Source organism: Zalophus californianus, chromosome 11 (genome assembly GCF_009762305.2).
Source record: "Zalophus californianus isolate mZalCal1 chromosome 11, mZalCal1.pri.v2, whole genome shotgun sequence".
Classification (NCBI taxonomy): domain Eukaryota; kingdom Metazoa; phylum Chordata; class Mammalia; order Carnivora; family Otariidae; genus Zalophus; species Zalophus californianus.
The window spans coordinates 95897543-96040945 of NC_045605.1; the positions used below are offsets into that span (position 1 = coordinate 95897543).

General features: G+C 50.1%; 1 long non-coding RNA gene across 6 annotated transcripts; it reads left to right on the top strand.

Annotated features, from left to right (window-relative positions):
• Positions 1 to 37572: 37572 nt before the first annotated feature.
• On the top strand, positions 37573 to 85031 carry LOC113915472. 6 transcript variants are annotated; one of them, XR_003517672.1, is made up of 5 exons: positions 37573 to 37715; positions 38703 to 38794; positions 42097 to 42266; positions 45139 to 45203; positions 84405 to 85031. It is a non-coding gene; the product is annotated as an uncharacterized LOC113915472 (long non-coding RNA). The 6 variants fall into 6 exon arrangements; XR_003517673.1 differs by lacking the exons at positions 45139 to 45203; positions 84405 to 85031 and adding an exon at positions 75109 to 75212 and having other exon boundaries at positions 37574 to 37715; XR_003517674.1 differs by lacking the exons at positions 45139 to 45203; positions 84405 to 85031 and adding an exon at positions 60052 to 60075 and having other exon boundaries at positions 37574 to 37715.
• The last annotated feature ends 58372 nt before the right edge of the window (positions 85032 to 143403 follow it).

A 143403-nucleotide genomic window follows, 5' to 3' on the forward strand; every position in this document is an offset into this window, starting at 1 on the left:
CAAAGGTAGGAAATCTCTACAAATTACTCTTTTATCTAGCATATATATTATAGATTTGTCCTCCCAAGCATTGTCTTTGTCTTTCAATTTTGTGGTATCAGTATTTATAGAGAAAAATCATATACTTATAAAATTAAATCAGTCTGCCTTTTCCTTATGGCTCCTGAGTATTCATACTTTACCAAATAAGTATTATCCACACCTACACTTCATTTAATTTTAAAAACTTTTTGATTGTTACATTAAGTTTTTAATCCATGTGGAATTTATCATAGGCAGTGGACAGAAAGGATCTAACTTTATTCAAACCAGGTGCAGAATCAATTAGGCTGGCATCATTTAGTAAATAAACAACTCGGCCCAGTGAGCTGAAATGTCACCTTTATTATGCATTATGTGCTCACATACCCTTGGGTCTATTTTTGGACTCTCGATTTTGAGCCAGTGATATATTTGTGTACTTTGGTGCCAAAATCAGACTTATTTTTGTGGTAGTACCTTTAGACTTAAGTTCTATTATTTCCTAGGGCTAATTCCTCCTTACTATTATTTTTCAAAATTTTTCTTGGCACTCTTGAATATTTATTCTTCCATCTGAATTTTTAAATTACTTTTCCTGTTCCAAAGAACTATTATATTGTTCTATTTTTGCATTATATTTTTATACTAATTTGAGAGACATTTTTCTTTCCATGCCCTCCTTTCGACTTTCTTGGTATGCTCATCTCATTCAATTGCAGAATTTATATGCTCTATCCATGCAACATGCTGACTCTTCTGTACACAGTCTCATGTAATTCTCACCATAATCTCCGTGGAGGGATTACCGATATCCCCATTTTAGGTGAGGAAGCAGAAGGACAGAGAAATGAAGCAATGCGCTAGTAACTAGATCACTAGTTACTCAAGTGCAGGGGTTTCAGGCCCCGGATTTTGGATAATGCGCTCACAAGGCCGTGCGGGCATCTGAGAATTTGTTCCCAATGACTTCGAATTTATTCTCAGGCTCACATTTTCTGGTTCAAAGGCTTGGGTTTTTAAGGAAGTAACTGTCAAAAATCCACTTTCAGGACAATAAAAGATCTGCTTGGCCACACTTCTTGGGACATAGGTTTCATGTCAAAGCCTGGACCGGCTGTTGGCTGAGGCCCAATGTTCATTTATCTTTTCCCCTCGTTCAACCAGCAGCTGTGAGGTTTACCCAGCACTGGCAAGTGTCAGTCTTCATAGGTCACTGTGGCGGGCACTGTGGGAGATCGGAGAAGAGGAACCCAGCCTTGCCTCCAGGAACTTTCCACGTGTTTGAGGAGCTACAGACACAAGGGAGAGGCAAAGATTTATATCACAGACCAAAACGTCCAACCATGGCCTAGCCTCTGCAGTTCCTGCTGAGTCCTCACGTCTAATGCCCGGAAGGTATAACTCCCCCCAACCACCCGATTCTGCAAAGCCATCATGATTTTCCATTTGTTTCACATCTAACCAGGTATTCCCTGTGAATGAAGGAATGAACAAAGTCAACGATGCAGAAGGCCAAGAGACACAAGCGAAGAAAGTGGTCTAGTTCACACATGGGCATAAAACAATGCTCGCAGTTGGAAAAAAGAAGCCCAATTAGGAACACACCCAGCTGAGATCAACTCTGTAAAAGCATCTTTGAAATAAAGAGAGGTCTTTTAGAACAATGTTCTTACGAAATGAAAGGAAGTGACTTTCTAGGGCACTGGACAGAAACAAAGGCAGTTCTTTCTCTCCTTCCCCTGTCCAGACTCCTGCCTGAGAAGGGGACATAGGAGGCCAGGATGCCAGGAGCGGACCTGGGACATGCGGGCTGGATTTTGCTCTCTCCCAAGCTGGGCTGAGTGTCTCCTGCCGCCTGCTGGAGGGCTCTGCTCTGGGCTCTGCACCGATGTTTATTCTGGTTTTCAACTGGCCCGTGTATCTTAGAATGACTTCATTTCAAACTGAGATCATATCTCCTAATTCGGGACTCCTGTTTTTCAAAACTATGATGTTTAAGGTTTAACTGGAATTTAGGGATCATTTCATTCATCGTTTCCCAAAGTCATTTGTCAAAGGTTATATTCCTCAAGATCTTAATTTATGTTCCACAAGAAAAAGGAGAGAACTGTTCTGAGGTCAAGAAAGCTTGGAAACACTGGAACAAAGAAACCAAAGCAGTTCCTTTACTGTGGGGCTTTTTTGGGGGCTCCTAACACCCTCATGTGTGCTTGAATTGCAAAGAGGGGGCCCCCATCAGAATTTCCTTAAGTGACCCTGGACCTTTTTTTCCCTAATTGCATCATCTTCTTGGGACATAGTGTTCCACAGACCCCAGTGCAGGAAACTCTGATCTAATCCAATCCTCCCATTTTACAGATGAAAGATCTGAGCCTCAGAGCAGCAGATGACCTGCTCAAAGTTCCCTGTTAACCGGGGGCTGATTCTGGAATCCTGACCCTGATTCTGGGGCTCTTCCAATTAAATAGCCCATTCTTTCTGAGCCAGGGTGGATTGAAAGACATCCACTGTAACATCTGGGTTAGATATGAAATAAATTCTGGCTTTGCAGAAGAAGGCAGTTCAGAGAAGAATGGGGGGATCCACTAGGCTGGATGGTGGAAGTCAAGGTTGGGGGCTCACCTGGGGCTCTGTGTCCCCTCCCCCACCCGCAAAAACCCTCTGTGACTGTGATGTGGGCCTGGAACTTACTCTCCACGGCTCGTTCTCAGGGCCCGGCTGCCCAGTGGACCTCGGACGATGGACAACCCTTTCTTTGGTCTTAACAGGCTTAATACCCTGTGGCGGAGCTCAAGCCTGACTTCCTGAAGCAGCATTTCTATCTTCTACTTCTTGTGCAGTGAGGGCTCCTTCTTCTGTTTCCCTACTTACTGCAGAAGGATCACCTTTTATTAACACTGAGGAAGAATGGAGACATAGATCAGGTGGGGGAAAAAAAAAAAAGCTGAGGTTCAGTCCCAGCAAAGAGTGGGTCTGGTTTTTCTCTCTGTTTTTCTAAGTCAGTTATTTGGTGTAGAGGAATTGAAACTCAGGAAATCTAGACCAGCCCTCTTCTAGGGAACGGGCTGCGCAGGGTAGGGGTAGAACAGGGACTAGGGGCTTCTGTCCATGAGCCTAGCTAGCGGAGAGCATCGGGCTAAAACCCCAAACAGGATGAATGATTCAGTAGCCACAACTGGATTCTTTAGAGAGTTTGGGACCCATGCATGGAACAAAGTCCCCTGTTCATCCATGAACCTTGTTGGTCAGTAGCCTTTGGGTCTCAGGTATCTCTGGGTCCAGCTGTTACTTTGTGTTGGGGCTGATCTGGCAGGCAGTGCTGAACCTCTGAGAACCTCCCATCAGATGCTCTAGCAAAGCCGCTGAAAGGAGGCTCACGGGCAGAGAATCTTCAGGTTCCAGGCTGGGCCCAGCCCGAGGCTGATAGAACCAGGGCACTGGAGGTGGGTCTCACCAGTGGGTGGCGCTGTGAGCCGTCGAGGAAGGTGGACTGGTGGGCTCTGCCCTGGCACCCCCCACCCGACGGTTGTGAGGCTCCCAGGGAATACTGCCCATGCAAGCACTTTGTAAATGGCACAGCTCCCTACACGAGAATCTCACGATTACCCGCACCGACCTGCGTTCTCTGCATGCTCATTCCTGGGGCTCTCGGGTCCCACAGGAAAGGGACATTCTTCTGGGCCTCCTGTAAGACCCCTTGCTCCTGCCTTCATCGGGTCTAACCAGTTCCACCCGCGGAGTTTGTCCGGAAGGAGCTGGGGTGGCGCTCGGCCCGCTTTCTCTTAGGGAGAGGTGGGTCATCTCCCCTCTCTCTCCTGATCCCTCTTGCTAGCTTGGCCTACACCATCCCAGGGCCCTGGCATAGTGCGGCCACCCGGGAGGGGAACCATAGGGAAGGTGCCAGACAGCTCAGGACAGCCCCTACACCCCAGAGCCCACTGGAATTACGCAAACTAGTCAGCCTTAAACTTGTTGAGCCTGGTTGCCTGGCCTCAACCACTCCTTCCAGCGAAAACCACAGGGAAGGCTCTTGCCCATCTTTCCTCTCCATCCTTCTGCCCTCTGACCCAGCCGGGCGCCCCCCCCCCCCCATGCACTCCTTGTGAATGACTCCTGGGACAGTCATTTCTGTGTCTGTGTGTCTTACGTACCTGATTAAAACAAATCCAGGGGACAGTTTAAAATGTCTGTCCATGTTGGCCTTCTCCTGGTGGTGGGCATCTGCCAAGGTCCCATTCCTTGGATCCTTCTGTATGCTGTTTTCTCTCTGTCCATGAGAGGCCTCTCTCCCTGGGGACACTCTGCAACCAGGCAGCTCGGTCCTGTTTGACCAGTGCTCCTGGAGATTCGACTCACAAATAGAGTGGGTTTTCACACTTGGAGGAAGAAAGAAAAAAAGCAGGACCACTTCCAAAAACACTGAGCCCAGACACCACACAGGATCCTGGGACCACCTTAGAGTCACCTGTTGATGAGCAGGACAACAGAGTCCCTCAGCACTGCTGGGGCAAACCCAAGAAGCTGCCACAAATCCCAAGCCCTCGGGGAACCATTTGCCACAGATATGGACTTGTTCTTCCGAGGACTACCCCCTCTGCCTCGCAAATCCTTGCTGGCTGCTGTCATGGTCTCTGCTAGCAATTCCCCACTAGAATCTTCCTGGATTCTTCCCAGTCCAATTGTAGGCTAATGGATCTTCAGCCCCAGCCTCTGCACCACCCCAAGACCCATCCCCCGCCCTTGCCGGGAACCTCGTGCCAATCACAGCCCTGGCTGTGTCCAGTCCGGGGCTACCTTCAACCCTCCCCCTCACTCCCACCATCCTCTCCTTCACTCCAGATTAGAACCAGTGGAATGGTCTTCTTTGAGGTTCCAGAAGGAAGTATAATCTCTCATCTTGACTGAAACTCAGTGTCCCTAATGGCAGTGGCTGTAGAGGCAGGTGGCAGGTTTGGGGGGTTCACCCTCTGTGGTCCCAAGAGCTCAGCAAAGCTATCGTGCTCCAGGCCCCAACCTTCTCCAGTGCAGCCTGGCCTCTGCCTTGGGAGGGGTGCTTCTTCCGCTCAACCAGAAGGTTCTCCTCCATTCCTTGCCAGGGCAAAACTTCCCAAGAAAAAGTGTAGGTTCACTTAGAGAAAATCTGTTCATCTCCTCCATCTCTGAAAAGGGTGGGCTCTTTCTCTTACATGGTTATTTTATCATAGGAACATGGTGATTTCTAAAGGTGCCTTGTGTAGTATATAGGTTGATAGGAGCCCAGAAGCTTGGGCTTGAAGAAATTTAGAACCCAGCTTCAGTTCTTGTTCAGTGTCTGCTTTGGCTTCTAAAAAAATGGCCAAGGTCACAGAGGGGGGACTCGCACACCTCCGCTGTCCTGGGTTTCTTCTTTTGCACCTGTTCTATTTCTACATTTTATTTACATGACTATTTTTAAATGTCCTGTTTTTAAAATGCGTAATTTTTACACAATACAATCATTGGGGAAAAAAAGACAAAAGAGAAAAGTAATATAAACACGCCCATAGGCTTGTCAAATTGAGAGAACCCAGGGGACCCAGCCCCGAGACTGGCTTATCCAGTTGTCCCTTCAGATACTGGATGGCCTTAGGGGTGGGTAGGGTTGCATAAAAAAGATACGAAGAACTCTTTGTTGATGGTCATAAATTTGGAGTATGCAATACTTCTTGGAATTCAATGTTAGTAATATCGAGTTGACAAAAGAGTTAGCCAATTTACTTAACTTGGCCATAGTTTTAAAACAGATATGCTTTTGTTTCAAAGTTGTATCTTCTCTCGAAAAGACATGAACCAGTTGTGTCAACAGGGATGCATACGATAAAGGAAAATTCCTTTAAATTCTCAGTTCAGTTATTGGAAAACTTTTTTGGGGGTGGTAAAATAAATATAATAACATCTGTCATCTTAGCCATTTTAAAAGTAGACAATACATTAAGCACATTCACAATGTTGTGCAGCCTTCACAACTACCTAGTTCAGAACTTTCTCTTTTCCCTAAAAGGATAGCCCATACCTATTAAGCAGTCACTTCATGCCTCCCATCCTCCTGACCCGGCATCTGATACCCACTAATCTCCTCTCTGTCTCTATGGATTTTCCTATTCTGGACATTTCATATAAGTGCAATTATAAAATATGTGGCCTTTTGTATTTGCTTCTTTCACTGAGCATCATGTTTTGGGGGTTCATGTTGTAGTATGGATTAGTACTTCATTCCTTTTTATGGCTGAATAATTTTCCTTTGTTTGAATATCCTACGTTTTTATTCTTTCATCAGTTGTTGGCTATTTGGGTGGTTTCTACTTTTTGTTATTCTAAATAGTGCTGCCATGAAATTTGTGTACAGATTTTGTTTGAACACCTGTTATCAACTCTTCTGGGTATATACCTAGGAGTGGGATGCTGGGTCATATGGTCATTCTGTGTTCCACTTTTGGAGGAGTTGCTACACTGTTTTCCACAGGCTGCACCATTTTATAATCCAGGCAGCCATGTATGAGGGTTCCAATTTCTCCACATCCTCTCTGATACTTATTATTTTCTGCTTTGTTGATTTTAGCCACCCTAGTGGGTCCAAAGTGGTATCTTGTTGTGGTTTTGATTTGCATTTCCTGAATGACAAATGGCTGTGCATCTTTTCATGGCCTTTTGCCTATCTTCTTTGGCAAAGTGTCTATTCAAGTCTTGTGTTCATTTTTAACTTGGGTTCTTTTTTTAATGAGTTTTAAGAGTTCTTAACATATTCTGGCTGCTAGACTCTCTCGTCAGGATTTGTAAAGATTTTCCCATTCAGGGAATCATCTTTTCACTCTCTTGATCGGATCCTTTGATGCACAAAAGTTCTTAATTTTGACAAGGTCCAATTTATACTTTTTTTTTCTTTTTTTGCTTGTGATCTTGGTGTCGTATCTAAGAAACCATTGCAAAGTCAAAAGTTATGAAGACTTAATCCTATGTTTTCTTCCAAGAGTTTTTATAGTTTTAGCTCTTATACTTAGGTTTGACCTATTTTGAGCTCATTTCTGTATGTGATATGAAGAGTTCAACTTCATTGCATCGCATGTGGGTATCAGTTGTCCTAACACCATTTGCTGAAGAGACTTTCCTGCATTGAATTGTCTTGGCATTTTCCTTGGGGAAATCAGCTTACCTTATATAGTTTGTTTCCAGCTCTCACTTCTGTTCCATGAATCTGTATGTATGTCCTATGTCAGTACCACACTGCTTGTGTTATTGTAGCTTTGTAATAGGTTTTGAAATCAAGAAGCATGAGTCTTTCAACTTGGTTCTTTTTCAAAATTGACTATTTGGGGGCCCTTGCAATCCTGTATGAATTTTAGGATAAGTTCTTCCATTTCTGCCAAAAAGGCACCTGGGATGTTGAAAGAGATTGTATTAAATCTGTAGGTCACTTGAGATTATTCCCATCTTAACAATATTAAGTCTTCCAATCCATGAACACAGGATTTCTTTCCATATATTTAGAACTCCTTTAATATATTTCAGCACCTTTTTTCAGTGTGAAAAATAGAAGACATATATATATAGGGGCGCCTGAGTGGCTCAGATGGTTAAGCATCTGCCTTCAGCTCAGGTCATGATCCCAGGGTCCTGGGATCAAGCCCCACATGGGCTCCCTGCTCAGTGGGGAGCCTGCCTCTCCCTCTGCCTCTCTCTCTCTCTGACTCTCATGAATAAATAAATAAAACATTTAAAAAAATAGAAGACAAGGAAATCTTTCTAACTCATGACCTGAGGCCAATATTATCCTGATAGCAAAGCCAGACAAAGACACCACAAGGAAAGAAACTATAGATCAATATCCCTCATGAGTATAGATACAAAAATCCTCAACAAAATAGCAAATCAAATCCAATAGCATATCAGAGGGACTATCCACCATGACCAAATGAGATTTATCCTAATACTTCAAGGATGGTTCAAGATACACAAATCAGTGTAATACACCCCATTAATAGACTGAAGGAAAAAGACACATGGGTTAATGTCCAAAAGCATTTGATAAAATCCAACACAACAGTCCTAATAAAAACACTCAACAACTAGGAATGGAATTGCGTACCCTGGGAAAGGGCAGTTATGACAAGCCCACAGCTAACATCATACTCAATGGTGAAAGACTGAAAGCTTTTCCCTTAGGATCAGGGATAAGACAGGGATGCCTGCTCTCACCACTGCTATTCAATAATGTACTAAAAATTCTAGCCAGAGCAAGTAGGCAAGAAAACGTAATAAAAGGCATCCAAGTCAGAGAAAGAAGTGAAAGTATCTGTATTCCTTTGGCAGGGGGTCTATTAATAGCAAGTATTCTCTTCTAATTTTCTGCTTTTGTACTTGGAAAAAACTCTAGGTTGACAGTCTCTCTGGGCACTATTTTTTTTAAAGATTTATTTATTTATTTTAGAGAGAGAGGGCACGGTGGGGAGGTTCAGGGGGAGAGGGAGAGAGAGAATCTCAAGTGGACTCCACGCCCAGCGCAAAGCCCAACATGGGGCTTGATCTCACATCCCTGTGATCATGACTGGAGCCGAAATCAAGAGTCAGATGCTTAACCAACTGAGCCGCCCAGGCGCCCCTCTTTGGACACTTGTAAGACACTGTTTTACTGTCTTCTGACTTCTGTCAGGATTGTAGTGAGGTTGGATGTCAATCTAATTGTCTTTCTTGTGTAACCGTCTTCTTTTCTCCCCAGTTGCTTTAAGATGTTATCTTTGTGTTGGGTGTTCTGCAAGTTCATTGCCACAGATCTAAGGATTGGCTCTAAGCGTCAGTTGTACTTCTCAACTTTAAAAGGAGGTAATTACATTGGAGCAAGTGGGTAGTAAAGAGAACTACACAGTCATTCTGAACCCATGGCACAATTGGAAAGACTTGCTAAAATTATACTGACTTCTTAACTCAAGATTCTCCCTTCAGCCAGCTGAGCAGCCTCCTCTGAAATCAAGCCCAGATCTGCTGAGGTTGGTCTCAGTAGGAAGAGGGTCCCAGAAGCTGGTGTGATTGGGAGAACGGGGTGTGAACTTTCCTCTCTGTTGGTCAGTTTTGTGCAGAGCTAGGGAATAGTGAGTACGTGTGCTCCCACACAGGGTGACTGCCCATTTCTGTCAGCCCAGGGGCAAGGACACCATATTGACAGCGCTACATGCATGGCACTTCTGGCAAGGACCTCAGCCGCTAGTGATTTTGGGGGGTTTCTAAGGGTAAAGATAGGGTCACACAACAGTCATGAAGTATTACTCTTCTGATGTTACTTCCTGTCCTCAAATTGGTTCTGGGAATGCAGGTGCTTTATGGGCTCAAGAATTAAACCTCTCTGCTAGCACAGAAGCCTCCCTATAGGCTGTCCACACTTTAGGGGCAGCCCTTCTGCTTCATTTCCATCCCAGACACAGGCAGGTCTAGCTCAGAGCTCAAGTCTTTCTGCTGTCCTAGAACTGAACCAGTCACCCCCAAAGTGCCTCCGCCATCCAGTAGTCTTCATTCTGGTAGTGGCAGGAATAACAATAGGCACCCGTTAGCACTACCTGTGTATCCACAGAGCACTGAGTCCCTATGGGGTATTTCCTATTATGATACCCATTTGACAGCTGAGAACACTGAGGCTCCTGAGCAGTCACCCGGCCCTTCAGGGTTAGAACCAGTGTAGCTGTCCTTTCTCCTTGTACTTTACCACGGTAGAGTGAGGATCACAGATTCATGTCCACTGGCCTTTCCTGGCCTCCCTCAGCCTCCCCACCCTCACCAGGCCCACGCCATTCTTTTATCTTTTCTTCCTTCAACCAGAGGTACCCCTGATGCTTGTTCACACCCCCACCCGGTTCAGCCACAGAACTGACTCTTGGGGGTGAAACCAGTCTCCTTTCTCTTCAGTGAAAAACTACTTTGACCTTTAAATCTGATGCCCATCATTGCCTGATGAGGCCAACTGGCTCTGGTCTGAGACCAAACAAGCTGATGACGCGTCAGCTGGGTCATTTGTTTGCTGGCCGTTTCTCCCCCTCCTGCCCAGTGGGCTGTTTTGTAACTTGCTGTCCTCAGCCTCTGACCAGTGGTCACCTCGAGACTGATTTTAGTGAAGCAAACTACAGACTTTGCAATAGCTGGTGGTTTCTGAAAAAAGCTTGTTTAGAACAGAGAGAATTCGGGGAAATCTCAAGGCCCAAACAAGTTTGGTCAGGTTAGAAAATGCAGCGTGGCAAGTCGAGCCGCCAGCCCTAGAGGCCTGTGGGGAAAGGGTGACCCGCCTTTCTACACCCAGCTTTCTGTTCTCCTGTTGGACAAGTCTCCACAGTTCAACCCCAGACACAACCTCTAGATGGGCAACAGTCATGGCTCCTGTCAACTGAGCGCTCACAGTGTCCCTGGCTCTGTGTGGAGCATGTTACATGCCTTCGTTATTTGGTTGTAGTGGGGTGAACGGTGACCCCTGAAAGATGTGTCCATGTCCTAGTCTCTGGAACCTGTGAATATGACCGAATTTGGAAGAGGACTTTGCAGATGTAATTAAGCAAAGGATCCCAAGATCATGCTGGATTATTCAGGTGGCCCCTGGGTCCGATGCCAAGAGTCCTTATAAAAGACACCCCGAGGAGAGATGTGAAGAAGCCCATGTGAAGACTGGAGTGATGCAGCCACAAGCCAAGGAGCCCCTGCAGCCACAAGCCAAGGAGCCCCTGCAGCCACGAGCCAAGGAGCCCCTGCAGCCACGAGCCAAGGAGCCCCTGCAGCCACCAGGGGCTGGAAGAGGCAAGGAAGTCTTCTCTTTAGAGCCTTCAAACGGAGCACGGTCCTGCCGACACCTTGATTTTGGATTTCTGGCCTCCAGAACAGTGAGAATATTTCTTGTTGTAAGCCACCTAGCTTAAGGCAACTTGTTATAGCAGCCCTGGGAAACAAATGAGCTCCTCGATGACCCTGGGACGTAGGGACTATTATCATTGCCCATTTCATAGATAAGGAAACTGAGGCACAGAGCTCAGGTAACTTCTCCGGGGTCCCAAAGGCAGGAAAGAGGCAGCACCAAGATGAAAAGCCAGGCAGGATGACCGCAGGGACCAAGCTGCTAGCAGCTGTCGGCACTGCCTCCTGTTCTACTAGAATGTGCTAGAATGTGCCTGAAGTAAATCAGCATTCTGTCCCCAATTGGCAGATGGAAAAAACGAGGCAAGCATGGAGGAATTAGGGGGGGAACAAAACTTGTACGGCACACTCAAATTCCCAAGCGGCACCGGTGTTCATTATTTTGTTTCATGGTCACAGCCCGCTGGAGAAGTAGCTGTATGAGGCCCATGCCCCAGATGCAAACACTGAAATGGTAGCTCTTGGAGGGGAGGGACTGTTCGCTCTTACTACCCCGAGTTAGCCCCCAACCTGGCTGAGAGTAGCTCTGGGAGGTGGGCTGGGACCCAAGCCTCGGTTTTCTAAGTCCAAGTGCTGTGTTTCTGTCCTGCAGAGCCAACACGAAGCTCTGGTGTGCAGATCATAAAAGAGAAGGGGCGGAGCGCAGGAGACACGGTGAGCACTGGAGAAGGGGGAAGCTTCGGGACAATGGGGCTGTGCTTTGAAGGCCGGAAGCGCTTAGACAAGTGGAGATGGGCCAGAAGAGAGGAACCGACACCGGGTATGGTGTAGCAAGGGCCTGGGGGACAGGAAGGAGACCCGAAGCCAGGCCGGGGAAGGAGACCCAGCTCTGCTCCACCGCCTCCCTTCTCTTGAAGTCAGCCTCCCCACCCCCCACCCCACTGACAACCTTGCCGACCTGAGCCATCAAAGACATGCCCTGCCTTCTTCATCCATCAAAAGTCAGATGGGAACCCTGCAATGTAGAGCTGTTGTTACTGGGGTGGGCTCATCCTAGTGCGCACAGTTTTATACATTTGCCAGCCATGTGACTTTCTAGGCTTCAAGGTCGTCAGTGTTCACCGGCACGAGGCAGCCTTCCTCTGGTTCTCAGGAGTCTGTCCTTTTCAGTTGGAGAACTCCGTGTTCTTGTGAGCACTGTTTTTGAAAGGGGACAATTGCCGATGTGTTTTGGGAATCCCTTCCTGGACTTTAATCATCTCTTTCTAGAAAAGCTCTTCCTTTCTATTATTTAACTTCTTTCTGCCCTCCTCCCTGCCTCCCTGTGCGGAGCTGACAGTGAAGGGTTGCTTTCCTGAGTTGCAGGGGGAGGAGAAGACGGTGGGAACTTCTCCTGCAAGAGACAAGATCTCAGGGGTTCTGGTCTTCGTTCTGTCTCTGTTTAGGATGGTCAGGATGAGGCTGGGTGCTGGAGTCAGACAGACCCTGGTTCGAAACCCAGCAAGGCTCCTTCTGGGGTGTGGGGTCTTGGCCAAGTGGCTTAACCCCTCTGAGGCTACAAAATGAGAATAATAATACCCAAGCCATAGATCTGTGGTGGCGATGCAGTGAGACAGTGGACCCAACACAGTGTTTGGCACCTAGTGAATGTTCAGTACAAGGTCATTACGGTATCGCTGGCTGGATCCTTACCTCTCCTTCGTTCTCCAGCTCCACCCAGCCACACTGCTGGGCCAGCACCAGTCCAGCCTCTTCCTCTTGTGGGTCCTTATTCCCAGAATTCTTGTCCCTCGGATCCTTCAAAGCCTGGCTGCTTTTCATCTTGGGGGTGGGGTGGGGAGGAAAATGTCACTTCTACACAGCGCTCGCTCCTGACCCTTTGTCTGTACGCCCCTTCCCCACAGTCACTGGTAATGTAGTTGGTTCCATCACTTCTCATGCTCCCTGTGCCGCACTGGACTGCAAGCTCCGTGCAGGCGGGCACCACGCCTTTCTGCCCCTGATGCCTCTCCACCGCCCACACCCGTGACCGAGGAGTAACAGCTATGCCAATGAATATTCAATTATTTGTTGGCTTAACAATGACCGATGTCTGATCCTAGTGAAGGAACCAGACCCCTATGAGATTTTTTTTTTTCCAATAGAAAAACGAGGACGTTGGACTAAGAGACGGAAACCTATTCTTCCCCAAGTTTCCCTGTGGGAAACGGGGAGAAAAGGCAGCGAGCTGCTTCAGAAACATGGCCTCTTGCTGCCCTCTAGCGGTCAGGATCGCGACTGTCACCTCGTCACTTCCCCTGGTCTCTTTTCCAGTTCCATCCAGAACTGGTAAAAAGCAGCCCGCTCTAGCAGAATAGAACTTCAGAAAGGAAAAGAAGTATCCTTGAGTGCTCTGCTAGTGTTTTCTTGCATATATCCAACGGCCAAAGAAAAGGGGCCACGTCTTCTTCGTCAGGGAACATGCGGTGCTCAGCCCTGGAGCGTGAGAGGAGGTGAGACATGGCAGGGAGGGCGAGGTGTGGCACTGGGGCTCCCATCTCCTCTTAGGGGAACCCCAGCATGGTTCGTCCATCTCAGGCTTAATAACCTCACCTTGCACTTGCAGGATTAAATATTGTAAAGTGCTTGGCCCGTGGTAGGTCCTCAGTAAGAGCTGGTGTCCTCTAGGCCCTTGCTCTATTTTTGTGTGAATGAAGTGCACTCACATACATAAAGGAAAATGTCACAGCCCAGCAGAAAGAGAGCCATAGTGGTGTGTAGATGCATAGGAAGCGGTGCCGTATCCTGGGGACAATTCTGGACTTGTCCAAAGTTTTTGGATCTAGATTTATTAGCCTTGACACACACTAGCTGGGTCTCACCACTCTGGACCTCAGCTTTGTCATCTGTGAAAAGGAAAGTTGGGTAATAGAATCATCTAGAAGGCACTCAGCTTCCAGTAGCTGAAAACCCACCGAAAATGACAGCCCAGGGACTAAACCTGGCTTGCCACCCAGTGTTTGTGCAGCCCATGACCTAAGAATATCTCTACAGTTTAAACAGTTGAAAAAAATCCGAAAAAGAAGTATTTCATGACATTTGAAAATGATGTGAAATTCAGATTTCAGTTTACTCAAGTTCTATCGAAACCCAGCCATACTCCCTCATTTACGTATTGCTTATATCTGCTTTCATACTACAATGGTAAGTTAGAGTAGTTGGCTTGATAAGCTGAAAATATTTACTATCCGGTCATTTATAGAAAAAAAAAATGTCCCATTCCTGGGACGCCTGGGTGGCTCAGTTGGTTAAGCGACTGCCTGCCGCTCGGGTCGTGATCCCAGGGTCCTGGGATCAAGTCCCACAACAGACTCCTTGCTCAGCGGGGCGTCTGCTTCTCCCTCTGCCTGCAGCTCCCCCTGCTTGTGCTCTCTCTCTCTCTCTCTGACAAGTAAATAAAGAAAAAATCTTTTAAAAAAATGTCCCATTCAGGGCGCCTGGGTGGCTCAGTCGTTAAGCGTTTGCCTTCAGCTCAGGTCATGATCCCAGGGTCCTGGGTTCGAGCCCCACATCGGGCTCCCTGCTCAGCAGGAAGTCTGCTTCTCCCTCTCCCACTCCCCCTGCTTGTGTTCCCTCTCTCGCTGTGTCTCTCTCTGTCAAATAAATAAATAAAATCTTAAAAAAAAAGTCCCACTCCTGTTGTAACCAATAAAGGTATTTAATTATCTCACATAAGGAACTCAAACTGACAGGGCTCTGGGTCTACATCCCTGCGGTTGTTTTGGCCTTTCCTCCTGGTCACCAGATAGCAGCTTCGGTTCCATGAGTTACACTTTACATTCAATACCCAATACCGTAAGGAACGGGGAGAAAAGGCTTTCTCCTGCTGCGGCGCCTTCAACCGGGAAAACATACACATTCCCTAGGGTCCTGACATGAGGCTTCCCCGATCCCGTTGGCCAGGGCTCGTTACATGGCAAGCTCTGAACCAATCACTGGGAAGGCTCAAACTGCCTCAGCCCAATGGGGCTGCAAAGGACTCCCCTGTCCTGAGAATTGGGGACCAGGGCCATTTATACAAACAAAGCCAGCGTTCTGGTCACGGGAAAGAAAGGGGGCAAAAGGGCATTGTGTCTGCCTAAATCACGAAGACCCCTTGCAGTGCTAGTGTCTCTGGTAGATGCGCGATCCTTTCTAGAACTTACATGTGAACGCTCTTTGTTGAGTTGAATCCACTCTTGTTTGATCTTTCCTTCCTTTAAGTTTTGCTTGGTTTGAGGCATTGCCATGAATGAGGTTTCTCAACGAAAGTCCTCACTTGAGGCCCCACCTCTGCCTCCTGGTATGAGAAAGCCGAGGAGTAAGCGGGAGGCAGGAGGATTTCCCAGGGCACTGTCACCGCTGAGCCTGCCCTTGGCCGAATCCGAAACAGATGAAGCGTTCACCAGGATGGTTGGACTGACGTCCCGCCTGACCTCTGAGAGGAGGGGCAAACTCTTGAACTGTTTTTATAGAAATGCACCCTCAATGCCCCTCCAGTTCTCTAGGACTGGTAGAAAAGGAAGCAAAGCTTCAAGTATCAAAGGGGAACCATGTGAAGCTGAATCGAGAAGCAATTTCACGAGGATTTCAATCTGAAATCATAGCCTCCTTGTTGTTAGAAAGATAAGGAATCGCAGTTACAAACACAAAGGAAAACATCAAAGAAATGGAAGGGAAGGCAAAAGAACTCACAGGGCAAATAAAAATTGGGTCAGAGGTTTCAAGAGAGGAGCAAAGTCTTAAGACACATCCTCTATCCAGGAGGCAGATGGTGGCTGAGAGAGGAAATTCAGGAAAGATGGTGACAGTGGTCTTTGAGAAGGAGGAATGTCCTTGAACTCTGACTTCTTCTTGATTTGGGGGTGCTTTTTAAACATTCAGTCCCTGGGGACTCTTATGTGCTAAGGGAAAACGACGAAATAATTCAAGTTTCCCCCAAACAGGAGGAGTGGGGTTCCTTCCTAACCATCAAGATTCAAAGAGAATCAAAAGACACAATTCCTCTGTATCTCAGTCCCTTCATCTGGAAAATGGAAATGTTAGTGCACACGTGGCTGACTCGGCACCAATCCGATTCCCTTCCAGACTGCCTTCTCTCCTGCGGCAGCTGGAAAGCTGGGAAGCCAGTTCCTCAGACTCCTTTGCAGCTGGTATGTAGGCCCGTGGCCTGTTGCCTACCAATCCATTGTGTTCACATGGGACTCAGATGTGGAAATGAGTAGGGGAAGAAGGCGGCCGCAGGCTGGGAAAGGGGACTTTCTGAAAAGCACAGAGGCAGAGGTGTGGGGTCTTCCCAGAAAATGGAGGAATTTTGCACATTCAGGCTCAAACACCATGGTTGGCAATTGGCAGGTGTCAGCAGCGGGGAACTTTCTGTGAAAACGGTGAGTTGGAGCATTTGGGGGGGTCTGTTGACCCGAGGGGTGTCCAGTATTGTTCCGGGTCTGAGTAGCATTCGAGCTTGGCTCTTTGGTCATCTCAGAAGGTCTCTAAGGTATCTAATAAGTAAACTTGAATAGATGCCTTTCGGTGTGAATTTGCTAATGTGGATTCTGTTGCCTCAACTAAGGACCTGAGCCTAAATCACAAGCAAAATGTTAGATCAGTGCCTGGCACCTGGCAAATTCTTACCACACGTTAGCTAACATCCTGTATTATTTGAATATTCTATGAAGAGAATGATGTGTCTGCTCTTGTTCAGCAGCACACATTTTACTTTTATTTTTTTAAAAAAGATTCTTATTTGTTTATTTGACGGAGAGAGAGAGAGAGCACAAGCAGGGGGAGTGGCAGGCAGAGGAAGAGGGAGAGGCAGGCTCCCCGCTGAGCAGGGAGCCCGATGCAGGGCTCGATCCCAGGACCTTGAGATCATGACCCTAACTGAAATCAGACACTTAACCGACTGAGCCACCCAGGTGCCCCATGAATCCTCATTTTATAGATGGAGAAACCAAGTTTCAAAAAGGTCAGGTGACACGCCCAAGGTCTCATAGCTGATGGGTGGCAAAGCCAGGATTTGAACTCGGGCCATCTGATTTCAGAGTCTAGGCATATCACCCATCTATTCCACCTATGGTGAGGGAAAGCAGGGGCAGAGAGCCACCTCGCTTGTCTTCTTTTCAGTGCCTTTAAATGTAAAGGCACTTAGCAAAGTGCTGGCACATAGTAAGTGCTCAGTAAGTTCCAATAAATTATTTTTATGGATACCCAGGAACCAGGGGGGCTATGGCCTGCCTGAGCTTCTGTGCTCTGCAGGAGGCAAAAGATGCATGTTCGGGGAAAAAATTGATTTATATCAGATGCCAAGCAGTCAGAAATAACCAGCAGGAGGGGAGAGACCAGACAGAATGTGTAAGTCTCTCTGTTTCTCTTCACTTGTCATACTATTATAGTTAAAGAGGGAAAACTTAGCAAGAAAAAGAGCATACGTCTGCCCACATTTTTCTAGATTTACATTTTTTTCACTTATTGGAAAAGGAAAAAGAAAAAGGACCAAATGTTAAAGACATGAAAAAAATCAAAAGGCAAGAAATATAGAGGGGGGAGGGAATCAGACTGGCAGCTATGTGGAAACTAGAAAATGCAAATGACATGAAGCTGGTTTCAATTATCTGACACCCCTGTGCTGGAATTGATTACTGCTGTTGGGAGGAGAAACTGGGATGAGAGAAACCTGCAGTGTCATCCTCAAAACTTTGTGGGGGGTGGGATTTAATGCCCAAGACAAAGTGAGCCCGTGGGGCGGGCTGGGAGGTGGACACAACATGGGAAACCCCTTGAGAAGAGAGGCTAGCGAGCCTTGGAGCCTCCAGAGGAGATGTCCCTGCAGTAACATAGATTCACCTCTAGGGGGCGATCGACACCCCACACCTCGAAGTCGTGGCTGCGGTGGGGGGGCGGGCAGCATGGGAGATTGAGGGGCACTGGGCTGGACCCCCAGGGGGAAGGCAGAACAGATACGCAAACCCCACAGTCGGGACAGTTCAGGTTGCCCCAGCAGGGTTCTCTCTGCTCAGCAGGGCCTGCAGTGAGACCGGCTGGAGTCAAAACCAAGCCATGAAAGAGTAACAGCACCAAGAGAAAAGTGGTCAGTTGGGCCAAGAATTTGACACACTTCGAGTCAGCAACCCCAGAAGGGAGTTTTTGATCAGTAATCGTTGCCCATAAAAATTGCTTTTCTGGGGATGACAGGCCCATTAAAGGAGGGAATGGAGATGATGCCCTAGATCAGGGGTCCATAAAACTTCTCCGGAAAAGGACAACTGGTAAATATTTTAGGCTTTGCAGGCAGTTGGGCTCTGTCACAACTGTGTTGATAGAGGGTGAAAGTAGCCACAGACAATGGGTAAGCTCATGAGCATGTCTGTGTTCCAGTAAAATTTTATTTATGGACATTAAAATGTAAAGTTCACTGTTAAAAGAATGAAAAGAAAAGCTACTGACTGGGAGAAAATATTGGCAAACTACATCCAATGAAGGAACTGGTACCCCAAATATATAAAGAACTCTCAAATCTCAACATTAAGAAAACAAGCAACCCTATTTAAAAAATAAGAATGAGATCCGGACAAACACCCCACCAAAGAAGAGGTACAGAAGGCAGGTAAGCGTATGAAAAGTTGGACAACCTAAGCCATTAGGGGATTGCAAATAAAAACAGCAAGGAGATACTGTTATGGAACCTGGACTGGATCGCCCAATGGAAGAACCAAGCGGCACCCAGAGATCTTGAAGGATAGGAGGTTTAATGCTGGCAGGCTCAGAGGAGAGTGGTCTCCAAAGGTCTGAGCCGGGAACACAAAGGGAGTAATTTATACTTCTACTTCCACATACTTGGCACTTTTGGCGCATGCGCAAAGCTGGGCCCAGAGAAGAAGCTGGAAGAGGCCCGGGGCAAGGACTGGGAGTCTCTCGCTGGCTTGGTCGGCCATCTTAGGACACAGAATTTCCTTATCATTCCCCCCTTTGATGCCCCTTTAAACACCTAGTTTAGAGGGCATCATTTTTATCTTCTAAGGGGCGATAGTGAGTAAGGAGTAACTGGAGTCTGATTTTAGCAATTTGAGTAGTGATAAACCTAGTAAGGGCATTAAGAACACAAGGACCAAATGCTACTATGAGGAGAAGCAATAGGAGGGGGCTGATGAGGGGGGTGAACCAAGGGAACCATTGTGAGAGGTTATCCCACCAAATTGTCTGCTGGAGTGTTTCCCACCAGTGATGTACTCGTTCCTGTAATTGGGTCAGGGTTTCTTGGACCACCCCCGACTCATTAGCATAGATACAACATTCCTCCTGTAAGAAGAAGCAGAGCCCCTCCTGCACAGCCGTAGGTTAAGCTTGCACCTGTTTTGGAGGACCACTGAGGTCAGTGAATTGAGTTGGCGCTGCAGGGCCAGGGCTGACTGAGTGAGGGCGGAGAAGTCCACCATGAGTTGTTGAGTTAACCCCTGGTATTGAACCTGAGACGTCCCGACGTCAGTGGCGCTGAGGGCAACACCGGATGCAGCCAGCAGGCTCACAGTGAGAGGGATGGCCGCGGGGGAGCATTGGGGGCAGCTAGGAGGTCTCCATATGAGTGGAGCATCCCTCCCAGGGAGGACCGAAAGATCGGGTAAGAGACTGACAAGTGTGCGTGATTGATTGCGTGGGGTGATGCTGATGTATACACCTTGATCACAAGCCAGAAAAGGGTTGTTCAGCGGTACCAGAGCCAGAAAGTGATAATCTGAGGTCCCCGGTGCCGAGGTGGGAGGTGATGCAGTAGATTGGTTGGGATGACCCCTAGGTATTGGACAGGACCGGGCTTTATACAGATCCAGCAGTCAGATGCTAGGGATGGATTTGAGTGGTTAAGCGCTTGGTGGGAGGCGTTAGTCATACCTAACAGTTACGCTATCGATGCTTGCTGCATGTGCATGGGGGACTCAGGGATGCGCCAAGGCGAGTTATTTTCTGTCTGACTCCGTGGGTTAACTGAAAGGCTTGGAGTGAACATGGACTTAATCATAAAATTTGGCCATGGGGTCAGTCCCCATAGGGTGATATTGGCCCAACAGGAGAATGATTCCTGTAGCCCATGATGTGGCATTGGGCTCTAAGACTGAGAGGGTGAGCGGTATACAGTGATTGTTAGGGCGAGAGGTTGGGGCGGCCTTGTGTGACAAGGAAATCTGGATGTCACTGCACTATTTGAGGCGCCACCTGGTGGACATCGTTCCATTCCCGGCCAAGTTGCCACCCATGACTCACATCCCCAGGCTTGCAAGCTGAACTGAGGGCAGGTGTTTGGCTGTTGAGGCGTAGGGCCCCCACAGATGTAGATATCTACCAGCCGGTAACCAGAGTGAGGGCCATGGTAGGAACACCGTCTATGAGGTTCCCAGGAGTTATCAAGAAGCTGGCATCCATCAAAATGGAGGTCAAACTTTGGTGTGTGTCCATCCCAGGTGGAAGAAGTCAGTGGGGGCGCTGGTGTGGGATCGAGGGGGATAAGCTGGAAAGTCCATTTGCCAATAACGGTGATACGAGAGTTTGCCCCACTTGCCTGGCCGGGCAAGCTAGAGGCCGTGAGGAGGAACAGCACACCAGGTAGCAGAAGACCGGGACTGATTGGGGCCGGGAAAACCATGGTGATATGTGCTCAGCAGTAGACAGCAGAGGGCCAGTAAAAGTGGGGTCTATGACCTTAAGTAGAGGGAGCCATCATGGCTAACCCGTCAGCAGATGAAACCTGTAGACAAGTAAGTGCAGTAATACACCCTAGGGACACCCAGTAAGCAATGACGATAGTAAGCCTCCGGGGGAAAGTCCAGCCAGGAGGGGCAACAGTGTAGAGTCCGACTCCCAAGATGAGGGAAATCACACCTATGAGAGCCAGGGACCATGGTGAGTAGGTGTCCATCAGTCGGTGAGGTCTCATCGAAGGTGAAGCCGGAGTGGGTTCGTGAAGTCTGGCTGGACTCTCCACTGGCATGGCTCCTCGTCCGAATGATGAGCTTTCTTCGCTCTGGAGTGGTGGACCCACGGGATGACACCTGAGACCTTGAGGGCAGTAGGGACGGTTAGAACAACAGTGAGGGGCCCTGTCTGCTGCAGTTTGAGGAGGTCTTTCTTCCAATCTTTAACCCAAACTGAATCCCCTGTCTGGAAGGAGTGTACCTGAGACCCTAAGGAGATTGAGGCCCTGTCAATGATGTACTTTTGTAATTTATTTAGGGTGGCCCTCAGGCCCTGAAGCTGCTCCTTTATCCCTTTATCTCCAACCTGATGCAAGTTTCCTGGAAGGCTTCCCAAGCACGGGGGAGGCTGTCCATATATTAATTTGAATGGGGCAAACCTGATGTCCCGGGCATGCAGCGAGCACGCAGGAATGCTAGGGGTAGCAGATCCGGCCATGGGAGGTTAGTCTCCTGACAAAACGTTGTTAAGGTTCCCTTGAGGGTGCAATTCATTTGCTCTACTTTCCCTGAAGTTTGGGGCCGGTAAGTGGTGTGGAGTCTCCAGGTGATGTTGAGAGATTTGGTCAAGACCTGTACAATGTCTGCCACAAATGCGGGTCCATTGTCACTATGGATTGTTAATGGCAGGCCGAACCGGGGCACGATCTCCTGCAAGAGGACTTTAGCTACTTCCTGGCTTTGCTGCGTCCTGGTCAGGAAGGTTTCGACCCACCCAGAGCATGTACATACTATTACTAGGAGATATCTGAACCCCCTGCTCGGCTGCACATCTGTGAAGTCTACCTCCAGATCTTCGAAGGGGCTTGCTCGCATCCTCTGGACACCTGGGGGCAGGAGGGGAGGGTGTGGTACAGACTGAGCATTGTTTTTAGCACATGTTATACACCATTCACTCGTTGCTTGGCATAGTGCTGGCCGCTGACTGATGTACTAGTGCTTCTTGAGAAGGGCCTCTATGCAGTTTTTCCCAGCTGAGTGAGTTGGCAGTATTCCTTGACTAGATGCCCTCCAGTTGCTGTTGGAACAAAGATGTGCCCATCTGGCATCATCCACCATCCCTTTTCAGTCAGGGTGGCTCCCCAGCCATGGCCCATTCCTTTTTCTTTTTAGTGTAACTGGGCGGAGGGACTTCTTCCAGGGGTGTTAGGGCCATGGTGAGGGAAGGGGCTCTGTCCACATCCTCACCGACTGTAGTCTTGGCTGCCTCATCTGCCAATTTCCCAATGCTGTGGGGTCGTCTCCTTTCTGGTGTCCCTTACAGTGCAGGATTGCTACTTCCTTTGGAAGCCAGACGGCTTTGAGGAGTCTCAGTATCTCCTCCTTGTTCTTGATAGCTTTTCCTGCTGCAGTTAGGAAGCCCCTTTCCTTGTAGATGGCTCCATATACGTGTACAGTAGGGAAGGCATACTGAGAGTCAGTATAGACGTTGACTTGTTTGCCTTCACCGAGGGTGAGGGCTCGGACTAAGGCATATAACTCAGCCTGTTGAGCTGACCACCCAGCTGGTAATGCCTTAGCTTCTAGGACTTCAGGGGTTGTGGTTACTGCATAATCTGCTTTCTGGGCACCTTCTTGTAGGTAACTGCTGCCATCGCTGAACAGCATGAGCTCTGGATTCTTTATGGCTTGATCCCACAGATCTGGACGACTCGCGTAGACTTCATCAGTCACCTTGGAGCAGTCATGGTCTGGTTCCCCCTCTTCTGTGGGGAGAAAAGTTGCTGGATTTAATGTCCTTACTGTTTCGAGGGTGACCCGCAGGTTTTGGCAGAGGAGCCCTTGGTATTGTGCTAGCCGAGAGTTGGAAAGGAAGTGGGGTCCCTGTGCATTCATGAGGGACACAACTGCATGAGGGACCTTGACATTAAGTTCTTGCCCCAGGGTAAGTTTGTCCGCCTCCTTGATGAGTAGGACTGTGGCTGCCGGCGCCCTGAGGCACAGTGGCCATCCCGCTGCCACAGTGTCCAGCTTCTTTGACAGGTAAGCAACCGGCCATTGCAAGGGTCCAACAGTCTGGGTGAGTACCCAGAGTGCTATTTTTTCCTTTTCATGCGCAAAGAGATTGAAGGGTTTTTCTATATCTGGTAGGTCCAGGGCTGGAGCCCGCCCCAGGGCAGTCTTTATCTCTGTGAAAGCGGCTTCTGCTCCCTCAGTCCAGGCAGGGTTTTCTCGATCTGGCCCCCCTAAGAGATCATAAAGGGGTCTTGGTATTGCCAAGAACCCAGGGATCCAGATGCAGCAGAATCCTGCAGCCCCCAGGAATTCTCGTAGGCCCCTTTTTGTCTGGGGCTGTGGCAGAGAGATGATGACCCTTTTCCTCTCTGGCCCTAGTTCTCTCTTCCCTTAGGTGAGGAGGAAACAAAGGTATCAGACCTGTTGTTGGCAGAGTGTGCCTTCTTCCATGAGGCTCGGTATCCCGAGTCTGACAGGAGCTGTAGGAGGGCCTTTGTGCCTCTTGTGCAGTCTTCTTGTGTGTCACTGGCGAGGAGGAGGTCATCCACATACTGGAGGACGGTGCATCCTGTGGCCTCTCTTGGGAAGCTGACGAGATCCATGGCCTCGGGATCAAGTGGAGTATATCCTATAGGCTTCACATAGTCTTACGTAGTAGTCCCTGGAGGACTCCCCTGGTTGTTGAGTGACTGAGGATACCTTAGTCATGTTCATGGGTTTCTTAGCTCCTGCCTGGATTCCCCAGAGGAGGGCCTCCTGGTGCCAGCGGATGTGGGCCTGTCCCTCGGTCGTGGTGAAGTCCCATGCTGGGCGCTCTTCGGGTGGAGCCATATTAGCCCAGGCAGCAGGGTCAATGACTCCCGCTGGCGTGCGCTCTTCCAGGTACTGCCGTGCACCTTTCATTATTCTCCCCCTTCCCTCTGTGTTAAACAGGGTGTGGAGTAACTGTTGGCAGTCTTCCCAGATTGGCTGATGAATCTGGAAGGATTCTATGAGGTCTACCACGGCCTGTGGTTTCTCAGAGTAGGATGGGGTGTTACGTTTCCAGTTGAGGAGGTTGGTGGTGGAGAAGGGCTGATTATACACCATGGAACGGCCGGGTTGCGTCATCCCATCTTCATCGTGCCTCTCGGGTTCCCGCGTCTCTTGTACCGGCATTTGAAGGGCACTTGTGCCCAGACTGGGGCACAGCCTGGCTGCTGGTCCCGGAGAAAGTGGATCTTTTGGGCCTGGGGGCGCCGGTGGATCCTCTGGGCCTGGGGGCGCTGGTGAAACCGATGGCAGTGGAGTGTCTGGAGCTGAAAGACCAGGTGTAGACGGTCTTGGGGGTATGTACGGTGGGGGCAGGGTTGGTTCATCCTCGGGATTTCTGGCTAGGATTTGTGGAGACTGGGGCTTTTGTTGATTTTCTTTAGGTCACTTGGATGAAGCGATTAAGACCCTGGCCTGTCCCTGCCTATTGCAAGTGAATTGTACCCAGGGGGAAAGGGTCTGAGCAATTCCTAGCCAGGAGTCAATGTACGGAAACTGGTTAGGGTGTCCTGGTTCTCCTGTTACAACTCGCCATACTCGACGAATCACTGGGACATCCAATGTCCCTTCTGAAGGCCACCCGACATCAAAGGTGGGCCATTCCAATTCACATAGGGTTCTCAACTTGCCGGGGTTCATCCTGACCTCATAGTCTCCCGAAAACCCCTTCTTGAAATTTTTGAGCATGGTCTCTAGAACCATAGGTTTACTCTGCCCTGACCCCATGGTGATGTCTCCGTGTGCAGTGGTGCAGAGACAGACAAAGGGGGGTGCCTCCTAAGGTGAGGAGACCAATCAGATGCCCGTCTGGCCGTGTCCCGAAGGAGCTTAGCTGAGGCTTAGCTGTAGCGGTCTCAGCGTTGTGACTTACAATCAGAAACTATTCCAATACCGCCGTAGACTGTATGCCATTCACCACTGAATCACAGACAGGCCCACTCAGACTCCGTATGCTTCTGGGGACCTTAAGGGTGCCCACCTGTGGAGTCACAGAATCAGTCCGCTTGAGCAAGCCAGGTCGGACTGCACATTCACTCACACATTCACACTCCAGAAGTTATTACATTCCCTCCCTGGGAATCCCTACCTGTGAGACCTCTAAGAAGTCTCTGGGAGGTGATCAGGCTCCCCTTCCACCCCAATGGGGGTGGGCCTGTCTGGGTCCGGGGGCCCCAGGCCTTACCGGAATCCGATGTCAGGACCAGGTCCTCACCTGCCAAGTCTCCTCTAGTCCAACGGGAACAGCGGAGTGGGGCCAGCCCGAGGCGACCGGGGCAAGAGACTGCCAAAAATTAGGCAGGGCGTGCCTTCTCCATTAAGATCCCTCATTCCATCACCGCCCCAAACCGGTGGCAACAATGGGCCAGCACAGTTGGGTTTCCCAGGCAGGGAACCAAATGTTACAGAACCTGGACTGGATGCCTGATGGAAGAACCAAGCGGCACTCGGAGATCTTGGAGGATCGGAGGTTTATTTAATGCTGGTGGGCTCAGAGGAGAGTGGTCTCCAAAGGTCTGAGCCCCGAGTACAAACAAAGCGGGCAATTTATGCACTTCTACTTCTGCATACTGGGCTCTCTTGGCCCGTGCGCGAAGCGGGGCAGGGAGAAGGACCTGGACTGGTACGTGCGGGAAGCAGAGCAGGGAGAAGAACCTGGAAGAGCCCCAGGGCAAGGACTGGGACTCTCTCACTGGCTCGGTCAACCATCTTAGGACACAGATTTTCCTTATCAATAGCACCACACACCTACTGGATGGCTAAAATCCAAACCACTGACAACACCACGTGCTGGGGAGGGTGTGGAGCCACAGGAACTCTCATTCTTTGCAAAATGAGAGGGGGGTGGGGATGCAAAATGGCATAGCCACTTTGGAAGACGTTTTGGCAGTTTCTAACAAAACCAAACATACTTTTACCGTCCAGTCCAGTAATTGTGCTCCTGGGTATTTACCCAAATGAGTTGAAAATGTATGTCCACATGAAATCTGCACACAGATGTTTCTAGCAGCCTTATTCATCATTGCCAAAATTTGGAAACAGCCAAGATGTCCTTCAATAGGTGAATGGATAAATAAGCTGTGGTCCATCCAGACAATAGATTCTTATTCAGCTCCAAAAAGAGATGAGCTAACAAACCATGGAAAGACATGGAGGACACTTACATGCATATTACTAAGCCAATCTGAAGGGGTTACATACTACACAATTCCAGCTACATGATATTCTAGGAAAGGCAAAACTATGGAGATGGTAAAAAGATCAGTGGATGCAGGGATTTGGGGGGAAGGAGAGAGAAGTGAATAAGGGGAGGCTTATGCTAACATGCAGAGGATTTATAGGGCAGTGAAAATATGCTCTGTGATACAATAATGGTGGATCTATGTCATTATACGTTTGTCCAAACCCCCAGAATGTATACCACCAAGAGTGAACCCTAATGATAAACTCTAGTTGATAATAATGTATCAATATTGACTCATCCATTATAACAAATGTACCCCATTAACCCAAGCTAATAATAATAGGAAAAACGAGTAGTGGAGGTAAGGAGGTGTGCGGAAATTCTATATGTTTTGTGCAATTTTCTTTTAAACTTAAAATTGATCTAGGGGCGCCTGGGTGGCTCAGTTGGTTAAGCATCTACCTTCAGCTCAGGTCATGATCCCAGGACCCTGGGATCGAGCCCCTCATCGCATCAGGCTCCTTGCTCAGGGGAGAACTTGCTTCTCCTGCTCCCTCTGCCTGCCACTCCCCCAATTGTGCTCTCTCTCTCTCTCTCTCTTGCTATCTCTCTCTCTGTCAAGTAAATAAATAAAATCTTTAAAAAAAAAACTGATCCAAAGAAGATAGTCTATTTAAAAACAAAGAAAAATTGCATTTCATGTAATGTTCATGTGTCAAAAAAATATTCTTTTGATTGTTTTCCAACCACTTGAAAAGGTTAAGACTTATTTTTAGCTTGTGGACCATACAGAGATAGGCAGCAGGTGGATTTGGCCCACAGGAGGTATTTTGCCTACCTCTACCCTATGCAATCATATCGGTAAAGATAAATCTCCTCTGAGAACTTGGGGAGAGGTGGAGGGCAAGGGAGGGAGCCGCTCCTTAACAGCCCACTTTATGCATGTTCCCCTCCACAGTCATTCCCAACGCAGAGGCTGGGCGTCGGTCCCCCACATGAAGGTGGTGCTGACTCAGAGCGACCACAGAGGCCCACAGTAGACCAGGCATGAGGAGAGATTCTGGAGCCGGTGTGCCTGGGTTTCCTCTCCAGCTCTGCCACTTGCTGGCTCTGTGGCCTCCTGCTGGTGATTTCACCTCTCCATGTGGTATTTCCACATCCATAGAACACAGATGACAGTGATAAATCTATTACACAGCATTATTGTGAAGAACAGATAGTCTGTGCACTGTCTAGTTAATCTCTAGCCCCTGGCACAGTTCCTGGCACATAATTGCTGCTCAAATATTTTTGGGAGGGAAGGAGAAAGGAAGAGGAGAAGAAATAGTATATGTCAGCTCTTTCTACCATGCTGTGTAACAATCAGCCCAAAACTCAGTGATTTAAAATTATAATCCTTTATTCTCATACTCAAGGTCAGCAGGTCAGTTGCCACCTACCTGGCTGGGCTGGGCAGAACCCTTGGCTCCAGGCACCAGTTTATCCAGGCTGCGGGTTGAGTTCAGATCTGCTTGATATGTCCTTCAACTTCCTTGGGCCAGTGGCTATTTGGTGTGGGTTGTCTACTCTATGTGTCCTTCCCTGGTGCCCACATTGAAGGAGTGGTGGTGACTTGGTGCATGTCTTCATAGCAATCACTGAGCATAAGAAGACCGGGCCAAGGTCCAAAAACAGTTCAAGGGCATAGTCATGTCATGTCTGCTAATTACTGTCATGTCCTATCCGTTGACCACTGCAAGTCAGGTGGCCAGGCCCAATTCATTTTGCCCTGTAGGTAATAGAGAGCCATGATCTCATATTCTAGAGCTGATATTGTCTGTGTCCCTTGTGGGCTCGGAGTTCCTATGGTTCAGGGACTGTCTTTTACCTTGGACCCTGCTGTGCGGAGGTTTCCTTAGACCAGGTCCAGGAGGCCAGAGTCAGACACCGAGGTGCTAGACTTCTTGTGGCAGAAGGAAAAACAGACTCAGATTTGGCTGAGCCAGTGTCCAGCTGGCTCTTCCGGAATTTGTACCTAGCAGGAAGGAGGATATGGCTTTCTAAGCCAGGAAAGAAGGTTACGGGCAGGGCAGGAAGGATCAGATGAGGGAGGACAGAGGGTCACAGCAAAACACCACGGGGCAGTGGACGTAGCCCCTTGAACACTGAATGTCCACCAAAGTACGTCCTTCTGCACAGCCTGCTGCCCCGTACGGGCCATAGGCAGACTTTCCAATTTATTTGTCCTTTAGAATAACTTTTATAGGATGTTCAGATTTCAAAAGCAACACCTATTTTCTGGAGAAAAGTTAGAAAACGCGGGCAAGCGAAGCAAAGCAAAGAAAAATTCACCCATGATCCTACCACCCAAAGATAACAGACTCTTTTTACTCGCTCAATATCCATCTGGCCTTTTCCCTGAGAGTACCATATATTCACATATTCATTTACAAAAATTGAATCATACACTATAGCCCCACTATAACCTTTTCTTTCCTGATGTGGCAATATATAATTAATGTCCTTCCATGTCAATAATCTATAATCTCATTCGTAATGGCTATATTGCGCGGACATACCGGTGCCCTAATTTAGCAACATTTACTATTGAACATTTAGGCTGCTTCTCAATTTTCATTATTCTAAACAACTGTGATGAGCGCCCTTTTGGCTAAATATTTACCCACATCTTCATTTACTTACCTAAGTTATATGTTTAAAGGTGGAGTTACCTCATTAAAAGATATGCCTATTTTTAAGGCTTTGATGTACATTGCTTAACCAACCCCAAGAAAAGTAGTAGTAAATTATACCTCAGGAATGGATATTTAAGGGTACCTGGCTTATCTTTATACACAGTGCCTGGAACAAAGCTTTGCCCATAGCAGGAGCTTAATTGATATGCATGGATTGTAATTTGAGCATAAATCCAGACTCTCCCAAGCACACGATCTGCACTTTTGTTGCTCTCTTGTTAGCTCTCAGAGACAGAGCAAAGATTTACTCATAAGAATGAGAGAAAGGTCAGGGATCACGAAAAGGAAGAGGGACCATATCTCAGGGGAGTGGCCATTTAATAACAGCAGCTCTTTCACTGAAGTTCAGCTGTTAATGGTCCAGTTCTGAACACATCTATTCCGATATAAATTAGAGTCTAAATTATTTAAAACAGCCCAATGGAACTATGCTGGGCAAAAGTCATGTACATAGAAGTACCAGGGCTCAGAGGTTAAATACCATGCAGTAGGAATTATGGCAATATCCAGACTCAGAATAAACCTGATAGAATTACCACTCAAGAATACATACTCTCTCTTTAGTATCCAATGTAACCAGCTGGTGGAAAGCCCTTCATAGAAGTGTGGGTGCAAAGATGAAGGAGCACTTAGATACAATCTGAGCTCACCCTCTAAGCTTTGATTTCTTTTTTTTTTTTTTACTTATTTTTTTTTACAAATCCTCAGACCAGAGGGCCTGGTTCATTTTGACAGAATAAGATAATCACTGAAAAACAGAGGGAGGTTTGGTTCAGCCTTATAATCGTTTCTGTGTTAAGCGCCACAAATGAAAGTCATATTAAACTGGATTTATACAGCCCTGACATCAAAGAAAGGAGAATGAAAGAGGAAAATGTATTAAAACATGCAAAAATAATCTTTCTATAAAGCCTGACATTTATGAACATAACTCAGAAAAATACCTTAAAATTAATCTGTGGATTAAAGCAATCTGAAATGTATGGGAAGAATACAAGGATGAAGGGGGGCCAGGAGCAAACCAAATGAAATGTATTGACATTCTAAAGTCTCTTTTCATTTGACGACGAATACTTTCAAAGAACACAAGACTCTCTGTTATTAACAATTCATTTTTCTTTACAAGCTACATTCAAATTTGATCCTACACAATAATATGAAAAATCCTCTTCAGGATTACCTACACAAAATTGCAGAGAAAAAAACATAAGATTATATGACAGTTTCAAAGCCAAATTACAAATGTGTGCACCCAGCAGCAGATAAAAATGAGGAAAAAGAAAGGAATGATTAAGTTTTCAATTTCCCCACAAGGACTTGGTGTTAATTTCAATTCACTTATGTGCTGCTTTGAGGAGGATTATTAATGAGAAAAAAATAACCTGATGGTTTGATGATAGGAAGGTTGTGGGAAATTATTTCCTGGAGAGATTGTCACTTAGGAGCTGGGTGAGTTTCCCAGTCACTCAGAGCCCCAGTTTCTCATCTGAAAACTGAGAAATGACCACAACACCTGCCCAGTAGGATTAATGTGAGGATTTCAGTACATGATGAAATGTGAGTGCAGGGCACATGGTAGGGATTCCCCGAAAAAGAGCGATTTTTATCGACATGAGCATGGCAAAATTTTATTCTCAAAATGCCTGTAATAAAGATCATCAATAAGCCTAACATAATCTACTTTTCTAGACTTTGTCTTTCCTTTTAATCCTTTCATGTCTACATGCAACCAGTAATAAGTTCTGCTCAATGTGTTCTGAGATGGAAGGAATCCACAAATAATGAGAATTTTTATTGAGCATTCACCATGTGTCAGGTGCACTATATGATCTTAAACAGTCTCCACAACAATCCTGTTGAGTAGGTACTGTTATTCATTTTAGTTTGACAATGAAAAAAAAATTGAAACCTAGAGGAGTTAAGCAATTTTCCAAATTACTGGAAGTGGCAAGGGGGTTAAGAGTATGGGCTCTGGAGCCAGGCTGCCTCAGCTTCCTCACCGAGGGAAATTAGTATGGGTGGTGAGCCATATCCTTTATGTGTATATTTATATATGGTGTGTGTGTGTGTTTGTGTGTGTGTGTGTGAGAGAGAGAGAGACAAAGAGAGACAGACTGATTTTATTTTAAAGACCTGGCTCATGTGATCGTGGGGGCAAGAAAATGCAAAATTTGCAGTGTTGGCTGGCAGGCTGGAAATTCCAGAAGTAGTCAGTGTTTCAATGTTGAGTCCAAAGGCAATCTGGAGACAGAATTCCTTCCTCTTTGGGGACCTCAGTCTTTTTTCTTAAAGCATTCATTTGATTAGGTAAGACCACCCACCTTATGCAGGGTGATTGGCTTACTCAGTCTGTTGACTTAAATGGTTTTCATATCTAAAAAATATACCTTCACAGCAACATCTAGACTGGTGTTTGACCAAGCACTTGGGCACTATAGCTAAGCCAAGTTCGTATAGAAAATGAAAACCACAGTCTACAGCCATACCACCCTGAACGCGCCCGATCTCGTCTGATCTCGGAAGCTAAGCAGGGTCGGGCCTGGTGAGTACTCGGATGGGTGAAAATGAAAACCATAGGTGGTGAAAATATTACTTCCCTCATAAGATTTTGGAAGGAGTGAATGAGACAGCGTAGGCACAGTACTTGGTATGCCTCAAGAACTCAGTATCTTTAGTTACTCTGGACAGAGCCTGGTATGGAAGAAGCAGTCCATAGTCGTAAGCTACTGTTATTAAGTGATGGAGCTATATCGGAACCTCGGTCATTTGCCTCCAGAGCTCACTGTCAACCTCTCAACCTGTTTTGTCCAATATGATAGCCACCAGACAGATAGGGTTACTAACCACTTGTAGCGTAGCTAGTGTGACTAAAATTTAAATTAAAAACGAAAGCAGGGAAAATTTTTAAATATTGAAATGACCTAGATTCCAGGATATGTTGGGTTAAACAAAATAGGCCAGCAAAACTAATTTCACCTGTTCCTTTTTACTTTTCTTAAATGCGGCTTCTAGAAAAATTTAAATGACACATGTGGCTTGCATTATATTTTCAATGGACCTGTGCTTTCCCAGCAACACATGGGCCTCTCCCGTGTTCATAAGACCTGCACAGGACAGGCCAAGCAGAACAAACACTACATCAGTGCATCTTAATTTCAGTGAGGCTGCCCAAATTCTTTCTTAAAAAATCTTAACAGTAGCCCCAACCACAAAGGGAAAAAAAAAAAAAAAATCGGACGTTATTTCAGTTAAGATCTTTTCGTTCATTAAAAGACACTGTTCAGAGAGTAAAAAGGCAAACCACAGATTTGGAAGATAGTTGCAATGAATACACCAGACAAAAGAATGTTATTATGTTGTTGTAGTTCCGGGATTTATAACAAATTCCTGCAAATCAATATGAAAAAGTTATAGAACCCAAGAGGAAAATGTGTAAAAGATCTGAACAGGTATTTTAAAAAGCAGATGTCCAAATGAGCAATTAACACATGGAATGCAAATTTGAACATAGTGGCTAAAGTGAAAGTGACAGGAAACACCAAATGAGGACAAAGATGTGGCACTGAAATTCTCACGTGCAGCCGACGATGAGGGGTAAATTAGTACAACCATGTTGGAAAATTTTTTTTATCTCTGTTTTCTAATTTTCCTACTAAGAGCAAGCAGGCTTCTCTCTCCCCCATCAGGGGAAAAAAAAAAAAGGCAGTAAAATTGATCTTTAACTTAAAAAGTCGGCATTTCAAAAAATATAAAATAATGAGGCAGAGAGAAGACGGCCCAGGGCTCCGCCACGTTGGAAGGAATTGTCAGCAGTTAATTGAGCCGCAGGGAGACTTTTGAGAGCAGGATCATAAACATGGTGAGCTTCAGAAATGACAAAACACAGTGCCTGATCTGTTTAAAGCAAGCCCCCGTGGGCTCCCTGCAAACTGCAGGGCATTCTTTGAGGCCAGGAACCAGAGGGGCCCTGCCAGGGGCTTTGGTGAAAGCATGGGTTTCCTGGGGGCTGGGGGGGGGGGGCGTTACTTTCACATTAAATCATAAAATAATTCTCTTTGGAAAAAATGTGTAACAAATGCCCCACAGAACTAGACAGATCACTGAAAACTGAAATTTGCAAAGCTTTGCTCAGGCCTTTGATATCACGCTCTACCTTAAATCTCAGAGTTAAGAGTTATTCTTGCCAGACTTCTGTTTTTGAGGTTCCTCAGCATGTTAAGCAGTATATGGGGCCCCGCTGTAGCTCTTGATCAGGGAAATGTAGAAATGATTGTCCTTAACACAAAACTCAGGGCACTGGGATCAGCTGTCTGCCTGCAAAGCCAGCTCCTTCCAAGCTCCTCCATCCCGTGGTTCTGCTCTCTGCTGAGGTGCAAGTCCAGGGAGTTTGATCCTAGGGTCCGTGGACCCCCTCATGTGTTTGTGGAAGGAATTCAGGGCTTCTGTGAACTTGGATGGGGAAAAACGTATTTATGTTCCCCAACCACTAATCAAAATTTCAGTACTTCATATTGAAAAGTAGCAACAAACCACAGTAATATTATCAGTCCCTATTGTCATCGACAGAGGTCAGGTATTTTCATATCATACATATTACTATATCAAAATTTAAAAAGTATTTTGATAATAGTATTTCAACATAACTGTAATCTTATGTATCGCAAGCATTTACAAATATTATTCTGAGGCGCCCATAGGCTTCACGAGAATGCCAAAGGGGTCCCCAGTGATTAAGATAGCGATTAAGAACCCCCAGCAGGACAAGAAGAGGTGGGATTGCTTAGGGCAGGGGGAACCAAGTCGAAGGGACAACACAGGACAAAGGGGCTGGGCTTTGATTCTGGCACGGGCCAGAATTGGATATGGCAAGGAGGGGCCCAGCCTGAGTGCCTGGCAAACCAGAGAGGTCCAGAATAGCCTAGTAGGGTGCTACTCTTGGCAGTACTAGAAAGCACAATCAAGGGATTGTGCCCAACCCTTTAGAGAACCTGGGGTCACTCTTTGAAGCTCTGACTTGGATTTTGGTCAGACCCAAAAACCATTTGGTTTAATCCTGCTTCCATCACTCACTTTGGACAACTTACCTAATCATGAACCTCGGGGTCTCCAGCTGTAAAATAGAGATAATGTTTGCCCAAACATTTCGTTAAATAATTTACTTGTAAATACAATGTTGAACAAAGAAAGCAAGTTACAGGATGATAGATATTCCATTTATGAAAAATGTTGTGATGCAAAACAATGTTATATGACGTTTATAGGTAAAGACTTATGTAACATGTCAAGTAGAAGATCATGCATGAGAATGATAAATATCAAATTCAATTTCCTAGTGCTTACATCTGGGGAATGGAGGGAAGTAAGTTTGGGAGGTGTACAGGTGAGGGGAAAAAAATCAGAAGCAAATACACGATTTGATGAAGCTCAGTAGTGGGTTCTTTTTAAAGCTTTATTTAAGTGACCTATAATAAGCTGAACATATAAAAATGTACAACTTGGTCAGTTTTCATATATGCGTATACGCATGAAACCATCACAATTAAGATAATGATCATATCTGCCACCCCCAGGCTCCACATACCCCTGTGTAATCTCTTCATCCGGCCTTTCCCTATCCCCTACTCCGAGATGATCATTGATCTGTCACTATTGATTACCTTGAGTTCTCTAAAATCTTATATAATTGGAATCATATACTTTTTCTTTCTCATTGGGTTCTTTCACTCAGCATAATTATTTTGAGATCCATTCATGTTGGCAGATGTATTCATATTTCATTCCTTTTTATTACTGAGTATATCCCATCATATGGATATTCTAAAATTGGTATATCCATTCCCTTATTATTTATCATTTAGGTCATTTCCAGTTTGGGGCTATTAAGATAAACCTGCTGTGAACATTCGTGTGCAAGTCTTTGGGTGGACATACACTTTCATTTTTCTTGGGTAAATATTTAGGAATGGAAAGGCTAGGTTCTATAGTAGCTGTATGTTTGGCTTTTCAAGAAACTGCCAAAATATGTCCCATTTTGTACCACTGGAAAATGTACCATGTAACATTCCCATCAGTAATGAGAGTTCTAATTATTCCACATGCTTTCCAGCACTTGGTATGGTCAGTCTTCTTAATTTTAGCCATTCTAGTTGGTGTGTGGTCCTAGCTCACTGTGGTTTTAATCTGCATTTCCCTAATGAATCAAGATATTGAGCATCCATGTATCTTCTTTCGTGAAGTAGCTGTTCAAATACTTTGCCCATTTTTTATTCACTTACTTATTAGTGAGTTGTAAACTTTTAAAAATCTATTTTAGATAGAAGTCTTCTGTCAGATACATGTTCTGCAACCATTGTCTCCCAGTCAGTGGCTTGATTTCTCATTTTCTGAATGGGGCTTCTCTGAAGAGCAAAAAATATAAATGAATTCCAATTTATTGACTTTTCTCCATTTTTCATAGTTTTTGTGAAATACTTACCAAACTCAAACATACTAAAATCTTCTTTTGTGCTTTCTTCTAGAAGTTCTGTAGTTTAAGCCTTTCTATTTTGGTTTATGATTCATTTTTGAATTGTTTTGTATGTGGTTGAGGTAAGGGCCAATGTTCTTTTCTCTTTCTTTTTTGCACATGGTTGTCTAATTATTTCAGCATCTTTTGTTAGACATTATACCCTCTCCCTTTGAAATGCTTTGTAGTATTTATCAATTTACTAAATATATGTGGGTCTATTTCTAGATTCACTATTCTTTCCATTCATATGCTTGCACATATTTATGAAAATACTGTGCTGTCTTGATTTGTAAAGCTCTATAATGTGCCCAACAAGGCCACAGTCTTATGCTTGTTTTATATGTAATGTCCAGGGTTTTTGGTTGTACTTTGTGGGAGAACAAAGGGAAAGTATATCTACTCCATCTTCTTGGAAGCAGAAGTCCTGATGCATTTTTAAAAGCTGGCCACTGGTTCCACTTTCACAAAAAAAGTTTTCCTGTGAAATAAGGGCAGCTTCCCAATGTCCTTCAAAAGAAATGGAAAACACGTTTGCAGTAGGAGACAAGAGGATCAGCAAAGTTTAGACCATCCCAATCCACCTGCTGAGACATTATGCCAGGGGCCAAAAGCTACTGCCAGAAATGCAAGATAGCGAGATGAGAATACTGGTGATTTCATCCCCTGCTGATATAGACCTAACTGTCTGGGGTCTAAATGGCTAAAATCTGCTCGTTCTTCTCTGTCTTCCCCTCAACTCCAACAACCATGCACATCTCCACTGTCCACAAACCTTTCAGAGACTCGATTCTCTTCTTTCAATGATTTCACCTCCTTTTCCCAGGCAGAACACATACAATGAACATAGGTACCTCAACTTCCAGCACCAAACTTCCACTACCAATGGCTGCTGTGGCCATTTTGTGTGAATAAGAAAGAAGCACCCTTTCCTCAAAGCTCTTTACTACCATCTGCCCCAAAACAGTCATGGTTACTATTCAAAACTAGGATGACACTGCAGTCAGTAGTGCTCCCTGGATTTGTGAAATGCACAACCTGCTCAACTTCAGAGATCCTAATGACTCTACCTGTGCCTGTCCCCCTCCCACCCATCCTGTGTTCTTCCTCTTCATAAACTATTCTTGGGCATGGGTCCATATGGTCATGAGCTGATCAACATTAAAAATCCCTGGCTCCTTCTCATCAATATCTAAACAAACTTATGTTTCTCCAGTCTTAAAAAAAAAAAAAATAATAATAACGTCTTCCTTCCGGTAGCCTTCTCATTTCCTCACAGGCAATTTCTTGGAAGATTTGTCTATGCTCATTTGTCTCCATTTTCTCACCACCACCTTCCCTTGCTCCTCAACTCACTCCAAGCTGGCCTCCTCCTACCATTCAAGGAAACTGCTCTAGCTGATGGCAATGCCTGTTTGGGCCTGGCATTTCTCAGTCTTCGCCTCCCTAATTTCTCAAGAAAACTGATCCAGTTTACAACCCGAAGTGCTCTTCCCTTGCCTTCTGCAATGCCACATTCTCCTGGTTTTTCTCCTAGGGCTACCTGCTCCTCCTCCACCTCTGCAAGTAGAGGAGCTCTTGGGGTCTGTCCTGGGCCTCTTTCCCAAATGGTATTCTCTCCACCAGGCAATATCCTCCATGCTCCTGCTCCATTCTCATCCCCATCCACGAATCTAAGACACAGACTTTCATTCGAGATCCAAACAGGCACATCCCACGGCCTGCTAAGCTTCTCCATTCGAGGGTCCCGCAGGCTCAACATGTCTAAATCCACACTATTTCGCCAAATCTGCCTCTCCTGTGTTCCCTTCCATTATGCGGTTCCCTACCACTCACCCTGCTGTCAGCCTCGAAGCCTGGGGGTCACCCAACTCTGCATATTTCACACACCCAATCCACCACCGCCTGCCTCCCAACTCTCTCCCTCCCTCCCTCCTCTATGCACCATGCCGAGGCTCTAACCCAAGTAACCAAAGTCGAACAAGCCTCCGAAGATGCCCGAGACCAGCTGTGCCTACGTACTAAGTGCTTCGTGCTCCGGAGGCCTCCTGCTTCAGGGTCCATCGCTAGGTTTGAACACTCAGGAGGGAAAGCGCCAGGTCGGTCCTGTTCACTGATTTCTGGCGCACCCTCAGTGCCAGGCACCAGTTAGGTCGGTAAATACTCGTTAGAACGACAGAACGACAGAAGGACAGTGAAAGACAGAGTTCATCCTCTCTGCTGGGCGGCTGGAGCTCGGAACCCTAGGGGCCGCAATCCCTATCCGCCACACACAACATGGCGGCGACTTAGACCTACGTCCCACTTCCGTTTCCTGTACGTCACTTCCTCCCCGGTTGCCCTGGAGCCCTTTGGAAAGCTAAGAATACGGGGAGTCTCTGTTCCTTTTCTCTTCCAAATTCTTGCTTCTGCTGCAGCACAGTCTGACCGAGCAGTTTCGAGGCTCTGCCGCCAGCGGCTTGTTGGTGAGAGAGGGACCGCAGGGAGGGCCTTCTGGGGTGTGTGCGGGGGGGGGGGGAGGGGTGGTTCTGGGGGAGCGAGGGATAGAGTGGGGGGAGGTGGCTGGGAGGTAGGTCAAGAAAGTTTATGTTGCAAACCCACCCCCAAACCTGTTATTATTGGAAGTGGCAGATGGGGTTACGTGGACAGAGACGCTGCTTAACAGCTAGGACTTCATCGCCATAAAATGTGTGCGCGGAGGGCCTTAGCAGCCAGAAAACCATTACTTCTCCTTTAAGATTTCTGTATTAAATGGGCCCAGCCACCACCTACACCTGCTGTCTGGTAACCTTTCCTCCTGTGTCTGAGGTCATGTCCAGCACGAGAAAGAAACTTGGTTTTCATTAGTGGCAGGCACCATTCTTCACATTTCTCACCCTTTATTGAAAGGGCAGTGAAAATCCAAGTGCAGGAAGCACTTTTAAAGGTCTGAAAAGGTTACAGGAGACCAGAGCCATTGACTTTTATTTATTTATTTATTTATTTATTTATTTATTTATTTATTGAGTAAGAGAGAGAATCTCAAGCAGGCTCCACACCCAGTGCAGAGCCCGACATGGGGTTCCATCTCAGGAACCCAAGATCATGACCTGAACCAAAATCGAGTCAAATGTTTAACCGACTGAGCCACCCAGATGCCCTGACTTTTATTTTTTAAACGAAGATCTCTTTTACTTGAAGAAACTTAAGGATTTTGGCATCCTAGGATGTGCTGTCAGATTGAAAGTAGTAGCATTTTTGCCATAGATCAGAAGAGAGATGGTCCCCAAATGAGTGTCCCCTGACTTGCAGACGAAGTGAGCACAGTCAAGATCTTCTTCAGTAACCACCTTGGCTTTGGAACAGGTTTCACAGTTCACCCTTCTTCAACCCGGTCCTCACATCTCCACATTCAGTTTTGCTTAGTTGTTCATGTTTTTGGCCTGATCAGTTTTTGTTTTTGTTTCTGGCAGGTGCTGTGGAAGCCCCCAGGTAGCTGAGAAGTTGATGGAATCTTCTTACGGTCCAACTTTCACTATTGCTTGTGTTAGAGTGTGAGGTAAAGGTGAGCAGACATTTCTCAAGTGCACTGTTTACTTAACAGCACACTGCAACTTGACTTCTGAAAGTCAAGAGAAACAGGTTTGCACAACTGTTGTGTATGGCATAGAAAGGATATGTCATCTGATAACAGGAATATAGCTTTTATGCTAATAAAATGCTTTTAAAATTTGTGTGCAGTTTTGGGTAATTAGCGTATAATTTTAGTTATCGATTGGTTCATAACAGACTAATTAGGTACTCCCCCGAGTCATTTATCTAAATGACTGTTCTGCTAAATTGTATTTGTGGGCATTGATCAGAGCTAATGGGAAAAAGAGATTAAGATGAAAATCATGGGATTAAATTTTTAATTAGTTTGCCCCCCGAACAGTTGTTTGGTGTGACACAGTGATTGATTGGCTACTTATGCCCACCCAGCAAGGATGTGGCTCTACTACCAAACTTCTGAACAGAAGAGTGTTTTACAAAAGACTGAATATTTTATTCAGTTATCTTTCTCTTTATTTCTGCTTAACAAGGAATTGAAAAGGAAGGCAATGTGTGGGGATCTCATAGTCCTTTGTCTGGTGGTACGTATAAAGTATGAGATGAGGGCTTCAGTCAGTTCATTAATAAATATCTCAGACTTAATATGTCTAAAATAAAACGATTTCCCAGCCCCAACCCCTTCTGTTCCCAGGGTTCTTATCTTGACCAGTGGCACCACCACGTATCCACATGTTCGAGGCGCAAACCCAGGAGCAGTCTTGATTCCCTCTTTCTCTCATTCCCTACAGCTTGTCCATCAACAATTTCTATCAACTTTTCTTCCAAAACATATCCAGAATCCACCCACCATTCTCATCTCCACCACCCTAACCCAAACACCATCATCCTTTACCTGGTGAACTGCAACACCCTCTGATTCTGGTCTCATGACCCATTTCTACCCACCTGCCCCCCACCCCATCCAGTCCATTCTCCACATGACAGCCAAAATGGTTGCTTAAAACATAGGTTAGATTCTATCACTTCTCTATCTGGAACCACCCAGCATCTTTCCACGCTAGTTACCATGTCCTACAAGCCCCTGTATGATCTGGATTCATCTGGGACCACTCCCTACCCCTCCACTCGCTATGACCCAGCACAGTGTCTCTCTCTTCATCTGCCAAGTTTGGACCTGCCTATGGGCCCTGGCACTAGTTCTCTCCCCTTTGCCTGGAGCTCTCTTCCTCCCGGTGTTTGCAGGGCTGGATCTCTCTTGTGTAGACCTAAGCTTAAAGGTGACCTCCTCTAATAGGCCCTTTCTTTACCACTTAAGCAACAGTGGGCTCCTATTACTCCCGTTCACACCATCCTAATTTGCTTTCACCACGACACTCCTCATTATTGCTAATTTCTTGTGTCTTTGTTTATTGATTGTCTCCCCCTACTCCTTTTTATGAACTCCATGAAAGCAGAGCTCTTGTCTTGGGTGTAACTGTATCTTCAGAGCCCCATGAGTCTCCAATGCGTGAATGAATGAATACACGAATGAATGGATTTCGTTGGCACCAAGATGATTACCATCTCATCTCAGGTACACTGAAGGAAGGCTGAGAAGGGTCAGGGGACCAAATAACACATAGAATGGACCTTAAAACACGAGACATGGGCAAGGATGCAGGATGGAGAGAGGCAGGAGAAATGTTTGGGGTGGGAGGCAAAGGGACAGTGAAGGTAAATGGAAATGATATCGTGCAACTCTATAGATACATCCTAGAAATCCTAACCCTTGGGGGGCCTGGGTGGCTCAATCGGTTAAGTTTCCAACTCTTGGTTTCAGCTCAGGTTGTGATTTCAGGGTCGTGAGATCGAGCCCTGCGTCGGGCTCTGTGCTGAACGTGGAGTCTACTTGAAATTCTCTCTCCCTTTTCTTCTGCCTCTCCTGCTTGTATGCTCTCTCTCTCTCTCTCTCTCTCTCTCTCTCTTAAATAAATAAATCAATAAATCTTTAAAAAGAAAAAGAAATCCTAATGCTTGCACAAGTATGCACCTGCATCCACATACACACAGTCTGGCTGAAGAACAGTGGCTCTCTGTGTTTGCTGTGTACCTGAGTCTTACAGAACACATTTCCCAGGTAGACATGCTTGGGCTTCAGTGTCAGAAGAGTGTGATTCAGAAGTCTAGGTGGGGCCCACGTGTCTGCTGCTGGGTAATCCTTGTAGGCTGGTGTCATTCTTGGACAGGACCATAAAGCTGGGTAGATACTAGCAGCTTGGAGAAGACAGCATGGCATCCTGCAGTGGTTCTGTTAAATCACCCAGTGGGGTGAGCCTGAGCCCCAGTTTCCTTCAAATATAAAGTGAAAGCCTTACTTGGACTCCTGTGTAACTTTAAGACTCAAACTTAACTGAAACTGGGTATGTGGGATCCCCTCCTCCCTGAGGAGCAAGGGGCCTATTTTTTACCTTGAACCTTGAACCTAAGGCCTACATCCCCGTTTGGCAATTCCACTTAAATGCCACATTTTGTCTAAAAAGCACTTTACCATATTATGCCACCCAATATTTATGTTGCTAGCCAGTGAAAATGTCAGGAGCACATTCTGCTGTGAAACTGTGCTGAGCGGGTTCAGACCTATTCTCTTACTCTAGGTTAAATTTCAGGGGCTGGGGTTGAAGGAGAAAAAGTGACTGTACCATTGGTGCCCAAGCTTAAAAAGCTGGGGGGAAACGGAGCTTTGACTTTAATCCTCTTATCAATCTTCCTCACCCCCAATTGGTCAGTAAAATTCCTGGGATCGGCCTCCTCTTTTCCATGCATCCCTCGGCTGGCCCTTTTGCTAACCCTTGTCCCCCTTTGAGGCTGCCTTTGACTTTTTTAAAAACTGAAATGCAGGCTTTGTTGAGATCCATGCAGGGCCCCATGTTGCACGTAGATTTCATGGCCCTTAGTCTCCGCCAATCTGTGATAACTCCTCATTATTTCCTTGTCCTTCACGACCTTGTCACTTTTAAAGAGGCCTGGTCAGCTATTTTGTAGACTGTCCTTTGATTTGGATTAGTCTGCTGTCTCCTCGTGATTAGACTAAGGTTTTGAAGTTTCCACAAGGAAATCACACAAGTGATGCGTCCTTTTCAGGGTACCATATCAGGTGCCCTAGGGAATGCTGGTAGGTTTTGTTTCTGGTGGTGTTAATCTTCACCACCTGGTTACGGTGGTGACTGTCAGGCTTTTCACTGTAAAATGGAGAATGCCAGTTGTAATTCCTGTATATTTGGGGGGAGATGTTGGGAGATGCCCTTGGCATTATTTGTAATGAGATGTTCCTTCTAGGTGTACGTTGGGATGGAGGTGAGGGCAGGCGGTGCGTTTTGTTCAGCGTGTATGCCAAGTCTAGATCGGAACTTGCCATGATTATGCTGCATGAAGTCAGAGCTAAAGAAGCCTGTGCCCCTGTGAGAAAGAGCTGTGGCTGCATCTCAATACACATAAAGGAAAATGCGGTATGACCTGTTTCTGTTGTGTTTGGGGGCGGTGTACGTTGTTAATCAAACGGAGTCCTTTTCATCCATGGGTTCGTTCAGCAAATGTTTAGTAAGTAAGAGTTGGTAATTAGTAAATACTAAATTACTACATAGTAATTTAGTATAGTTAGTAATAAAGGCTAGCATTTTTCAAGTGTCTGCAATTTGCCAGGCGCAGTACTAGGCTCTGCCTTTCTTATCTTGGTTCAAACTCGCAACTCTTTAGAGTAGGTGGTATTGCCAGCTTTATAGGTAAGGTTCCAGAGGTTTAAGGAAGCAACTTGCTCGAAGGCTACTGGGCCTTGAACCCAGGGCTGTCTAACTCAAAATTGTGTGCTCTTTCCCTGGCACGAAGCTTGCTGCCTTCCAACATGCCAAGCGCTGTGATCAGTGCTGAGGATACAGAGTGTAAGATCCACGTTGGGGAAGAGCTCATACTGTCTAGCACAGGAGGCCTCTGGCAGAGGCCTGGGGAAGAACCTTCACTCGGGGTGGGCGGGTGTCACCCTTTTGTTCTGAGTGGCAGTTCCTCAGCCTTGAGAACCACCAAGCTGGCTTTTCTCAGGGCTTTACTGAGTCAGGGTGGATTTTCCAGGTGGCCTTCAGCTACAGACAGTTTAACCAGAGAAAGGACTTAATGCTGCTGGCTTGCTTGCTCTGCTTTTCGTTGGCCATTATTCATCTCAGCCAGCCTACGAAGTGGTTATATTATGTCCATGGAGCTCGTGAGGAAACCAAGGCTCAACAGGGCTAAAGAAGATGCCCTGTGTCACCAGCCAATAAGTGGCTGAACTAGAGTCTGATCCCAGATCCGACTGATTCCACAGTGTATCCCTGGTCTTCAGTACCCTTTGCTATTCCAGGGAGTACAGATTCCAGCATCCTCACCACTCATGGGACTATGTGCCTGTTGTCTTCTTATTTGTACAAAGGATGAGCATGTTTATGTCGTGCCTGATGGACACTGACGGCAGTTCGTTTGTCGCAAGTGTTGTGAGTTTTTCCCCCCCTCAAACCAAAAGATCTTCGTGCAGCTTTTGCTTTTTTTAACCACCTCCTCCCACAGTCAATCCATGTCAACAGAAGGAAACTGGAAAGTGATGATTCTGAATCATTTGCGACATATAAAATGCTCCCATATAAATAAGCATGCTTCCCTAAGAGAGATGGCATATGGCAAGTCAAGTCTCTCTGTTCCCTGGCTTTTGATGAGAGAGTTCAGTGCCTCCTGGAGTCAGGGCTTCACAAATAGCATCTGCTGCGGCTGCTAATAGTCTGTGGCCTTCATGTCGCAGGGCATTTGCCAAACTGTCCAGTGAAGGAGGGGACGGAAAAGGTCTGTCATTCCCCCGCTTCTTCCATTTTGGCATCTCCCCAGCTCTACATCATTGTTCTTTCTATTGCTTGTTGGTTTTGAAAATGTAAAGACAAAGCAACACAGCATTCAGTGCTTAAAAAGGAAAAGGCAAACTGATTATTAGCAGTCCTGGGGAGTAGAATGGGGAGACCACCTGGCAGTCCGGTGTAGGAAAGTTACTCCGTTTTGTCCCTGCCATATTTGACTGAGGTTCATTGATTACCTCGACTCTGCTACTGTTGTTTAGAGGCAGTGAGAACGACCCAAAAGCGGGATTAGCAGTAGCTGTGAAGAAGAGTGGGTATAAGGAATTGGAAGATGTTCTTCTTTGTCCCATCGTAGTTTGGACTATGCCAGACCCTGAGGCAAGGACTCATTTGGGAGTTACCGGAACCAATGATCGGGAATTAGGGAGAATGAACTGGAAAGGGGAAAAAGTCAATAAAGGATGTGTTAGTCAAGCTAGACACTACTGTAGGGACTGGAGCTTAATAATCCAACTGGTGAAGCCTGGGGAGACAGTGCTGTAGAGTGCATGTCAGAATTATCCAGTGTTCCCCCATTCCACTCAGGGGAGAGAGCTGGGGTATTTACACACCAGCTTCTCAGGGCCAGTGATTGAGGGCTGCTCCCGTGAGGTGTGCTGGGCACACTGGTGGTTTCTGTAGCTTGGGAGGAAGTTCTCAGGCAAAGAGATGCAAATGTTGGCCATTGGAAGTCATCCAGTGTGCACTGATGTAGTAAGGCGGGGCTGGTACGGGTAGCATCTCTCATGTGCCCTTAAAACAAAACAAAACAAAACAAAATACCCACTCCCCCTCTGGTGTCCCCCATATCATTAAATAGCACCACCACTTACTCAGTTTCTCATGCCCAACACCTTGGAATTTTCCTTGACACATTTTTTCTTTTTGCTCCTGCCTCACATTCAGGCTATCTCCAAATCCTGTGAACCCCATTTTCAAAATATGTCTTTAATCTCACTACTTCTCATCATCTTCACCATCATCTTTCAGTGAAATTCTGCAGTAGCATCCTAGCCCAAATTCTACCACAGGGTAGACAGAGTAATGTTTTTAAACCTCAATCATGTCATCTTACTCCCCATCTCAAAACCATCTAGTGGCCTCTTATTCTTAGAATAAACTCCGAAGTCCTTACCATGTCCTAACAGGCCCTGGGTGATCTGGCTCCTATCCATGTCCCTGACTTCAGTTTCCATCCAATCTCCTTGTTCACAAGTAATCCAGCCACATTGGTTTTCTTGTTGCCCTCCTGCCTCAGGGCCTTTGCACTTGTTCTTTCAACATAGAACACTACTGTAGATACCCACGTCACTTAGTCCGTTAGATATCCATGTCACTTAGTCAGCAAAAACAATCAGGTTTTTGCTCAAATAATCACCTCTTTAGGGAGGACTTCTTGTAATACTCTATCTAGAAAAGAGCCTTTTGTCACTCTTTCCTTAGTCTGTTCTATTTCCTTTTTCCACAGCAGGGATCATGACCTGGCAGATTGTAGTTTATGTTTTTATTTGTTGCCTGTTCCTGCACTAGAATGTAAGTACCCTCAGTGGGAGGACTTTGATTTGCTGTATTACCCCTAACTTCTAGAATAGCACTGACACATAGTAGGTATTCAATAAATATCTGTTGACTGAATGGATTAATAACTGTTTGCTGGTCCTGCCGAGAGCAGCCATCAGTCAAGGACTTTCAGGACAGACAGCAGAAATTGCAAACTTCAGTTTGATAACCGCCTGGCTGAATCTTTTCCCAGAGCTGCCTCTCCTGAGGAACACAGACTCTAAGTAGAATCAGTTGAAGGTCCTAGGCTTCTTCCAATATGTTCTTTCTTGACGTCCATTGCAAATTGCAACTTGTTCATTTTTCTTTTTGTTTGCCTTTCTGAGAACAATAGTGGGGACATCAAGGTAACCAGTGTGCTACCAGTCATATATGATGGGACAAAGTGTGGTATCATTTTTTAATAAACTGGAATGTGAAGTCAGTCATTTCCCCTAGTGCCTGGCACACAGTAGGTGCACACTGCATGTTGAGTAAATTGACAGTGTCATCTTTTGGATGTTATTAAGCTTTGTGTGTGAGGTGTCCTGCCAAAGGTATTGCATTCTGTGGCCCACACTCTTAAAGACACCGAAGAGTGAGGAGATTTTCTCCATTTTCTCCATTACTCTCCCTTCCCCACCAACCCGGACAGCTCTTAGCCTTATCCACACCCGTCCCTTCTCATACGTACCATCCCATCGTCCTAAAAATAGTCCAGAGAATCAGCTCTCTCTCTTCTGTGTGTGGTTTAAGACAATTTAATTTATTCCATTATAAAAGTTACATGTATATAAAGTAATGCAAGCTGATTTTAGCAAATGTATAAACTACAGAAAAGTGAGAGAGAAAAAGAAGAAAAAAACCACATGACTCTACCACCTGGAGAGAGCACTGTTAATGTGTTGGTGTATTTATTTCCAGTGTTTTCTGTGTGTATTTTTACATAATTTAATAGGCAATTTTAAGTCTCTTTTTATTTAACATCTTAAGTAAATATTCTTGATATTAGGTTAGTGTTCTTAGTATCCAACACTTTGTAAATATCTTCTTTAGCAGTTGTGTGCTGGTCCATTTCCCTGTTGTGGATCACTTAGCTTGTTTTCTGTTTCCCAAAACTATAAGTAATGCCGGGATAAATATCCTTTACCTGTATCTCTACTGGCATCGCTAGGTTTCTTTAGAATAGAGTCCCAGAAATGGAGTAACTAGCTCTAAAAGATACAAACTCTTAATGCACTTTGTGAGATTTCATTTTGATTTCTAAAACTGTTGGGATGTGACTTCCATAAAAGAGCCCTAGAAAAGCTGATTGCCTCGAAGAATTTACTTCCAGTTTTGAAATGTTTCAGACCCAGAGAGTTTTAGCATTCAGCTGAAATGAGCACAGACATCTTCTGTAGCCCATCTCCACTTTAGGCCTCTTCCCTCCCTAATAAAATGTGGCAATGGCATTATAAAAATCCTTCTTTGGTAGACAACATATGTTTGTGTTCTCGAGGATTAAGTTGTTCTGGCAGGTATTGGGTTTATGCCTAGGATTATATGTAGTATTTTTCATGCCTACTTATGATGCCTTAAGGGTTTAGTGATGCTTTCTGGTTTTTTTGTTGCCAAAAGGAAGTCCAGATTTCATGGCAGTGACCTGCATTTACACATCCGAGTCCTGCCTGAAAGGCCAGAACTGGACCTTCACTGGCGCTGCTCCTTGGGCACATTATATGGATAAGGAGTTCTCTTTCCAAGACTGGGCCAGCCTGGAAAGGGCCTAGTTAAATTTAGACAGTTTATAAATGGAGGGAAACCATGACATTCATCATAGAAATGAGTGGTCAGGCATAATATATTAAAAGAATATCCAGGAGATAAAGTATCCAGGAGAGTCAAGGTTGTAGGACGGTTTGGAAACTTAGGGCACACTCATGCTACATAATCTCATGCACGCAACATTATTAAAAAGAATGAGTCTGACACCTCTGTATTGACATGAAAACATGCCCATGCTATTTTGTTAATTCTAAGTAGCAAGTATGGTTTGATCCCACATTTGTAAAAAAAAAAAAAAAAAAAAAAAAGGCAAAAATTGGGTTCAGGGGAGACTTTAATATCTACATGAACCAAAAGAAATATGTGTAAGGACACACATCAGGCTGTCGGTAACTGACTCACTCAGGAGTGTGGAATTGAGTTAGACGGGAATGAGGAAAACTTGGCTTTATACAGTTCTATCGAGCCCCATGCTACAAAGAGCATGTGTTACTTTTATAACTTAAACAAGGAGGAAAACTAGTAAAGAAGAGTACTGGAGACAGGACTAGAATGAGGAATGAGGCCAAGGAACTCCTTTATGGGTAGGCCCCATGCAGGGCTGGGGTCTCTGTCTTGGCAAGGCTGGTGCATGCTCCACAGGAAGGCCCAACTTCCTAAAAGAGGGGGGCCGAGTTGGCATGTCCCTCCCCAGGCAGCAGTTAGAAAAATCTCATGTGTTAGTGTTCGCCTCAGTGTCACACTAGGAAAGGCTTCTGGAAAAAAAAAATTGGAATGATCCGGACAGAGTCAGGAGTTGCTCTCCTTCCTCTGAGGGCTTGAGGGAGGGTGCCCAAGAGGGGAGAGAAGAACATCCTCTGAAAGCCCCAGAATGGAAGAGACTGATTGGGCCTCCGAACCCGAGTGCACTTCCTGGCCATCTGTGAGGCCGGCAGGCCAGGCCTGGAGCTGGGCTCTTATTGCCCTTCTTCCCCCGGGGAGCGAGCGCTGAGGTGCGTGTCTTTGAAGAGTGATGGCTCCGAAGCTACATGGCTCCCAAACATGATTTATTTACATCCTATTTGTGAATTCGGGTGTGTTTACCGTGAAAGGGTGATTTAGACGGTGACGGGTCTGCTGGATATTTAAAGGGATAATTGAATCTCCGAGTCTATTAAAGACTGTTGTCTTACATCTTGTGGGATGACATTTTATTACAAGGGCCCACTTGGCTCTCGCATCCAGTTTCTTCTCTTCCCTTCCTCCCTTTCTTCATTATCTTTCAAAAATTAGATTTTCTCCTTGCCCCATCCGAAGTCGCAAAAACGCCCCCGAGGAGAGTCAGGCTATCTGAGAGGAGTCCCCCGGGGGACGTGGCGGTTCAGTGGGGGCTCTGGAGTCGGCCACTGACCTTGAATCTAAGCCTCAATTTCCTTACCTGTCAAACGCGACAGCGTTTTCCTAGTTGTCACGAGGACACCAGGGGTCGCTTAGCCCAGTGCCGGGGAGGGGAGTGCACGTCAGCTGTTCTAGTCAGAACTTTTGTCACCCCCGAATTCTGCCAAAGACTTGCTCTGTTTCCTTAGGCGGACCAGTTCATTTCCTGGCCCCCCTGCCCCCCGTTCCTCCTCTGGCCGTGGAACACCTAACAGTTAACAGCTCCAGCGAGGCCCACAAAAAGCATCAAAAGCCGCTGAACGGCAGCAAAAATAATCAAAGTCACCCACCCTGGTTCCTCAGTAGAAGCATAATGTGATCTCACTGGGGGCCGCTCTCCCCCAGAAAGTGGGGCTTTTCTCTCCAAAGAGCTTGGCATCTGCTCCTCGGGGCCGCTCGAACTGGCCTCGTTCCACGGTCCGATGTGCCAGCGACCTGTGCCCACACTCTTCTGAAGCTGGCTGGGGGCCCTGGCACAGCCCTGCCACACAGCCCGCCAACTCGAGAGGCCCTTTCTTTGGAACAAATATCATCGTACGCGTTGCCATCAAAAAATGAAAGCCTTCACAGTGGCACGGCATCCAGCTTCCGTCTGGGGCCTTTCGGAACAATTTCGTGACCAGAGAATGGCAGGAGACAAAAGGTTTTTCTATCTGATCTGCTCCCCAGGCTGGCGTCGGGATGTGGGGGGCCTGTTTTCCTTTTGCCCTAGTACCACACGGGTTGTTATCACCGTGTTGTCTCTCTCTTTGAGCAGGACAAGGCAGGCAGGCAGGCAGAGGGATATATTTCAACTGCCCTTGACTCTGTTTATAATCACAAACATGAAAGGAAGGGAAAGAGATTGGGTTTATAGGGCCGGTTCTTTGTGTAGTCTAATTTATCTCTCCCAGGCAGCAGTGGGCTGAGCGGGTTTCCTTTTTGTTTCCGATGGGGGAAACTGAAATATGAATCTATGTTGATGACAGAATAAAGGAATTGAAAGAGGCATAAATCTTATCTTTTTCGCAACCCTGGAAGATCAGCTTCTTGTGAAGAAGGGGATTATACTTCTGTAATTAACTGCTTTGCAGCTCCTGGTGGTGGCTCCGAGCTGAATAATAGCACCCAGCAAAGTTGAAAGAAAGGCAGGCGGGCGGGAGCAGCGGCTGATTGTGGACCACGGTCCCAGGGCCCAGCTCTCAGAGAGTCGTGCCAGGAGACATTTGTCCCCGTCCATCAACATTCACGGCAGAGAGAATAGGATTCCGGAACAAACAGCTCACGGAGACCTGTTCCTCTGTGGGCCGGTAGCTGCCAGGTGCCTTGAAGGCCCAAGCCGGGTCTTATGCTTTTTTGCGGTCCAGCCCGGTGCTTGCTACCCGTTAGAAGCTTGTTGGAGGTGACTGCCACTTACCAGCCATGAGATCCTGGGAAAGTTGCCTAATTTCTCTGATCTTCACTGTGACCATCCATGAAATGGGCGGGGCGGGGACTCTTGTAGAATTCTTGCCAGGAAGAAATTAGATCATGAGCATAAACAAATGACTTATCATAGTGCCTGGCACATGGCCAGCGGTCAATAAATGATAGCTATTATTATTACATTGTGGAATACAAATCGATCGCAAATTCGGCCATTGTAAAAGTCAGCACTTAGGAGGCTCACCACTCACAGGTACATACGTACACACGAGTATGACCGTGTCCAAGCATCCCATGGGCAGTCTTCTTCCCCCCGCTTCATGGGTGACCAGACAGTCTCAGAGTGGAACAGCGACCTGCTCCAAGTAAGGGGCAGACATGCAGACCGGAGGCCAGGCGTTCTTTCCCCTGCCCCTCCCCCCCCCATCCCTGGCCTCTCAGAGCCAGGCTCACCCCCGCTCATCCTGCTTCTCTCCTGTGGTCCCTCACCCACCAGACCTCACCGCCCCAGGGTCAAACCTCCAGGTCACCTTTGCTTGCTCTTCTCCTCTCTGCCACTTGCTGGCATCACTGAGTCCCAGAGATTCTTCTCAGATGTTCCTAGAATGTCTCCCTTCTCAATCCCGCTGCCACTCACACTGACCCAGACAAGCAGGCTTCCAACAGCAAGGGGCCCTCGCGCGGTGTCTCAGGGCTGGCTTCTCTTTCCATCGCTCCACGCCAGGGCCACGTGAGCTGTCCCCGTCCCCCCTTACCTGTCCTTCCTCGCTGGGGAGCAGGCCCTCCCCGGCATTTCTTCAGCTGATCCGCCAGAACTTGTCTCTTCCTACTGCTGGTCAGAACCCCCTCCTCCAGCTGAGCCTGCCTCAGTGTCCCTCAAGCACCACCCCGTAGCCACTCTGAGGGCTCAGTGTGTTCAATCCTTCATAAAGACACAGATGTCTGACATAGGCTGCCCCATTCCATGCACAAGCAGTGCTTGACAGAGCCATGCAGCAGAGGGATCATCTATGCCATCCGCCCACCCCTTCGACAGATGGAACAACCTGCAGCTCGGAGAAGTTTCGGAACCAAGTCTCACACTTAACTCTTCTGATTTAGGTTTCAGTGCTCCTCCATCAGACCCATAGGCCTACCACCCTCAGTGATGACTAGTGGCCCCGGCCAGGGGACGGGGGGCAGGCAGTGTGGTTAGTACTCAGCCTGCACGTGGGCCCCGGACTTGTGTGATTCACCAGAGGGTCAGCCTGAAGGCCTGTTGAGGGCAAACGCCTGAGTTAGACACTGGGGGCAGATGTGTGGTGGGCAGAGTCTGGGTTTCGGGGAGAGCTGGAGATTGAGATTTAGGGGGCTCATCATGGAAATCAGCACCCGTACGACAGGTGAAAATGGGACTGGATACCAGTCCAAGCAATGTGCTGTGGAAACACAGCAGTTAACTGATAGGAGATGGGATCCGGGAGGGCTTCAGGGAGGAAGTGGCCAGCGCCCTGGATTGAAACACCACAAGATGGCACTCAGGGGCAAGGCATTCTAGGTGGAGGGAGCAGCACGGACAGGAGCAGGGAGGCCAGATGGCCTGGGGTGGGCATGGAGAACAGCACAGCTTGCAGCGAAGGAACCTTCCACAAGCAGAGAGACCTGGATTCGAGCTCTGACTCTGCCTCCCTTCTGACTCAGGATTTAGGCAACTCACCACCTTTCTGGATCTTAGTATTCTTTTAAGTGAAATGGGCATAAGGACATTACATGTTTCCTGGGGTTATTGTAAGGATAAACCAAAATAGTCACCAAAAACAAGGCCTGGTGCATGGTAGGTGCTCAGCGAAAGGTCCGGTATGGCTGGAACTTAGGTACTGTTGGACCACAGGGACCAGCAGAGGCTTGGGTGAGGCTCTGCGTTTTCTTTTGCCTTCCAGTGGGCTCTTTCTCCTCCTTGCAGGACCTCACCAGCTGGCCTGGGAGGGCTGCTTGCCCATTCGTGGTTGCCAGGATGTTGGCCATTCCCCGGTCCAGAACGATCCTCTGGTGCTGTCTTCATCCTTGAGCCCTTTCCAGCCTGAACACACCTGGCGTGAGTGTGCCAGGTCTGGTAAGGTTCGCTGGCAGTGTTTGGGAGCCAGATCTGTATTTAGGTAGAAGCAGACACCAAAGACAGTTGCCAGCTTCTCTGCCTTGGTAAACACGCCGCGAGCCTGGTGCTTTGGGCTTTGTGAGGGAGCAGGGAGCACAAGGTAGGCGCTGCTCACTGCAGCTTGCGGGGTGAGGGCAGGCTCTCTGTTCCGGGCATGTGCCAGCCTCCTCAGGCTGCGGGCGGGGCTGGGGGTTGAGGGATGGGCGGAGTTAGAGGCCATCTTCCTCCGGGCTTCTCGGTCTTTGAGGACTCTAGGTACTTTTGCCATGTAGTGTCTGTGGGACTTTGGGTCAAGTTTTCAACCTCTCTGGCCAGTTGGTCGACAAAAGCAATTCCCGGCATGTCCCTGGATGCCAGTCCTCCTTTGGGAGTGCTTGACAAAGTTACCCATGCATCAGAGTCACTTGGGTGGGGGCTAATTAAAAATTCAGATTCCCAGGCCTGGCCCCAGACTCACTGAGGCAGAGCCCAGGAATCTGCACTTTAACAAACGCCCCCAGATGATTCTGGTACGAGTATCCCTGGAACTGCATCTAGAAAATCACTGTCTGCTTTCCAGGGGTTTCCCTGGGAAACCAGAGAAAGAGGTAGTCAGAAGGAGGGGGTTGATGGATGAGGCCAGCATGCTTCTCCTCTTCACATGCACATCTGCATTTATGCTTTTTGACTTTGGCTTGGAAATATGCTCTTAGATGTGTGTCTCCTTAGATGCCATCCCTGTTCAATGACATTGAATGCCATCCCTGTTCTACGCCAGCCCCTAGAGTTAGCTCATTTGCCATCCATCCACCCATCATCTGTCCATCCATCATCCATCCACTTACCCATCCATCCGTCCATCCACCTACCCATCCATCTCTCCATCCATCTACTCCTCATTCATCCACTCATCTATTCACCATCCATCCATCCATCCATCCGCCCTCGTTTTCTACGTACCTACTGTGGCTGGTCTTTGGAGACACAAGGAAGAATGAGGACTGGTTTTCCTGGCCAGAATTCCCCATCTGGACAAGGAGACAGTCAAGTCATCGTAATGTAGGAGGATTCAGTGATTGATGTCTCAAGTAGATACAGTGATGGCACAAGGTAAAAATGATAGACTCTACTGGCATGGAGAGAAAGTCAAAGAAGTCCTCATAAGACAGCAATTTGTGAGTGGGTCATGAAGGGGGAGTAGGAGTTTGCCCGATGGAGAGGGTGAGTGTGAGGGTGTATAGGAAGGTAGGTGAGTCCTGTGATGAAATCCCTTCCCATCCAATGTGAGAAGCCTCTCCTCAGGCCCCACAGAGCCCATGTTGTGATGCTGATCTGCAGCTGTAACCTCTAAACTGAGCCCCATATCCTGGCATTTCTGGGTGAAAAGGAACCACTCTCTAGTGTGTGTGTTGCAGGCTCATGATGGTTGTCTCTTACATGGTAAAGTTATTATGGAACTGACAGGTGAACAGCCATCCAGATCGAGAGACACGGGATGCTTCAAGAGCCTGGGGTCAGGTACTAGTTCTGCCTGCAAGTCACTCTGTAACTGTGGACAGGTCTCTGACCCTCCGTGTTCCCATCCGCAAGATGGAAGATTGGCTTCTAGCTCCACCAGCTTCCTGTCTGGAGCACAGCCCTGGCACCCTGGCTGCCACACACGTGTTATCAATGACTTTTCTCTCCACCCCAAGCCCATCTGTTGGAGCACATGAGCAACACAACATCTCAGAGGTTCATTGGATTTGCTTTGAGCCCCCAGCATATCACCTGCCCGCCAAAGCGGCGTTTTGCAGGGAAAAAGCAAGGTGGACGCGAGCCGGAAGGTGGCGCTGTGGCTCCGGTTGTGGCTCCGCTCTCCAAAGCAGGACCGTTCTCGGAGTATCCGCGGAAACCTGGCAGGGCTGATGGCAGGTTTTGCTCCATCTTGGGGCCCTCACAGTTCAACAAGCCCTGCTTATTTGCAGAAAGCAGGCAGGCCTGCCCACTAGGGCCTCCCCACCTCCCGGGCCCCTTCACACATCTTCAGAACTGTGTCCCTTTGGGTCTTCCCTGGGGGAGAGGAGGAGGAAGCCAGCCTGTTGTGAGTGGCACGTAGGTGGAACAGGGCTCTGTGCCTGGGTTTCCCGGGAGCCTGGTTTTCTGGTGCTCATTGCAGGCAGAGGGCCCTTGGCCTGGAGCTGCCAGTTGAGTCTGGGCCGTGATGTGCCACGATGATGTGTTGGGTCACAGCCTGCTTGACCCCCCCCCCGCACTATGGACCCCATACTCAGGTGATTCACTTGATATTTTGCAAATACTCCATACTCATCCTGCTGCCTTCTCTCCATTTCTTTGGGTTCGGTCCTTAGCTGAGCCATCTAATAGAGAACCCCAGGGGAGAGAATGATAGGGGGCAAGAAGAAGGAAAGAGGAAAGTGCTGACATTTTTTAAGTGCCTACTGGGTACCAAGCACTTCCACAAGAACTAGAGCAGGAATTTGTATCCTTTCTTTCAGTGGTATACCCCTTTCCTTCCCGCAGAATCACAGATGAACCCAGCCATGGAAACCAAACACCTGGGCAGCTGCTGTGAGGGGGTTGGGGTGGGGCGCCAGGGCGCCTGAGTCTTCCCACTCCGCCCCCTTCCCTCCCCTCCCAGCAGCCCCTTTATTGCCATCACAAAACCTGGATCGAAAGCACTGTTGCATTCATCTGTATATACCTCTTAGAGGAAATATTATTTCCAAAATTTTCAGTTGTAAAAGCTGAAGGCCAGTGAGGTGAGGTGACTTGCCAGGATCACATGATTAAGAAATGGCAGAGAGCCAGGCTGCGGACGCAGGAGTGTCTGACCCCAGAGCCCCCAACTTCATCTGGGAGACAGTGTGTACTCTGCTTCCTAAGGAGGGGCAGGAAGGGGCCGTGGCTCCCGGGAGGGCCAGGCCAGTTACACGTGAACACAGTTGGTACTTGGATGTCTGGTAAGCTGCCTGCAACGAAGGAACCCGGATCGGACAGGAGAACCGTGGAAGATGGGAAACACATGCGGCGTAGGTTCAGTGCCACCAGGGAAATGATCCTCCAGCCCCCCCAGGCAGGCTCCAGCTTGTCTGACTTCAGGAGACACCAGCCAGCCATGTGCTAGAGATTCAGTGAGCTTTCCAGGCCCCGATTAGGCTTCTTTTTGTTCCAGGGTCTGGGTCTGGAATATCTGAACCAGGTCGCAGTTCCTGCTCTGCTGGTGGAGGAAAAACTGTGTAAGAGCAGCTCCTGAAAGGCAAGATGCTTTAAAAAGAAGAAGAAAAAAAAAAAAAAGGAAGCCATGTATTTGCTTGGAATTTGTTTTTGTTTGCTCAGGATCTTGTAGCAAGAATAGATTGGGAGTCAGAAATCCTTGGGTCCAAAAGTCGCATCTACTGGTTCAACCTGACTACTTTGAGTCTCAGTTGCCTCTTTGTAAAATGGCATCACAAACAGGCCCTATGTCACCAGGCTGCTGTAAGGATTAAATGAGCTCTTGTGTGAAGCACCAAGCTTGGGGTGTGCAAACAAACAGTGATTCTCTCCCTGCGCTCTTTGAATTTATGGTATGTGCTAAATGGATGTGCTTCCAAGGGGCACTTAAGGGATGGGTTATCCCTTCTCATTGCAGTCAACTGGCTGAAACACTCACTTTTTCATCTTAATATGTGAGATGTGACATTCTGATCCTCTGAATTGTAAACTTAGAGTCTCAGAGAGCTCAGGGTGGCTAAATCCAACTCCATCATTTTAGAGATGGGGACAGTGACTTGCCCAAGGTCACCCATTGGGTTGGTGGCAGAGCTGGGGTGAGAACCCGGGTCTGCTGACTCCCAGCCCACTGCTTTGTCATCCCAGATGAGAAGGAGCCACGGGAAGGGAAGACCACAGGGATACTGCCTTGATCCAACCTCGCCATGATTCCAACACCTGACAGGAGGATAGAGTGAAGCCCAAGGAGGCTCACTCTGCTCTGTGAACCCTATCCTGTGGGGGTCACATGGTGGGGGTGGATGGGGCCTCCATGATAGGACTGAGATCTCAGGAGCTGGGACCAGTCCTGCCATTGCCCAGAGTCAGAGGTGGAGCCAGGTCCTACTGCAGGCATCAAGGGGTAAGGCGGTAGTCCATCTTGGCCTTGATCGCTGCTTCTTACCAGCTGTGTGACCTGAGCAGGGAATTGCTCTCCTGAACCTGTTACCTTATCTGAGAACCAAGAAGAATCTAAGTGTGTACCTCATAGATTATGGTAAAGATTAAATAAGTTAATATAATCATAATAATAATGGCCAACATTAACCCACATGTACCATGTGCCAGGTTGGGTTGTAAACTCTTTATATGTATTTACTCATTAATCTTCATACCACTTGTATTTTGCTGCTGGGGAAACAGAGGCTCAGAATGGTGATGCAGAAGCCGGGGACACAAAATCAGAGAGGACACTGCCAGGTTTGAACCGAGTAGACTGGCTTTGGTATCCCGTGTCTGACCACTCTGCCCTTGGGCCTCTCAATTTAGGCAAAACTCGGTGCTCTAAAAATGCCCATCCCCCTACCCCTTTCCCTTACCTTCCTCACCTATGCCCTTTTGTCCCAAAGCATGCATTCCAGAAACTGTGTGCTGTCATTTCTCTGATACCGGAAGTCCACACAAAGAGTTTACAACCCAACCTGGCACATAGGTTCACATAGATTCACCTTGAATTGTTTTTCTTCTCAGTTTTGTTGTTTTTGTTTTTTATTTTATTTTATTTTATTATTTTTTATTTTATTTTATTTTATTTTATTTTATTTTATTTTATTTATTTTTTGTTGTTGTTCCTTAATCAAAAGTACAAGTGAATTGCCAGCAAGGCAGATCTCGTGATTCCTGTGCTCACGGGCACCAGGCAGGCCTCCACACACAGTGAAGCTCCCAATGCCAGTCAACGAAGGGCCCCAGTTGCTGGCTTCTCATCACCCGTGTGTGTGTGTGTTAAACCCCCAGCCCACGGGCCAGCTTCCTGAATACAACTGACCAATTTGGGACAAAATACGCCTTCTTGTTTCTGGGTTTCTGGCAACACTCATTCAAGTTCCTGGTTACTATAGAGACCTTGTCAACACGTCCAAATACGCTTCTTAGTACAGAAACTTGTCTTCTCACCGGTTTTCACAGAGTCCCAAAGAACAGAGGGTCTCAGGAAGCAGCAGGAAAAGCTCACCCGCTGTGTCTTCCTGAGCCCCGACTGGCCCCCTGAGGCTCCGGGCCCACAGAGGGAAAAAGAGGGAGCAGAGAAGGTGACTGAGCAAGACCGCGCCATACAACAAATCAAGGTGCATCAGCACGATGGAAAACCCGGCCACAGTGTTCAAATGTCCAAACTTATTTCTCCTTCCAGGGACCTAAAGGAAAGGCTGTCTGCCCTTGGGACATGGATCCCCTCTTGTTATGGTTGGTAAGGCAAGGTCAGGGTCAGCGGACGGGCTGCTGAGGTCGGGTCTCAGGCCCTGCTTTGGAGCTTCCAGGGCGGTGTCTGCAGTATGTTTCCACGGACGCTCGGCAGAGCCCCCAAGCTGCCCCTTGTCCTCCCCATCTCTGCCCGCGGACACCCTGCCCAGACCTTAGGAGCCCTCTGCAAATGCCACCATTTCCAGAGAGACTTAGAACCAAGTTCCCCTCCCTCCCTCGTCCCTCTTGTTATAATCTCATTTCTTACCCGCTTCCACCCGGCCTTATGGCTGCTTACACACCGGCCTTCGTTCCAGAGATACTCATCGAGCTCCGATTATGTAGCAGGCCCAGAGCGAGTCACCAGCAATGAGAAAGATACAATCCTAGTTCTTACATAAAGAGCTCACACGCTCACAGTCAAACAGAGACAGACGAGTCAACACATAATTCAAACACAGCACGGAGGAATGTACGGGCTGCCTGGGTGCTGAGGGGCTAGGGATCGGGGGGGGGGGGTATCCGGGAAGACTTGCCAGAGGTAATAATGCTTGGCTTGTGTCTTAAAGGGTGAGTTCCCCAGAAGCGCATGGGGATGGGGAAGAGGGAGCAGTCTAGGATGGTGGAACAACACGGGCATGTCCAGTGACGTTTGAAAAACGTCACCAGATAGACACCCCTACTAAAGGTGTTTGAACTGGATCGCAGTGTGCCGCGTCTCCCTGGGGTGTTTGTGCTTCAGGGAGAGATCTGGGAGAAGGACGCAGAAGGTGGGATTCCGGGGTCGTCGGAGAGATCTGGCGAGAGTCTGTCTCCGGGCCCTGAGAACACGCTTGCTGCGGGCGGTGGGCAAGCCGGCTGGGGCTTCTCCTCCGGTGTCCTTTCCTGTTTGCCCTGAGCCAGCCCTGCAGCCTTCAGCGGTGGACCCGCACCCAGTCCCGCCCACCCCGCCCCTGCAGACACTCCCATGTTGAGTCCATACCACCTGCCGCCAGACCCCGGACCCTGGGAAGTTCTTTGTCCTTCTTAGGCTGCTTCCTTGTTCATAAAATGGGAGGATTATACTCTCTTTCCCCTCCACCCACTATTCTTCTTCCTTCCTTGGTGGTTAAGAACAAGGACTTTGGAATCAGGCTGATCTGGGTAGGAATTTCAGTTTTGCCACTTTCCACCTGTACCAGTGACTCCACCAAGTACCTTAATTTCCTCATTGGTAAAGTAGGCATAGTAGTTGTGCCCACTGCGTATTGTTACTGTCCATATTCAGTGGGATGGTGCATGGAAAGCTCCTAACGCAATGCCTGGCACCCAGTAGGTACTCCAAAGCTGTTCAGGTCGAGGGCATTATGTCATCTAGATCCCCCCCTCCCTCTCTCCCTCCTCCCCTCCCCACTTCCCTCCCTGAGGATCACTCTTGCCTGGGCTGCCAGCTCTTCAGTCTGGAGGCAGAGGACTGGACAGGATGACCCCTAAGGTCTTTGGTTCAGGAATCTGGGATCTCAAAGGCTGGGAACATTCCCCATGAGCTTTCCTCACCTCGGTTCTCGTGCTGACTGGGGAGCTGACCTCTGTGGGTCTCTGGCTCAATGTCATTTTTTCAAGTTCTCTGGAGGCTCCCTTCCTCTATGCCCCCCCCCTCCGCACTTTTTGCATCCCCTCTGTGTCCAGACAGGTTATAGCATGTGCTCTCAATCGGCTGTCACAGGCTACCCGCTGGCTCCCCAATTACTGAGTGTCTGGCTAGGCTTCGCTCTGCATTTCCCGCCGAGGTTCTGAGGAACTTCATGTACATCTCCCCGCCTGCCAGAGCTCTGAGTTTCTGAAGCCGACTTCAGAGCAGAGGGAAATGGCTTTGGCAGAATGAGCTTTCATATTCTCTGTGCCTCCTGTATGCCTGGCAGTTCCTGGTGACCTGGTGCTCGGCCTCATGCAATTCCTCTGTTGATCGCCTTGGTCCATCTCCCTGTGTATTAGTCATGGTTCTCCGGAGAAACCGAACCGATAGGGTGTGTGTGTATGCGTGTTGTGTGTGTATAAAGAGATTTATTTTAAGGAATTGACTCACACAATTATAGAGGCTGGTAAGTCCAAAATCTATAGAGTGGGCCAGCTTTAGCTGAAATCCAAGGCTTCTGCAGAATTTCCTCTTGCTCGGGGAAGGTTAGTCTTTTGTTCCATTCGGGCCATCACCCCCATTGGGTTAGACCCACCCACATGATGGAGAGCCTTCTGCTTTTATCGGAAGTCCACAGATTTCAGTGTTAATATCCTCCAAAATACCTTCACAGCACATATCTGGGCACCCTGTGGCCCAGCCGAGTTGACACATAAATTAACTGTCATTCCCTGTTTTTGGCAGACATGCCAGAGAAATATCCCAGGCTTTAGGGATGTCTCTCCCCAACCCTGTCCTCCAGGCCAGTTAATATCAAGACTTGGTTCCCGCTTCCCCAGAGGAGCATGTTGGAAAGGGACCAGCCACAGAGCATACACATGTCCTGGGTGTATTGCCACAGAAAATCTCAGCCAGTCCAGACCTCTGGGTCTGCAGCAGTTCAGGCCTAGGACCTGAACATGAGGTGCTGAGTGGGAGGCAGCGAGCATCTCTGCAGTGGGGGTGGGAGGATGTGTTCAAGGATGTTGTCACCCCCGTGATTTTCCAACCTGGTTGGAAATCATCTTAATGCAGAATCATCTTAAATGCAGATTCCCAGGCCCGACTCTCGGGGAGAAATGCCCCATTCAGAAGAGCGGGGCAGCTGAGCTCTCGGCACATGGTTGATGCACAGCCACGAGGGATTTCAGAATCCTAGTGAGGCTGGGAGTGTCTTCGAGGCAAGGCACCTGGCCCAGCCCAGCGCTTCATGCCAAATCTCCTTCTTAACCATCTCACTCTAATGACTCCTTGATGGAGGCCTGACTCCCTTTGAGGGAACCCCTTATGTTCTAAGAAGAGAGACGTGAAATCTGTCTTCCTCCACCTTCCAGCTACTGGTCCTTGCTCCGGCTCTTAGAACCAGAAGGAATCTAATTGCTCCTCCACTGGAGAGCCCTTGAGGTATTGACGACAGTTTTCATTTGCGGCTGTGTCTTCTCTGGGCTCAGAGTCCCCAGCCCCCTCACCAGGCAGTGTCTCTCTTAGTGGGAGAGAAGCGGACCCCGCCCAGACTGTGGTTCGGCCCATGCAAGGCCTGGCAGAGGCATCCCCTCCCTCCTTCTGGACATGCCAACCCCATTAATGTGGCCTTTGGCCCCCCGTGTGTTAGCCCCATCGCACTGTGGATGGGATCCTCCTAGTCTGAGCCCCCAGCCTGATGCTTAATTTCCTCCCTCTTGACTTCACTGCTCCACGGAGGAGGAAGAGCTCCTTCCAGGGCCTGGGGACCCCAGAGCTTTCTCTCCCATTTTGAAAAACAGAGATGACAGGATGTTTCTCCAGGCATCTGAGAAAACACAGGATTTGCTGCCCTTTGGGACTGGCCACCTCTGAGGCCACGACCTGCCCCAGACTCCGGTGCCTGTTCTGGGGCGGGAGGGTGGGCCACCGCAGTGTAGTAAAAGCTTATCGCCTTTGGGCCTGGCGGGGGTTTGGGTTCAAATGCCAGCTCCAGCAGCTGTGGGGCCTGGGGCAACTGAGCCTCAGGTCCTCCATCTGTCAACAGTACCTACCTCCTAGGGCTGTGCTGGGAATTGTCAAAGCAGCCGGCCCAGGGCCTGATACACACTGTAAGTCTAAATCCTTGTCTCCTCTGGAGGAACTTTGTTGTCTTCTCCCTCCTTCTTTCCTCACCAAACGCCTCAGTCCCAGCCCCTAATGCTGAAGAGCCTTGTTAAGTAAACAGCCTGGAGGCTCTAGTCACATCTTGGGGCTTGGGGAGGAATGTGCCCACGGGTGGCTCATGTGCCCTGGGATAAGCCTTTCCTCCGGTCTTGGGTCCCTCATCTCAGACCTGAGAAGGGCAGACCAGGAAGCCACTGGAAAGCCCCTTGACAGCCTGCCCAGCAGGCCTCCCCACAAGCCTCTGGGACTCTGGGCCCTAAGGAAGGAAGGCAGGCAGATGGGAAAAGCCTCTGACAAGCTCCCTAAGACAAGGGTGGGCCCCTCAGCCTGGGTTCCTCCCTCAGTCACCGCTCAGCCCACCGGCCCCTCCTCCGCTAGAAGGCACTGGGGACAAGATGGGAAATAACCTGTCTCAAGATGCCGACAGGCCAGCCGGGAGGACAGACAGGTCAACACATAAGTGGAAGCCAGGTTGATAGGAGCTATCCCTGAGATGGAAAACACAGAAAGTGCGGGGGAGCACAGAGTGGGAAACCCATCATGCCCCCAGGAAAAGGCTGGGCGGCCGTTCCAGAAAGCTGGTGAGAAACAGGCTTTGGAGTTCAGGCTCCGAGGACAGAGGGTAGTTCGCCTGGTGGACAAGGGAGGAGGGGGCGCTCCAGGCCAAGCAAAAAGGTTGGAAAGTCCAATCAGTTTGAAATGACCTAAGCATTCAGCAAAGTCTGAGGCAACGGCTGGGAGACCAGAGTGGAGGCCAGCGGGGAGTCTGCTGGGGTGATCCGGACTGGAGGCCATGGGGACGCGAGCTGGCACCGCAGTCTGCACGAGGCAACGTGGGGCCACAAAGACCAGCCAGAGGTGGGTCCTTCTCTCTGGGGACTGCCCAGCTCCTCCTCTCATCAACAAATATTTATTGAGGGGCGCCTGGGTGGCTCAGTCGGTTAAGCGTCAGCCTTCAGCCCAGGCCGTGCTCCCAGGGTTCTGGGATCGAACCCTGCATCGGGCTCCCTGCTCAGTGGGGAGCCTGCTTCTCCCTCTCCCTCTGCCTCTGCCCCTGCTTGTGCTCTCTATCTCTCTGTCAAATAAATAAATAAAATCTTTAAAAAAAATAAAAATAAATAAATATTTAGCGAGCACCTAGACTGTGCCAGATACTTTCATGAGCAGGGAACTTTCTCCGGGAGAGAGAAAAGGCCTGCACCCCAGTGCATTAGTTTCCTGGGACCTGCTGTAAGAAAGCCATGAACTGAGTGGACTAAAACAACAGAGATTTACTCTTTCACAGTTCTGGAGGCTGGAGTCTAAAATCAAGGCGTCAGCAGGGCCGCAGTCCCGCTGAGACTCTGGGTAGGATCCTCCCTTGTCTCTTCCTTGCCTCTGCTGCTAGTGGGTAACCCTTGGCTTGCAGCCGCACTCCACTGCGTCACATCGTGTTCTCCAGGTGTGTCCGTCCCTGTGTCTCTTCTGTTCTTATGAAGACCCTAGTCTTACTGCATTAGGGCCCGCCCCGAGAATGACCACCTCTTAACGAATTACACCTGCAAAGACCCACTTTGCAAGTGAGGTCACATTCACAGGAAGTGGGGGTTGGATCTCACTATATCTTTTTGAGAAGGGACACAATTCAACCCACAACGCACTGTGGCAACTGCCTTTCGGGAACCGAGGACAGGATGTGGGAATTCAGATGAAGGAGAGCTCTTGCCAAGCAGGGGAATCCAGGGAGGCTTGCTGGGGGAGGTGGCCTTTCAGCCACACATTGGTAGGATTTGGATGTGCAGCTATGGAGAAGGAAAGGCATTCTGGGCAGAGGGTGGTACGGGAAGGAAAGCAGGGAGGAGGGAACAGCAGGGTGGTAATTATGTCCCAGTTATAACCAGTTATAACCAGTACTTGGAAAGCTCTCTCTCTCATCCTCTGCCTGCCCCCCCACCACCACCCCCACATTTTGCACTGCCCAGACTCACTGCAGCTCCATCCCTTCTGCTAATGGTTCTGGTGGGGTTTAGAGGAAGACTGCTGCCCAGGATCATCAGGACATCCCTACTCATGTCCAAACCTGGATTTGTTTTTCCTGAGCTACAGTTAAGAAAAACAATAATAAAGTCTGTATTTATCAAGCAGCCAACCAGTAGGAAATTATAACCTTTTAAAATAAATATGTATCTAATTATAGGAAAGCAAGTTTACTTTTGCAAGCACCGTCAGGATTTCCCTCCCAAGCAGAGTCTGCAGATCGTGCCCCCACCCCCAGCCTACCCCCAAATCTCACTGGGCCTTAACCTCAAAACTACTGTGTCTGCTGGTCTCTGAGCAAACAGTGAGCCGGGCTGTGCTGAATGCCCCAGCAGGCTTGCGAGGAACCTGGGTCCCTGGGTTTTCCTTTTAGAACCAAAGGCCGGGCCCCTTGATTAGCTCCCAAGCACCAAGCCGCAACCCCCACTTCCTCCTAGACTGTCTGGCTTGCCCGCAGGTCTTTGCTCAGTGCAAATTTCTATGGTTGGCAGTTTTCTCCCTTCCAGAAAAGTCCGAAGTCCCAGAGAGAGCAGAACGGAGCCGTCATGGGGGAGGAGCTCAGCCCCCGTGCTCCCGGCAGACCAGGCCCCAGGCGGTCCTCCCGATACCTGCCTTCCAGTGAGTGGTGCAGAATGTCTCGTCCACACCACACCGTGAGGGAGTAAGCAACTGGGACCGTGTTTGGGCTAACACGTGGTTAACTGTTATTACTTATGAACGGTGTGCAATTCCCACCTGCCTGGGGAGTCCTTGAATGAGTTCATTCTCTCAGCAAATGTTTCGTAAGCATCTCTTATGTGACGGGTACTGCTAGTCGACTGCTTCACTTCCTCAGCTCTCCAAGTCTTTGCTAGACTCCCCTTCTCACGGAGGCCTGCCCTGCCTGCCCTGTTTAGTACCTATCCTGGCTCCTACCCCACTCCTGGCTTGCCTACCCTCCCGCACTCTGCTCAGCATTTTCCCTACTGCTTGTCACCTTCTAGGATTCTCAGGGACTCATCTTTTGTCCATTGTTTCTGTCTGTTCCCCCACAGAGAAGGAAAGCTCTGATAGGTGGATTTGGGTTTTGTTTACTACTGTAGATCCACTAGGCCAAGGTGGGACACATAGTAGGTGCTCAATTAGTACTTGCTGAATTGCTTTGGACTGAAGTCATTTTTATTTTTGGAGACTGACAAATCAGATTAAATTCCCATTCCTTCGAGCTGTGTGAGGTTGGGCTGTGACATAATCCCCGCTGAGCCTCACTCTCCACTTCCAGAAAGTGGAGCATCCATGGGGATCCCAGGAGGTGGAAGGTCCGAGGAGCCCAGCACAGCACCTAGCACAAAGATACATCCTAAAAACCGATAGGGAGGCTTCTCAGCGTCAAGTTTGGGGTGGGAATTCCAAGGTTCACAGAGGCCTCAAGTGTCAGGCAGGCTGGGTTTGAATTCTGACGCCTCTCCTTCGTAGCTCTGTGACCTGAAGCAAATCACTCAACCTCTCTGCGCCTCAGCTTCCTGTTTGTAAAATGGGGCTCAAGCAGCACTCCCCCTGTCTCAGAGATGGTATGAAGTTGTGTCCATGAAGGGAGGTACGGTGCCTGGCAGGTCACGGGCATTCGGGGCTGATTGGTTCCTCTTTTCCCTCCTTCCAGAGGAGCTGGCGGGTGGGGGGCGGGGAGGCGGCGGTGCTGAGGAACAGGAGCCTACAAAGGTGCAGAGGCCAGGGCAGGTGGGGGGGGGCAGGGACAGGTACCCTCTGTCAGTTAGGAGAGCCACCAACCCTTCTTCCCCCCCCCCCCGCCATCCATCCCCTCCCCCTCCCCCTCCAATTATCCAGCCTGGACCCGCAGGGCGTGCTCACTCCCAAGGATATTCCCACCTCCCCAAATCCAGCCTGGCCCCTTCTCTTCCCTGAGGCACTCTCTGCTCACTTTGGCACTAATGGGGTCCTACAGTCTCCCAAATAAGGTGATGGCTCCCCCCAGCCGAGGCCTATAGCAAATGCTGAGGAAGAGGGGTCCCCTGGGACATGGAGGGCTCCCCCAGGGTCGGGAGGAGGGTGCTGCCTTACAGGGTCCTGCGGATGGCTTTGTACATTCGTGCAGAGGAGGGTAGGGAGGGACGGAGGCTGCTCTGCAGCTGCCAATCAAGAGAAGACTGGGCTTGGACAGGGTGGGAAGCAGAACGGGGAGGTAGCCATGGCAACCTTGCCTGACACTCCAAACTAGGAGATGCCCCTCTGCCTTCTGGGTCTGGATGAGGCCCACAGAGGGCCAGCCACCGCCCCAGCCTGACCTGATGGGGCTGACTCTTTGGAGGACTGTCCTGGCCCCCCCATCACTGGCACAGAGTTGGGGTGAGGCCTGATGCCTGCACATGAAGCCCCTCAGCAGAGATGGGGAGTGGCGGGGGAAGGCATGGCACACACTGTGTGCGAGCCGGAAACTTATTTATCATCCTAAAGGGGGCACTTCCACCCAAGGCAGAGACATGCCAGTTGCCAAACGGACCTATTCCGGCTTCCCCATCGCAGCTGCTTGGCAGGCGCTGACTTGACAGGATCCTGGAGCCTCCCTGCTCTGGACACGACATGTTCCAGAGTTCCAGGGCCCGCTTAGTCTGGGCAATGGCAGGAAACAACGGAGGCCAGGACAGTGGGCGCACAGGAGACAGCGAACGTGGGACAGAGAGGAGATGCGCATAGGACAGAAGATCGAGTGTCCTGGGCTATTCGGAGTCTGGTGGGGGAGACGTGGGCGTCCCGTCGGCCTGTCACACTGGGTAGCCTGGGCTGGATGCTGAAGCATCAGTTTCATTCTGGGGGTTTCTATAGGTTACCGCATATTGAGTTCCCCTGCTGGGCGCTCTCTTAGGCACTTTGCCTGTGGTATCCCATCCAAGACTTTGAGGAAGGTACTCCATTCCCCAGCCAGTCAACTGAGGCTTCATGACGTCGGGACACTTTCCAAGGGCACCCACAAGCAGCAGAGCAGGTTTTAAAGCCACGTCCACCAGCCTTCAAAGCCCGTTTTGCTGATGAAGAAACCAAGGCCAGGGGAGGATAAAGCTCCCCCAGCGAGTAAATATCAGAGCTGTCAGGCTCTGCGGCCAGGATCCTTGACTTAGGGTCTGTGAACTTGGGTGGGAAAGGAATACTGTTCCCTCACTGCTCATTGAAATGTAGCATGTCCTTTAAGGGTGAACGTCAGCTGCACCCCACAGTTATATGAGGGGCACCTGTGACTTTGTCTTCGATCTAGATCACAGATATGTCCGTGCCATGCTGCCACTGTGGCAGAGATCTAGAAATTCCATTTGTGCACATCACTACTGTGACATTACAGTAGTTATCAGACCGGATGTTAGGGGTTTTCATTTAATGCATTAGAAGCACATACCACCGTTGCAATGACTCAGTTTAAAAAAAAATTTGATAACTGTTTTTTTTCATATATAAAATTGGCTTGTTTTGTAATCAGGTGTATTTTAGGCAATTAAAAGACATTGTTCTGAAAAGACACCATGGTCTTTACCAAACGGTCATGGCACGGAAAGGGTTAAGACACCCCCTCACCCCCACCCTGCTCCAAAGCTGTGTCCCTAACCCCGAACGACCTGCCTCCCAGGCACTCAGCCCTGCATGCCACCTTCCCCTCACCTGAGGGAAGCTGAGTAACAAGCTGGGGGGTTGGCACATCTGGGAGGGATGTGCCCCCCATCCCTGTTTGACTTGCCTGCCCCCCCCACCAAGCCCTTGGCCACATAGGAGTTAAAATGCAAAATTCTCCGGAGAACCCACTCTTCCCTTTTACAACCAAGTCAGGTTTGTGCTGATTTCCAGGCACCAATTATGGGCCAGCTCTCTTGGACCAATTAAAATGTGCAGGTGCAATAATGTCGACATCGACAGTCTGGGGTTATCTCGGCAGATATTTTTCATGAAATATTTATAAGAGACTCTGGGAATTTTAACCTCTTCCATGGCTATGTTTCCCCTCTGTGGCAGGCTCCTCGCTGGCAGTGTGAGAGCTAGCGGAGGGTTGAGGGCCAAGAGGCATGCAGAATCTTGCAGAGGTGGGGGGTGGAGGGCAGGGCAAGCTCAGGAGTGGGTTGGGGGGAACAGGACTTCTTTGAAGGTCTTTAAAAAAAAATGTGTGGAATCAGACTAATGGTGTGGCTGGTGTTCTGGAAAGAGCCGATGTGGGTTTCAAAAGTCCCAGGTTTTAGTCCAGACTATGCTGTGACCTGGCTGTGTGACCCCGGGCAAGCGAGTTGGTCGGCCTCTCTGGGCCTCAGTGTCCTAATTTGTAAATGGGAGGAAATGCCCTCTCCCTGTCCACCTGCCGTGGCCACGGTGGGAATTAAATGGCAGAGTGACTGAGAGAGGCTTTGGAAAGGGGTCCTGCCTGTAGGGAGGTTCTGAGGTTTTGCAAGGGAGTCTGGCTGCAGAAACAGAGGACTTAGGCTCTCGGGCTACCGGAATGGGGGTGGGGATCAGCCCGAGAGCCCCAGCGTCTGGCACCGAGTGAGCACCGACTGTTAATGTCCGTCGGTTTCAGGTTCTTCACCCATAGCAGGGGCTCTGGGTCTCAGCCTTGCAGATGCTGGACAGAGCTTGGGAGTCCCTGGGTGAGGGGTGACACCCTCTCCTTCCAGAGTCCTGAAGGTACCTCTGCGCGAATATGATTGTATTCCCTCTCTCCGGATCTCCCCTTCGAGAATCTTGCCCTCACTCCCGGCTCACTGGCTGCATGCTGGAGGTGGAGGCGTTCTCGCCAATTTATGTATTTATTCACTCATTTGCCTGAAGCTCTCTACTGAAACCCAACTCTGCGCCCGTCACCTCTTCTTTCCGAAAAATCACTTTCAGAGTTTGCAAAGGAGGCTGGAAGCATGTTAAGGCTTCAGGAAGGTCCAAAACATAATCGAAAAACAGAAGTGAAAACACAGTGCATCAGTAATATTAACACCACGGGAAAGAACTGCCCATAAAGCAGCTGTTATGTGGACCGATTCCCTTCCACAGGTGGGCAAACCATGAAATGGGCGGAGGCAGAGTGAATACACCATTTTGCTCTCTGCTCTGTTCCCTCACTGTCCGACCCTAAGCATTTTTCCTTCTTGTTCCGGTGCATTAAATTATGGTGCATCTACCAGTAGAATTTGAGACCGTCATGAAAAAGTGATTGTTACAAAGACCAGATTGTTTCTTGGAATGCAGGAATGAGACAGCGCCCTTTCTCATTCTGTGGCCTGTAAAAATTGCCCACCAGCTCCCAGGCCCCAGATGGTCCCTGGAGCTAAGGACAGAGGAAGGTACCCATGGTCTCGAACTGGGCTGGGCCAGGTGATTCGGGTGCTAATGTCTAATGTGCTAATTTCCCTCACTAACCAGAGTCCGCACTCTCCCAGACCCTCAGAGCTCAGGAGGCAGGAAGCTCAGTTCCTGGGACTCTGCCTTGCCTTCTCTCTCCTGTAGTGTGGTTTGCGTGAAAGATGGGGACAATGGTGCAGTGATGTTAGCAGGAGGAGATGGTGTCGGGTGAAGCATTTAGAGACCGTCACCCTGGAGTGAGGATCCCAGCTCCCTCATGGACCAGCTTGCTTTCATGCTCTTGACCTTGACTTGCACATACATCATCACATTTGATCTCCATAACTGCCTTGAGACGGTGGAATCCTCCTCCTCATCTCCCGGGTTTGAAGTCAAAGAAACTGAGGCACATGTTTAGTAGCTGCTTCAAAAACGACATAGAGGGCGCCTGGGTGGCTCAGTTGGTTAAGCGACTGCCTTCGGCTCGGGTCATGATCCTGGAGTCCCGGGATGGAGTCCGGCATCGGGCTCCCTGCTCGGCGGGGAGTCTGCTTCTCCCTCTGACCCTCCCCCCACCATGTGCTTTCTCTCTCATTCTCTCTCTCTCAAATAAATAAATAAAATCTTTAAAAAAAAATAAAAATAAAAAACGACCTAGAGAATGAGAACTAGAGAAGCCGGATTCTGACCCCGGCCTCTACCGCCTCCTGTCTGACCTCGGTAGGTCTCTGAGCTTCCCTGTCCTCACAGAACCAGAGCCTTGCAAATGCTTCACAAACTCCAGCCCTGTGTCCCTTCCCACATGCCAGGAGCAAATCCACGCTCAGCGAGGGAGCTGCGCAGACTCTGGGCGGGAGTAGCTTGGCCCGAGTCACTTGGGAGCAACTTGTCTAAGGCGGACCCACCACGGGGCTGGGGCGGGGGGCGCTGTCAGGGTGGGCCTCTGAGGGTTCGCCCTCATCCTCCATTTCCTTCTGCCGTTTTCCCCATGGCTGTGAAGAGCAAGCCTTTTGCCCTGCTCTGGCTACCGGCCTCCCAGCCTCAGCAGACTCCCCCCCCACATGCTCATCCCCCTCAAAACAGTCTGCCCTCAGCCCCTCATTGCTGACAGCCAGACTGGAGGCAGGGAGGCCACTGAGGAAGCCTTGACAGGAAGTTCTCCCGGAGAGGGGGATGGGGACGGGAGAGAGGGTTGGGGACGGGAGAGGGGGATGGAGCCAGGAGAGGGTGACAGGGGTGGGAGAGAGGAATGGCCGTGTGATGGAGATGAGGGGCAGATTGAAGGTGGGGAAGAGACAGAATCCAGGGCTCTGCAGCAGATTGGAGGCAGGAATGAGGGTGGGGGAGGAGTGTATGAGGACCCCCAAAGGTCCGTGTTGGCCCCCGGAGGATCAGGTTTGGGTGGAGATGTTGAGTTTGATTTCTGACACACTGCAGGAGAGGCAGGTGAGGATCTAATTTCCAGAGTCTCCTCTGCCAAGGGAGGCAGGGAACCTGGGGGGTGGGGAGAAGACAGGCTGGGTCTGGGGAGCCCCGTTGGATCCTCTGTTCTCTCCTTTAACCCCTCGCATGGGGCTCGCACGGATGGGCAGCCGGATGCTTAATGACCATCCAGTCAAGGCCCCTGGCCTCACAGCCTCCTTTGGCCAGAGATCTCCTCAGCCTGTTTACCCATCCTGACCTTCAAACTCATCAAAGGCAGATTTCATTTTCGGAAGCTGTCCATTTGCTTTTCTGCTTGCTGAGGCAGCCATCGCTTTAAGCGGCCTATCCAGATGTGGGCTCAAACAACCCACCCCCAAGTCCGGGCTGAGCGTGTCAGGGGGAGGCAGCAGCTCCCCGGGCCTAAGCCCCAGGCCCATGGGCCAGGCCTGTTTCTGCTGATAGGACATGTGAGGCAGGAATCTTGGGGACTCTCAGCCCCTCTGGCTGACCTGGGGTTGGCAGCATTGGCCCCAGGAATGTGACTTTCCTTCAAGCAAGAAGAAAGAGCTTACTGTTGGGGGCAGGGGGTCGAGAGGAGCAGAAGAGTCCTGATCTAAGAGCTCTGAGCTGCTCTGTGTTTCTTCTTGACCCTCTCTCCCTGAACCTTCCCGGCATCTGTTTGCTGCTCTGCAAAATTCATACCATGAATACTTTTTACGTGACAGGGGTGCCTTAGGTGTTGGGTACTTGGCAGGTGAGAGAATCCTGCTTCTTGGAACTTATGTTCCAATGAATTAAAAGCAGGCATAATACTGCTTGCCCTGCTTACCAAGAAGCCCCTGAGATCTCGTCCAATTGCCTCATTTTACAGAGAAGCCTCATTTTACACCCTGCCGAGGGTCACACAGCAAGTCCCCTCAATCCAGGTATCTGGGGTGCTATCCCGCGGGGCTCCCGGCACCCCAGGCTGCTCATAGGAGTTAAAGTAGGTCACCTGTGTGGCACGGTTGCTAATCTTGTAATTGGAGGAAAGAGCTAGGTTTGGAGGCCCAGCCATCGCTGCTGGCTGCCTCCTTCAGCCAAGAGCCTGGCAAGGGGCTGTTGGCCCCGGAGCCTGGGGTACCTGCCCACCTTCCCTCACTGACAGTGGGGCCCAGGTAGGGCCTGGAGGTGATGGAAAACATGAGAATGGGGGACACTGCCTTTGAGCTTTACAGACTCTACCAGGAGGCCGGGACTGGGCCTTAAAGAGAGGCCCAGACTTCCGGAGCTGCCTCTCTGGACTGAGGCTGAGCCTGGGGCTCTGTCAGGCCCTGGTGGGAACATCACAGGCCCGTTCCCGGGAAGCCTCTGTGATAACCCGGAGAGCTGATCTCGGAGGCTCGGTTATTAGCAGAGACCATTAGCAGCATTTTTTTCCTGCTATTGCATTTTTACAGCCCATAGCTCCTCTGGATAGCGTTTTCCCTGTTAAATCAGATGTTTTGAGAAAAAAAATAAGCACAAAAAGAGGGAAAAAAATGAATCATATTCACAACCATAAATCATAAGTCACGTTACTGTGAGCGGATGGCTTCCTGGGATCTATGAATCGAAGGCAGTGTGTGGGAAAGCTCGCTGTAATGAGGCAGCAGGGGAGTCCGGGTCTTCCCAGGGGCTGTCCTCCACCAGCCTGATATTTCACACAGCCTTGCCTCCAGATGACTTCAACTTCCAGGAGGGGCGGCCCATTTATCAGGAGGCTGGGGGTGGGCGGGGGAGGGAGCCAACAGGGAAAAGTGAATCTCCAGCAGAGAATGACGGTGGCCCCAAACCCTGGTTGATGATTCTAGAAGAGGTAAAGCACCGTCCAGGACCGCCCCACCCTCCACCTTTCCTGCCCTGCCTGGGTTTTAGAAGGTTCGGAGTCCTTGTCCAGGATGCCACTGAGGGCCCCAGAAGGCGTGCGTTCCCGTGGCCCACACTCCGGCTTAAGAGCCAGAATCCTTTATGGATGAGACGACTCACATGGGCAGGCGGTGGGGGCTCCCGGTCCCAGCCGGCAGCACCTCTGTGATCCAGCCAGTTCTCCTCTGAGCATACATAAATCGACTGCAGGAGGACTTGGGGAAACTCAAAAAAGAGAATTTAAAAGAAGGCTCTGGATAAACATAAGATATAAAGCACGCTAGCACTTGGGAGAGGCTCGGGCTCTGAGGGAGGGGGAACAGGATAGTTCAATGTTTATGAGCAAGTGGCAGATCTTTCTACTCAGACTTCAGGAAGAGGAAATGAGCACAGAGAGGTTCAGGGACTCACCCCAGGCCACACAGCAACTGCTCCTCATTCAGGCTCAGGATCATTCATCCTCATGGCTCAGTCAGCAAGAAGTACTGAGCACTGCTAGGGGACACAGAGAGTGAAGCTACACCCCGACCATCCGAACTTCCTGACATGGCGAGGGAAAAAGGCACTAGAGCGAGTTCCATGGTTCATTCCCTGAGGGATTTGAGGCAACAGCCAAAAATGCTGTATCAGAGGCAGGAACAAAGTTTCGGGGGGCGACAGTGGGAGAGATGGTCTCTGTGCGTGCTGGGGGCAGGGAAGTTGTGCTAGAGGGAGAACAAAGGAGACCCTCTCCTTAATCATGCTTCAGCCTGATCTTGAAAAATGGGAGTTTACCTGGACCCGAGGACTCAGAAGTGTGCTCCAGGTAGAGGAAAAAGTCTCTGCAAAGGCCCAGAGGTCGGGAAGAGCGGGGTGTGTGCCTCACTGCGAACACTCCAGGGCCTGCCATGCAGAGGTAGGGAGGAGGCCAGCTGGGGGAGGTCAGCAGAGGCCAGGCTGGGAGGGGTTTTGGGGCCATGGAGTCTGGACTTTGTCCCATAGGCAATGAGGGGGCACAGACAGATCCTAAGGAGGGAGAAGTGTCAAAGTGAGGTGGGCATTCTAAAAAGATCCTTCCCACTGTGGTGAGGCTGATGAAGGCAGGAGGCCAGCCAGGATGCTGGAAACGAGGAAGTATCTGGCAGAGGGAACTGGCAGTGGAGACAGAGGATGGAGGGAAGGTTTGATAAAGACATTTCTATGGAAGAGACTGACAAGGGCTTTTTGGGGGTGAGGAAGGCAGGTTTCCTGGCTGCCGCTGAGGTTCCAGCTTAGGGAGAACTCAGATGGGAGGCGACAGTGCTAATTTTTGAGCATCCTGACCCCCGGCCTGGTCTGCTCTCTCTTGTTAGGAAACCTGAGTAATGTAAAGAAGCCAGGTTTAGAAGTCTGGCAGATGCAGGTTCTAATCCCAACTCCTCTATCATCCGCCGTGCAACCTCGGAGAAGTCACTTCCCCTCTCTGAGCTTCTAGGCTCCAGTTTCCTTATCTGGAAATGGGATAGCCTGGAGGCAGGGCTGGCTTGAAGATAACAAAATATGTATTTCAGGTGAGTCCCAGCAGGCAACAGACTGCTCACTCAAATGGGATCACTTGAGGAGAGTTGAATAAAGGGACAGTTTATGGAGATCCAGGGGTGAAGCAGGGAAATCTCTAGGACAGCGCTGTGCCCCAGGTGACAGCGGTCCCGGCTACCACCCCCAGGCCCGAGCGGGGAGGGCTCCCTAGTGGGAGCTGTGACCTTCAGTCTCAGGACGCTGCTGCCGCCCCTTCATTCCCATCCCGAGCCCCGGAACTCAGGCAGTCTGTGCCCCGGGGACTGAGTATGTGTCTCCTCTCGAGTGTGAGAGAAGCAGCGGGAGGCCCCAGCCAACCATCAGCCTATGCAAAGGTCAACATGGATCCACACCCTTGACCCCAGCCACCTTGATCCTGACCAAATTGGATGGCGAGGCCAAGGCGAGCTACTGATACAAAATCAAATTTATCCATAGCTCTCACCACCAGGACCTCAAATTATCTTTTTCCCTGTCTGTGCCCCATCCCTCTGTACCCCCTTCTTTTCTTCCTCCATCTCTTTACCTCCCTCCCCCTTTCTCCTCTCCCTCCTCCTTCCTCCAGTCTACTCTCTGCCCTCTCCCCGTACCTTCCTCAACAGCCAACACTCAAAGAGCCTCTCTCCAGCCGGAAGTGCCCTCCATTTTTACTTAACATTTCTAGCGAGAGAGGTAGGTGTGGGATTAATTGTTTAGGTGTTGGGGTCCCAGCCACCCTGGGACTGTGTCTAACACACAGGGGCTCTCAGGGGCTCCGGAGGTGGAGAGGCTTAGCATTCCGTTAGTGCTCAGAGTTCCCGACCCTCCGGAGACAGTGGCCCGCATCAGGGTCTGCCTGCCTGATGGCCTGGACCATCCATCCAGTGGGGTTGAGGTCAGTCCCGGAGACACAGCAGTTGCTCTTTATGGGTGCTGGGGGTGGGGGGACTCAGCCAGCACATTGGCACTCTTTCAGGTGACCAGCGAAGGACAAGGAAAGACAGGAACCACCTAGAGGGAACCTAGTGCATGCCTGGCGCTGGGCAAGGGCTTTCATAGACTCTAATTCTGACATTGGCTGTCCATGGTACTCACCATATTACAGATGAGAAAAGCAATATCAGGGGCCAGCTAAGGGCTCCTGTGTGTGATGGGTCCTGCGAGGAGCAGGGCGCAAGAAGAGTACAGGGCAACAACTTTATCAGTTGGGCGTCTGCCATGTGCCAAGCACAGGGCTGTTACGAGGACGACTGTTTTCCATCTCCTACAGTTCCAGAAGGGAGTGGATGCAGCCAGTGCTCAAAACCCTGGGATGTCAGGGCTGGATGTTGGCAGGCATTTTCTAGAAGCCCAACTCCTCCATTGAACCAATGGGCAACTGAGTCCCAGAGGGAAGAAGTGGCTTCCCTCGTTCTACCTTGCACGGTCGCTTCTCGAAGATGTTCGTTTTGCTTCTAGGCTTCCCTGTTTTGAAGTTGATTCTTATTCCCCTACTTCAACAATTAAGCTTTAATACACCAAAAACAGATCATTATCCTCCTAAGGTTTGAAAAGCAAGATCACTATTTGTAACACAAGCAATTAGCTACCTTCTGGTGTTTCCTCACTTCTCCAAAGGGCTGAGGTTGGGAAGTTGCAGAGGACCCAGCAAATGGGGGGCTGGCCACAGCCACCCTGGAGCGGGCAATGGGGGTGCTGGGATCTTGGGAGCCGGATATGCTCCAGGAAGGGAGGGAGGGGCGCCGGGGCTGTCTTTGGGGTGTCGGGCAGACGTGGAGAGTTCTCTTTGGGGGTGCTGGCTTGGTTCTGACAGCACTGGAACTTTCCTTTCTCCACAGCTCCCCAAGGCACATCACTGCGCTGGTGGAATAAAGATGCCACCCACCTCTGGGGATGATGAGCGTGAGAATCAACGGTAGCAGCAGGTGTAAGGTCTTCCCATAGAGGGTCTCTAAGGGGCCCATGAGCCTCGGCAACGGCATGGAACGTTTGGATGTCTTTTAATTGTTCTGGAAGCAGGATCCATAGATTTCATTAGATTTTTTTGTAATGGCAAAAAGGAGATTGATTTGTTTTCATGTCCCTTTTCTTATGTAATATGCACAAAGAAGAGTATGTAAGGTGTATGTGTATAATGTAAAGAATAAGGAATCAGAGGTCGTGCACCCAACATCCAGATTGAGAAATAGGACACTGTCACCATCTCAGACACCCCCGGTAGGCCCCTCCCAGATTGTATCTCCCTCCTTCCCACCGAAATGACTGCTTTCCTGACTTTTTAAAGAATTATCATCCCCTCGCTCTCTTTATTGTTTTCCCGCCTATGTACTTATTCCTAAATCGCATGTTGTTTAGTTATGCCCATTTTTGAACCGTTAATGGATTTATACTATAAATAGTCAGACTTGGTTTTCGAGTACCACATGACATGGCTTTTGGGCTCCATCCCTGTCAACGTGTGGACCTGAGGTTTGCTCCTTTTCTCTGCTCTACTGTCCTGCTTTCTCTCACTCAGCCATGGCCCACCAGGTCCCGGATGTTTGGGGGTATTTCCAGGATCTGACATTTATGGACAATGTTCTGTGGACGTTCTCTTATATGCATGCAAGCATTTCTCTAGGGAAAATAACTGGCAAGAGGATCATTGGGTCATGGCTATGTGCGTATTCAGACAGTGCTGAACTGTCTCCAGAGTGTTTTTACCAATTTACACGCCCATCAGCTGCGGAAGAGAGTTCCAGTTCCTCCTCATACCTCACCGGTGCCGATACTGTCATTTTCCATGTTGTCAGTCTGGGGTGTATTTGGGGAGAAGGGGTTGGTCATGTTACTTAACTTGCATGTCTTCAGTGTTTAGTAAGACTGAGAACTTCGTATACATCTGTTGGCCATGGGTTTCCTCCCTGTAAAGTACAGTTCAAGTCTATTACCCACTTTTCTGTAGAGTTGTGTGTTTTGTTATTGATTGATTCATATAGGGTTTTGGGGTTGTTTTGGTTTTTATATTCTAGACATCAATCCTTTGCAGTTATAAGAGTTGCAAATATCTTCTCACACCATGGCTTGCCTTTTGATTTGCATTGCCATGTTTCCAAAGGTAAGATTGAGAACCACTTACATTAGGGTTCTATAAGCAGGAGTTGCGTGAGCTGGAAAACCCCAAACTTTTGTTAAGCTCAATGGTATTACACACATTGAACTGGAAATTAAGAACGTCACCTTAAAAGTCCAGATTTGTAGCTTCTTTTGAAATTCCAGAGGATCCGGGCCTGCAGCTCCTGCGTAGTGGGGGCTGTGAGTAGACAGAGGGCAGGTGTTGTCCTTCACCCCAGTTCCTATTGCTTCCCAGACACCGAGGGTCCGTTGCTGCTTATCATCCTTGGGCAGCCCTAGAGGCTCCCTTCCATTGGCCTTTTTCAGCTGTGTATGTCCTTTGTGGGCCTTCGTGTATGGTTAGCACCCTGCCCCTTGGCACCCATCACAGCACACAGAGCTCCACCTGGTCCTGTGGTTGTCATTGTTTCTACTGTCACGTGGTTGTGTCCAGTAGGACCATGACTTAGAGCCGATCTCCATCCTGAGTCCTGAGCAAGAGGAAATCTCACTTTCTCTTCTGAGCTGGTTTGATCAAGGCCTTCCCCTAAGGACCTGGCTCCTTCAGGAGCACGGAGAGGGAAGAAGGGTCCCAGAAGCAGGTGCCATCATTTGTTTGGGAGAACTGGTGGTGACCGACGTGAGCACAGGATCGTGTTCAGAGAGAGCCCGTCCCCTTGATGCCCAGAAGGAGGAGAAGAGAGAGCTAGAGCAGAGTTAGTTGGTTTCCTGTTTATCTGAGGACAGCTTGGTTCCCACCTCATTTACATCCATTAGTGTGCAGACTCTTGAAGGTCCAAACTCTGGGTGTCTGAGATAAAACAAAATTATACAACCCGCTACAGCTGGTTCTACACCCGATATGGGAGGGTTGACAGGCCCGAAGCCAAGGGGGCTCTTTAGTGCAGCTCATTTCTTGCACACTTATTCTGTACCAGCTGCTGTGCTAGGAGCTCCTACCTACAGGGTCTTATTTTTGCATTAACACAATTCCGCGTGGTGTAGAAACTCAGTCTTCATTTTCAGACTCAGAAATGGAAACTTGTCAGGGGCCCCAGTGTAACAGAATAGCATGGTGGTTCCCCACTCGGGCGTTGGAGTTAGACCTGTCTGGATTCCCAGCTCTGGAGTTAGTTAGACCTGTTGTCTGGGTGTTCCTAAACAAACGACTGTTTTGGAGCCTCGGCTTCCCCACCAATAAAATGGGAATAACAGCGTACTTATGGCTCGAGGTTTGTGTGAGGATGCAGTGAGCCAGGTCACGAAGCATTTGGCACAGGGCTCCCACAGAACCAGGATGAGAAGGAGCTGGTCTACAAAGTCGAATTCTCGCATCTCTGGGGTTCACCTTACCACCCACTAAAGCACCCGCTCTCTGTTAGTCACAGACACAAAATGCCCATTTCCTGCCAAGACCTGCCGGGTACCAACCCCTCCTCCTCACCCCTCTTCAGAGTCCCGTTGCCCTGGCAAGGATGCACACACAGCTGTGGGCTGGGCAGGCTCTGTGTCCATTCTGTGGGGATGCCAGCCGGGAGAGGTTCTGGGGGGAAGATGGATTTTACATCTCCCCCCCCCCCCCCGGTGTTAGTCACTGCCCATCCTCACTGGGGAAGACCTGGGGCAGGGCATAAACATTCACATTTCTCTTGGCATTTCCCATCATTGTTTTCCTTCTTTCTCTGAGCAACTATCCCATCAGCCCGAGGCCATCAATGAAAATGGGGATGCCCATGTTCCCATAAACAGAGTGTAGAGGACCTGCGCTACAGGCCTGCAGAATGACGTGGAACTTTCTGCATTGTTCTGGATAGATCTAGAAACCAGTCAGAGGAGAGCCCTTTCTGGCCTCTCCCCTTCTGCTCCAGAGTCTGACCAGCCCCCTGCAGTTAGCTGGGCTCATTTCAGCCCCCTGAGCCTACCTCTCGAGGTGGACCTTCTATAGAAGCCCTCCCCGCCTCTCCAGGAGAGTGTGGAGATGAGAGTGGGCTTTGGGGTGGCTGCCTTGGCTTGAATCCTAGTTCTGCCACTCACTAGCTGTTTGTCCTTGGGAAAGTTACTGAACTTCTCTGTGCTTATGTCCTTATCTGTAAAAAGGGGATAATAATACATAGCAGGTGGTTGTGTGCATTCAACGAATGGGGGTGGGGGGTGGGGGTGGATAAGGCTTAGAACAGGGCCCTGCTCAGAGTGAGCACTCCGTGTTGGCTCTCCTCTCGTCTGAGTCAGGCTTGTGCAAGAAGCTTGGGCTTTAGCTGGGTCCCTCCGCTAAGTTGCCCTGTGACCGTGGGTGTCTCTTTTAATCTCATTGAGCCTGATCTGGGTTGCCCACCCCCGAAGGGTGGTTTGCAGGACCTGTGTGTCACACAGGCCCTGTGCTCAGAAGGGCCCTACGCTTGGTTGTGCTCTGCTGTTGCCATCTTGAAATGCCTATTAGCTTTGAGGCATTTAATACCGAGTCCTGCAAATCATAGCTTACGTTGCTCTCTCCTGTCTTGTGCCTCACCCTGGCTGGGCTGGCCAGCAGGGCCCGTGACTGGTCCCTTAGGGGCCACCCAGGCAGAGAATTCAGGGCCTCCTGCTGGCTGTCCCTCCCCAGCAGTGGCTGGGTCCTGCCAGGGGTCACCAGGCTCTGCTCCTCTGAGGGCATGAGGGGGACTGTTCCCCACTAGGTGACACATGAGCTGTTTTCAGTGGAAACTTTTTAGCATGGGATTCTGACCTCGGAGTGGGTTAATTTAGGCTATTTGCTACAGTGGAACTGACCATATATTTTCTGTATATTAGGTGATTTCAAGAAAAAAATCAATTTTAATAGCAGCAATCCAAACTGTAGAAACCTCCAGCCGGTATCATAGTGCTGCTTTATGTCTGGGTTGATAGGACAGAAAGGCAAAAAGCCAGAGGTCCCCCAGCTCCCTGCTGCCTCCCCAGCCCCACGGGTCAGGGTAGAGGGAGGGAAAGGATGAGGGAATCACATCAGAGCCGATGGAAGCCTCCCCGACAGCAGCTCTTCAGATCTAACATGTCATGTTACGGCTGGTTAATCTTTGAGCCAGAATATATTCTCTATTCGATGATAATTACTAATTGTTCAATAGTCAATTCATACTCAAGATTGAAAATCCAAAAGGCACAAAAGGATAGAGAGAGAGAAAAGTCTCCCTCCCGTCCTCCTTCCTGGAGGCAACCAGTGTTCTCTATCTCTTGTGTGCTTCTAAGAGATAGTTTATTTATATTCAAGAAAAAAAATTATACTATATATTTATACTCCTCTATTTCGTCCATTGTAATACAAATGGTCGCATACCATGTCCACTGTCTGCACCTTGCTTTCTCATGATGTATCTCGGAGACAGTTCGTTATTCATCCATATTGAGTTTCTTTGTTCTTTTATATGGCTGCATCGTGGTCTGTTGAAAGAGAGAACCCGAATTTATTTAACCAGTCCCCCACTGATGGATGGTAGGTTGTTTCCATTCTTTAGAAGTGTGAGTCTTTAACAAATTCTGTTCTCCCTCATCCCACTATTGACAGGACTTGTTTAAAGGGGCAAATAGTGCCGTTCCCTTCTGAGTCATTCAGCCTTCCTTATACAGCATCTGTATGCACTTCCAGATGCACAACTTGAAGACACAGGCTCTCTTCCCTTCCTTGTCCTTCTCTCCTACCTTCCTTCCCCTCCTCCATCTCCCTCACCTCCCACCTCTCAGACATCCCTGCCTACCTCTCTCCTTCCCCACAGTCACCTCCTGAGACCAAGGCTCCACCACGTTGGGCTTGGACTATTGCAGTACCCTCCCCTCCTGTGGATGGAGCCCACAACAGGTCACTCTGCCACCTAAAGCCCTTCCGTGGACTGATGCCCAGGAGATGAAAGCCCCAAACCCTCGCCACCACCCAGCCCCATCTCTTGCGATCGTGCCCCACTCATTACCCCAAAGCCACACACCAAACTCTTTCCTGTCTCTGAGCAAATGCACATACTGTGCCTTCTGCCTGCAACACCATCCCCACTTCGGTACCTTCCTTCACCTTCCTAATGCCCACTCACTTGAAGTCTCAGCTTAGAGGGTGCTCTTCCCCCAGAGACCTGCCCTGACATCCCACCTAAAAGCAGCCGTCCACCCAAAGTGTCCAGCCCTGCCTTCTTCATTCCCTTACTTCATCCACCAGTGTGTGTAGTTACGTATCTGCTATGTGTGTATGTGATGAATGTCTGTTTTCCCCACTATAATATAAGCTGTCTACGGGCAAGGACGTGTATCCTATTCACTACTATGTCTCTTGTCCTGAGTGTGGCGCCTCATCAATGTTTGTCAAACGAATGAACATTTTTGAGCACTTGTTCATTGCCGGCCTCGCACCCAGCAGGGGACATCCCCAGTTTCCCAGGACCCACTGAAGCACCCAAGTAGAAACCAGAGGGAAGTGTACCTTCCTGGTCACACGACCCGACGAGGAAGGGCTACCACCACCACATGTGAAGTCTGGAAGGATAAGGACCATTCCATGGGTGAGGAAGAAGGGAAAGGAACTTTTGGCAGAGGGGACAGCCTCAGCCAAAGGTCCAGAGACATTAGGGCTCACAGCCTGTTGGGGGAAGAACGTGTAATCCCAGGACAGCTGGGACACAGGTGTGTGGCGAGAGGGGACAAGGTCAGCTGGGAAATGTCACTGAGGTCCTGCCGTGGTGGGTCAAGGAATTTGAATACCTTTGTTTTTTTCTATTTGTTTGTATCCCTAGTCCTTCTCTTGGTGCTGGACATACAGTGCAAGTTCAACAAAAAATACTGGATGCAAACTGGTGACGCCACCTCTGTTTGACAGCAAGGAAAACCAGTGGCCCCAGATTCCAAAGTGACTTGCCTTGCATTTTCTTACTCTCCTCTGTCATGTTTACTGGAAGTTCCTTGTATTTGTTAGGGGAAGCTGAGCTGCTGTGACAAAGACACTGTCGGCCCCACCCCACCCCCGCCCCGCCCAAATCCAGTAGCAGGAAGCACAAAGACGTGACCTTCTCTTTTTTGTACTAACTTTGGGTATGCAGATGCTGTCACTCAGTCGTCTGGTGACTCAGGTTCTTTCCATCTCAGTTCTCCACCATTCCCTAGGGTGCTGTAAACATCTACGGGGTAAAGCTGGGTCTCAGCCACGTCCTGGCTGCAGCAGAAGGGAGGTGAAAGAAATCAAGGAGGAAGCGTGCCCATTGTCTTAGAGCCTCTGTCGCAGCCGGGGCACATGCCACTTTTGCCGCCAAAAGAAGGTACAAGGCAAGAACTTGGCCATGGGGGCACCTGGGTGGCTCAGTCGTTGAGCGTCTGCCTCCGTCTCAGGTCATGATCCCGGGGATCAAGCCCCGCATCTGGGCTCCCTGCTCTGCGGGAAGCCTGCTTCTCCCTCTCCCACTCCCCCTGCTTGTGTTCCTTCTCTTGCTGTGTCTCTCTCTGTCAAATAAATAAATAAAATCTTACAAAAAAAAAAAAAAAAGAACTTGGCCTAACTGCAAAGAAGGCCAGGGAGTATAGTCTAGCTGGGCCCTGAGGTGCCCACCATAATCCCACTACCCAGGAGGAAGGCAAGAACGGACCTAGTGGACAGCCAGTGGAGGAACCTGCTGTAGCAGAGCCCAGGTCACGAGGAGCAGGTGGCTGGAGGCTTAACAGGTGGGCGGCTCCAGGTCCCTGGTACTTTCATCACCCGGGGATTGCAGCCATGAGGCTTCTGCTGCCAGGACGAAGATCTTGGGCTTCCCCTGGCTGGGCCTGCCCATTTCTCTGCACCATGCTCTCAGTGGTCACACCTGTCCTCAGCCCCTCTACTTATCTTTCGTTCCTGGCTGGTGATGACTCCGAGCCAAACCTGGGCCTCGGCCTCGCTACTCAGTAAAGAGACGTGGTCAACGAGTTAAGCATCAGGATCCACAATCTAGAGGCTCATAGGGATTCTGTGGCAGAACAAACTCTTTTAAGCACTTGAGAAGTAAATTTTGAGATACAGAAACAAGCCAAGAATTACACAGCTTTATTCTCTGGTGATTAACACGGGCCCCAGCTATGGACTGGAATATTTGTGTCCCCCACCAAATATTGAATCTTAAGGCCCATGGTGATCCTATTAGGACGTGGGGTCTTTGGGAAGTGATTAGGTCATTAGGGGGAGCCCTTGTAAATGAGACTAGTGCCCTTATTATAAAAGAGGCGGGAGAGATCGCTTGCCTAGTCCCCTGTGTGTGGTTGAAGCCAGAAGGCACTGTCTGTGAACCAGACGCAGACCCTCACCAGACACCGAATCTGCTGGCGCCTTGAGCCTGGACCTCCCAGCCTCCAGAACTGTGAGAAATACATTTCTGTTATTTATAAGCCCCTCAGCCTGTGGTGTACTGTTCCAGCAGCCTGAACGAACTAAGACAGCCCCTGAAGACTCTTTCTGCTAATATGGCAGTAGCCAAGTAGGGGTCACGATACATACCCGAAAGTAATAAAACTGCATTTAAAAGCTCGGTAATATAAGTCAAATTGGACTTTTATTACAAATAGTACAAAAACCTCATTAATATTAAAATGAATAATAGCTAGTATTTATTGAGCACTTACTGCGTCAGGCGCTATATAAAACCTTATGCAGTGTGATCTGTCACTCACTCCTTCCCACTCCAGAATGGGATACGACTCCTTCCCACTCCAGAATGGGATACGGTTCTCAGCCCCATTTTCAGACAGGGAGGCTGGGGCTTAGAGAGGTCAGGCGACTTGGCCAACGAACACAGAGTTAGCATAGAGCAGAGCCAGGGTTTGATTCCAGGTCAGCTCCAGAACCTTCGTTCATAAGAAGCTGCTAGCCTATGTATCATGGAAATAACTCTCCCTGAATACCACCTACAAGGCCCTACACAGCTTCTTGATGCTTGTGGTGCTCCTGGTCTGTCTCTATCCCCATTTTGGCTGAAGAGCTGGAGACACAGGGGATCAAGTACACAGGGTGAGGGAGTCCTTCTTGTTGGCCTGACCCTCCAGCAGAGAACAGAGGCCATCTGTGCCCTCGGGGGTGGGGGGTGGCTCTCCTACGTGGGTGGGCAGCCCCTGCAGGCCCTTGAGATGCTCCCCATTTCTGGGAAGGGAACGCCGGGCTGCCCTCCCCTCTGAGAAGAGCCAGCAGGCCCTGCCGCCCCACGGAGACACCAGCAAAGGCTTCTCCCCTCCGGCTCCTCTCCACGTCCACGACCCCCTGCCTTGTCGTTCTCACCTCCTCTTGCGGGTCCAGGGCCAAGGCCTTCTTCCCCATCCTCTCCCCTCCCACCCCTCCTCTCGTCTTCCACTCCATCCTCTTCAAGCAGCCCCTGATCTTTCTAAAATGTTAGCAAAACCAGATAACGTGACCTTCTGCCTCGAAACCTTTCATGTTCCCGTTACCTGCGGAGTAAAACTTGGGCCTGGCACCTGAGGCTCTGCATGACCCGGCGGTGCCTCCTCTCCAGGCTCTCGCCCATCACCTCCTCTGCCGCCCCTCCTCCCCAGCCCAATGGGTGCTCCCCCAGCTGCAGATAAGTAGAGAAGGGGTGGGGGGAGGGCCTGTGAACAAATAAACTTGGAAAATTCTGTATTCTCTATGCTTTCTTGGAAATTTGCCCAGTCTTTCCCAGATTTATTTGATCATGGAAGAAATAATGTCCTGCAGATCAACTCCTTTGAGCCTGCTGTTGTGGCTGGATAGGCCCCACTCCCCACCCTGTACTTGTTCACCTCCACACTTTTGCTCCTGCTCCCCTCCCCCCCACCACCCCCCCACTCCGGCCAGAACACTTTCTCTGACCCCCTCTCCCTCAAAAGCCACATTCCCCACGAAACCTTCCTGATTTCACTCCACTTGCAGGCCTTTCCTCAACCCATAGCATTAGCCTGGGCCTCTCCCTCCCTGGCCTTGAACTATAAAGCCAGCCGGGATGTATGGTCACATGTGGTCCGTTTTTGTCTCCTCCCTGCACCATGGGGTTTTTAAGGCAGGGGACTGAAGCTCACTCTCCTTTCATCTCTCACACAGGGCCTGGCACATTACGGGTGCTCTGCAAACATTCCTTGAACAAGAACTGAGAAAGGAGATACAAGCTCTGAAGAGCAAAGTCCCTGCCCAGCCCCAGCTCCGGTTCCCATGGCAACCACCAGGGAGGGCTGGCCTGGCTCTGAAGCTCCGGGGTTGCCTGGACGGACTCAGACAGGCGGAGAGGCTTCCCTGGAAGTGCAGGAGCAGCTGATGGGGACTCCCATTTACCACCATGACGAGCTCTCCACGGCCAGTCTGCGTGTCCTTGGAGAAGCACGTAATCTGTCATCTGCAGACGGGCAGCAACAGAGGGACCCAGGATCAGACTTCCTGACTTACGGCAGCGTGCGTCCATCCTTTCCCGAGTCCAGAAATGGCAGAGTTTTTGTCAAGGACCAGAAGGAGCCTATTATGGGGGCCGCAGGCGTGTGCCAGAACCAGGGCCCAAGCCCCGGGCTTGCGTGGCGGGAGGGCAGGGGGAACGAGGAAGTAAGCAGGGCGGAGTTCGGGGTCCGCTGGGAGAGCCTGGCCCTGCCTGGAGGGGGCGCCCTGCTCCGTGCCGGCCCATGAAGCCAACAGGGACTAGGCACCCAGGAAAGCCAGACCTTCTGATTTGTATGTGAATCTCCGGATTAAAAAAAAAAAAAAAAAAAAAAAAAAAAATGGCTCGAAAACTTTTTAATGTAGGTGAGAGCCCCATATCGGTCCTGGGTGAAACAAACAGCGTTGAATGCCCGGAGCACGGATCCGAGCTTTGCTCTAACAAGCGTGTCAGAATTGGGTGCGGGCTCCTCGCCTTGGAAGTGCATGTGCGGCGTGCGTCAGCCCGTGTTCCACCTGAGGGGCTGTGGTTACGCGACACGAATATCTCAGAGTCCTGTGTCCGCTCCGACGTTGGGGGCAGGAGCCTGGCCCGCTGACCTGCCTGGCGCCAGGCCCTCCCTCCGCCTCCTCGCTGGCAGGGACGCCCCCCTCCCCGCCCCGCCCTCTCTGCGCCTGCGGGCACCAGGCGGCGCCACCGAGCCCCTCACCTGCCCTCTGCAGCCAACAGGTCGCGGGCCCAAGCATGTCCTAGCCCGGGGTGGACAGGTGTCCCGCTCTAAGTCGGGGTCCGTGGCAGCGTGTCTCTGGGTCCCGGCCCACACTCAGCCTCCCCCTGCATCCTGCAGTCTCGCTCCCTGGGGAAGACTCAAGAGAGGCAGACTGCTCCTCCCTCGGGCAGAGGGGGCCCGGACAGGCTTGCTGCTATTACAAATGACACTTCACCAGGTGGCCAGGGGTGCTGGGAAGGAGGCGGCTGTGTGGGCCCCCTCTGTCATTTGTCTCCTCCTCTCCTGATGGCAGGCACAGCCCCCAACCAACTGGAGCTGAGTGGATTGGGTGACGTGTCCCCTCACCCTGACCACCCCGCCCTCCGCTCCGTGCTTGGGGAGAGAGAGAGGAGAGACAGATGGACACAGAGAGAGAGCCTGGGGCCATGGAAGATAGAGGGAGGGAGGGCCCTTGGCCCTGCCACTTACTACCTGTGTGATCAGGAGCAAATTGCTTAACGTCTCTGGGCCCCTGTCTCCTTTTCTGCAAAATGAGGATGGGGGGGGCAGGTTGGGAGGGTGAGAAGAGCTCACATCTGTGAGCACACCTAGGCGGGCATGGGGCGGGCTCAGTGAATGTCCTCTCCTGCCCTGGCTGGCCGCCATTCCAGAGAGCATTCCAGAAGCTGGGCCAGCATTGGGGGGCGGGGGCGGGGAGGGAGGCTAGAGTGTGGAAAAGACCGATCTCCTCTCTCTCACCCCTCTCTCTGTCTTTCCCTCCTCCCTCTCACCGTTCTTCAGGGCAACAGAATGTTTCCATTTCTCAGAATGGACACGGGCACAAGGAGCCCCACTCCTGACCTGTCCCTGCAAGGTGAGGGCTGGTCTGCAACAAGACACCACTCTCCTGCACCATTCTGCCTCCTCTTCCTTCCCTCCCTCTCTCCCTCCCTCCACCTTCCCCACCTTTAGGCTCAGACTAGCTGCATCTGTTGTCCCCTGATCGCCTTCACCCTGAACCTACCAAGGACCAAGTTTCCATCCGCAACAATAAATACCCCTGGAAATAAATACAGCAACAAGACAGCCCTGCCCCTGCCCCTGCCCCTCCCAGCCGGGCGTGTAGGACACGTTCCGGGGCCTGTCTGAGCCTCATGCATCTTTCAGCCGAGAATCGAGAATCGTACCCCTCACAGGGCTGCTAGAGGATGAAATGCCGTCCCTAGTGCCCCTCGTTCGGGGGTCTTCCTTCTGTCCCTGTTCTTCATCCCCATAAATGTTTCTTCTCACTTCCTGCAAAGGCAGAGGGCCCTGGCTGGTTGTTGGCCAGCCTCTTCAGAGCCCTTGACTTCAGTGGCGCATCAGACCTGCTGCTTCCTGCGGGGGTGGTGGCCTCGCTGGTGGTCCAGCCCTGGCTGGAGCCTGTCCGGCCCTTCGGGAATATTTTCACCCTTCCAGCTGCTCTAGCCACTGTTACCAAGCCCAGGAGTGACAGGGTTTCATTGATTTTCTCACCCACACCCCACCCCCTCCCTGCCCTTCCTCTCTGCAGGGAACCCACTGTGTCGCAGAGAGAGAGAGAGAGAGAGAGGGCGCGCGAGCGCATGAGCACACCAGATGTTAAAGCCATGTTCCCTTCTTACACAGTCAGCCCTTTGGGGTGTTTGATCTCTGGCTGAACAAGCTCGGCCATCTTTCTTAAGAGAATAAAAGAGATTCAGACAGAGGAAAGAGGGAAGGAGACAAAGAATGAGCAAGACAATGAGATGAAAGGAGCCAGACGCAAAGGAAGACAGAGGAAGACAAAGCAAGGCAAAGCCAGAGCTGAGAGGGAGAGACAGACAGACAGACAAGACAGAACAGGGAACACCTTCTCTTAGAAGCCACCTCTGGCCTCTCCTGGGGCTCTCTCGCCCCATCTCAGCCCTTCCTCCCCGGCCCCAGGTGACCCGCAACCTCAAAGCCACCATATCAACTCTACGTGATCACGCCCTCCCTGGGGAGGTGACAGCCTCCCGCTCTGCGTGATGGGGCATCTGCTTAAGACTCAGGAGCCTTTGACAGGAGATGGGATGAGCAGCCTGGTGGTGAAAAGGCTGGCTGGCAGGGGACAAATGGGTTGCCGGCGGGGAGCCCGGAACCCCTGCCTCCCTCACTCCTGGGTCTGAGCAGCCTAACAGAGGCGCCCAGGGAGACAGCCACTGACGCCCTCACTGAGCATTAACTCTGCATTTATTTCTCGCTCTGCCTCTCTCTCCCCCCTCCCCTCCCCCCTCCTTTGTCTCCGGGTCTTCGATTTCCTATTTGAGAACAGTTCCAGCCGGTGCCCCTGCTGCAATCCCAGCCTCTGTCACCAGCGAAGGCTGTTTCGAGCCTGTGAGTCAGAGACCAGCGCTGGTTTTTATTAAAGGCAGAAGGAAAACAATCTGATTTTATAAAAGCAAAGCACCTCCTTTTGAGCCACGGGTTCCCTGGGACATCGAACTGCCTGCGATATTTTAAAACATGCATGTGCACATAATAGCCCCCAGCCCCTTCCCAGCCTCTGGTGGGAGCGTCAAACCTGCGTGGGTTTTAGGGTTTTTTTTTCTGGCTAAGTGTTTTTAGGTCACTTCCAGTCCTCTCCCACTGAGAGCTTCCATGCAGGAAACGCCAAGAATTCCATTCCAGCCCCTGAGCCTCCACAGTTAATGGGATCACTGGAAATGAACTAGGAAGGATGCTGGGGGCCTGGGGGTCTTATGTCCCTGGTGTCCAGGCAGAGAAGCTTCTAGCCAGAGGAGAAGCTGAGCCCGTCCAGGCCCTGGGGTCCTTCTGCTGTGGGCACTGATCCCGGCTCCCCAGGAGCCCATCTGGGGCTAGCAGTCCTGCAGCCTCTTTCTTCTCTGCCCTACCACCTCTGGAGCTGTCTCCTTCCATAATTCTCTCCTGTCGAGTCTATTAGCCTTCTCTGGCAGGCTCTGCCAAGTTCGGCTGCATCTCCTTGTCTCGTTTATATTAGAAGAGAAAGCTCTACTGTGTTTTCCCCTCACCTGAGGAAAGAGATGCTTCTCTTTTTCAAGACACTCATAGCCTTTGATGAAGCCCAAGAAAGACTTAAACTATAATGAAATTCAGTCTCTCAGAGATGAGATCGCCCAAGAGCGCTTCTAGCTGCCTTATGAAAACGGCTTGGCTTTCCAGCCATCAGCAGCTGGGCACAGGGGCCTGCCCTGGATGCCTTTCTCTGGCCTGTCAGCAGCCTGCCTCCTGCCTGTCCTCTTTCCCTGCACGGGTTATTACAGTAGCTAGCCAGGGAAGTGGCCTCCTGACAGATTGTCTTCCCTCCCCTGCTCTGACTACATCCCTTTCTGCCTGCAAGACCTTCAGTGGATCCAAACTCCCAGTCCAAGTGCCCGTCCCTTTCCCAAAACTTCCCAAGCCTTCCAGGTGGGATGGACTGTTCATCTATCTGACCTCCACGCCACCATGTCTGTAGCCCGGTTAAAACAAAACCAAACAAAAAACCGCTTTGCCCTGGGACTATCATTATTGATAGAAGAGAAATAAAACAGCCCCTGTGAATAAAGGCACAGCAGGTGTCAGGGACAGATAGAAAGCTACCTTGGAGTCACATGTACCTAGGTTCAAACCCTTGCTCGGCCACTCACCCATCGAGTGCCCAAAGGCAAGTTCACTCTTTGAACGTGCTTCGCCATCTGTAGGATGGGACTCAGGATTCCTACCTCCGAGGACCACTCTGGAGGGGACAGAGGCTGGGCAGAGAGTCACTGCTTTGTTTCTTATTCCTCATGGGACAGGTACTATTAGTCTGGGTTTATGGATGATGAGGTGGGTCTTAACCTTGGCTGTGTTTCAAAAGCAGCTGGGGGAACTTGGAAAACTACAGATGCTGGGCCCTGACCCCGGACCATTCCTGGGGTTTAGCCCAGGTGTGTGTTTGGTCAAAGGCCCCCTTCTGGGCGGGATGGGAACTCCTGCACAAGGGGTGAAAGAAGGGAGGCCATGGAGGGACCTGGGTGCCTTGGAAGAAGAGCCCAGGAGAGGGCAGTGGTAGGGGGGAGGGGGGCTGGGGAAGCCTGGGAGCCCAGGAATGAGCCCAGCACAGCCCCTAGCTGTGCCGGCCACTGATCAGCAGGAGGCGGTCGGGCAGGGTGGGGTACCACCTTGCCTTTGTTCCTGGGCACACCCAGCACAGGGACTGCCTGTGGGGTCCGAGAGGGTGGGGAGGCTTCGGGAGAAGCCAGGCTGCTCACGAACCCAGAAACAGGCTGGCCTCCCCAGCACCAGCCTTCTAGTCTGGGGGTGGGTGGGGGTAGCTCAGGAGAAGCGGGAGCTACTTGAGATGGTCAGGAACAAAGATTTGCTCTGCACTGCTGAGAAGAGAAGGGAGAAACACCCCAAGTTAATTAACTTCCTTCAATACGGCTGGTGCCATGGGTCTTAGCTGCCCAGGGTCCGCTCTGTCTTCCAAGAGAAGATGATGGTGGCCAAAAGGAAACCACTCTTGGACAGCCAGGGACAACTTCTTCCGTTTGCTGGTCACATTTTCATTCATTCATTCGGTCATCAGCAAACGTGTGTTAAGTGCCAGGTTCCATGCTGGGGGATAGACACATAGCACGGGGGTGACCAAAATAGAAGACCCCCTGCCCTCGTGGAGCTCAAAATCCTTCACTCATTCCCCTTTACCCCCAAACACCTGTAAAGTTGTCTCTGTGGAGGACTCCAGTTTCCCTCCACCCACTTCCTTTCATCCCATGCCATCCCACCACTCCACTGAAACCGCCCTCACCAAGAACACCAAAGACCTCCAGGACACCGAGGTCACTCGGCACTCATCTGACCCGACCCAGCTGCAGCATTGTGCATAATTGGTCACCGCCTCCTATTTATTTATTTATTTATTTATTTATTTATTTATTTATTTAAACTAGGCTCTACACCCAGCGTGGAGCCCAGCTCAGGGTTTGAACTCACAACCCTGAGATCAAGACCTGAGCTGAGATCAAGAGTTTGGAACGCTTAACTGATGGAGCCACCCAGGCGCCCCTCTGCCTCCTTTTGAAACCACCATTTGGTTTCCAAGGCGCCACATTCCTGCTGGTTTTCTTCCCACCTCACGCCTGTCAGCCGCCTTTGTGGTTTCCCTCTTCGACCTCGTAATGTTGGGGTGTCCTTGGTAAAGTCATTCTTCGGAGCTCTTCTCTACATTGCCTCCCATCATGACCTCATCCATTCTTCCAGTTTTAAATAGTGTCTCCATGCTGACAACTCCCACCTTTTTATCTCCAGCTCAGCCCTTGCCCCAAACCCCAGAATCAAACATCCAGCTGCCCAACCAGTATTTCTTCTTAATTGACATCTCATGCTCCACGTGTCCAAAATGTAATTTCTAAGCTTTCCCGTGATTCTGCTCCACACGCCACCTTCGCTGACATGGTTAGGGAGGCAAGTCCGCCCTTCCATTGCTCCAACCATAACACCCAGCTGTTATCCAGGACTTCTCCCTTTTTCTCACATTCCGCACCCAGCAGAAATCTTGCTGACCTTGCCTTCAAAATGCACCCAGAATCCCACCAGTGCCCCATCTCTGCTGCCACCATCCTGGTCCAAGCCCGCATCTCCTGTCTGGATCTTGCAGTTACCTCCTCGCTGGTCCGCACATGGCAGCCAACGATCCTCTCTTCTATCAACCTCTGCTCGAAACCCTCCGGTGGCTCCCGTCTTGCTCGGAGGAACCATGCCCTGCAAGAGCCTTGCTGATCTGGGCCCCACCACTGCTTGGAGTCCCTTACTCCTTCGCTTCCCCATGCTTGGTTCTTTCCAGGCATGCTCCCTCTTTGAGCTTCTTGAACTTGCTATCCTCTCTCCCTGGAACACTGTTTGCACAGATACCTACATGGCTATTTCTGTCGCCGCCTTCACATCTTTGCTCAAACGTTACCTTCACGGTGACACCTTCCCAAAGCATCCCACTTAGAAGTGCTGTGCTCACCTCCACGTATTCCATCTTCCCCCCTCCCTTTCTCTGCCTCTGGCATCGCTCTTGCTACCATCTAACGTGCAATATATATATATCTGTTCTTCATTTTCTTTCACTAGAATGTGGGTCAGTGTAGGGGGTTGAATTGGGTGCCCCCCCAAAGATGTGTCCAAGTCCTGAGCTGCTGTCGCTGTGATTTGACCTTACCTGGAATTAATCTTTGCAGATAAAATCAAGTTAAGGATCTAGAGATGTGATCATCCTGGATTTAGGGTGGACCCTAAAGCCAATGGCTGGTGCCCTGTACCAGAAGAGAGAGAGATTTGAGACACAGAGACACAGAGGAGAAGGCCATGGGAAGATGTGGATAGACAGCCAATGAGGCTGACACAAATCAAGGATTGCTGGGAGCCACCAGAAGCTGCAAGAGGCAAGGAAAGAGTCTCCTCTAGAGCCTTCAGAGGTAGCAAGGCCCTACCAACACCCTGATTTTGGATTGCCGCCCTCCCGACCTGGAGACAACGCCTCTCCCGGGGTTGTGAGAATGTGCTGTAGCAGTGCTAGGAAACTAAGGCAGGATCTTGGTTTTGTTTCCTGCTGCAGCCCAAGTTCCAGCACACCGCCAGGCGGTGAGGGCACGCAGCGTCCACGTGTTGAACAATTGGATGAGTGTCCTTCCTCACAGTATGGTGCAGCACTCTGGAGACAAAGGGGGAGACAGGCACGGTTTGGGAGCAGCACAGAGCCAAGACCCTTGGAGACCCTGAGCAACTGGCACCTGCACCCCCTGCCCCATTCCCTCATTTGTAAAATAAAGGGGAAAGTTCTGCATCCCATCATGGTGAGGGGGATGAATGGTATGCTTAGTAGATGTTGTATGCACATAGCTTCCTCCACCCTACCCCACCTCCGCCCCTCACCATCCTCCTCTCTCTAAAATCTGAGAAACAACCAATTTCGTCTGCCTTGGAGAACCACTCTCTATGATTTTGGTTTTTTTTTTTTTTTTTTATCAAACACCACTTAATGATGTGGGAAATATCCATGCTATATTGTTAAGTGGGGAAAAGCTGGTTACAAAATCGCATGTGCATTAGCTCTGCTTGTAACAAGTGGGCATGAAAGCCCAGCCCATTACCAGAGAGAAAATCTGACTCAAGTGCCCAGAGCCCAGAATCCAAATTGTTCTTTGCTTTTCCATTGAATTTTTGCTCAGTCCATGCAGAGCCCACCCGGCGTAGGCATCGGGGAGCCCCTCTCACCAGCCTCTGCCCCCTCCTCCACGTTTCCCATCATGCCTTCTGTTTCCCCAATTCTTCTTTTATTTCCTTCTGTGATGCTTTCGAAGTTTCTCCATAAAAGTCAGGCACATCTTTTGCTCGGTTTATTCCTAAGTACCTTTCAGATTATCTTCTTGTTTTGAAGTGAGTCTTTTTTATCCTGTACAGTTTTTGTTTGTTTATTTGAGTGGTACCTTCTTCTGGACATGGCTTCCATGTTAGCCCCTCCTTAGAGCAGTCTCTGACCCCCCCACTCCCGGCACCCGACATCTCCTTTACTGTTCTCCCAGTTTTTATTTTTGTTCGCTTAATTTCTTTATTTGAGTGCATTTTACTAATGCAAATTATTCACTCGTGGCCGTCTTCTCTACAGGACTGTGAAGGTTAAGAGAGCAGGAATAGGGTCTGTCTTAATCACAACCACAACCCCAGGGCTTAGTGTAGTGTCTGGCACCCAAAGGGTGCACATGGGTGTGCACTGAATGAGTCACATGCACACACCTGTGGATGTGGATAGGTGGGTGTATAATCCAGGCTCGGCTGCTCCTAGTTGTAGGGACTTGGGTCCATCCCTTCACTATGTTGTGCTTTAGCTTTTTCGGTGATGAAGGACATGGCTTCTGACTTCCCTTAGAATGCTAAAATCCTTTGGTTCCATGAGGAGAGGGCTAGAAAGGGCCAGAAGCAAGTTGTCTCCCAGAAGGCAGGCTCTACATGTAAGCAAAAACTGAAGGAGGGTTTCTAAGTTGCCAGTTGGCAGTTATGTTAAAAAGATATGCCATGATAAAAAATATGTGGTATCTATCTATCTATCTATCTAATAGAATATTACTCAGCCATGAAAAAGAACGCATTCTTGCCATTTGCAACAACATGGATGGACCTAGAGGGTATAATGCTAAGTGAAAGAAGTCAGTCAGAGAAAGACAACTACCATATGATTTCACTCATAGGTGGAATTTAAGAAACAAAACAAGGATACAAAGAAAAAAAGAAACAAGCAAAACAATAGACTCAAATACAGAGAACAAACTGGTGGTTGCCAGAGGGGAGGTGGTTGGGGACATGGGTGAGATGGATAAAGGGGATTAAGAGTACATTTATCTTGATGAGCCCTGAGAAATGTATAGAACTGTTGAATCATATTGTACACCTGAATCTAATATAACACTATGTGAAATATACTTCCAAAAGAGAGAGAGAGAGAGACATGCCATCTTCTGTCTGATTGACTGACTTCAGATGCCCTCACACCTTCTGCAAGGTTAGAGCCCTCCACTAGGAATGGATATTCCTGGCCAAAACCCAAATGGAAGTTCAGCATTCCACAACAGCTCAACAGACATTTCCCAGGAAAGGTACCAGGGAGAAAGAGTAATGGCAATTGCATCCACACTAGACCTGGTCTTCAGTGGAAGCATCTTCTCTTCTTTTGTATTTGGGGCTCTACTCTCCAACCTCCAAGTCCCCCACACTATTAAGAGTTTTGAATTGATTACTAAGAATGAATGGGGACATAGCTGCTATCTAGATATTGAACTTGTATTGGGCAATTATAGTGAACTCTCTTACTTGTTCTAGAAGATTGTAGATTCTTTGGGAATTTCTATATAGAAACAGAAATGAAGACAGTTTTGTTTCTTTCCAATTCTTACACAGTTTGCTTATTTCTTCCTTCCTGATTGTGTTGTTCAGGTCAATGCTGAACAGAGTCAGTTCCTGACTTAATGGAACTATGCCTAAAGCTTCATCATTGAGTAAAATAATTTGCTTAAATTTTTTTATAGACACATGTTATCAGAGTAGTAACATTCCCTTTCTCCCTACTTCACCACACATTTCTGTTTTAATCATGAATATGTGTTTAATTATATTGTGTTTTCTGCATCTTTTGAGAAGGTACTCTGATTTTTCTCCTATAGTCTGTTAGTGTGCTGTATTATATAATAAATGTTCTGATATTGAGCTAACCCTACATTCCTAGGTTAAACTTTACTTGATCATGATGTACTTTAAAATATGAATTGCTGAATTCCATTCGCTAATATTTTATTTAGAATTTTCTGTCCAATTTTGTAAGTGAGATTGGTCTGTAATTTCTTTTTTTCTTGTACAGGGGCTATTTTGAGGATCCAATGACATGGTAGTTTGAACATCATGTAGCACTCCAAAATTTTAGATATTTAGCAATCACCTCAAAAAGCATCTAGTCTGGCTCAGGGAAGAGAATCTGCCTGCACAGGAGGTGTGTCAGACTGCCTACATGGGACAATAGGAGAGGCTTCTGGGTGACACCTGGAATCTCACAATTCAGGATTCATCCATGATTCTTGAAGGCTTCTGGTTCTCAAGAGTCCCATTAAGACCCAAACAGCCCTGAGAGTGGATCACAAGCTGATTTCAGGACTAGCTGCCAACCGAAGATGGGGCAGAGAAGGGTTGTTTCACCTACTTAACTAGTACCAGGACCATTCCCACTGGGGAAGTATCACATCAGGTAATGGTATCCTTGGTGGCCAAAGGAGTGTATGTTTATGTTCTTCACTATCATATGGAGTAAGGGTGGGGGGTGGCGGGCAATGGTCCAACTCTTTGAACCGATAAACACATCTTCTTCTAGCCAAGTTGTTCTCACATAAAATCAATAAGAGATATAATTTTATCCCTGGAAGGCATTTTTGGGGATCCAGAATCCTGGCATAGTCCCAGTTTTGTCCCCAACCAGCAGTTTGCCTGCCCCCTGTCCTCTTCTGAGGACCCCAAGAATGTTGAGGTTGTAAAAAGAGCCTTGGCATTTGGAAGAGGAGACTGGGTTCCAATCTTAACTCCACTTGCTCTCTGTGATGCTGAGCCCTTGACTTCCTGTATAAAAACAGAGATAATTACACTCTACCTTCTAGGTTTGTAATGCTGATTAAATATGATAATAAATGCCAAGGGCCTGGTACATAGTAAATGCTCAATCAATTTTCTTGGTTTCCTGGAAGGCTGAGGGTAATTACATGACATAAAAGGAGTCATGGAGGCAAAGCTGAGTCCTGCTGCCTCAGGTGGAGCATTGGAAGCCCAAGTGCAGACTTGAAATCCCAGCAGACTCAGACCAGGCCCAAGGGTGTCAGCATCTGGGAGGAGAGTTTGCCTGGGTTGTGGTCATGGCTCTGCGAAAGGAGGACAGGGACTGAGTTACCAGTTGGTCAGTTCCATGAGAACCCTCAGAAAACAGCTTGGCTGGTGAACTGTCAAGAGCCATAGCAGGAGCAGGCCTAGGTATTTGGAAGGAGGGAGTCCGTTAGGATTTCCCACTGGGAACCATAACACCTGGATGTATGGAGTGAGGCAGGCAAATGTCTCTGACACCTTGGGGGTGAGTCCAGAGGAGGGTTCCCTGCAATATCTCCATCTGCTATGCTTGGCACAGAGCATCCATTCTTGTATCCAACCCTCCTTCTGTTTCCTTCCTCTTCACCACCCATCCATCCACTCATCTGTGTATGCATTAACTTGTCCATCCATTCATTCCCTTGCCAAGTCTCCATCCATCCGTCTGTCCCTCCACCTAACCATCTATACATCTACCCATCCTTCCACGCCCTCCAAACACTGCCCAACGCCATCCATCCAACCTCCCATCTGTCTTTTTAGCCATCCTCCCATCCACTACCCACTGACCCCCTAACCTCCATGTATCTCCCCACTTTATCCTCTACCTTCTTACCTATCTTCATTCTCCACCAGTTTCTCCATTTCCCCACCTGTTCTATCATGCATCACAAATCCACCCATCCACTCCCCTACTCTTTTTTGCCCTGCCTACCTATACATTCATCCAACAACAATTCACTAAGTACCTTCTGTGCTAGTGCTGATGTTTAGAGATGTTTAGTCTCTGACCTCAAAGGGCTCACTCTTTTGTGAAGGAACTAAGAGAAATCAATGGGGTAACCCAATGGTGTGAGTGCTAAGGAAGAAGCAAGCCCAGGATGCTATGGTGTCCAGGGAAAGGGCCTTTGACCTAGAGATCCAGGAAGAATCCCTGAGGTTCTGGAGGCTGACTTAGATTGATCACAATGAACCAGGTGGAAGAGATGAGAAATGGCCATCCAGGCAGAAGGCTCCTTCTTTGCAAAGGATGATAGTCATTTTCTCTCTGGTGGATCATGGGGATGGCACTTGTCAAACCACGGGCAGCCCCCTCTGAGTTCCTCAGTGGGGGTAGGGACAGGTCTAATCAGGGGCTAGCTAGAACGGGGCTGTTCCAGCATCTGAGCCTGGACTCAGGGCAGCTCTCTGGAAGAGATATCCCAAGTCCAGGATTCCTTTAAGACCCACTCGCTGTTTGGTTTTCCCCAGAGCCATCCTGCATTTGCTATTCTGTGCACTTTCTGTGTATTTGCAAGTTCTGATTGAACAAACACTGGCTGGGACACAGTGAACCCAAATAATTGTGTGCCTGTCAATGGTACATGTTAATTGGAGAGTTGTAGAGTCCACGGGACGGGTCACAAGGGAGAAGCCAATTACTCCATGTACCTGTTTGAAAGGCTCCCGCTCCCGGAATCCTGACTGACATTAGAACGTTCTGTATTGGTCTGTGTTATTGATTTTCCTCCCGCCTCAGTTGATGGGCTCGTTAATTGACAATTAGGTTTTTCCCTGTGTTGGGAGAATTGACAACAAGGACCTGAAGTGTTCAAGTTTCATTTGAGCTGAGCTAAGCCTGTACCTGTTTAACCTACAACAAGTCCCAACAGGCAACTCCGGGGAGCCGGAGCCTCTAAGGAGGAACCAGAGATGTTGGGGGGTAAACCAGACTCCAGCATGGAGCCTGCTGGGGCCTCGGCAACAAGGGCTAAAGGAGTGAGGGTGGACTGGATGGGATTGGGCAGGATTGGCCGAGACTGGGGCTGATATGCAAAGCTCCCAATGGGACCAATTCCCATTTGGCTCTGGTGGGCAGTGAAAGAGGGAAAGATCATTTGCTGAGCACCTACTATGTTCCAGGCACTTTTTTTCCTAACTGGACTCCCTCCCCCTTAAACTTTTAATACTACAGATATGCTATATATCTGCTTATATATTGCATGGGTGCTTTATACATTAAAAAGATTTTTTGTACCCCTCCCCCCAGAATCAACTGTTGCTCCCTAAGTGGGGTGGGGGGCATTGTTCCACTGAGTATGAATGCTGTAGAGAAACTAAAGCAGGAGCCCTTGGTGGGGGTGTGGTCCCACTACTCCAGATACACTGGGTCTGGACAATGGAGCTTGGTCAAGAGTAAAGGCTCGGGCATCAGACCTGCTCTGCCACTTACTGTCTGACTCAACCTCTCTGAACCTCAGTCTTCTCATCTGTTAAATGGAGCTAGAAACAGAACTTAACTTACACTGTGTGGTAGGTGGTAATAATTCAGTGAGGTAATGCATGTAGAGTGCTTAGCACACAGTAAGTTCTCATTACACTGTAGTGTCTATTGTAGTCGTGATTTCCAGAACCCACTGGCTAGCGGGACAGAGATTCCTGGCACGTCTTCTGCTCTTCAGGGACATGGACCATGTCTTACTGGTCACAGTGACCCCAGCCCTGGTCCTTCCTGCTGTGGGAACTGTCGACTCTCAAGCAGGTTCACTCTGGCTCTGAACGGGGCCAAGCAGCAGGAAGAGGGTCAGGGAAGACGGCGGCTGCCCAGGAGCACCTGGGGGCCACGTGTTCCTCCGGGAACACTATGTCCCGCCACCAAGAGGAAATTGCTGTTTTAGCCTCTGCAGATGTCTGAGTGACTTCAGAGACTTCCTTAAACTTCTGCCTCTCTTAAGTTGCCCTGCCAGATCGCCTGCCCGAGGGTGACCCGAGGTGCCCAAGTCTGACGTGCTTTGCTTGGATGAGGGAAAAACCTCTCAGTCCAGCCCAGAGGTCAGAGATCAGGATCGGGATCATGGGATCAGGAGCGGACCTGCCTGCACGGCCCTCAGACTGGGCCCAAATCTTACAGAACCTTCCCTGGAGTTTTGCCCTGGGAGGTTGCCACGTGGGTCTTGCCGACATAAGGCCTCTCTTGTTCATTTCCTCATAATAGCAGTAGATTTTAAACTCCGATTCAGCAAAGAGGCACTGCCCCCACCCCCCAACACTGGCATCTCTGCGGCTGCGCGGCCTCTTCCAGATTTGTGAGTTTCCTTGTGTCACCGTGGCACGCATCAAAAACCACCTGATCACGAGCCAGCCCGGTAGGCACAAGAAGCCACAGATTGGACTTGGTTTGGTGCACTGGTTTCCAATTATTTTTAAGCCATTTCTCCCTTTCTTCAAAAGAAGTCAATGTGGAAGCCCAACTGATATATGTAAGAGGGACACGTCTCTAACGTGTAACAGGAGCAAAAAATTAACCCGTATGTGAATTTCCTCAATCTCCTCCCGTGCCATGCTTCTTGCTTTCTAGACAGTCCTCTGAGGACTCTGCTCTGTGCCTGCAATCGCTGTTGGTGAGAGACACAAGAGTGGAAAAAGCCAGAAACATGCTCTATCTTCCCTGCCCCAGAACCCCAGAAACCCCAGGACGCAATGAGGAATACCAGTTGGTGGTGAGAGGGACCAAGCCCCAGCCCAGCACTCACCAGCTGGGTGACCAGGGGCGAGTGCCTTGACCCTCTCTGAGCCTCCATTTAGTCATTTATAGAACAAGGAAAAGAAGCCTGTTCGCCCACCTCTCTGCAGAACAGGATGGATTTGTGAATATAAAAATGAAACCCGAAGGGCTGTCCTAGGAATTGGAAAAACACCTTGAGGAGTTTTTTCTTTTTTTTTTTTTTTTTAAGGTTATAAGTAGCAGAAGCAGACCCTCCATTAAGCGTTAAGGAAGGCAAACACTGGACAATCCAAACTCCTTATGTTTTACTTGGGGGAACAAAAAGAGACTAGTGCTTTCCTTCCCCGCTCCAGGGAGCAGACCTTGCTCTGTGCTCTCTTCTGAACGTTTCGTTCTCTGAGCCTAAAATCACTCCAAGTTTTCAGATTGTTCCCGTTCTGGTTTTGTCTGTGAAACCTGATTCTGCAGAGGACCACTTTAGCCACTGTTGCCGGGCCCTGGGATAGGCTCCTTCTAAAGGGCAGCTTGTTGTATCCTCTAGTGCTTCTGGAAGGCAGGCACCCTTGTCCCCTCCTATAGATGGGGGACCTGAGGCATGGAGGAGTTAAGTGACTCACCTAAGACCACTCCTCCTCCCCGCCCCAGCTAATGACTGCGATGGAGGCAGGATGGCCAGAAGCATAGAGGAGCCTATTGTTCAGGGAGGTGGTGGGGCGAGGGCACGCGGAAAGAGACTTCATGGAAGCTGTGCTGGGTCTCAGAATTCATGTACCCCACAGGTCAAGGTGATGTGCACCAGTTGGCTCAGCTGCCTAGGAGGGGGCACCATCCATGCAGCCAACCCTGGCACGTTGAGGTCTCACTGGGCACATGCTGGGGGATGGCACAGGGAAGGCAGAGACGAGAAAGAGCGGACCCCGTCTTCAAGCAGAGCACAGTCTGTAGGACCAAGCCTAAGCATAAACACAGTGGACACTGTCATTATAAAGAGGCGTGGGAAGGGCTGTGGGCCGGAGGAACGGCGCCAGGGCCACAGGAGCCCGGCCTTGAGAAACGAGCGGAGTGCAGCTTTGCTATAGCAGAGCCCCGGCCCACGGAATTGCGGGCCCCATGGTATGTTGTTGCTTGTGTTTCATGCCAGCCCTGCTAGATGGGAGGTTTCCAGCTGGTTCTCTCTTCTTTCAGTCCGACCTCAGCCGGGGTGTGGTCTTCCCCTTCTTCATGCCACCACCATCGCTCTAGATGCCCAGAGCCCTGCCTTCTGGTTGGGAGAAAGTTCACGAGTGTCCTAGACTCTTGGACTCAGAGTTACCCACCCATTCAGGTAGATTGGAGAAGGGCTGGGCAGTGTCCGGGCACCAGAGTGTCACTGGATGCTTAATCAGGGACCTCTGAGCCTGTCCCTGATGGTCCGCACAGACAGTGACAGGAAAGGACACTTGGTGCTCACGTGGCCTTCCTGAGGCCCCCTAACGCTGACGACAGCCTCCCTGCTCCAGCTAGGGCTCACGGTGTCTCTACTACCCAGTCTCCTTGGTCCTTCCTCGCTCCCTCCTGTTTATTCTCATCTCACTCTGCAAGGATGGATCCCAAAGTAGTGAAGAGCCAGGACTCTGGAGCCAGCCTGCCGGGCTCGAGCCCCAGCTCTGAACCAGCTATTTGACTTGAGGCAAGTAACTTAACCTCTGCCTCGGTCTCCTCATCTATAGGGTGGGGCTACTAATAGAACTTAACCTCATTGGCTTGCTGGGAGGACCAGTGCCAAAGCACCTGCTTTTTCTGAGACTCCACACTGGCCTCCAGGAGACACAATGTCACACATACGCTCAGGGGAATGCTCAGTATAGGTGGGATTCAGGCAGACGGTGGTCATTGCAAAGTAAGGGCCCGGGACACAGATGGGGTGAATGGTTGGAGGAGAGAGCAGTCCTTGGAGAGTTCAAACCTAAATTCTAGAATGGAGAAGCAGCACAGAGAAAAAAGTGGTAGGGTCTAGCACCTAACCCAGGATCAGGGTGAATAACGTAGGATTGGACAGGAAGTGATGGACCAAGAGGAAAGGCACTCCAGGGGCGTCGGACCTGGTTGGGCAAAAGCATGGAGGCAGGGAAGCACGGGGTGATGCACAGGGTGATGCACGGGGTGATTCGCAGGACAGCACGTACACAGAAGATGTTGAGAAAGGGTCTATGAAGGGACATCTATGAAGCCACATACGTGACCGAGTGTGCCAGACACCACGCTGGGGGACCGCAGAGATGATCTCAGGCACTCCTTACACTAACCCAGTGAGTCCTATCATTATCTGTGTTTTACATGATGAAGAAACTGAGCAAGCTCAGAGAGGGGAACTCCTGGCCCAAGATCACTCATTAAGTGGAGGTTCATCCATCCTTCTGCAGAGTTGGCAACCTTCCCGATGCCCCACGCTGCTACCCAGGCAACAGAGAGGATTCATGGAGAATGATGGAGAAGCCAGGGGAAGACTGGGAAAGCTCCAGAGGGAGGGTTTCAGCTTCACTCTCCTTAGGGAAGGCCCGGAATGTCCATGAAAACCTAGATTCTCAGCCATGGGTTTTATACCCCTGGTTTTAGACTTTATCAGGGGCTGAATTCTATGTGGTTGTTCTAGTTGGCTCCCCATTCCTGCCTGCCAGGAGGAAAATCTTCCATGGGCCCCTTTCCTCATCTGCAGAGCTCTCAGCATGGCAGCATCATCCTGGTGCTTCTAGCATAATCAAGCCTTGACCGTGTTCCAGACATCCTTCTGCTCGCTCTTCCTCGGTGGGCCCACAGTCTTTCAGAGCAGAGGTTCTCAAGCCTGGGTGCCAGTGAAAATTACCTGGAGCTTTCAAAGATACCAATGCCCTGGCCTTGCGGTCTGTAGGAGGGCCCAGGGGTGAGGCATTTTCAAAGCTCCACAAGGTGGAGAAGCACTGCTTTAGAGAAATCTGCTGGAATAGTCTGCAGGCCCTCTAAGCAAGGCTGGGGGCTGAAGGTGGGGGGCAGGGTTGCTCCTTTCCACTCACATCAGCATAATCCACCCTATTAAAGCCCACGAAACACAAATCAAAAGCTTCCTGCTGGCCAAAGAACAGGTCTTTGGAAAACAGGGCTGAGCTTGCGGACTTGTGTCCTGGGATGGGGTGGGGGGGGGGCGGGCGGTTCTAACTGTGTCCGGGGCCAATCCAGCCATTGTGACTTTAAAGCCACCCTCTGCCTGTGGACTTCGCCGCCATTTTGCCCAGGCAAGCCAAAGTCCCACTGCGATTTTTATTGTCCATTTTATATTGTCGAACACGAGCCTTAGATGCTTGTAGTCATAATTTTGAAATATTAAATTACACTGAGCATTAAGGGCTATGTTTTCTGTTAGAAGACAGGTTAATTGCTGCTCTTCATCTTTAATTTTGAGATTTAAGCCGGTTTCCCATTTAGCTCTAATTGCTAGTGTTCCGACAGCCCTCCCTGACCCCAGAAGCCTTTGATATGGTTTAGAAATCCTTTTATGGAAGCCCCTTTTTCTTTTGCCCTGCACATTTAATAGATTTGTATTTCCTCTGTCATCTTTCCTTCTGTGGAGATATTTCAAGATCTCACCATGTGTCTGCAGGGGATAAGTGCCTCCTCTCCGGCAAATGTTTTTTTACAGTGATCGGCAAAAGAGGATTAATTGCCCCCATTCACACACACCTCTTACTTGCTGTGTTCCATTTTCATACGGAGGTGTTTAATCCTTTCTTCCGCAGCCTGGCTGGCTTTGTGGGTAAATGCTCGTGCTCTTCAAGTGATGTTTCTGGAATAGACCTTACGAGAGCATCTACTTCAATCACTCTATTTTACAGATAATAATATCACCATAATAATGCTTTATGTGTCAGGGGAGAGCACTCATTGTGAGGAGAGGGATGAGGATGGTAATGAGTCCTTCGTCCCTGGAGGTGTTCAAACACAGTTTAGAAGCAGCTTGTCAGGCATATTTTAGAGGCAAATATAGCAGGCGAACTAAGAGGTTTTAGAGTCTTCTGACTTAGGTTTAAATCCCTGCCTCTTGCTGGTCCTGTGGCCTTGGGTGGCTTATGAGCCATTTGGAGCCTCTATTTACTACTCTATAAAATGGAGTTAATAATAATAATACTTAGTGCCTAAAGTTACAGTGGAACGGAGTGAAATAATTCCAGGTCCTTACTAAGTGCTTCATAACTGTAGGTGACTATTATTAAATATTATAGACGGCAGCCAGGCTTCAAAACCTAGGGCAGCGGTGGGAATAGGGAAGAAATCATCACAGAGAACTTTCCATGATCCTCAGTCCCCAGAACTCAGTAGCCCACTAGAGTTTTCAAAGTGCTGTCACATCTGTAACCTCAGTTTATCCTCAGAGTGGTCCTATATCCAGACTAAATAATAGTGTGGAGAAATAGAGGCTCAGAAAGGTAAAGTGACTTGCTTGAAGTCACATAGCATACAGAGAGGCCACTAGAATCCAAATTCATACATACCCTTCTCTTTCTGCTGCTTCCAGGAGCTCAAGGCTGTTGTCTATCTGTCCCATTATCCTTCTGCTTTATCATGAGGATATATCTTAATAACCTAGGACCTTCCTTAGCTAGGTGGGCATGCTTCCGGTCTGCCCAGATTCTCATTCTGAGGGTGATGCTTGCCAATTCAAATGCAAGGCTTGGAACTGTTTCTTTTACTCCCAAGTATGTAGGGCAATCAAGCAGTCCAATAATAATAATACACAATGCTGGATACTCATAATGCACTTGTTTCATGTGGCAGTCTTAGAATTTTAATTTGATACAAGGAACATTATTACTTCATATTCATTAAATCGCATGTAAACCTCTTTTAAAAACCCCTTTTCCAGCAATAATAGAAGACAATTTTACTTGAGAAAAGTCATTTGGAGAAGAAGATCTGTTCTATAGGTTTTCCCGAGCATCGTTAGGGCCCGGGCTGACCCCGCCACCTTCTCCCACATGGTTCCAGTCTCCCCTGCTGCGGTTTAACAATATGAAGTACTGGAGGCCATTTATATGATGAGGGGCTCCTGGAGCCATCTGTAGGAGGGGGCTTCCACCTGCTCGGCTCACTGGCTGCTCCCAAGAGCATCCCCTGGCAGAGGCCCTGGGTAATCACCCTTTTGCACGAACATTACGCTCTCAGGAATCTTCAAGGCTCATCATCACGCAAGTTACAATCAGAGGAAAGAAGGGAACAGCTCAGGGTTGGGGTGGGGGGTAGAGGACGTGTGGGGGAGATCCCAACTCTCCTTAAAGACTTAGACACTCAAGGGGCGCCTGGGTGGCTCAGTCATTAAGTGTATGCCTTCGACTCAGGTCATCATCCCAGGGTCTTGGGATCGAGCCCCGCATCGGGCTCCCTGCTCCGCGGGGAGCCTGCTTCTCCCTCTCCCACTCCCCTTGCTTGTGTTCCTGCTCTCGCTATCTCTCTCTCTCTCTCTGTCAAATAAATAAATAAAATCTTAAAAAAAAAAAAAAAGACTTAGACACTCAAAGTGTTGGGCTGGAGAAATTTGAAAATAAGATGAAACCGGGTTACCTTCAGGAGGTTCCTGGTCTAAAGGCCCTGAGATCCCCCTCCCACCATGCACGCACACCTTCCATTTTAACTCCTCCTGCCAAACAAGACAGGTCTGCAGGTCTAATCTGGCTCTTTCTCTCTCGTGCTGAGCTCCAGCTAAACCAGCTGTTCCAGCTGACTTCAAGCAGTGCCCCAAGAGCTCCTTGGGGTGAGGGGTCCCACCCTGTCGCTACACTGGGCAGCCCCCCAGTTTTGTTTTTCAAATTGATTCTGCACAGACTTTCATATGAAGAAGGAACTCTGAGCCTGTGCATCCTGAGCCTGTCCCCCCGCGCGCCCCCCCCCCCATTTTGCAGATCAGGAAACTGAGGGTCCCGAGAAGGACAGCGTTTTATTCCGGGTGTGGGGCTGAGTTGGAATGAGAACATGATTGTAGCTCTGCTACAGTACGCAATCTCCACTGCTTTTGCCCAGTGATGACACAAACACCGTAACATCCTCCTGCTGATCTCGGGGGACCGATACTGTGGACTGTGTCCTTACAGCCTACCAGAAACTTGTCCTAGACAGCATGCATCCCCTCCTGTAATCCTGGCAGCAATTTCAAATGGTAGCTATGGCTGTCCCCATTCTATGGGTGAGGTCACTGGGCTGACTGGGAGGTCAGCCAGGGAGTGGCTGAGCTGGGCTTGAACCCAGGCCACCGCTGGGCTCCCTGCCTCTGCGATTCACCCCTGTGCTTCACTGCCTGGAACCGATCGCCTGGAGCCTCCACTGACTTCTCTGTGAAACTAAGGTACCTCATTCGTGTCCAGACTAATTTACACATGAGGTTCAAATCAAAGGGATGTAAAAATTCTTGGCAATGTCAAAAGTGCTATAAAAATGCACGACTCTCTGCTAATGCCATTATAAAATGTGGACGGATTATTTGGTTTGTGGCCTTTTCATTAATGCAATAAAGATTCTGGCAGGACGGGCGCCTGGGTGGCTCAGATGGTTAAGCGTCTGCCTTCGGCTCAGGTCATGATCCCAGGGTCCTGGGATCGAGTCCCGCATCGGGCTCCCTGCTCCTTGGGAGCCTGCTTCTCCCTCTGCCTCTCTCTCTGTCTCTCATGAATAAATAAAATCTTAAAAAAAAAAAAAAAGATTCTGGCAGGAAAAGGGGGTCTTTGCTCAACAATGTATGACGCATTATGGTTCAGAAACACATTCATTCAAAAACTTTTATTTAGAACCTTTTCTGGGCTCAGCGTTGGGTCATGCACCAGGGATAACCAGTCCCAACCCTCAAGATGCTCAGGGTCCTTCAGAGTTTGCCAAGAGATAAAGCAGCGATTGCCTTCCAGTGAAGAATGAACTGGAAGCCTCTGCAGCCACGAGGGGGTTCTGACCAAGTGTGCTGGCCAAGAGGGCAGGCTGTGGTCTAGGTTGCCTTGAATTCATATCCTTGCTCTTCGCTTATTAACTGTGTGTCCTTGGGCAGTGTTCTTGTCCTCTCTGTGCCTGAGTTATATCTTCTGTAAAATGGGAATTATGAGAGATGATGACAGAGTCCTACCTCAAAGAATTGCTCTAAATATTTCATGAGCCAGGGACTCTTTGGAAGTCTGATGCAGACTATGGACTCTTGGGAATATTGTTTTTCAATGCATCCAATAAAAATATATAGGTTTAGGAAGTGTACTAATTACATTAAAAATAGTATCAAAATATTAAAAACACAATTTTATAATGTAGCAATGCATGTGCTTCTTTATTAAAGCATTCAATAATAAGATCCCACAGCAGGTCTAATAAGCACCATAATTTCGAAGTGGTGCTAGGCATAAGTGGTATTTCAAGGCATCTGCAATTCTATAGTGTAAGAGGAATTTATCTGCGTTTTCGATAAGTGACCTACAACTAAAAGAAATGCTCAATTTCAGTTGAGATCAGTGAACAAAGAGGTGTGATTTTTCCCTTCCAAGTTCTCTGACCCCCTGAATTCTCTCCAAATGACCCTCTGGAGGCCCGTGGACCCAGGCAGCTAAGTCCTGCCCCCGGAAGACCCTCTGGTGAAGGGAAGGAGGGCATGATGCTGAGGGATCCAGCAGGAGCAGCTGTGGGGGTTGGGGGTGGGGCTCAGGAAGGAGACCTGCCCTTGCGGAGTTGCTGGCTGGGCGGGGAACCATGAGGTCGATTCAGCTGCCCTGCACAGCATCTTGGAACGGAGTCACGCCAGTTGAATAACATGCCAGGACAAAGCTTGGGCAGTTTCGGATACTTATGCACCCTCACCATCCTCCTCGTGTAAGAACTGCATGATGATTGAAGGTGGGCTCTGCCAAAATTCGGATCTCAACTCCACCAACCAACCTGTGTCACCTTGGAAGAATCCTGGTTCACTCTATCTCCGTTTCTTCATCTGTAAGATGGAGATAACAGTCCTGGCCTCCTACGACCACTGTAACAATTCAAAGAGAGGCACCCGCGAGGTGCATTCACATGGTGAAGTGCTCTGCAAGCATCGGGTACTCTTGTCATTGTCATTTGCCACAGGACAGTTAGCACTGTAAATGCCATCAGGTAGGTAAAGCAGAATGAGCCACTCCGAGGCAGGATAGCCTCGAGGGAGCGAGACCACTTGAGTCTGAGTCCCAGCGCTGCCACTTACCAGCGGTATACCTGTGGATGGTGCTCAACCCTCTCTGGGTCTCAGTTTCTTCCTCTATAGAACTAGAAAAAGACTAGCATCAACCTCACAGCGTGGTTAGCAAGACTGAAGGAATGTATGTAAAATGCTTAGGTTGGTCCCTGGCTCACGTTATGTACTCATCTGTCACCTCTAGTGCTCAGTGAGTGAATCTTGTCGCCTCCCGGCACCCACACTTTGTAATTTCCCCAAATCCAGCAAACTTCTTTAAGGGCCTAGGAAGGCCCTTATCAAGTTCAGTTACTTCTTTTATGGAATAATTTATCTGCCAGAGCAATGGTCGCAGATCGGAGAATCTGAGAAGGTGTTTGGAGCCATGGAAAAACCAGGTATTCTGTGCCCATTATATACGACCTATGTTACCCTATTTAATCTTCACAGTGGCCCTTCTAGAGAGTTAGCATTATACCCATTTTATGGATGGAAAAATGGAGGGTTCAGAGAGGAGTGATCAGCCCAGGTTTGAACCACTGAGTGACGAAGCTAGAATTTGAACCCAGTTCTGTCTCACTCATGGAAGTCTCAGCTGCAAGGAGTATTTCCTGCTGAGCCAGGAGGGCGGGGCCTGCACATCTGAAGCCATCCTCCTTGGTCCCCAGGCTGTGGTCCAACCAGGCTGACAGCAGCTGGGATGTCTGCTCTGTGCAAAGGAGGAATGCATGCTTATCTCATGGGTACTGAGCTAGCCTTCCTGCTCGATGCCTTAATTTGTAATGCATCATGACCCTGCTGGAAAAGTGTGCCTCCCATTCCTCCTGAGTTAGGGATGGCAGGTGGGGTTGCCACATGCCCCTGGATCATGTGTCCAAAGGCCACATCCCTGGCACAAAAGCCTGATGCCTATTTTTCTTCCACTCCTCTTTTGTGGCGATGGGGTGTGAGAGAAATGGGTCCTAGGCAAACGAGGGTGTCCCTGAGTTCTGGGAACCCAGACATCCACTCGTTCATTCTCCGAATGCACATACAGAGCACCCACCATGTTTTGGGCCCTGAAGATAAAAGGATGTTGAGATGTGACTCCTAGATGCAAGAACTGCCTCTCCAGGAGAGACATGCATGTACATGTCACCGTGGGCTGGGACAGAATTGGGGTGTGGCAGGGGGCCTTGAGAGCTAAAGGAAGGGAGTGACCAGTTCTCCTTGGGGTGAGGGTTGGAAGGGTCCAGGGGAGACTTTCAAAGGATGTCCCGTAGAAAAACACGTAGGTGTTTAGCAGGCAGAGAAGTGCTCCACAACGGTGGCAGAAATGAAGCTCAGATGCCAAGAGACTTGCCTAAGGTCACACAGCTGGGAGTCAGGGGTGGAGCCAGGTGGGCCTGATTCCAGGCTGACTCCAGGGCTTGTGTTTTTGTTCACACTGAGCCCGGCCAAAGGGAGGTGGCAACGCTGGAGTTGGGACCCACATTGTCCGGCTCCAGAGCTACATGGGCTTTCCTTTCCAAGAAAGGCAAAGTCTGGCCACCAAGTGTCCAAGTGATGGGAGTATCAGGTTTGCCTGAGCACGACTGAGCAAGAAATGGACTGCATATTGCAAAAGATGGCTCTCTTTTCACTGAGTTGGTAACTAAAGGGTCCCAAAGGCCCGGAGGAGGGAAAGGGTCCGAGGCACTCAGAGAAGGAAGCTAGAGCACAGAGGCTCACCAGGAGGATGAAAGAGGATTGGAACCAGAGGACCAGGGCCTCAAACGTTGAATCCTAGAGAATGTCCTGTGTTGCTGTGGTAGATTGTTGTAACAATGGCCTCTGATGACCTGCTTCCCCTTGCACCCACACCCTTTGCAGTGTGGATTTTTTTAAGAGATGAAGTCTATTTCCCCACTCCTTGAATCTGGGTTGGCCTGTGATTACTTTGGCTGATGGAATATGGTGGGAATGACCTTGTGGGAGTCCCTGAACCCTCAAGGGGTGTGCAGCTTCCCAGCCTCCTGCTGCCCCAAGACTCCCCTCAAGGAAGCCAGGATTGGGCTCCTTGAGAACGAGAGGCCACGTGGAGAGAGACGTCCCTCTCCCTGCCAACTCAGCCATCTCAACCAGAGCCCCTCGAGGCACCAGACACGTCCAAGAGCCCGTCTTGGATCTTTGTCCCAAATTGCCAGAGGAATGCAGCCACACAAGAAGGACTCCAGATGACCTTCTGCGGAGCCCCCGTGCCCAGTCCAGATTGCAGAATCACGAGCAAAGAGATGGCTGGCTATGCCTGAATTTAGCACCACCACCTGCACTCCTCCCAGCCCAGCTATTTTGGAAACATCTAGGTTGAGGGCGAGCATGCGAAAGCCAGACCAGCCTCCAGGGACTCATCACATCTCAACCACAGGGACAGCTGGGTTCTCCGTTGGAAGCTGGAACAAAACAGCCTCCCCTTCTTGGTCGATCCATTTGTTTTACTACCATTTCTCCCTCCATACTGATGGTGGAGGCAGCTGCCAGAGTAAACTAGGGCCGGTCTCATGGCCAGAAAACACCAACTGCCTGGATGGCTTTGCTGGTCTGTTTGCTCCTCTCTGGGTAGTACACTTTTCTTTTGCTTCATGTAGAATCTTCCCTTGGGGACTCAGGGTCACTGGGGAGGGGAATCTGTCTCAAAGACAGGAGCTGAGCCCTCAATACACAGCAGACACTTTCTGTATATTATTATGATTACGTAGCTACTATTATTTATGGATTCTTCCTAAGCACCTCAAACACTTACATACTGTCCCTTAGTCTTCACGACGATGCCGCAGGGCTGGTGCTGTCACCCCGTTTCGCTCAGGGGGACTCTGAGAACCAGAGGGGCTAGGTGACTTGCGAGGAGGTGGCAACACTGGAGTTGGGACCCACATTGTCCGGCTCCAGAGCTACATGGGGTTTCCTTTCCAAGAAAGGCAAAGTCTGGCCACCAAGTGCCCAAGTGATGGGAGTATCAGGTTTGCCTGGGCACGACTGAGCAAGAAATGGACTGCATATTGCAAAAGATGGCTCTCTTTTCACTGAGTTGATAACTAAAGGGTCCCAAAGTATACCCTGGGTGTTCTGCAGTGACAGAGACTTCGTGGAGGCCGGGTTCCCCCACTTTTCTCACCACCAGCCCCCACTCCCACACAGGAAGAGCTCCTGACACCGCACTGCCCTTGAGTACTACCCCCCATGACAGGAAGGACCTGGAAGGAGTGTGTCCAAGGGGCTTCCCATACCCAAGCAGAAACCCTGCTTCCCAGGTTAGGGAGAGGAACCCAGAGCTCTCTAAACAGCTGTGGCTTCGGGTACCACCTGTCATGGCAAGGTACTGGGGTTCAGGCCCTCCACATGGGTATGACACTGTCGGAGGACGAACCACCCAGGAGACAGAGCATGTTTGGGCCATGAGCACCAGCAAAGGAGAAGGACACCTACAACATGCTTTTTACATTTAAAAAATAGATGAAATAGACCCCAAGGGGGAACATCAGCATGTTAACTTTTCTATACCTACTTTATACCCCATTTTATACTGCTATTTGGAATCATTATGAGGAAGGGGGTCTTTGAAAGGTATCAATTTCACCTAAGTGCCCCTTTCTGGACCTCAGTTTCCCCATCCACATAACAAAACAGTTGTTCCCATTTGTGTTCCCGAATGTGACTGGATATCAGAGCCACTTGGGTTGTTGGGGGTCTCAGTTTGGGGCTGCTGCCTGGTGATTCTGAATGAGGAGGTGGGCCCGGAGATCTGGATCTTAACAAACATCCCATGGTGATTCTTCTAACAAGGGAAGGTCTGTAAAACCTGCATATGAGAACCTAGGGTACCACCCATCTTGGCTGGCTCGGGACTGAGAGGTTTCCCAGGATGTGCAACTTTCGGGGCTAAAACCAGGAATGTTCCAGATAAACTGGGACAACTCGGTAATCTCAACTGTACCATTGACTACTCAGGGACTTCTGGCTTGAACATGCTAGGAATCCGCAATGATAATCATCTGCAATTTCCCCTAAAAGTGGCTGAAGTTCAATGTCTTGTTTCTAAGGCATCTAGAGAGGAAAAGCCATCTTAATTCAAGGTGGAGTGAGGCCTCTTGACTCGAGCCCTCCTGAAAGCCACAGTGTGAAATCCTCAGGGTGGGAAATCTTCAATTCTCACACACCACCCTCCACTGGGCTCTGTCTCCTGAGGGGCTCTGCCTCAGAGTTTTCACGGATAGCTCCGTGTGCATGGGGCACTGGGACAGGAAGCAAATTTGTGTGCCCCCTTCACTCTGTTTGATTTTTAATGTTATCTTTTCAGAAAACAGGAGAGTATGCTATCCCATTTAATCCTCACAAGAACCCCGCTGGTAGGATTTATTTTTTATCTTATAAACAACAAATCTAAGACCCAGATTCCTGCAGTAGGGAGTCACAAAGTAGGGCGGGATCCACAGCTTCTTGGAACACAACAAACTTCCTACTTGCCAAGTCCCAGTAAGGGGTGATGGTTGTAAGGATGCACATGGAATAAGAGGAAGGTTTCTGAGTCCAAGGATGGGAACTAGAAGCTGATGGGGCCTCATAGAACCACTTGATATTATTTGATCCCTCTATGTCAGTGCTATCCAGAAGAAATACAATGCATGCTACCTATGTCATTTTACATTTTCTATTGGCCATATCAAAAAAGTAAAAACAAACGTGTGAAATTGATTTGATGATATTTTATTTAACATGATACATCCAAAATATGATCATTTCAGCAAACAATCCATATGAAAATTGTTAATGAGATATTTCACATTCTTTTTTTAACAGTTTCTGGAATCTGGCATTTATATCTCATTCTTACAGCACATCTTAACTTGCTACATTTGAAATGCTCAAAAGCCACATATGGTGAGTGGCTACCAAAACAAGACAGTTTTTTGATCTACGGGATCTGTCCAATTCTGAAAAGCGTGGACTTAAAAATCTTCCACTTGAATTGCCTATTTTAGGGGCAATTCTCCTTTCATCTCTAATACTTTTTGCCCTTGTATTTAGTTGCTGTGTTGTTGGCTACATAGAGGTTTATGACTATAATATCTTCTCTGTAAAATACACCCTGCATCATATGATATATCTCTTTGTACTCGTGTGTGCTTTTAATCTTCGATTCTACTTTGCCTACTATTAACATTGCCCCACCTTCTTGCTTGCACATTTGCTTTTCCTTGATCTCTCATGTGCCTGGTATCACATACCTTCCTTCTGAGGCTTTTCTCCACTCAACTGAGTCAGCTACTCTTAGTCTCTGCTTCTTTTTATGGGCCTGTTTCCCCTTTCACAAACTGGTGTTTTCACCTTCAGCTCTTTTTCCTACCTCAAGGTGTTTGTTTATTTATGGGCTCTGCCATCTTACAAATTTGGTTCCTCCTGACCTCTCAGAACCCAGGCACCCTCCCTGCTCTGCCTGTGCATCATTTACACCATACACCGAACTCCCCACACCTGCCTGGAGCAAATGTTAAAGATACTGATTCTCTGGCACCCTTCCTTGGAGAGTCTATTCTCAAGGGCAGAGCTTAACAATCCATATTTTAGCAATCACCCCACCTGATTCTTGTGACCCAGTGATTGGGGGCGTTGTGCCTGTCCCTGAGTCACTTCTCTTACACCATATGGAATAGTCTCCCTGGCATCAAATCAGACTGGCAGAAGACCTGAGTAACACCAAAGAGCAAAGAAGGGTGATCGCCCTGTGTTAGGCTGTTTCAGTTAGCTCCACTGCTCAGTGACTTAGAGCAGAAGGTCACAGATGTGTTTTTCCTGATAAAATCCCTGTATGTACAAATGTCCTTTCACCCAGAGCCTGCCTATCTCTGCTTAAGAGTTGTTTTGTTTTGTTTTGTTTTAAATTGTAATACTGGCTTCTTTGCTTTCTCGGGTGGGAGGCAATAAGGCTCTGTTTGCTAAAGAAATGGAGGGAAGTGTTTCCAGTTCTCTTTAATTGAAATGATCTCATATGCAAACAACAAAAAATTAAGCCTCAGATGCGCCTCTGCAGAATTGAGGGGTAATGACCCCAGCTTAAGAGAGAAGGTGATGATCCATTTCATTGTCTAAAGCCGTAAGCATCTGTCATGTGTGGAAGGTTCACTGCAGGAGCCGCCAGAGCGGGGAGAGGGGCTCTCTTCCTCCTTCCTGCTTTCTGCCTGTACTCCATTGCCTCTCACTTGTTAGGGAGGAAAGAGGCCAAACGTGGGTGGCGAGGAGACAGTCGGGTAGGTCCTGAGGACGGCCCAGCGCCAGTATATTTGCCACCACCCCATTTGTTTGGATTATAAGACATCTTTGTGACCCCAGGCCCTCCCGTCCTGCTCCTGTGGGCATGGCCCACTCAGCAGCTCCTCTTCCAGGAGGGCTGTGTATGAGTGGCATGACATCACCTCGATCACACCCACAGAGGAGGGCACTGTGGCTCCTCACGTCTGGTGGGGATGCTCAGAATGTAGAGAGCTTGGCGCCAGAAGGAGAGAGCAAAGGAGACGGTGTGGGCTGAAGAGACATGTGGTCACCTTCTCAAGGATTTGCTCCTATCAGGATCTGCTTGCCCATCCACATCAGCAATCCCTCTCTCATCTTGTGTAAATAAAGTTTTGTTACAGCACAGCATGCCCATTCGTTTATGCACTGCCTATGGGCTAGTCAGGGTCATCTGCATGTCAGGCATTTGAGCGCCTATATTTTAAGCTCTTGTGTACTTGGAAAGCAGGCAGAGTCCTGTAGGGGAAGATTTTTCTTCAGGCAGGATTTCTACCTCCCGTGTGCAGACACAAGCTGAATCCTTGTTGACTATTACATTTATGTTGTGGGAAGGATTAGCTAAGATGATATGTATGCCTCAAACACAGTAGTCACTCACTGTGATTTCTTATGCTCAACGTCAGGTCTGCAGCGAGTTCCACTCTGGGCAAGACGCTGGTTAGCTATGTGACCCTGGACGAGTCAGTTAACTTCTCTGTACCTCTGCTCCGGCTCTGCAAGATGGAACCAGTTCCTGTTTGTAACTCCTCGTCACAGTTAATTTGCTATGTGACCTTGGGTAAATCACTCACCCTCGCTGGGTCTTAGTTTTCTTTTCTCTAGAAGGGAGATCATAATACTTGCCCATTGTGATGGGTAATTTTATGTGCCCACTTGGCTGGGCCAAACTGTCCAGATATTCGGTAAAACGATATTCTGGATGTTTCTGTGAGGGTGTTTTTGGATGAGATTAACATTTCAATCAGTGGACTTTGATAGAAGTAGATTGCTCCCCATAACATGGATGGGCCTCATCCAATCAGTTGAAGGTCTGAACAGAACAAAGGATTGACCTCCCCCTGAGCAAGAGGGAATTCTAGCAGATGATCTTCAGACTTGAATCGCAATGTCAGCTCTTTCCTGGGTCTCCCATCTGTCTGTCCATCCTGCAGATTTTGGACTTGTCTTCCTCCTTAATCAAATGAGCCAATTCCTTAAAATAAATCTGTCTCCCTATATCTGTGTCTATATAATATACATATATTACTAGATACTTCCATATACTGACTGGTCCAAATGTCCAAGCAGAGCCATTATACAGGTCCCTGTGTCTCAGGGTCCGGGGGAATCTAACGAGCATTAGGTTCTCTCCAGCCTCAGGCAAAGGGGTACAGCAGAGAGGGCTCAGTTGAGCTTTTCCTCAGGCCTCCTGGAGCCTGGCAGGGTCTGCAACACCACCAAGAGAAAGAAGTGTGGGTCCACCATGGGGCCGAGTGCTGATGCCCCTCCCAATCCTTCTGTATTCCTCTTGTATATATTTCCAAGAGCTGCCTCGACAAATAACACAGACTAGATGCCCTTAAACAACAGGAACTTATTCTTCCATAGTTCTGGAGGTCCGAAGTCCACAGTGCAGGTGCTGTCAGGGTGGGTTCCTTCTGGAGTCTGAGGCAGAATCGATCCCACGGCTCTCTCGTAGCTTCTGGTGTGTGTTGGTGATCCTCAACGTTCCTTGGCTTGTAGACACATCACTCCAGCTGCCTGCGTCCTCACGTCCTTCTCCCTGTATGTGTCTCTTCTTCATTTCTTATGATGACACCAGCGATATTGGATGTAGAGCCCACACTAAAGCAGCATGACTTCATTGTAATAACTACATCTGTGAAGACCCTTTTACCCCCAAAAACGTCACATTCTGAGGTTCTGGGTTGACATCAACTTTGGGGTGAAGGGACACATTCAACCTGATACACCTATGTGGGGAGTTTGGGGGCAATGTAGCCCCAGGGCAAATGGAGAGCAATCCTTCACCTTGTTAAAAAAGAAAATCACAAACCCAAAATGGCGTCACTTAGGTTAAGACCCCAAGTCAGTAAACTGAGACTTAATACCTAAACTAACTGCAGATTCAACCCCCAGAAATGTCACCTTTAATCAGTTCCACACGGGAATTTCCTGATCGGCACGAGGAAGTTTATTTTAGAACCCTTCTGTTCCTTCTAGGTGGGCAACCTGGACTCAAACAATGGATTCTTTGAGAACAATTTCCCTCTCTCTGCTCCTTCTCTACCTTTGAAAACCTTTCCTCTTCTGTAGCCCTTTGGCACTCCCCTCTACCCGCTGGATGGGCTGCTGCCTGATTCATGAATCGATTAATAAAGCCAATTAGATCTTTACAATTTACTCGACTGAATTTTTGTTCTATAACAAGCTTCAACAGCTCCATTTATCCTGCTCTATTCTAGGCTGGCCCGGGAACCCGTGTTAAAATGCAGCCCTTGCTGCCGTGGGCCCAACGGGACTGAACATCAGAGCACATGTATCTGTGATACTCCCTTTTCTGATGTGTGTGAGATTTTGGGGGGAGGGCAAAATTACATTAGTAATGCAGCCCATTTGTGAACAACAATCATTCAAAGAAAGAGAAAAAAGCAGCAACGGGGGAGAGCCGAGGTAGCCCTAGGTCCTAAATGTCTAAGGTAGAATCACCCAGCATCAAGGTCCTCAGGGCGAACCCACCTGTCCATCTGCCCATTGATCTTGGGCCATTCACGAGGAGGGAGTGGGACAAATGGATCCTGTTACCTTTTACCTTGTTTATGGGGGTGAGGGGAACTGGAAGTGGGGGCTGGGCTTCAGGGTGCTTTCCCTGCCAATAACCAGTGCCTGCATCTCTTTGCTGGATGACCGCCCTGCCCTCCAACTCTGCCCCTTTGCTGCAAGGGCAGGGAGCAGAAGTGCCAGGGAATTTACATCATCCTGCCCCTCCCCGGGCTGCCCTTCACCAGTGACTAATGGGCTCGGCATATGGAAGCTCCAGCATCCTTACTTACGTCAGGGCATAACTTACACCCTAGAGTCTCTGCGCTGCCTGCTGATGCTGCCCCCTCCCCCAAGACATGGCCTGAGGTCACATCCTTGTCCGCCTTCCTCAGCTTCCCTTCCTGTTATCCCAACTGCCTTGAGGCTTCCTCGGGGGAGCATTTTCTTGATCAATCACTTGCATCAGACTGCTTCTGGGGGCTCTGGCCCAAGACGCACCACCTCTGAAACGTCACTTGAGCCCCACATGCAAGGCAGACCTTTTGCATGCATGACACTGGCAGCCGCCTCTGGAGGGTGATTCCAAGGACCAAGGGCCCCATGATCTCCTCCATATTGCCTCTCCCTTGTCTGAAATCTCACCCTTTGAGATTCATTTCCTTGGAATGTGTCCCTCACTCCCCTTAAAATGGAGCAGCTTCTGGGAGATCAGCTTTATCACTGGCATTAATACTGCTCCTTGGAGTGGGGCTCCCCAGTAAATCAGAGCCTTTGCTGCACGGCTGTGACTAGGGACCCAGTGGGCTGGTTCCTTCTGCTGGAGTCAGGCTTGGACAAAATGGTGAAGGCAGACAGAAAACTCGATCTTTGCTGTGGCCGGCCTCACTCGGTGGCGCCCTACTCCCCACTCCGGGCTGCTTCCCCCGCCCCATCCTGAGAGCCTGTCCTGCCCACCCCGTGGCATGAAGGCTGATCCACTCAAGATTTGAAACAGTGGTGACGATGATAATGTCAATGATGATATGGCATCAGTATTTTTAGGGTGTTATTGTTCCGGAGAATGTTTCACTTTAAATAGGATTTTTGGACCATCAAAAATGACCATGGGACCCAAGAGGAAGTTTAAGTGGTGGAATTCAGGTGCTGTGGCCTCCAGATGAGAGTAGTTTGGAATCCTGCCCTGTATGTTTCCAATTACAGCCAGGGCATACTGGGCTGTACCACACAGCCCCTTGGCACAAATTAGGAAAAGATGCCCCTGCTGGCTAGATGAATTAGAAAATGGAACCTCCTGGGGACAGACACAGCTCCAAGGGTACACAGCCTGGGGGTGATGAGTACAGGCTGCATTTCAGCCCCACTTACTCCTGCTAAGTACTTTTGTGCAGTGCACAAACTGCCCAGCCATACAAGGCAGACCCAAGAACCCTGACTAGTGTGAAAAAGAAAACCACAAGCACAACATGGAGTCACTTATGTTAGGCCAAGTTGCCAAGCCCAGGCTTAAAACCTAACCTGACTGCAGTTTCAACCTCCCTCAGAAATGTAGTCTTTACCAGTCAGGAAATTTCTGGTCAGTGCCAATGAGGTCATCTGTTACAAGGGCCCTCTCTATTCCCCCACCCCCTCCACCTCCTCCAAGGAAGATGAGGTCATCTGCATAAGATTGCCTCTGCTCTTCCCCCTAACATGGATTGCCTGAAACAATCCTTTCTTTCCTTGCCCCACTAACCTTCCTATAAAGACCATCCATTCTGTACCTCCCTGAATGTCCCCTCTCCTTGTTAGGTGGGATGCTGCCTGATTCATGAATCGCTTAATAAAGCCCATTACATCTTATCACTGAAGCGTTTGATTTTTTGTTCTTTGACACTAGTCATAGTAATGGCCAACACTTAGTTTACTCTGTGCCACCACTTTGCTCAGTATGTTGCTTGTACTATCGTATTTACCATATTGATCTTGTGAGGTAGATAACCATTTGCAGCATCCCCATTTTACAGATGGGGAAGCTGAGGCTCAAAGAAGTTGTAAATCACCCAAAGTCACATAGAAAACAAATGAAAGGTCCAGGGCTTGAGCTCCCGTCATTGGGTGCCACAGGAAATGCTTCCCACTTGGGGTATTTCAGAAGGGAGAAGACCGGCAGAGGGCAATTTAACATTGCCAGCCGATCAGATTAGCGGAGAGGAGGAAGCATCTTGGCTGGGGGACTGTGGAATGAGGCAGGGTAGGCCAGTGGGTAGACTATTGGCCTGGGGGTCAAGAGGTCCAAATTAGACTTTCAAGTCTGCCTTGTATCAGCAGTGTGTCCCTGGACAAGTCACTCAACCCTTCTGGGCCTCAACATCCTCATTTGGGAAAATGAGAGTGCGGGAGGCAGGCGTCCCAGGATCCTTTTAGGCTTTCTCAGCTTGCCACGCCTACTGCCACCTCCAGAGCAGCTGCAGAGGGGCGATGAGTGGGCAGCCCCATCCCCAGGGCACTGGATCCGAGGTTGCAGGGACCCTGCATCCTTCACCCAGGCTGGAGTACACGCTTCCAACCTTCCTTGAAGCCATTTCCATCCCGACTCAGGTCTACAGCTGTCGTCCTGAAGAGATCTAGCAGAGCCATTTATCAAACACACACAATCAAGGCTAACGTTGGCCAAGATCTATTCCGGGAGCAGCGCAGCGCAGAGCCCGGGGCGGGGTGGCCGTGAGGAGGGGAGGGGAGGCCACCTGGGGAGGGGGTGAGCTCTGAGCTGTGTGAGTCAGGAGGGGCTGGAGGAGCACTGCAGCATGAAGCTCATGGAGCACTGCCCGCACCAGGTGGTTCTGTTCATCTTAGTGGAGCAGACCCTGTAAGTGCGTCACTCCATTTTATAGGTAGGGCAAGTGGCGCACAGAGAGGCCGAGCTGTCTGACAGAGGTCCCACGGTGAGGGCAGACCTAGCATTTGCACCTAGGTGGGCAGATGCAGGGGATGTGCTCCAAACCGTGCTGGTGCAACAGGGTGTTAAAATAGAGATTTGGACTGAGCCTTGGCCGGGGAGACACTGAGACCGTAGGTTCTCGACAGCAGCTGAAATGAGACCAATCACCATGGGAAGATCTTACAAAAGAAAATTTTGAGGACTGCTTCCATGATTCCCCGGGCTCCACAGTCAGATCAAAGGTATAAAAAAATGGAGTGGAGAGCGCGCAGTTCGTGGAGATTTCTTCAGAGAGCTGATGGAACTGAAGAAGGCACCTTGCACTTATCCTGGGCCACCCCGATCTCTCCTTCGTTCCTGCCCCGAGCAGCGGACCACCCCCTCCCATCACTGGTGGGGAAGGCAGCCCTCTCAGCAAGGCCTCTCTGCCTCCTCCCCTCCTGGGAGGGCTAGTCCCGGGAGCAGACGTGCCCGGTGCTGGAGAGGAGACACCCAGCTAGGGTTGTGTGTGCAAGCGTGTGTCCACCGGTGTGTCGTGGACACTGTGATGCTGCCCAGATCTAGGCCCACCAATCGTCCTGGCTACCAGCCAATCCATCTCTGGGGACCACCCTCCTGCACCACTGGGGAGAGAGACGCCTCCTCCAAGCAGGACCCACTCCCTCTACGCAGTGACTAGTCCACGCAGGGACAGGAAGGCCCAGCCCCTTCACTTCAATTCTGGACTTCTCTGAAGGGCCCTCCCAGCTTCAGAGCTCCCCAGGGATGGCCGGAGTGGGGGAGCAGTTCTGATGCACTGGGGCTCAACTCCTCCGTCTGCTTTGTCCTGCTTCCCTCACTCCTTTGCAGGGGTCACTCTTGCGCACACAGAGGGGAGGGTGAGCCGGTGTGCAGACAGATGAGTATTAGCTGAGAACACATGTGATTGTGTATGAACGCGGGTGTGTGAGCATTTTTGTGAAGGCACACATTTGAACACATGTGAGCGGGATTGTGCTTATGCGCATGTGAGTGTGCACACATGTCTGAAGAGTGTGTTCCCTGCAGCCCCGCGGAACCCTGCAGGAGATGACATTGGGGCTGCCCAGTCCCCCGGCTTTTCCCTCCCTCTCGCTGACTGGCCTGTGTGATGGGCACCTGCAGGAAGTGATGCTGCCCGCTCCGTGAGTGTGAAGGTCCATGCAGCCCTGCAGGGGGGCCCAGGCAGATTCTGCCTGTCTCTCTGCCCCTCTCTCTTTGGCTCATCCTCCCCCAGGCCTGACCAAGGAGCATCTCCCACCATGCAGAAGGCCCCCATGGCAAGTAAAGCTGAGTCTGGACAGAGGAGGGGAGGGAGTCTGGACTCCTGTGGTCCAGTCTCCTGCGTGGACCAGACTGTGGGCCACCTGGCCTCTACTCACCCACCCCAGTAATGGAAGCCCTAGCTGCAGCTGCAGCCCAACCACCCACAGAGGAACCCACCTGTCAGAACACCCCTCCTCCGAGCAACCCCAGACCCACCACCTTGTCCCTTCTACCCACTAGTCTTGGCTCCTCTCCTCTCCAAGTCCATCCCCAGAGGCTCCAAGGCAGTCCCTGCTCAGCTTACTCTCCTGTCCCATGCTGCTTCCCCTGAGGTTCCTGCCATCATTCCTCACACTAGGACATTAGGTCCTACTGCCCCCTCCTGGACCTCCCCTCTGGATACTGTGCCTCCAAAGTGCGGGGTCCAGATTTGGACCCACAGCGCCACAGAAGGGAACGCGCCCCACTCCCAGGCTCCCCATTAAGCTAGGAAGGGTCCACTCTTTTAGCAGCCACATCACGTTGTTTGTGCTTACACTGACTTGAGGGGTCAAATAAGAATGACCAGATCATTTCTAGTGGAATTCTGCCAAGCTGGCCCCATCTACCCATCCTGGGCTCGTTCCTGGGACCATTGATTTTTTTGATCTGGAAGTGCCTGATTTTACATTGATTACTGTTAAATTTCTTGTTGATTTTGGCCCAGCATCCCGCCTGGGAAGAGCTTTGGATCATAAATCAGCTCTATCAGAATAACTTGTGCTTTCGAGGTTTGGAACGCATCTTTTGTGTCTTCATTCAAGTCTCTGGCAAAATTACTAGACAGGTTAGAGCTGAGGCAACGTGTGCACTCCCTGTCCCCCGTCCCGATCTGTCCCCCTCTGCACAGACTCACCGGGGGAGGGCTCTTCAAACCACCATGAACCTGCTCTGTATCCTCTGATCTGCCATCCAGTCATCCATGAAAGGGGGGCAATGTTTAATTAGGGGAAACCTGACTTTGATGAAGCTAGTCTAGCCCTTGGACCACGTTGCGTTCTTTTCCAGATGCTCTGCGCTCTCTGGCTAGTCAAGCAGTCTAACCCCTTTCTGTTATGATCAGAATCCACTCTTCCAGCTTCCCTGTTTTTTTGGCAAACCAAGGCAACTTTGCCACTCTTCAACCTCCATGCGATGCTTCTGTTCTCCCTGATTCTTGGACACCCCACAGGATCTTGGAAGTCTTTCCTATACAGAGTAACTGTATAGGAAAGTAACTGTATAATAGTAACGGTATAATTTTCAGCCAAAGGAGATAACTTTGAGAGTGTATTAGTTATCAAATAATGTGTAACAAAGTACCCTAAAACGTAAAACAATAAATAATAAGTATCTCAAAATTTCTGTATATGAGGCATCTGGGAGTGGCTTAACTGGGAGGTTCTGAAGTAGGGTCTCCTCTGAAATTTTATCCAAGATGTTGACCAGGCTGCTGTCATCTGAAGGCTTGCCGGGGCTAGAAGATGCATTTCCAAGATGGCTGACAAAGCCATTGGCAGGAGGTCTCTGTTTCTTATCCCATAGGCCTCTGTAGGACTTCTTGACTTTCCTTATGACATGGCAGAGGTTTTCACTGGTGTGAGTGATCCAAGGAAGAGCAAGGAGGAGGCCACAGTATCTTTTATGACATAGTCCTAAAAGCGACATATTGCCACTTCTGCCATATTTTATTCATTAGAAGCCAGTCACTAAGTCCTGCCCACACTCAAAGAGAAGAGAATTAGACCCCACATTTTGAAGGAAAAAGTACCGAGAAAAGCATGGACGTATTTTTAAATCATCACATGAGTGAAGGAGGTTGTTATATAATTACACCAGAATGATGGATTTGAATCAGGACTGTCCTGCGCAAAACATATTTGGTCATCCAATCCCTTCATAGTCTCTCAAATGTTTGGACCATGAGCTATAGTTAAAAGTCAATTGTGACTTTTCTCACATACACTTAACTGAAACAAAAGCTCACAGACAAGCATTTAACCTTACCATCTACATTTGTAGGGGAGAAAAAAGTTTTCTTTGACCCTCTTCGGGTCCCTGCGTGGGTCTGTAAATTAAATTGACAAAGATAGATTAACAGGAGAAGAACATACAAAGTTATTTAATATAAATTTTATGTGACACAGGAGCATCCACAAGGAAATGAAGACCCAGAGGAATGGACCTATGTATGTTTACGCAAGGTCTGATGAAGATTAGACAGCTGTGGAGGCACATGATAGTGTGAGGTAAGCGTTGTAAAGGGCAGTCATCTACCAAGGCCTGCTTGTTAGCGCTCTTCTGGGTGATTCCCTGGTCTTCAGACATAAGGAGGCTCCTTTCCTTCAGGTATAGAGAGGGTACCACTCACATGAGGGTCATGAGGGTTTTATGATCTGTTTCAGGAAAAAAGGATGAGGAGGGAGGGGGCTCAGACTTACCCTTCCGCACCTGCCATTCTCTCAAACTCCTGCAGCTTAAAATACTCAATACACCAAGGTGCCATATTTCGGGGTAGTGTGCCTTGAATCCAAAATATTCCACTCAATTTCTGTCTATTTTATTCTGTTTCACTCTGTATATTCCTCAAATATTGGTTGTAGCCAAATAAATTTTTTCCACAACCCACTGACAGTTAGCAGCTCAGTCTGAAAAAACAAACCACTATCCTAGAGTGTGCTTTCTGTGGGCACTGAAACTGTGACCCCTCTCCATCTACTTTGGAGATCTCCACGGGTCTGACCCAAGTTTCTCAGCCTACTTTTCTTACCTTTTCTACCCCTCTTCCCTCGACACACGCATACTCTTAATCTTTCGCTCTTTGGAGTCATAGAATCGTGAAATGTCAGAGTATGAAAGATACTCTGGACCAGAAACAGCACACATCTTCTTGACAATGCCCAAGAGAGACATTACTAATCAATCATGGGAATGTCCCATTAAGCTCAGTGTGTACCTCAGAGTCCTTCCCAACCCAGCATTCCAGGTATCCAATTTTTTTTTGTGAGACAGAGTCTATTTTGCAAACACTTTATCTGAAGCTTTAAAAGTAAACTCTGAATCCCAGAGAGATGAAGTGGCTTTTCCAAGTTCCCATGGCCAGTTGGTGACTAAAGGGAAATTGGCAACAGGCTCCCCTACCTAGGCCATTGCTCTCTCTACTGAGCCCGGGCTTTCCTAGACTTTGCCCATTTAGTCCCTGTCTTCTTAGATTTCATTCTCCTGACCAGGATCCAGCCATCTCTCACTATCTCACTCTTCATCCACCACCCATGGACTCCCAGGTGGTTAACAAGACCCCAGACCCTTTCCAGGGAGAATCTTATCAAGTAGCCCATCCACACAGTGCCACAGCCAAGAGAAACAGCTTTGTTTGGGATGCGATCTGCATCAAGAAAGAGCCCACACATGCTATGGTCCAGATCCATCCCTAACAGCTGGAATCAAGAGCCTGGAGTCCCCTTGGCCACCCATTACCACCGAGAGGGCCCAGGCTGGGGCCCATGTTATCTTTTATGAGCAGTTCTGTGTCACTCGTGTACCGCTCCCCTTCCGGTGCCAGCCCAGGCATCAGCTCAGCAAGGAAGCGATGAACAAGTCTCCAGATGATCACAGGCAAACTTCCAGTTTATCCTGCCTGGAGGGTGCAATTACTGGGGAGTCCACGGTGCTACAGGAGCTCTGAGGGGTGACATGGAACCCAGAGGAGGGGGCACCTCATAAGCCTGGTGAAGGTTTTGAAGGACAGAAAGGTTACTCTGTAGTAAGGGAACAGCCGGGGCAAAGGCACGGAAGCATAAGGGAGCGGTGAGTTGAGTGGAAATACTAGACATTTTGTATGGTTGGAGGTGCACCGAGGCCGGAGTGGATGGCAGGCGATGGAGCTGCTTCCGCAAGCTGCCTGTGTTCTGTGAGTGGAGAGAGAGAAAAAGACAACAGATAGATAAACAAAATACATATAGAATATGTATAGAATATGGGCGGTCAGAGAAGGCCTCTCTGAGGAAAGGACATTTGAGCAGCGGCCTGAGGCGTCCAAGAGTCGTCCCCCATCTGATCTCAACTGGTCCTCATGACCACAGACAAGGACACCACAGCCCCAGGGGTTACGTGGCTAGTCCCAAGCCGTGGAGGGAGCCTGCAGCAGAGCAGGGCCCAGAATCCAGGGCTCCAGACACCCCCAGTCCAGGGATCTTTTGAGCTCAGAGAAGCCTCCTCTGCCCGTTGTGGGCCTGGGCCCAGCAGAGCTCAAACCAGAACCACTCCCAGCCTTGCCAGGGGGCAGGCCTGTTGGCTCCTCGAGACAAGCTGGAAGGTCCCACGTGCTTGGTTCCGATGCCTCCCCTCCTCTCGCCCAAACTAATCTGTTTCAAGGGGCCCCCATCAGAGGCTGGAGGGTCAACGGGATTGAGGACTATTAGGCCAGGTGAGAACTGTGCCTGGTGTCCCGAAGCTGTTCAGACCTGAGTGGTTCTCTCGGTTGGGGGGTTACCAATGGGTGACATTCCAATGCAGCGTTGCTCAGGTGTGTGGGTCCTTGGTCTGGAGAGTTCATGGTGTAGTTTTTTTCTCCTTCCTCTTCTTGCTTGCTTCTTTTAAAATATCAGGACTGGGGTGGGGTGGGGTGGGGTTGGTGGGATCAGATGATAGTTTCTGGGGGCCGGGAGAGCTGGGCCCCTGGCATCCTGCCAAGCCAAATGCCACCGACAGCTTTTGTCACCCACAACCCTACCGAGTGGCAAGACAGAGAAGAGATTAAGACTCGGGCTCTGATGTCAGAGAGACGTGGGTCTAATTCCATCCCTCGTATTAGCTGCTTGATCTTGAGCAAGGAAGCCTCAGTGTTTCCACCTGGGAAAGGGGGGGGCAAGCCAGCATCTTTCTCATGGATTACTGGATAGTGCAAGCAAAGCCCTTAGCATAGTGCCTGGCCCGTGCAGCCGGGGCCTATGGAACACGAGTTATTGCCGATCTTGGTGCACAGGGCCCCCCACTTACCCATACCATCTGAGTGATGATCCCATGGCAGCTGCCCTCAGCCAGGCCAGAGCGGGCTTGGCTCACCGAGACTTAGGCCGGGCTGTCGTGGGTGTTGGTGGTGTCCCACCCAGATCCTTTTCTTGGGCCTGTGCACCATTCCTCATTTACTGTGGGGATCGGCTGCTAATGGTTCACAGATGTCCCCTTGCCTGGAGAATCGCCTTTGACCCGGCAGGAGCCAGTGACTGAGGGCCACATGAATCCAAGAATCCAAGGGCCACATGAATCCAAGATCCTCAAGGTGGGATCATCTGTGGCCCTTCGATGCCCTGTCACATCTAACAGTACCCTCCCACGCCTTCCCTTTTGTTTGCTCAATGCTTCCTGCATCTTCTTCTTTCAAACCTGTTCATTTTGTTCCCTAATAGCATCACTGACAGACGTTAGATTTACTTCCTTGTTCGCTTATTGGCTTGTCTCCCCTGACAGAATTTAGACTCTCAAATGACAGAGATTTGGGGTGTTGTGTGCTCGCTGCATGTCTGGCGCCTAGCACACGACTGACTCACAGTAGGCCCTGGAAAAACATCGGCTGAATGAGTGAAAGAATAAATTGGGCAAATGCCCAGTGGATGTCCGTAGCCACAAGCCATCTCTCCAGGAGCCTGTGTTGTTTTCTTCCAGGGCAAGGCTGCAGAAAGTCGAGGGTTTGGTCCATTTCCTTACCCATCCGGACCTTGGCTTGAAGGCACTCTGCCATGGGGCTTTCTCCCTTGGCACGGGGCCTCCTTCCATGCACCTGCGCTCTGTCCAGGCCAGTGCAGAGGGGGCCCTATCTTCGTTTCTAGATCTCAGGCCAGGCCCATAAGAAGGTAGTAGAAGAGGAAGACGGATAAGCCTCTCAGGCCTCTGGGGACAGGGCCACGTCCACACCTGTCACCCCTCCGCGTAGCCCTGCTCCCCGCTCCAGCCCCACTTCAGTCTCTTTCCGGAAATTGGTACTGGAGTCAGAATCCCGAGGGGTTTGAGCTCCTGGGTGTCACGTGCAGTGATGACGATTCTGCCAGCGCATGGAGCCCCACCCGCGGAGGCACGGGTGTGGGTGCGGGAGGTGGGGACAGTGGGAGATGGGCGAATATGGGCAGGTGTGACTCAGTCTAGGGCCCCCCAGCAGAAACAACAGCTGTTTCTGTGACTCAGCAAAGAGCAGGGTGGGCGTGCTGAGGGTTGGTGTGGGCTGAGACTGGAGCTGAGTGAGAGAAGTCAGGGGGTGGGGGGGCTGGGGACACATGTCCCCCTGCATGCAGGCCAGCAGCCACATGGCTCCACTTGGAGGAAAAACATCAAGGGACCACACATCTGGTGGGCTCCACCCACAGCACTGCCCACCCCCCATACTCCCCATCCCCCCCGACCCCCGTGTGACTGCTCCAAAACAGAACCCAGCCTCATCCAGAGTCCTCCAGGATGACCCCATCCTCCTCCAGTCTCCCGCCTGGGAGACTCCTCCCAATTCTTCTCCAGCCATATGGAACCATTTGAATGACCGGAGAGCTTCATCCCTTCCCTAGCCTGCCAAGCATTTGCCTGGGCTGTGCCCTTCACTTAGAAGGCCCTTTACCTCCCCCACTCAGCGGCAGACACTAAAGACCAGGTCCTAGCTTCGTGCCCTGCCCCCACCGTCACCGTGGGCCTGCCTTCACCCTCATGGCCTGTGGTAAAATGCAGGTTTTATCATTATCCAGGTACGGTGAGGCCAGCGGATCGGGACATAGTTCGCTGCTCACAGATCCTAAGAGGAGGGGGCACCCTCATCATGGGGAGCCAAACAAGGAAGCACCAGGGTGGGTCAGGAGACTGAGTAGGAGGAAAACGTAGGCCAGAGCCTCTATTGTGGTTTCTGCAGGAAGGAATGGGTGGGCAGGTAAGCAGACTAGCTTGAATAAAAAATTTCAGTAGGCTCTGAGGCCTAAGGCCTGTCCCTAGTTGTCCGGTACCTGGCCTTGGGGTGATCGGGACAGGTGGACGGTGGCCCAGAGCATGAGAACCCATAGAGGGATAAAAGAGGTGGTTGTAGTAGGTCTCTGGTTGGTTCGTGCCTAGACGGAGCACTCACAGGCAAGTTGTTCGTTCTCCCAAGAAATTGGCTAGCCCGGGGAGGGGCAGTCTTTCCAGGGTCACCGAGGCCCCTAGATGTCAGAGCATCAGAAACCCATGGTTAATACACACGCCCCTACCCCATTTGCCAGACTTTCCTGAGGGCAGCCCTCAGGCCATGGTTGAGCCCCAGCATAGATCTGACAACTGGAGGGCTCTTGGCAAATGGAGGGTGGATGAGGGGCCACTATGGACCAGGCCTGGTGCCAGGCACTGGAGGACAGAACAGTGAACCAGAAGGCAAGACTCCACCCCTCCTCTCAAGGAGTTTACGTCCCGAAGGCATGGTGGACAGCATGCCAACCAACAGACAGGTAAACAAGAGAGCCTCAGTTACTGGGAATGAAAGACAGAGAGTACTGGATGACATCAGGGATGGAGGGAAGGAGGGCGACTCCAACAGAAAGGGTGAGGAGGTGGCCTTTGGGCTGAGACCTGAATCTGGAGAAGGAGCAGGCCAGGCAAAGATTTCAGGGCAGAATATTCCAGCAGGTGAAGAAATGAATGAACGAATACACGGAGGACCAAATCAACCTTCGGTCTGGATTGCCCACCCCTTCATAGCTGGTGGTGGTGTATATTGAGCCTTGAATGACATCAATACCAGAACCTCACATATCAAAATCATTTCTATCACAGGCTCCATCATTAACAGAAATATTCCACAGGGTGACTGGGGCCCCGCGAGCAGGCACTTCCCGACCTCAGGGCAAGACACCATTTTTAACCGTCTTGGCTCTTTGACTCTTCATCTTATTCACTCACAGCCAGCAACCTTCTTGCCAGACTTGTCCTGATGGGAATTAAAGTCGTTGATTTATGGCCCAGGTTGACGGTGCCCCTTGCGGGGGAGGGTAAAGGGCAGTCTTGCTCAATTACTGATGTGCTGTCTACCCAGTGGACACTCCGACCAGGTCCCGGCCCCAGATGCTCCAGGCAGAGCCCCAGTGGCTGGCCCAGCCCCTTCTGGCAAGGTTTTTCAGCAAAGCCAGCCTTCAGGGAGCAGTAGTGGTGGGTCCTTTTGGGATTCTTTGTAAAGCCCCAGTCTTTCCAGGGAGAGCCAGGCTGTCCAGCCAAGCCACCAGGAGCCACTCTTTGAGGCCCTTGGGGGGTTGTGCAAATGTGGTTGATGAATAAAAGTCAAAGAGGGGAGGCACCACGATGAGGCTGTCAGTGAGCAGGCAGGCGGGCGGAGAGTAGTTTGTTGTAAGAGGTGCCTCTCCCGTGCTGGGTGTTGGAGGAGACTCTTGAGACGCTCATCATCCTGGCTCCCAGGGCTGTCACAGAGGCTGCCTGTCCTCCCTGCAGGCTGGGGGCCATGTGGGTCTTTGCTCCCCGCTGGAAAGGCCCCTGCCGCCAGTCTGGGTTCCAGAGGGGGATTCCCCAACAGGCCCAGGAGAATGGATCGTGTCCAAAGATGGGGCATGGGGGAGGTTGTGAAGGGCAGGAGAGAAACATTCCTTGAGTGCCTACTTTCTGCTCAGAGCAATAAGTAACTTCTCCAAGGTCATAAGTGTTAGACTTGAACCCAAGTCTTTCTCGCTTCTGACCCCCCAGGGCATGTTGCTGTTACCGTCTTTTTATTCATTCGTCCGCTGGTCCAGTTTCCAAATATTTCTTGAATCCCCAGGAGAGGGGGAAAAACACAGATTTCAGAGCCCAAAGCCTAGAACCCAGACACCCCAGGGTCCAGAGCCTGTTCCTCCACTGCCTAGGAAAGGGGCCTAAGGCAGATTGCTTTGCCTCGGTTTCCTTATTAGTAAAAAAAAGGATAATGGCACCCATGCCTAATGAGGCTGCCTTAAGGGTCACATTCGGGTCACCCTGGCACACAGGGGGCCCTAACCCATGTCTGGCACTGGCTTAGGAATTACAGACAGCCAGACATGGATGCCACGGCCTTGTGCTCAAAACGCTCAAAGAGCGTTTGGGTGGCTCAATCGGTTAAGCGTCTGCCTCCGGCTCAGGTCATGATCCCGGGGTCCTGGGATTGAGCCCCACATTGGGCTCCTTGCTCAGCGGGGAGCCTGCTTCTCCCTCTGCCTGCCGCTCCCCCTGCTTGTTCTCTCTCTCTGACAAATAAAAAATAAAATCTTAAAAAAACAAACAAAACAAAACAAAACAAAAAAATGCTCAAAAACCATTGAGGGACAGACTTGTCACAACTGCTCCTAGTGGTAGGCAAGATGGAGTGAGCACTACACGGAAGCACGAGGGTTGTGCCGTGGGCACTTACACTTGGGCGCAGTGAGGGGGAGTTTTCAGGGAAGATGCGGCATCTGAGTATCCCCGGAGCGAGAGAAGAAGACACATCATCCAGGTGGAGAGGACAGTATTGGCAAGGCTTGGAGACCTGAAAGCTATTTGGGGACAGTGGGAACAGAGTAGATCCACGTCGCTTGATCAAGGGGACCAAGGGAGGGATAGGCAGGGTCTGGGTGGGGGATTAAGCTGACTGGCTTTGGCTGTTACATGAACAAACCTGAACTTCATTCTGTGGGCACAGGGGGAGGCCATGACATAACCTGGCAGCGTCCTAGGGAAAGCGTTCCTGGGGCCACGTGGAGGATGAATTAGCAGGGCTGAGACTGAGAGCAGAAGGCAGCTCCGAGGTCCTGCAAATCCAGCCACGAGGTGAAGAGCAGATAGATCTGGATAAAATCCAATTTATTGAGCACATACTATGTTTCAGTCACATCCTGTACAATTTTTCATTCGCTTCTCAATAATGCTTTGAGTTGGGCGCTCTTGCTCCCACTTTACGGGTGAAGAAATTGAGGTGCAAGGAGGTTAAGTAACTTGCTCAAGGTCACGTAGCCGGTGAGGTGTAGCATAGGGATTCCGATTCTGGTCCGTCTGAATCCAAAGCCCTGATACGTCCCAGACCCTGATGCCCACAGGGAGAGACAAATGCCCAATGGTGGAGCGCTAGACAGGGCAGCAGGTTAGCTGCTTAGCAGATCCTGGCATCTGAGCATCCCTGTGCTGGGCATCTTCCATTTGCTCCTCCAGACCCACATCCCGCCTGCCTCTTTGTCCCGCTACTTTGTGTCCTGGGAGGCTGACCACACGGGCTCCCTGGTCCTCGCCCATTAGCTTCTGGCTGGGTTCCCTCAGTGGGGCAAGAGAGCAAAGGGAAGGAGGAGAGTGAGTGGGGTCGCCAACTCCCCCTCAGGCGGGCGCTGTTCCCCCTACTGGCACCACAGGTCCTTCAGGCGGGCCTCCCTCCCTCCCCTCCCCTACACAGCACTCTGCGGGTTCTGGCAGCTGCTTTCTCTCCTGCCCTTTCAAGCCTGGGGGTGGAGAGAGCCACCCCTGTTTTTCATATGAGTCTATCTACGGGTTCTGCCCTCAGGAGCCAGGGCAGCTCGCTGGTACCCGACGTCATGGAGGGGGCCGAGTAGCCCAGGGTGCGCACAAAGGATGACGCTCAGGGACCGAGCTCAGGGAGATGCTGACATTTATCCCCAGGGGGTGGGAGCCAACCAGCAACCAGACAGCGGGGGCTAGATGGGGCTGGAGCCTCTCTTTCTCACACCCCGGGCTGGCAATGGTTAGCACGATCTCCACCCCCTTTGTCAGAGGGACGGGGGTCTGTGCCAGGAGGTCTGTCCTGGGGGACGCAGCTCTGGCCCCCTGTGGGGGGGATTCCACCCGTAGTTCAGCCCTGTGCGCCTGCCTCCTGGGCTTTCTCCAGCTCAGCTTTTGGCAGGCGGCTTGGTGTTCTCAGAGGGCTCACGACAACATGTGGAGCTACCTTCAGGGTTATCAGGGGAGGCTCTGTCTGGGAACGGAGTGACCTTCTGTTTTGGAAAGGCTGTTCATCCCCAGGGCCTTGGTCGGCTGAGCACCCTGGAGCCAGCGCCTGTGAGGGGGGGGCCTTTCCAAGAATCAGGGCCTCAGCCTAGCACTCTTAGCCGCCGGCCGCCTCCCCACGGCTCTCACCTACCAGACTCCACAGCCCAGGACCACGAATAATTGTTTCTCATGAGGCAGCATCCGTGTGCCCGCCACGGGTCCTGATCCAGATTTCCACCCCACCTTTGTCCCTTCCTCCACGGTGGAAGCAGCTGACTGCCCCATGGCGGGGGCTGTCCCAGTGCCAGATGATTGTTTTTTCACAGGGCGGAGATTAGATCTGCTTCTCAGGGAGAAGTGGTGTGAGCCGAAATGCCAGCCCGTTGGGTGTGGCGGGGCCTCCTCTGTGCTCCACAGAAGCCAGCCGCAGGTGGGGAGGGATGGGGAGGAAGGGCACCCGCCTGGCAGGGCCCTGGGAAGGGGCCAGGGAGAATGTGCAAGTGCAGAACAGAGGCATCAAGAGGTCAAGGGCTCACCCAGGGTCTTGCAGTGAAAACAACACTCCTCACCTAGACCAGCAAACCCCCCCTCCTTGCCCATCACGGGCTTATCTCTTCACTCCATACTTGAACCCTAGAGGGCAAAAGGATCCAAGCCAGTGGTGCCCAAAAGGGGCCTCTCCCTATTTGTACATTCAAGTTGGGGGTCTTCCAGCCATGACTGGTTGGGTTTTTACTCAGTAAATATTGATTACGCTCCTCTCCCCTGCCTGTGGAAGTCGGGCTTGGTTGGCCACATGACTGGCCTTGACCGGGAATATTAGCAGACATGGCAGAGTAGAGGCGTGAAGCGTGCTTCTGTTGCACTCCGGAGGTGCCTGTCAGAGGTGGGTCCCGGGGGCGGCCGCAGCGACTTCAGCTGGGCTCTGAGAATGGACTCGCGTGGACTGACTTGCGCCCGACCTACGGTCTGAGACAGAGCGCCCAGCTGAGCCCGCCCTAGCTCAGGAGGACGGCAGTCAACCCGCAGGCCCACGAATGTGAGAGTTCCTGCTCGTTGATGGGAGCCCTGAGTTTGGGGATGGTTGGTTTCGTAGCATTGTTACAGTAATAGCTGACTGAGGCACAGGCCCAGAGCTGTAGCCAGAGAAGGGGCCAAGGGCTGGGGACTTGGAAGATCTAGGCTCTCCACGTTCCTCCCCTGCCCCAGCCCCACGAGAGGGGTCGATATAGAGGATGCTCTGGATACTCTGAGTTGACTCGAAGAGACCACACAAATGCAGGGAGGGCCCAGGCCCTCTGTTGGTACTTACTACACCTCTGTGAGGAAACTGAGGCTCCTCAGGGAGAGCTTCCCAAGGCTCCAGAGCTAGCAAATGGCAGAGCGGAGACCAGAAGCAGGTCTCCTGGCTCGTTTCCAATCTGCCAGGCAGCCCAACCTTGAGCCAGTTGAGCAGTGAGACCCATGAGGACTGGAACCAGGGCCCTGGCTGGCCACAAGCGGAAGAGGGAAAGCAAAGTCACCACCTGCCTGGGTGCAGTGCTCTCAAGGCCTGAGGGGTGTCTTCCACTGCTTGAGAAGATGGGGTCGGGTTCAAACCCTGCTTGCCCTTGGGCAATTTTCTTAACCTCTCTGTGCCTCAGTTTGCTCATCTGTAAACAGGGGATGATTAGGACAGTTCCTACTTACCTCAGGGGGACTTGTGAGGAATAAATGAACTACTGTTTGTACAGGGCCCACATCCCATAAATGTTCCATGAATGTTTGTTAAATAAACGCTAAGTGGGTCCACCCCACTCAGCCTTCTAAGACACGGCTGAAAACAGCTAATTGTTACTTAGGGAGAACTCACTCTGAATCAGACACTGTCCCAAATGTTTTTTGTGTACGTTAATTGAGTTAATCCTCACAGTAGTCTTCGAAAAGATGTAAGGGCTATGCTTGTCATTCCCATGTTACAGATGGGGAAACTGAGGCACGGCCCTGGTACATCATGATCACGTTCTAGTGCTCCGGCTGCGGGGAAGGCAGAGGTGCAGAAATCTCTGGTCCCAGGCCTGCTTGCTCTGACCAGCTGTGTGGTTTGGGGCAAAGGCATTCATCTCTGTTTCCTCAACTGTGAGCCACCACCCCACAGGGCTGTCGTCAAGATTAAATGAGATCACGTGGGCGGCTTGCCTAGCGTGGTTGCTGACCAAGACAGGGCTCAGGAAGTGGGAAATGGGAGAAGGGGCCAGGCAGATGTCCTAGCCCCAGGACAGCTCCCGGGCAGCCAGGACCCTGACAGCCTCTCTCAGCGCCGCTGCAAGAATTTAGGGGGAAAAAACCCCTCCCCCTTCCCACCCCTGCTCAGAGCTCCAGGGACCTGTCACAGGGGTGAAGATGGAGGAGGGTGGGTGTCCTGGGAGTCAGCCAGCCCCGGGTCTCTCTCCTGCTCCACTTATAAGCTCTCCATCCTTGGGCAATCCCTCCCGTCTCTAGGCTCAGTTTTCTCATCTGTGTAAGGGGGCAGCAACCTCCACTCCGCAGTGTGGTGAGGAGGGGATGAGTGCACTTAGCTCAAGTTTAGCAAGGTCCTTGCCGGGTGCCAGCCACTCTTGTATGCATGTTACAGTCCTCTACGGAGTAGGTACTTTCCTTATCTGCACTTTATAGACACACAAACGGAGGCTCACATAAGTCAGGGAAACTGAGTCAGGCGGATGAGAGCTGTTGGCCCAGCAGGGCTACAGAGCCCTTGGCTTGTGGCTTTGGTAACTTGCTCCTCATGGTCCCTCTCCAGCTCCCTGGATTTAAAGGCTAGGAACCATGGGTTGTGTCCTGACTGCCTGGCCTGAGCTCAGAGGTCTCTGGCTGTTTGTGAAACGTGCCCAAACAGGCCTGCGGTTCCAGGCAGGCTGACACAATTCCCTGCCCAGGCCCACCGCATGGTCATCCCAGGCCCCGGGTCCCACGCAGAGCAGCCAAGCCTTCCTGCCTCAACTTTCACCTGGCTTGGAGGTGACTATGACCTCCCCTCGGCCCATTCCTTTTCCTCAGAGCATCTTGGTGTTTCTTCAGTTTGTGACCCCTCGGGCCCAGGACAAATGGCTCCCTTCACTCCAGGCCACTGCAGGAAATGCTTTGGCCCCCAAGTGGCTCCCTGTCCACGGTCCTGTGGCTCCAGGGGAAGGCCGGCCCGGACTAAAGTCACCGATCCTGGCCCGAAGGACTGTGGGGACCAGCTGGTCCCCCTCCCCCTTGTCAAAGACCAGGAAACGGAAAAGCAGACACCGGTGGGGCTGTGTCCAGATACACCGGAGTTTAGAGTAGGGTCGGGGGCAACCTTGAACACAGCCATTGAAGAGGGTCAAGACACCTGAAGAGCGGTACCAATGGCTTGCCTTTCACCCAATGCTCCGTCCAGCCCTGCAAGGTGGGTGCTATTGTTACCACTTTCCAGAGGAGGGAATGGAGGCCCAGAGAGGTTAAGTGGGTTACCTAAAACCACACACACAGAAAGCGACGTGCCAAGGATTTAAGCCATGGTCTGTCCCGACTCCAGAACCAGTGCTCCTTTCTCTCTGTCGCCCCCTGTCAACTGCACATGTTGTGTGTGGGGCCAGGACCACCTACTGAAGTGGCTGGGGGTCCTCTCGACACTGCCACTGCCCAGAAAACCCGGCCGGGGTAGGAGGAGTCTCTGCTTAACCCATCAATCTGGGCTTCTTCTCCAGCATGCCATCCCTCACCCTATCTCTTTCCGGAAGGATACACAACCATTTCAAGCTGCCAGGGATACAGAAAGAAAGGCGCCCTCCCCCTCCCCAGTTTCCTCCCTGTCTCCGCCCTCTCCTTCCTTGTTCTTCTTGCACTGGGGTCACACTGGTCCCTCACCATCCACCCCTCCAGATCCTCTCCCCATCTCCACCTGTCAGAATCCTGCCAACTTGCAGGTAGATGGAAATTCAAATCCCTCTGCACCTTATATGAGCTACATGACCTTGAACAAGTCATTTATGCTTACTGAGCCTCAGGTTCCCTTGGAGGGATATTGAAAGATTTCACATCCAACTGTCCAGTGATGCCTTCTGTAGTATTGGTGGCAAGGGGTGGAGGTGATTACTCACAAGACCAAGGGCTGCTTGGGGCCTGGGGCGGGGCCGACTCAGGAGGGTGTGGCTTGGATGTCAGAGAGCAGACTCCCAGGCGTGACCAGCCCTGTCTAAGTGAGACCCAGCAGTAGGGCATTCCAGCCAACGGGCAGCAGCTGGTACCCCAGAAGAAGTGGCCAAGTGTGCCGCTGGGTGGACAGGGCCCAGCCTGGGGCACCCAGCAGGTGGTCAGCGGGCACCACATCGGGCCTGGTCACCAGGCTGAGGTTTGGGGGAAGGATTCACAACAGGCCTCTGAGCATTTGTGTCCCTACTTTACAGATATAGAAAGCAAGGCACTGAAAGGGTAAGTAACTTTCCCAAGATCACCATCCAGAAAGCAGCAAATCCAGAATTAGAACCCAAGCAGTCTGTTAATCAAACACTCTCCACGCCAGCCCACCATGGGTTTGAAATGAAGTCATACCAGGCCATAATGTGCTCTGTCCTGAACCTCAGATGAGCTAGGATGTGGACACATTCCCAAGGGAAGCAGGAAAACCAGGCTGATGGCCAGCCAGCCCCCTTCTACCCAGGGCAGCCAAATTCTTCCTCCCTCTGACCCGCCCTGGGGCGACCAGAAAGAGAACAGACTCCAAAGACAATTTCTAACAATTAAAAACTAAAGAGAGGAAACAATTAAATGAGCAGGAGGAGCCCTGGGCCCTTGAACTTGTGGAGGTGGGCTGGCAGCAGGCCCTAGTCGCCCCCACACTCAAGCTTCCTTATTAAAAATAGACTTGTAGAGCCATGGGCCCCGGGCAGCCTGTAAAGGGATTCGGGGCCTAATTGGCACCATCAGCCAGGAATGTGCTGCAGGGGGTCCCAGAGCCCTGCCCAGGTCCATGACTCTGGACACAGTGACCTTTTCTGACCAGTGAGAACGGTCTTGCTGTGAAAGGGGAGAGGTGAGGCCACCCCAGGCCCCAGAGGCTTCCTCGGCTGGCTGGATTCTTTCCCCTCCGCTTCTTGGCATGACAGGCCATAGAATTCCTCACGTCCCATGGCTGGGCTCACCAGCTCTGCTCTCCCTGCCTTCAGCCCTGGAGACCACCCCAGATGGCCACCAAGCCCCTTCCTCTGAATGACCCACTGAGGGCCCCGCTCCAGGCTCCCTTCTCCAGAGGGACAACCCTCCTCTCTCTAAAGCGGGGCCTGAAGACCCGTGGGGAGAAAATCCCATGGAGGGGCAGCTTCCTCGCTACCGTGTAGGGGCACCCAGCCCTCCCCACATGACATTCTATATCATGGGAATGCTGCCCCTGGAGCTGTGGGGGCAAGGCCATGGTCCTTTAGGCCGGTGATTGCCCTGGGAGTTAGACGTCGCCCACAGGAGGATGGAGAGTCTGAGGGGTTGAAAGGAGGAAGGGGACCCAGGGGCGGGCGGATGTTCCAGGGGCCACTGGCCACACTTACACAGCCCTGGCTTCTGGCCCAGGGCTGAAGCCTTCTTACTCTCTTGGGCGGGGACAGGGCAGAGAGTAGACCACCTCCCCTGCCTCCTGCATGCCACGTGACCCACTGGGCCCTTGAAGGCAAGCAGTCTCACCCGCTGGTGGTGTTTTCCCCACCTGCCCGGCAGGGCTGCTGGCTGGACCAAGTCTCCTCCCGTATAAAGCACGACCCCTTGTGAAGGCAGACCCAGGGCCACCTGAGGAGGACTTGGCTTCAGAGCTGGGCTCAAGTCCTTGTGACCTAGAATAAGGGGCTGCGCCCTCTGGACGCCAGTTTGTCCATCTGTAAAAGGGGGTGAGAGTCAAGTTGAGATTGTGGAGGGGAATGTGGTCTCTGCCCTCACTAAGAACAAAAAGCTAAACATTGGCTGGGAGCCACACTGTATGCGCATGATTTCATTTCATTATTTCATTGTCACCCACGTGGATGAGGTAGGGACTGTGATCTTCCCTTCCCAACAGGTGGGGAAGCTGAGGCTGGGAGCAGAGCCAGGATTTCAGGTGGGGAGTCGAACCCCGTCCTTGCGCTTTCCCTCTCCCACTGGTCCAGGCTGTTGGGGCACAGGCGGGGCAGGCCAGTTGGAGAGAGGGTTGAACCAACACGGTTCCCCCCTCCCCACCCCCACCCCACCCCCAGGAGCCCACCTCCCAACCCAGGGACGCCTCTTTGGGTGGAGGAGGGAGGGGACACCCTCCACCCTTGGCCTCCAGCCGCCATAACCCCTCACCCCCCATCCCACAGGAAGCCCTGTCTGCTCCCCTACACTTTCCTTTCGGCCCATCCCCTCCACTGCTCCCGCAGAGGATTTATGGTTTTAATAATGCGGACTTTCTCCACCACCCTCCCTTGCTGTTTAGCCCCCTCTAAAGATCCTTAACATTAAAACACTAATCAGGAATTTATTTTCTCATCAATCTTGCCCTTCGGGTTATGAGGCCCCGGGTGTTTTCACAGCCCACTGGCTGGCCAAGGGGAGGGCCCCTCCAGAGGAGGAGAGCCGGCGCGCAGGGATGGGGGAGAGAGCCGGCACAGGCAGAGACAGGCCATCAGGCCCAGGTCAGAGAGAAAGGGAGAAGAGGCGTCCGGTGGAGACTGCAGACCATGCTCTGGCCCAGCGGAGGGCCCCACGCTGGTGGAGACAGAGGGAGAGGGACGGAGAGAGAGAGCTACAGGAGACAGGGGGTGGTGGTTAGAAGCCTGGAGGTCAGTTGGAGCAAGGAGGGAGGGCCCTGAAGGGGGAGACAGTAGGAGATAAAGGGAAGCAAAGCAGACTGGGGGCGGGAGGGTGGGGGACAGGGGAGAGAAGACAGAAAACAGACCAGCTGGGAGCCGGAGCAGCCTCCACCCCTCCTCAGGCGAGCCTGCACTCCTGCAGTTTCGCATTTATGGGCCCTGGGGATTGAGAGTGAGGCAGACCACAAGCTCCATGAGGGCGAGGCCCTAGGTTTTTTTCCCCTATGATATCTGCAGACAGGAACTGGGTTGCCTGATTCCTGGCTCCAGGCTCCTTCTGGCTCTGAGACCCTGCAAGGTCCTTCGTGAAGCCCCCTAGAGGCCTTCCCCACTTCCCTCTCCCCTTGAGCCACAGAAAAGCTTGCTGGCTCCCAGCCCCTGCCCTGCCCCGCCCCCCTTTCGGTATAGGCAGCTGGGAGAAGGGAGGCATCCCCTCTCAGCCTGTCCACCACCTAGAGGGGCCGTTTGCAAAGCCTGTTTCTCCTGGCCCGTTAGGGTTCCCTGTATGGGAAGCCATTGAGATCAATCAGGTCACTGAGCACCGAACAAGGAATCTACGACCTACTTTATCTCTGACTGGCTGGGCGACGGTGGGCAAGGCCCTGGGCCTCTCTAAGCCTTGGCTTCTTCATCTGTACAATAAGGGGTTTGGATGATCTGTACAGACTCTTCTTGCTCTAATGCGCCATAGTCTTTGATGTCACCATTTTAGAAGTCCCAAAACTAAGTAAAGAAATGGGAAATCTGTACCTCCTTCACTTACTCTTTTTTGACAACGAGAACTGAGACCTGTTATGTAGAAGGTGCTACACCAGGCATGGGGGAAGTCACCCTGAAGATTCCTGGACCTGATCTTGGTTCATGGTGAAGTCATCGCCTCCTGCGGCCTCAATCTGTTCATCTGTAAAATGGGCACCCATCCTGCCTCAGAAAATTACTGTTCGGGGAAAGACCTTTGTCAACCAAGGCTGCACATCAGAAAGAGCCATCAAGCATGAGAAGGACATGGTAACTTCAGCAGGAACTCATTCTGCCAGCTCCGAGGTCTCCTAGGCCCCGGATGGGCATTCCCTCTGACTCCGGTTGCACGGACGCCAAGGGCAGGGCCCAGCCTCACAGACTGTCCAATCCAGGAAAGCAGGAAGAATGGGGAGCTTACAGTAGAGTCAGGGACCTGAGCTGGAGTGCTGGCTGCAACTCCTGCAAGGTCAGTACCTTGGATAAGTCACTGTTCTTCCCTGGGTCCCAGACTCCTCTTCCAGAGAGGATAAATCTTCTTGCCTCCCCTGGGGCGAGATGTGAGAACTGAATGAGGTAAGGTGCAGGTGGAAGGGCGGGCACACAGCAGGTGTTCCGAAAACGCTGCTCAGGGCAGGGTTTGAGCCAAAAGAGCACCCAAGGGCAAGACTACCAGGTGTCCTGTTACCAACTCAAGGAGCAGGGGACTGTGGCACAGCCCACCACGGGGAGGCAGGGGGGCTCCAGGCTCTGGGCCAAATGAGGCCTTTCCTAGGCCAGCATTAGCATTTTCCAAGATGATTCAGCAAAACCAGAGGGCTTAGCTAGGCCTCCCCTTTCTGCTGAGAGGCTTGTTCATGCCACAGCCTAGCTTGTCTGCCTGATAGGAAATCAATGTGTTTATGATCCAAGACCTCTTGCACAAAAAGAGGAGGGAATAATTGCTCTTCTGAGGTCTGAATAGCGGCATGCCCAATCTACTGATTTAACTCACTGGGCACCTGCCCAACCCAGAATCTTTTCCTCTCTTCAAGTCGAAGCATTCAAGAACGGTAGAGCCCAGGACAGTGATCAGAGGACTTTTCCTACCCCCATCCTGAGGGATAAATGAGCCCTCTGGAGATCCCTCTCCCTGGGAACCAGTGTCTCTCAAATCACACAACCTGAGAAAAGGACTTTTGTGTCCTCAAGAGGCTCGGCGTCCTGAAATAATAGAGACGTGGTCTCTAACTTATACTCCTATAAGACGTAATACAGGGTTTATGGGAAAAGGTAGATTTTGTTGAGAGGGATAAAGTAATTATACTGTAATTATGTCTCATTTACGTCATAACTGCACATCCAGGGCGGCACACGATACTGCTTCCTGTTACAATAGGTATGCGGAGGTAAAGCTAATACTGTAGAAGCCAATAGAATTCACAGGGATGCTTATGATCAAATATGTTGGGAGAGAGAATCAAAACACCTTCAGGATGTTATGCGTGTGGAGGAGAATTGGCCTGAAGATTTAGGTTAAAATAATGGATTGATTATTGGGGCACGAGGGTGGCTCAGTCGGTTGAGCTTCCAACTCTTGATTTCAGCTCAGGTCATGAACTCGGGGTTGTGGGATCGACCCTGTGTCAGGCTCCGCAATGAGTGTGGAGTCTGCTTGGGATTCTCTCTCTCCCTCTGCCCCTGCTCCCTCTCTCTCAATAATAATAATAATAATAATAATAATAATAATAATAGATGGATTATAGTTAATCACTCAACAAAGGTATACCATTAAGTGGCCATAGATCAGGGAGGCAAAAGAGTTATAAGGTCACGAAACTGTGAGAAAATTTGTGCTGGTATTATTGGATGATTCAGTTTGTTTAAATCTGTGCCACCCCTCACTGGGTGTCACCAATGTTTGCCGTCTGTGTGAGCATTTTAATTGCTGTCAAACTATGGTAAGCTTTGTCACAAAAAGGCCTGGCCTGTGGGACAAATGGGTGGGCTCCGCTGTGAGCTGTTCTGCTAATGCCCCTGCATGGCACGGACCCCTGGTCAGGGCATTAAACACGCGGGGCGATCGTGTCGCTCTGTAACTGGCGGACAGAGGAGTTTCGGCTTGTCAGCATTGTTTGTGGGGAACAGTGAGATCGATGATTCACACCTGGTCCTGGTGAGCCCCCTGAAGGGCTCTGCCATGGAGGCTGGTTTATGCAGCAGGGAAATGCCTACCTGACCAGCAAATTAAGAAAATGCCTAAACGAAGACTCCTCCCCAGGTGGGGGGTGGTCCGTGCGGATGGCCTTAGAAAGGGAGGCTGGAGGGAGCCTGCACCTGGCCTCGCCACAGCCCCAGCTGTGAGGTATATCCTGGCTTCTATGCGGTCACTGTGTGTATCCTTTTCCCATAACAAACTGTGGATTTGTGAGCATTGTCATCTGGGGTCCTGTGAGTCTTCTCTAGCGATCGAATCCAACTTAGCTGCCAGGGTGAAAGGTTAAAAATCTATCTTCTGTATTTTATGGATGGAGCAACTGAAACCCGGAGCAGGGAAATGACTTATCCACAGTCATGCAGCAGGTGTGTGTTAGAGCTCAGATTGGCATCAAAGACTCAACTCTCCATCCATAGATGTTAGTCTGCTTTTTCCTCCATAATTTGATCCTTGGAGGAAGTCCAAGGAGTCCTAGAAGAATCAGAGAAGAGTACCAACCACTAGCATGGTCATCAGGCTCTGAGGAGAATAACCCCAGGATGAGGTGAGCTCAGAAACCAGGAAGCAGATGGTAAAACCTGAGGCTCAGTGAGAGGAGGAGTTTGAGGAAGAGGCTCAGGCCTGAGTCTGTGAAGGGAAGGTGTATCAGTCAGTGTAGGATAACTGCTGTAACAAACATCTCCAAATTCCAGCCACTGAATTCCCGAAAATTTTATCATTCATGTCATCAGTCCAAAGCAGGTCAGCAGAAAGCATGAGCGCTGCTCCATGCAAGCACTCAGGGACCCAGGATCCCTCCATCTTGTAGCTCTGCTCTCCTCAAGGTCCTTGAAGTCCTCACCCTCCAGAGGGAATCGGGGAAGGAGAGGACCCTGATGTTGTCATAAGAGGCCAGCCCGGGGGGCCACCTCTTCTATGAGGTGGTCTGTATGCTGGTGTAAAGGAGTCAGGACAGAGGGGCTGACCTCCTTCCTTGCTGACAGGTGGTGGAGAAGGGTCCTGAGCTGGCCTACAGCTGGCCTACAACTTCACTCTTCAGAGTCCCCAGAGGCTTTCCTGACATCCTGATGGCATCATAGTCCTTCTTCCACATAGAGGGAGACAAATCCCAGATAGGCAGCTAATCCCGAGATGGCCAGGCCCCCCTGGCCTCTCTGAACCCATGACCCAAGTTCATCTAATAACACTCTTGGAGGAACATTTCAGGAGTCATATAGCTCGCCTGCCATCCATCACAACCTTGAAATAAGTCACAGTAGGATACGAACTGTAATTTGTTCTTCCCCGGATGGGCTGTTGTATTCATGGCAAAGCCCACATTGCAAGTTGACTTCAGTAGCTTAAGAACTGCCAGGAGTGGTCATTTGTGCATTCTCCGAGAGATAACCTGTGCTGGAATTTTCCAGCAGGGCTGGCAGTAGGAATCAGTAGGGCACAGGGTGGGGACTGAAGCAGAGGCTGGCTCAGCATCAGGCTGGGGAAAACCTCCCAGACGCAAGAACCCAGGACCCAGAGGCTGAGGTATGGGAGGAACACAGGCCTTGGGGTGAGATCAGTCTGGCCTCCACTCCATGTTACAGTGCTATGTGACTTTGGACAAGTCAGTGCACCCCTCTGGGCTTTGTGTTCTCCTCTGTAAAATGGATCTAATCATATCCCCTTTCTCACAGGATGCTGTGAGGCTGAATGAGATATTGCCCTAAAGCATGATGCTTGGCACCCAGGAGGCTTGCAGTAACGGAGCTTTTGCCGGGTCCCCCTCCACCCCTCTTGAACACTTTGTGATAAGGGGAGCCCAGAACCCTTTTAGGTAAGCCTCTAAATCATTAGAAAGAGTCCTATAGGACCATGTTGTCTTCCCGGGAGCTGAGGATGTTATCTGGTACACAAGGGTGGGGACATGAAACTTCTCTGCCTGGTTCTGGAGGCCAATCCCTAGTGAGTTCCTCCATTTCTGAACTAATTTTTCCACCCAGCTTGGGAGA